At 41.5% G+C, this 144,179-nt stretch overlaps 2 protein-coding genes across 8 annotated transcripts; both read left to right on the plus strand.

Annotated features, from left to right (window-relative positions):
• Window positions 1-9,788: 9,788 nt before the first annotated feature.
• Window positions 9,789-82,712, plus strand: ABCC9 (ATP binding cassette subfamily C member 9). 6 transcript variants are annotated; one of them, XM_055808216.1, is made up of 41 exons: window positions 9,789-9,869; window positions 14,816-14,890; window positions 16,439-16,601; window positions 18,972-19,113; window positions 19,482-19,603; window positions 20,614-20,780; window positions 21,469-21,711; window positions 27,877-28,071; window positions 30,841-31,005; window positions 32,569-32,724; window positions 35,489-35,623; window positions 36,925-37,087; window positions 37,725-37,765; window positions 38,707-38,849; window positions 41,425-41,533; window positions 42,927-43,037; window positions 43,840-43,912; window positions 45,500-45,605; window positions 47,148-47,186; window positions 50,628-50,666; window positions 52,199-52,300; window positions 53,714-53,798; window positions 54,298-54,378; window positions 55,388-55,525; window positions 56,019-56,144; window positions 56,683-56,779; window positions 58,854-59,101; window positions 60,040-60,188; window positions 60,973-61,042; window positions 61,868-62,025; window positions 64,848-64,940; window positions 67,623-67,725; window positions 70,101-70,202; window positions 73,033-73,153; window positions 74,145-74,275; window positions 74,861-74,939; window positions 77,895-78,003; window positions 78,232-78,335; window positions 79,043-79,176; window positions 79,542-79,604; window positions 81,786-82,712. In XM_055808216.1, the coding sequence occupies exons 3-41, from the start codon at window positions 16,457-16,459 to the stop codon at window positions 81,921-81,923; spliced, it is 4,725 nt and encodes a 1,574-aa protein (XP_055664191.1). In that variant the 5' UTR covers window positions 9,789-9,869; window positions 14,816-14,890; window positions 16,439-16,456; the 3' UTR covers window positions 81,924-82,712. The 6 variants fall into 6 exon arrangements, with proteins under 6 accessions (XP_055664191.1, XP_055664192.1, XP_055664193.1 ...); XM_055808217.1 differs by having other exon boundaries at window positions 52,202-52,300; XM_055808218.1 differs by lacking the exon at window positions 47,148-47,186.
• Window positions 82,713-94,603: 11,891 nt separating this feature from the next.
• Window positions 94,604-102,429, plus strand: KCNJ8 (potassium inwardly rectifying channel subfamily J member 8). 2 transcript variants are annotated; one of them, XM_055808741.1, is made up of 3 exons: window positions 94,604-94,734; window positions 95,419-95,857; window positions 99,570-102,429. In XM_055808741.1, the coding sequence occupies exons 2-3, from the start codon at window positions 95,493-95,495 to the stop codon at window positions 100,468-100,470; spliced, it is 1,266 nt and encodes a 421-aa protein (XP_055664716.1). In that variant the 5' UTR covers window positions 94,604-94,734; window positions 95,419-95,492; the 3' UTR covers window positions 100,471-102,429. The 2 variants fall into 2 exon arrangements, with proteins under 2 accessions (XP_055664716.1, XP_027646314.1); XM_027790513.2 differs by lacking the exon at window positions 94,604-94,734 and adding an exon at window positions 94,864-95,163.
• Window positions 102,430-144,179: the final 41,750 nt, after the last annotated feature.

A 144,179-nucleotide genomic window follows, 5' to 3' on the forward strand; every position in this document is an offset into this window, starting at 1 on the left:
CAGAGAGCCAGTTTAGTGCTAGTTGCTTCCTCACTGCATTTTTAAGGCATAATCACTCTGCAGCCTGGCACCCAGACAATGAACAAAGCCTTTTCTTCATCTCCACATCCAAGGCTCAGGAGCAAGCAGGAAAAACCTGCACAGATTTCAGAAAGAGCCCTTACACTAAGGACTCTCAAAATGCCGGAGAAAAGGTTTTCCAGCTTCTTCCTCTGTCTTTTGCTGACAAAAAGAGGGAGGAAATAAAAGGGGGAGAAAAAGATATGAATAAGAAAAAAAAGGCTGTGTTTTTTATAAGTAAATGGTAAAGACATTAAAAAAATATTTTGATTTTTTTTTATTAGCCAGACATAGGCTTCTCAAAGTAAAATTCCAACCAACTCTACAAGTCATGGGTTTCCTATCAGCTGGTATTGAACCAGCTTAATTAAACTCTAGTTACCTGGGCTGAGTGGTAAGGATTAGGCAGCATACAGGAGCATACAAATCTGAGAAACTTCAAACACAGCTGGCTCCACAATGGACCTGCTTATCTTCATTGTTCCTAAAAGTGACCAGATTCCTCTCTCTTATTTTTCCTTGGATGTCACCTTTTGAGTTACTTTGGCTAAATACCAGCTCAAATGGATCCCCTTTGTCTTACAAGAGGGTCTGCTCAATGAAGGTAAGAAGGATGTGCAGCTGTATTTTTCCTCAGACATAAATGTTCCTGCAAACATCCTCTAAAGCGTCTCTCCTTTCTCCTCCCCTCACTTTTTCTCACAGTTTTTTTCTCTGTTCTGTGGCACAACACGAATCAGAATATCATTAGCTACTTTTTCCAACAACATCATATTGCCATAGCAACAGATAAAGTGAGTTTGGGGGTGTTATTTTAGTCTAAATAAAAGAGTGCACATACACATCAGCTGCTCAGGACACAATGCAATGAATGAAATGCTTATTGGGCATATTACATTCTGGTTTCATGAACTTAAATTTCCATCTAGGATTTTCTGAATAGGGAAATGGGAGTCTGACCTCCTGAAAATATCATTTAATCTGTTCAGACATAACATGTCATACATACATGATTCTCATGACTAGTGGCTGTCACCTTGTGTTTCAAATCTAAAATCAATCACATTCATCTGCTCTCAGACATCCCTTAGCCACATCTAGCCGTTACTTGCTGCTAGTTGGCTGACAGAATCTGACTCACTGTAGATAAAAAACCCCACTCTTTAGATGAAACATCTGCTGGGTGATGATACATCTACAGACAAGATTTGGATCTGAGTTGTACAGATGGGTTTCATTTTATTTGCAGCTGGAGTGATAAGTAATACAATACTTAACACACAGAATAGCTAAATGCAGGATCATGTGCAGTCAATTTACGTACCAGTTCACATACTGAAAATTTGGCTAGAGTGTTTCTGGTCGTATTTTTTCAATGATCTCCAGATTGCCTCAGCATGTCATCATTTCACATGCAAAGTTGCAAAAGCATCTGTTGGTCCACTTGAAATGAGATAGTGCTCCCTATCAAGACCGTGACTGCTACAGGGACAAGATGTAAAGCAGAGAGTGAACACTGATGAAAGTCTGTTTAATTCCCTTTTACATTTTTCAGACCATTTGCTTTATTACAGCAAATATGATGTAAATCGCCCTGAAGTCATATTAATAAATCTGCTATTTTCTGCCAAGAGTCTGCCTTGAAGCATTGTATAAGTCAGGGTGGTGTTTTACTACTACTGTTCTACAGAAACTGCTATTTTCACTCCAAAGACTGTTATGTTTGCTTTTACATATTATTATACATACAATTCCAGTATTGTACCATATGGTATTATCTTGTTGCTGTCTTGGAACTGGACCAAATTGTGTTGTAACAATTTATCCCACTTTTTCTGTAATTACATGAACCCTTTGACCATGCTATCAGACTGCTGTCTCAGGCTCATGATGAAGTATTACAGAAGTACCTTAGATATATCCTACTGAGGAGCTTCAGAAAGTGTTTTAGGAGAGTCTGGGGGGCACCATTCCACACCATTCTGCAGTGTACTGATTGCTGGACAATTTAGTAAGTCTTTATTTGTTTTCATTAGTGGGCTTTTGTGTTGTCTGCTAAAACATGCCTGCCATTGGCATGTCCTACTGTAAAGAAGTAAAATTGATTTAAATTAATATTAATCCTTTTGACTAACTTTTATTCCAGATCTCAATCCATGTAAACATGGGATTTTATAAAGTTCTGTGTGCTGTAAGATGGACTTTAGGCTTACCTTACCATTTCCTGATTTCCAGCAAGGGTCACAGATGATATCAGCAAGAAGAGAATAAGAAAAGATCTGCGATCCAGGACATCGGTATTTAGTACCCACTAAATACATGGTTAGCTAGTAACACAAAGAACAGGGCAGTGCATATTAAAGCCTCAATTACCACACTTACACTGCAGCAGTTAAATTACCCAGATGATGTCTATTACTAACTGAAATACAACATAAAGTGTGATCACAATGATTTTAAATATATTTGGGGTTTGCCTTTTGTATGAAAGTGAATTTTAATAGAAGGGGGGGTTTGTTCCTGGAAAACTGAATACAGACTTTGTTAAAACACTTTCAGCTCTGAGAGATGCAACTTCAGAGACTGGAGTATGAGAATTTAGATAATAGGCAGATGTGGGACCTTTTTACGGTTCAATGTTTTTTTAAAAAGCAAGGCAACTGCACTACATCTCTTGCCTGAAAAAGAAGATACGGATCTTAAGGATTGAATGTATCCTCTTATGGTAGTGGCTTTTTGAAGAATGTATTATATATGGTGCAAATAAATAAAGAAAAAAAGCAGCTGTATTTTGTATGCAGCAGATGTCAGATTTCAGGGTTAGTATAGGCAAATGCATTTCATCTTTTCCTATAAAAGAGATTTCTTACAGTTTTAATGATTCATCTTTCTTTACACTATACATTAATCCCAGCATAGAACATAGCAGTGCTCAACTTTTGGAATTACAATCAGAGACAGTAAGGGATGTGGGAGAATGACTGTGTGGGTTCTACCAGGTCTAGTAAAAATGGTGGGGATGACTTCTACAAGATACTTGTCATGATTATTACCCTTTTAACATATTCTCTTGCTTTACACAACGTAAAGTAGATATATGGAAAAATATCTCAGGCTGAAAAATTATTTCCGTTCCTTGCAGGAGAAGAAAAGCAGAAGAAGATACAGGGTAAAATTTTCAGAAATGCTCCAGTTATTTAGGTTCCTTTCCAAATGTAGCATAGCACATGTAGCAGTAGGAGTCCACTTCCCTAATTCTACGTGTGAGAATTACTTAAACTTGTAACAATCGTATAAACTTTCCATGGAGTGAGATAGTCATATCCAGAGGGGAATGAGTTCCCGCTGTCTTCTATACCTGGTTTAGGATGAAGATAATTATCATCTGAAAATGTGTATTTCTCTCCAAATGCGATATAGGGAGTCTAGGTAATGGGCAGAGACATAAGCAATCAAATATCTGCTATCTAATCATGGGAGATGTGAGTTCTGTGTTTAGTATCTAACTCCCCTTTCAGTCATTCACACTGAAATTAGAGACCTAAACATCTTTTGTTTCTAACTACTATGTAACTAAAAGCCAGAATTTGTAAATGGGACTAAACAATGTAGGTGTTTTGTTGGGTTCAATGGGAGAAAATGAACTAGTTAGTCCTGTCTTGCTTGCAGAGAGGATAAAATCTGACTGGTAGGCTTGCTGGCTTAGAAATAAGTGAAGATTTTCTAGGCAACACACAAGAATAGTCTGAATTGTCCAATGTCAGCCTAGAGGATACAAGTTCAGTACAGCACAGATAAAACCAAAAAGACAACCCTTTCTTCCAGCTGCATACATGCACGCACACACACACAAAATCCACAGTATCATTGTCATTTATAATACAAGTGGGTCTGTGGGTTTGGTAGAATTTAGATTGTAGAGCAAAAAGTCTACTTTATGATACTTAGGATGAAACTCCTCTACACTTAGAGGTTATGGAAATCTTACATTGTTCTTGACAGCCTCCAAAAGCCCTCCAATGTTAAAAGAATAGCGCTCAGGTTTTGTGGGTTTTTTGAAGCAAAAAAAAGAGTGTAACCCAAACCATATGTGTTTGGTTGCCAATGTGCCTGATATTTTTTTTTTTATTTTAAAAAACCCCAACCTTTATCAAACAGAACAAGTAAAACTGGAGATCAGAAAAGTTATATTGTATTTAGCATCTGAACTACAAATTTGCATGCCGATTCAGCCAAGATTAAGAGCTACCAAGACAAATCATAGCATTGCATTTGGTGCCTCTGAGTCCATCGTTGTGCCACTTATGTGCAGTTGCCCATCAAGGATCAGAAGGTTTGAAAATCCCTTTTCAAGTCCTGTGGCTTTGTACACCTTTTATAGCGATGTACAGTGAGGTCTGGGATTTTCTTGAAGTTGTCCATATACAGTTCTTCGCTGCTTAGGTTGCTCTGTTGACATTTTGCTGTATATATTTTCCACAACATTTTTCCCCATAGAAACCAGGAATAATAACTTTCAAAAAAGCTCTGGAAAATATTTTAAATAATACTAAGCTTCTACTGCTTCCCCACTCTGAGCTTAATCACAATAAATATTTAAAAGGGACAGAGAAGTTATTCAAAGGCCAGACTGCATTTTCCATTACATTAAAAAAAAAATAGAAAAGTGAATCTTTGCTACTTCATTAACATTTTCTTGGTAGATCCGTTATTTTTTTGTTTAGGTAAAATGAGCAATGTGTATTTAAAACAAATACAGCAAACCTTTCTTTTTTTAAATAGCATTGTAAGTATAACTAAAATTAATCTTGAAGCTATGTCAATCTGGTCTTTTTATATGATGGCACGAGTTCTGACACAGCACTATGGGGATTCTGTCACTGTGACAAATTTAGAAGTAAAATAAAGACTTGATAGACCATAAATAGACCATAACTCATGTAATTTACTCTGAACATTTGTTTATATTGCTGTATTAGCATAAAGCCCTAGTGTAGATGATATACATAGGTTTAAAATAAAACAGGGAATTTATCCCCACTTGTTCAGTACAATATCCTTGAGAGGTTTTCTCCAAAGCAGCTACTTTAGTGCCAACGGTTCAAACAAAATAATCTGTACGCATGGGTGAAATGATGTTGATTCCAGCTCTTTGCCTGAGAAATGGGAAACAGTAGGAGCCTGCATGCAGCTACCTGAGTTTGGCTAATGAGTGGCAGCTCATTATGGTCCAGTGGCTTGATTGCTAGTGTCAGTGTGGCATGGAGTGCACGTAGAGGGAGACCTATGGACCGGTCTGCAATATGGGTCCTGGGTTAAGGGTTGGACTTGATGATCTTGAAGGTCTTCTGCAACCTAAATGATTCTACAATTCTCTGATTCTGGAAAATGGCAGAGCAAGTTGTCAGCGGAAACCCACATAGCGCGTTAATTGAACGCTGCCCAGCGCACAGACACCCTTCCTTCCCAGTTTAGCCAGTTAAACAAACCATGACATTTCCCATGGAGCTCTCGGCTGGGAGCTGTGGCAAAACCATCTGTACCCGCAGCGGTTGTCGGGCCGCTTTCCTCACCGCGGTGAACCCTAATTGATTAAGACCTTTCCCCACTCCCGCCATTGCTCCACCATTTGGGTTCCTCTGGGTTTAGCCGCTCAAGCTGATGGAAGCCCACCACAGCAGCGGGGCAGTCGGTGCCGGCTGGGCCGTGGATTTTTCACGCCCCGGAGCGAGGAGCCAAACCTCAGCCATTCCGTTAAGATCCGCTTAGAATGTGTCGCACACACGCCACCCCCCCCCCACCCCCGAAGCCATCAGGTGAAGCGGCTTCAGCCTCTCGGCTGCCCGTCCGCCACGCGGGGGGAGCCCGGCGCCCCCGTCCCCGTCCCCGGGCAGGCGGAGGGCGGACCGGCCCTGCGGGGTGCCTCAGCCGCCCGCCCCCAGGGCCGCGGGGCCGCCCGCCCGAGGAGGGACCCCCGCCCGAGGAGGGACCCCCGCCCGAGGAGGGACCCCCCGCCGCCGGCGCCGCGCGGTGAGTGCCCCGCGGGGGAGCGGCGGGGGCCGGGGCCGGGCCCGGGGCGCTCAGCGGGCGGCGGAGGGTGGGGGGTGCCGCATCCCTCCTCCCCGCGGCCGGGGGCCGTGTCGCCGCGCCGGCCGCCGAGCATCGCCCCCGAGCAGCTGCCAGCTGCCCGAGGCCGTCCCCCGTTGCTGGCTGTGCCGGTACCGGGCTGGGCTCGGCACCGCGGGTTCCCGGAGACGCTCCGGCGTCGGGGAGTGTCGGTAGCGGAGCGCTTGTCGCCTGCAGGATAACGTGGGAAAGCTGGTGACACGGTGTGCAAGGGGACACCTGAGAGTCGGCCTGGGGGCTTGGCCGTTCACTTGCAGGTCCAAACATACCCTGAAACATTTTGAATTACCATTACTTATTCATTTATTTTGTTCCTCCCCCCCACCCCCCCCCCACCCCCCCGGGAAATTGAAGAACACTGATAGAAAAAATCGTTTCAGATCAGAGCAGAATGAGTTCTGGCATTTAAGAGCTTTGGGGTTTTCTTAATCCTTTTAAAAATGCATTTCCAAACATTTTAGCTTGTCATGTAGAGGGATGAAAGCACTTCATTTGGAAACAGCAAAATGAAACATTCTGGTTGCTTCCATGTTCATTTTACTGTCTTTTTTTCCTTCCTGTTTAAACAATTTGGTAGCGATGACAGAGCTGAATGAAAATGAACCAAAATTTCTTGTTTTGGTAATGAAAATTGTGACCATAAATACTAGTCACTTCTGTCTGAAATGACTTGTATTTTCAGAAAATCGCATGACAATCCTATTCTGGATGATGATTAGACGGGTTAAAGATTTTATTTTTCATCTTCCTTAATGAAACATAGATATATAGCAGAACTCAGAAGCTTTCAACCAACAATCTTTTTTCTAAAGCACTGAACATGAAAGGGGGGGGAGGGGGGGGGGGAGTAAAGGCAAGTAAAAGATTTCAAGTACCATGGAGGACTGTTGAGGACTGTCAGTTGTTCAGTGTAATGCTTCTTGGTGTTTCAAGTCAATGGGCAATAACAAGAGGCGCTCATTTTCTCTAGATCTGCGGTTTCTGCTTTCTTATCCCTACAATCATAAGGCAAGAAACGTCAGAGGACAAGGAACATGCTGGGCTTGTCAGGATTTTGATGAGTTCCACTGGTGTTTGGCCTCAGCCATCCAACTACATTCTCAGCTCAGAGCTCACTGTAATCCCATTCACGGCATGAAAACATGCTTGACCTCAATCCATTGGAAACCATTTGCTCTCTAGTCATCCAGACGCAACCCCTGGGTTTTGTAAGACCTAAGCAAATTCTGTCCCAAGGGCCTCCAGGTCTGGTACCTAATGAAAGAACAGCTGTGCTCAAAGCCACCCTGTGCTACCATGTGTCCTGTGATTCACCACCAAGTCCTGCACCTTTGCTATCTGTGGCCACGAGCTGTAGGGCTCAAATGAAACTATCAGGATGGAAAAGCTGAACCTTGGTATATCTTGGTTCAATGGCACCAACAGGAAACGAGCAAACAAAGCAGCTGACTGCATGTAGATACTGTCTGGATTTCCTTCGCTCTAATTAAACATATACAATGTATTTTGCAGCCAAAACACATTGTCCCTTGTAAATTCAGTGCCATTGTATCAAGAACGATATTCCTAGTATGAGCATCAAATTTGTTTTGTAATTTGTTTCAAGTTTTAGAAAATCTGTCTCAAAAGAAACAGATCTGTGTGATCAAAAAGTGGGATTTGGGCTGTATTTTAAGCAAAAGTGTCTGGAGGGATCTAGGGTAAAGTAAAATATCTGAGTAGACTTCTCTTTTCTCTTCTGCTCAAGATGATGGAAGACGTGCAAAATTATGTTGTCAAATTCAAATTGTCCATAATTATTTGAAAAGAAATGAAAAGCTGAATCTCCACAAGCCTGCCAAGGTTTAGACTACCTTGTCTGAATCAATTACTTCAGAATAACTGCCTGCTAATAGTCCATGTGCTGCAATGCAGCCTCTTGGAATCTTACTATTCCAGTGGGGGGAAAATGAAAATAAAAGCAAGCAGAAGAAATCCCAGGGGACTGTAGCTTCAGGAGGCGAAAAATTGGTGCTTTTTGCTTGCCTGTCTCTTCCCAGTTTCCTGCCCCCTTCAGTGTATGAGAAAGGCAAGAAGAGTTTGTGCACTTTGGAAACTCGATAGGAGGCAGCAGCTGATCTTCCCATCACCAGCCTAAAAATAATCCACTCCAGGGCTTGGAGCGGCTTCACTAAGTGGAGGAAAATCCTACCATCGGGATGATATTGATCACATAGCACAACCGAGTGACAATTTGGGTTGGTATTTTGTTTTGTGTTTACAAAGGTAAGCTACAGAGTTTGATCTAACATTCAGCAACCAAACGGGGCATGCAATGACCCTCCCCCATTATCTCCCACTAACCACCTCCTCCTCCTTCCCTTTATATCTGTGGGACAGGGCTGCTCCTCGTTCTTTCCTGGGGTTACAACTCCAATCTCTTTTTTCCTTTTCCTTTGCCATTCGCAGGCATTCTCAGCCTTTACCGTCCCCTCCTGCTGATGTTTTCTTTGCTGCTGTTCACAGGGTTACGTTTCTTTTTTTAAACTGTCCTGTCTTGGCATGTGAAGTCGAAGGTTTTACAGCAGGCAGTGTAGCACGCTGATGTTGGAAATCGCATTGTGTTAAGAAGCTTACCAAAAAAGAAAAAAAGCAATGTATTAGATATGTTGAGACCACTGCAGATGTTTGTGTGAAATGTTTTTCAGTGCCAATAGCCTGTTTAGTGCCACTGCTGTTGTGATTTTTTTTGTGTTTGGAGCCTGATCCAAAAACCTACCAAAGTCAATGAGATTCTTTGCACTGACTTCAATAACATTCGGGTCAGGCTGCTGGTATATGGCAGTTAGTGATGCAAATGCTGACATTTATTAGAGGTAATTCATCACCTTAAGGCCCAAGGTAACTGAGACAGTGCTTAGCAAGGAAGTGCAGTCTATATAGAAGAGGTGGTCACAGCTTAAATAGAAATAAAAAGGGAAATGATATTTTGTACAGGATGTTTTTTTAAAAAATAGATTTTAAAGGGGCAGCACTTTTTGCCATTACCTTAGCAGAACTCTTTGCAAACAATGCATAGGCTATAGATCACATCGATTGCGATAGGTCCAGTGCTTTTAAGTAGACAAGAAGAACAAACTAGTGGGTTTATGCCTAGAAAGGAAAAAGATGCAGACAACTAACCTAAAATCTGTAGCAAAACTCAGTTAGGCTGTCCATTGTGCTTATCCAAACCTATAATTTATAGTTTGTTCTTAATTAAAATTTCATCTGTGAAATTCAAAAGAAAGAAAAATTCTTACGTTTGTAATGACTTAATTATTCAGAAGAACTGACTACTTTTGTAAAACTCTTGAGTACTTTCTCCATCCTGCATCTGTATGCATACACATATCTATATGTATATATATACACATATATACGCATATATGGGCATATAATGCATATTATATGTAAGACAAAAAAAATAGAACTGAGACCTGATTATGCTCTGTTAGCTGATATTTTAATTAGGAAGTACAGCTATTAATTTATATTTTTACATATATATATATATATATATATAGGCAACAGAACTACTGAAATAAATATTTTTTAAAATATTCTTATTTCCTTAAAACAAGGTCCACCTGAGGAGTGTATTTATACTCTTCTTTATAGTCATAAGTGTCTTGCAGAGCATGCCGAATGGACTGATAATCCAGGTAAGGTGAAACTCTTGAATATGAAGACTTTTAAGTCCACTTTAAAAGACCCTGAGGTAATTAAAATGTCTTTAACTAGAATTCTTACAGTTCTGCACTCAGTGAGGATGTTCTTACAATTTTTATGGAAACTTAAATTATTTCCCATTTTCCCATTGTCTTCTTCACAATTGCTTATGGAAAAATATATCTCACAAATTGGCTTAGTGCCCTGAGAATCCCCATTTATGCTTGTTAAAATGAGGTTTTTAAGTGTTTAGGTTCAATGGCACATCATAGTCATGTTGACAACTTTATCCTGTTTTTTTCTTCTTCACAGTGAATATTTATTCCTGAATCTCTTTTGTATTGTTTTCTGCTTATTGTATTATGACTATGGCTGCACACCTTAGCCCAGAACCAGAAAGTCTCAACTTGCCGGTGATAGGGATTTTATCATGAAAATTTAAATCCTTAAAGAACACAAGTTTTTTTAGCTATTTCATTGCAGGGTGAACTGCTGTTCAGATAGTTCACATCCTCATAAAAGTAAACCAACAGGGAATCAGATTACCAAATGATGTAAAGGAGAGCTGAAACTTGCCTTCCACTGGCACCATCATGGGCTCGTCCTCCTGATTATTCTTTCCATTCCCCTCCTCTATGAAGTTTTGCTTGTGGCTTCAGCTTGTAGCTGACAGCTCCACAAAGGCCATTTTCCAAAGCAGAAAGAAAAACCACCTCTGAAAATTTCTGACCAGTTTTAGAGTTTGTAAAGACTGAAGTTAAAGTGAGCAATTTGTGAATAACTTGGAAAGACAACGGCCTTCCAGCCTACAAGCATTCAAAGAAAGCAGTTTTACCTGGTACTTGGCATCCCTATTGAGGTGCCGGTACCCTCAGCGCATGCTTGTTATCAGATGATGTTTACCACATCACTGCATTTCCCTTCAATGGGGGAAATTTAACCTGAAATGATAGGTTAAACCTAGTATGCTTCATAACATTATTATAAAGTATAACATTCCTGCTATAATTCATAGTGAAGCAAAAATATTGTGATGTACTCACTTTGGTATAATCGCCCTAGCATAATCTGGTGGCCTATTATATTCAACAGAAAGGGAAATTATGTCTGTGACATCCACTGTTTGTAACGACTATGAATAACACTGTCTTCTTAAATGAATATATGAGGATCTCAGAGTTATTTTGAAAGGCTGGTACTACCTGATAAAAAATAGTGGTCGATAACTTCAGATGACCAACAAATTTCAAAACCAGTTGGTACCCTTTCATCTGTTCTCTCATGAATATTCATGTTTGGGTTATGCATTTTATTGTTTCAATGTGGCAGTTGGACTGCTCCCATTTATTGCAGACATTGCTGTTAGCTAGACAAAGCCATCTGCCTGTAATGAAGCCTTCAGCTCCGAAGTCTCCAACCTGAACATGAACTTAGAGAAGAGGCATTGGCAATCCATCTGAGAAGAAGAGACCCTTGCTTCCCAGTGACTGTCCCTTCCTTTGGGACCCATAGATATGAATTTGCTAAGAAACTAGTGGACATTTCTCTGCTGTTAGGCCCTATGGCTCACGGGTCCTTAGGATAGTCCTGCAGGAGCTAACTTCAAAATTGAAGTATGGCAACTGCAAGAACTCAGCACCCGTGTCAAGCTTGGTGTGAGCAAGGCTTCTTATCTTCTAGTTGTATTATCTTAATACAATTTTCAGTTAGCTCTGTATTCTGACTTGCTTAGGGCTAATTCACAGATCTTCAGCATGGCTATTCATTGCGGGGTTAGACTGTTTGGAGTGGTCAGCATTCTGTATTTGGCAATGATCAACAACTGGTGCTTGGGAAAAATACAAAAAGTCTTTGGTGTATTTAGTTACGTACTTGCACAGTGCTCAGCACCGAGTGAAACAAACAGCACTTCCTCACATAGGCAAGATACCTCTGTTCACCTCTGCACATACCTAGTTCTGACTGAAGCCCAGGAATGGCTTCCTGGAAGAGCTAAAGCCAAAGGAAGAATAGCTTAATCATTATTAAGGGAACCAAATCTGGTCAGTGATCAGCCATCAAAGTGCTCCATCTTCCTCTCCAGCTGCAGTTTTTGACAAGTTACAACAGCAAGCACAACTGCAATTCTTCATGGTTTTTTTCCTAAATTTATTGTTCTTCCATTTCACATTTTCATTTCGTAAAATGAAATCTCACGGTTTTACAGAAGAGGAAGGAATAGTGCCTTTTCACTCTGCCTTTCATTGCTTATTGGCAGTCAAGATCTTCCAAACTGTCTTCATCTACAGGCTCATCTTTTTGAGTAAAAGTTTTCAAAAGCGGGATTCAGTAGAAGTCAGTATAGTGGAGGCCTTTTAAAACTCTTCAATTCTTTTAGAATTCTTAAAGATCTCTTTAGCCTTAACTCCCAATACTGAAATACTGTTTGAAAATGCAATTTAGACTTTCAAATTAGTCTGAAGTTTTTGAACATGCTACTGGCACTGTTTGCAGCCTTAAGAATGTGTCGATCTGTATCTAGATCAACACATCTGTTAAGAATGTTAATCTGTTAAGATTCTTAAGAATCTGTTGATCTGAACTTTGCAAGCATGAGATCTGAGCGTGGGCATGAGGAAACTTGCCTTTATATTAATCAAATTTTCCTTTGAAGAAGACTGAAGGTTACACTGTCCCTTGGATGAGCCATTGCATTTGGAAACCTGTCATGGTCCAACTCCTGTTAACTTTGGTGGAGCTGTGCAAGCTTTGTTGTAAAACACCGCATACTGTCCAGAGAAATCAGGGATTTGTTCTTCTGCCTTAGGGGCTTTTCTTTCTGACCTTCTCTGGAAATGAGCACAGCTTGTTAAACCTTGAAGCCAATGAAAATGGGCTTCTGGAGGCACACCCTGATGCGGCAGAAAGTAATGACTAATTTCAGCTTCGTATGAAATGGGAGTCTCACTTGCATTGATGGTAAATGCAAAGCATCCTCCCTTACATGTCAGTAAAATTTCATCCAATATATTTCCCCTATCCATGAAACTTGAGCAAAGAAGTAGAAACTACATGCCACGCTTTATGCCTGGGGTGATGGACCTGTGCATCAGTGCATTTCCAGAGCCTCCTATGTAAATTTTCCAAAAAACTGAGCAAGATCCAGTGGTTTGAGTCACACAGGCAAAACTAGAGGGTATACCGGATCTGCCTTCTCCGCCAGGAATGGATAAGAAGGGAATGATGGAGTGGTTTCTCACTCCCCGTGAGGCACACGGGAGATAAAATAATTTCTTAGAGCTCTAATGTACTGCAGTGTATTTTGATACGCCACGCTGATACAAAGAGCTACTAGCAGCCTGTCTGTGTAAACACCAGAAATCATCTGTGGAAGTTGGCAACATCAACAGGTGCAGAACATGAGTCCTCCACTTGCACTCAGTTTGTTTCCAGCACAGTGGTGATGGACAAGTGGATGGAAGAAAGGAAGGGAGGGAAGAAGGAAGGATCACTGTACTGTACTGTACTGTACTGTACTAGATGTGTGTCCTGAAGTGGGTGCTGCCAAAAAGAGAAGTTGTACCTGGTGAGCATTTTATGAAGCGAAATCATAAGCTGCATTGGGTCAGCACAGCATCGTGACACTGAGAAGAATGTTTTGGTAGATTTTAAGCCTGTGAAGGTTTAATGAAGATGGTCACTGGGTGTGCTGATTAATGATGAAGTGTTTTCTGACTTAAAAACATGGGAATTTATTGTCAATTACGCTATCTCATTTCATTGGAAATGCAATCTTTTTTATTTTCTGGTAGTTTGTTTTTTTTTTACAAACTAACCAAATTAGGCTCTTTGATTTTCTCTCTCATGCTAAGAGAAGACAATTAAATTCTACTTCTTTTTTTAAATGAACCTGTAACAAAAGTCTTGTGAATACACTACCTGTACCTAGTCTTGAAAATTATCATCAGTACGATGGGTACTGTCTTTATTTAATTTTTTTTCATTTTATTTTTTATTATTAATTTATTTTACGTAATGATTTTTAAAAATATATTTATTTAATTAATAGGTAATTAATGATAGGACTTTCTTTTTTTTTTTTGGATAGGACTAGATTTTTTCCTCAGTCCTGCCAACATGCAAAGCACAGTTCGTTTTAAGAGTGTTATTGGACATACTCCATCACAGAACTAGGCACAGCACAGATTCTTGTGAACATTCAGGTGTGATTCTTGAAAGATGCAGCTTCCCTGAGAGCTTTTAGGGAATATTGTTTGAGGTGTAATAAGAAACCTTTACAAACTGATGGTAGGTCCTAGCTAACAGGTAACAGCCTCCATGCAGTTAATAATCCTTTCTTCCACAGGAACATCTGCTGCCTATGTTCCATTTCCCTTCCAGAAAAGTGGAAGAAAAACAACAGTTCCCTTAGCTTCTTTTGGACATGGTTTTAATCCTTTCTCCCAGATTTATTTTTGAGCAGAAGCCAAAAGCTACACTGGAAGTCAATGATTCAGAGCTCATTTGAACCCAGGACCCTCCTGCCTTTCAGTACCAATCCAACCACTAGACCACAATAGCATCTTTATGTTGTCTCAGAAAAGAGTTCTCTTTGTGGGAAAGGGAGGAAAATTCCCAAAGAACTCCCTTGGACTTTTGACCTTCGATAAAAATGAGGAAACAACACTTCTGATTTTCAAGAGATTATCATTACCGTTATGTTTCTCTTAAAGGAGACATGTCAAGCTTTTAAGAGTTCAAACCAGACAATTGCCATGTAGTTTTTTGAAAAGTTTTGAAAATGTATTTTTTTGGCTAATAACTCCTCAGTCTATTCAGACAGAATTCACATTAACACAATGTTTCTTTTGTGTTGCTAGTCATATGCATTTATGACTATATTTTTATATAAAAATAAAATGATAGAATGGTAGTGGTCATATCACTCTATTCATTATAGAGAATGGGCCGAACTCTCCATCGGGGTGTGTTCTACTGAAGATTGAGTGGGTTGCCCGTCAGCTTTTGCACCACAGTAAGTACATGCATGCATTTTTGCAGGCTGTGGTCCATCGTATGACTGAGTTATGCTTAACTTCTGGCAAATCTCAGACTGTAAATTGCTGATATGTTTGGAAAAGGGACTGCATTTATCATATTCTTTACAATGAAACGCCTTTACAAATTTCACTGATGTATTTCAGTATGGATTATACTTTTCAGATCCAGCAAAAAGTTAGTTAAAAGCAAAAAGAGGATTTAACAGAGGTTCAAAGTACCTCTTTGAACTCTGTATTCTTTTGAAGATCAGTATGTTTATGCTTTCTCTAAGGCTGTACTTGTGTAGTTTATGCTTACCTTGTTGAAACAACTAGGCTCACAGAACTAATCTGAACTATTTGAGGACAGAAGGAAAACCTTTTCCTCCCCATTCAATTAACTTTGTTGTAAAAAACTGTGTTTGTGCATTTTTTTGCACATCTCTGTTTTTCTGATTTGGCAAAACTCATTAATACCAATGTTGTTGCAGAAAGACACATTCACCAAAGTATACATACACTTTGCTGAATTAGAGGTATTCTTTCCATTTTACTATGTAAAATTTGGAAAAAAAAAGATGTGAGAAAATGAGTTTACACAACCTATTCTACAGGAGTATGTTACTGCTTATAAGTCTCAGGCAAAAAAATCAGCAAGGAAACATTTTGGTTGCAATCTTGTTTCATGTTCTTATAAAGAAAAATTAAAAAATAAATGATGTAGAAGTTGATAAAAGCCAGAAGCTGGCCATTACTCTGTATCATACTATGGGCTACACTCTGCAAGCACGAATGCATGAGCTTATCTTGGTACAAAGATAATCTCATAAGAAATCATGGAAATAAGAGAACTGCTTAGATGAGGCTAAGCTCATGCGTAAGGATTTGCAGAATCAAGCATAAATGCTGAATTACTGCCTATGCCATCTTCAATACAACCTACTTTGATTAAGAGTTTGGCAATTATATGTAATGACTAGTGTGTGTGACCATTGTTCTATGGGACAATGAAGAAATACAAAATACCAGCAAATGCAAAGCTGCCAAATCACAGATAGCAAAGGTTCAGAGCTTGCACTGAGAACATGGTGCAACAAATTGTATGAACAGAGATGTTGCACAAAGAATGTTGGCACATCAAAGAAGCAGTAACACACAGGAGTCAGCTTATGTGCATTTGAGTTTTCTAATGAGAAATGAAAATGATTATTTTTCAACACTTGTTCTTCATACAGACGCAAATACAGAGCATTTGCAGCATAATATTAAAGTATATAATGAACACTACAAGACATAGCATAGTGTAATTAATAACTGGTACTTACAAATAGTACATATAAATAAATATAAATAATATTATTTTAATATAAACACAGCCTTCATTCTAATGTGCTTATATTTGATGAAGCCCAGAAGAATTTTCAAAGGACAACTGAATTATTCTCTATGGGTTGTTCAGTGTGCTCCTTCTGTATCTGTTTATTTATTTTATGTTTAGCTAAAGGGAATGATAGCAGTCAACTATTTTTTCTTTCTTGTAATAGTCAGACCTTCTGGAAGCAATGAGGCTCGCATTTTGTGGTAATGACAATGCTTCAGCCTATAACATCAGTGCTGGTGTCCTCAGAAATGTCTGCTTTGTGGATGCCCTCAACCTGGTTCCCCATGTCTTCTTGTTATTTATCACCTTCCCAATTTTGTTCATCGGTAAGTTATTAAATGGAGCTGTACAATCCTACAAACATTTGAGCATGTATTTATACTCAGCCATGTTTATATGTGCTTGGAGGCCTGTGATGCAAACCATTGGAGCCTTTGCATTTATTAATTTTTAAAAAGAAAAGGCAGAATGGCTTGACCCAGAGATTGTGAGCCAACCTGCTTGAAATATTTGGTATTTTAGATACGAATCTGAACTAAGCAGCATGAAAGGATGGATAATAACCAGAGAAATCGGATCCAAATGCTTTGAAATGTCTCTCTGGAGAGGTTTTCTTCAGATTTGAAACTGGCAACTTGCATCCTTTGCTATTATTAGATACTAGAAGTCTTAGGGCAGTGGGTCTGAATTCCCTTCAAGTTATGTGAATTTCAGAGAATATCCAAAATGTGCAATTGGATCTAAGGCTAGGAGAAGCATACGAAACTTTAAAAACTTTTAAAAGAAGTAAATACTTCTTTTGCCAACATATGTACACAGAAGTAGAACAGAACAAATAATTTTTTTCCACAGAAATGAAAATAAGAAACGATAAATCTCTCTTGAAGAACTTAGGACAGTGGAGTGGCTCTGACTTCTATATTCTTGTAAAGACCCCCATCTAAACTAGTACTCTAATGACACCTTTTCTCTATAGTTGTCTCTTTATCCCAGTTATTTGCAGTGATGAAACAAATACAATTTAATACTTTTTCAGAGCTGTCAAACAGTGGCTTTCTAACTCATCGTAGGAGGTAGAGAGACTTGAATAACCATCAAAAGACAATAAGTATTAATAAAAATGAATATTCTCCTTACAACTTAATGAAAAATGGCATGTCAGTTCTTCCATGTTACCATCTTGGTGCTGCACATACACGCAGTAATACATTTCTTCCATGGTGAAAATTTGAATTTGGGACTATATTCAACCTAGAGATTTGATGACTTCCCTTAAGCAAAAAGACTCTGAAATGATGGAATAATAGGCTACAGGAACCTGTAGGCTAAGACACTCAGTACATGGCAATCAAAGGTATAACAAGATTCAGTTGCTGAAAACTAACTAAATGAAAACCAGCTTGGGAGAGACAAAGATTGGAGCAAGGTCAAAGAAAGCTGCATTAGATTAGGAAAATCTTGGGAAACTATGGAAAATGGTTGAGGTGGATATGGAGAAGAGAGAATATTTTGTTCCTGCAGTACTTTGCATATTAAACATGGATGAAATGGTGAAATCCTGACAGTTTCCAGGAATGAATAAACCTGGGCTCTGGCTTATGTGTTTCTGAGTCACCTGATGAGCCTCTAGGCACGATGAGATGCTACATCCTTGCATATGAAAAGCATATCTTGGAATTTAAACTCAGTTGGTTTTGATTTCTTTTGTTTTGTTTCTTTACTTCCCTGAAACGTACTGTTCTTGGGATTCTCTATGGGCTTCTGGAAGCCTGTCAGGGAATTCCAGGAGCTGCCTTACAGTAAGAAGGACATGTACAGCCATTTGGGCTGACTGACTCAGGGCAGCCCTGGACCAGGGTGGGAAGGGACAGAGGACAAAGCAACACGCAGGACAAGACTCGCCATCATGAGAAGTTAATCCCTGGTCAGTCCCCAGCTACCCCCAGCCCTGTCCCATCACTCAGATCCCTGGTGTCCCGCTTCGTTCTGGGTTGCTGGCCTCAGACAGGATTTTGTCTGAAAAGAACAGGTGCTATCTGAGGTGATGACGTGAAAATAGGCTTCAAGATTAATTTGGTGATTAAATCAGCTGAGCCCAGCTGTGAACTTTAATGTGCCAGGAATGCACTAGGCAAGGAGGCAGGGCTGTGCCTGAGAAGCAGAGACTGGGAAATCACTGTCCAGCATCCCCTGAGACAGTGCTCCCAGCCAGGCCTGAAACAGAGACAATAAATGTTATTTGTTTGAAGTAAATGTGTCTCTTTGAGGCCTCCTTGGAGGATGCAACTTTTATATCAGCTAGAAACTTTATCCAGTCTTGCCTGTGACTGGGAAAGACATGACGATGCCATCACTTCACATCTGTCAGTCTGTTGTGTGAGGGTGAGACTGACATATTTCTTCTGGTTTTTTTTCATCTTTGCTCTTGGCCAGGGACCTCTTCTCCTCAATTGTGCAATTGGAGGAGGCCTGTTGTCCCATTGTCTACAGGGTTAGATCAAAATTATGGGGTGCTGCATGGCAACCCAGACACTCCTGGGTCATCATGTTAGTAACAACACCCCCATAGTCTTGTAGGGGTTTGTATTGATTGTATACTGTTAAGTGTGACTTATGGATTAGGATGGGGAATTGATAACCAGACCAATCACTGGCTGGCTGTGCGATAACCTTCCTCTTTCACTATTATTTCCCAGGCTGGGGAAGCCAAAGCTCCAAAGTCCAGATTCACCACAATACATGGCTGCACTTCCCTGGACACAACCTGCGGTGGATCTTGACATTCACCCTCCTGTTTGTACATGTGTGTGAAATAGCAGAGGGCATAGTTTCTGACACGTAAGTGATGGTGTTTGGTGGGTAGCCAAGCTAATTGCCTTCATTAATATATAGTGTTAATGTGTGATGGGCTGGCTAGTAGGGCGTAAGGAGGTTTTTTTCCCCAAAAAAGCTGGGGCATCATTTCATGAACTGTCCGGATTTTAATGGGATGAAGATGAAACAATTGTTCTTAGCACTTCGATGTTTTCCCCTCAAGCTATAATGCAAGTAAACATTGGCAACAGTTCAAGCATTTGTATGAAAAAAACTTTTTGTCTCTAGGAATGTCGGTTTGTCCTCTCAAATAGATTAGCAGAACACCTAGGAATGTAACAGTGGTGAAAAAAGACACCAAATACACTAATTTATACCTTATTTCTTTTCAGGCAAATGAAATCTCGCCATCTGCATCTCTTTCTACCAGCTATCATGGGATTTGTGGCTGCCACTGTATCCATAGTTTATTACCACAATATTGAAACATCCAACTTTCCAAAGTTACTGTTGGGTAAGTCTAAGTCTGATATTTATGTACTCTTACAAAACCGAGAAGCTTAGCCGAAGTCAGCTTGCATAGATTGAAGAAGATGGTGAAATGTGTGAAAATGTTAAGAAAGAGAGAAGTAATTCTCTGCTTTTTGAGCTAGTAGTATTGTAGGAGTTATTGCACTTTTTACAAGGTACCTACTGAAAACTGCTTTCAAAAATTATGACAAAAGGAAAAGCATTGTATACCTATTGTATTTCTAGCATGAGCTTTTGGGTATTTTTTAATGCTGCTCATTCTTTTGAGGCAAATCTTGTCTTCAGTCAAAAAGACTATTTTAAAAAGCCACCTTTAATAGCAATCTGATCACAAACCATCCTGTGCAGATGGCTGTTGTTTCTCAGCATCCTTTGCAATTGATTCTGAGATTACCCAGTCTACTGTCTCTGTCAGGGGATGGCTAGAAGAATTTGACTAGAAATTGCAGGATAATGTTTCATACAAGTATACTGTCCAAATCACCTGTAACTCAACAACCTGGATGAGACATTGACAGATACAAGGCAGGATGCAGGAAAATACTAAACTATACCAACTTTTTTTTCAAAATGATTATATTTCCATATGCTCACCTGGGATGCACCCTGCTTTTTCAAAGAGACAATATGATATTTGTCAAGTTAAGTTAATTTTTGTTCATTTTAATAACAAAGTTACCCTTCAGATTACCTTCTAGTGGACTCTTTGTAATTGTGTGAAGACCCACCATTGTGGATCTCTTTAAAGGCAAGTGGCCCAGGAAGAAAAAGAGTGACTTGGGGAAAGGAGGTGCAAAGCAAATTCTGTGAACCTGATTCCCTAACTTTGGCTGACATCACACATCGCCAGCCTGCAGGCTGGTGCTATAGAGGACCACTGTGCCTGCATTGCACTAAACCATGGAGTATTTCTGTCTGAGAGCTAAAACTTCTGCAGCACTGGTACTATATTTTAATTTTTTTTTTAATTATGCATGTGCACCTGTTTTACAGCTCTCTTTCTTTACTGGATAATGGCCTTTGTCACCAAAACGATTAAGCTTGTAAGATACTGCCAGGATGGTGTACCTTTTTCTCAGTTGCGTTTCTGCATCACTGGAATTATGGTCATTCTGTATGGGCTGCTGATGGCTGTGGAGATCAACGTCATTCGAGTTAGGGTATGTGGTTTATTTATCAGAATCTGAAAAAATATCAGTAGTACCTTGGGGGAATGAAAATGGATATTTAGTCCCAGTAACTCTGGCTTGTGCCAAGTTCAGTCCCAAGGTTAGCTTAGCCATATATGTCTGGTTAATTCTATAGAAATCAGTGGGACCTGGCATCTCTTTAAAATGTATGTCCTTGATGTGTACCCTGGACTTGGTATGTATGTGTGCCAGTGTATATGTATACACACAGAGAGTGCATACATTTTTGTATAGATAGATACACATACATATTTGTGCAGGTAAGGGTGTATGTGTGTGTCTGTGTAACCTATATAGTATCTGCTATGTTAATGCAGATAAACTATATATGTAGGGAAAGTATAAGTTAACATATGTTCTTACCCATGATAATTTAACATGTAAGTATGTCCCAAGAATTATTTTTTGTTGTTCAGATAGAGATAACTGGTAGGTTACAGAGCTGTGTCCACGTCCCGTATTGCTCAGTTTCTTGACAGTTGTGTTGTCAAAATAGAAATGCTCCTATTTACATGCAAAAATATATTTAAATGCAATGTATAATTACCTTTAAATGCAAATTGTATTATTATTGTATTGTATTATACATAATTTTTACTAAAAATTACCATTAATAATAAAATTCCTGAGCACATGCTGTCTATTTTCCTCTCTCCAGAGGTATGTTTTTTTCATGAACCCTCAGAAAGTAAAGCCACCAGAGGATCTACAGGATCTGGGGGTGAGGTTTCTGCAGCCCTTTGTCAATTTGCTGTCAAAGGCAACTTACTGGTGGATGAATACTCTTATTATATCTGCTCACAAGAAACCTGTGGATCTGAAGGCGATTGGAAAGCTTCCAATTGCAATGAGAGCACTGACAAATTACGTTTGTCTCAAAGAAGCATATGAGGAACAAAAGGTAACTACAGATGTTCATGTCACTGTTTGGCCTTAGAAACTATAGTGTCGCTTTGAATTTTTTCTGCTTCTACAAAAGCCTAGTTTTAGGAATGTTTAACTTAGCACTGTCTGTTCCAAGGTGAAACTTGTCTTAGGAAGTTGCAATCTAATGGTTACTGGTTTTAAGTGAGAGAAGGGAGAGTTGCCAGCTCGAGAGCAACTGGAAACTAAACCCATAACACTGATCACTTGCTCGATCTCATTTTACAAGTGAAAGCTTTGTTTGAAACTCTGTTACTTATGACAGCATGTTAAATTAGAAGACATTCTGTCCATAGTTCCAGCTGGAATAACTCATCTTCACTTTTTTCTCCAGAAAGAGAAATAGCCAAAACCATACATCCAGAATAGCCAAAAAATCGGTGTCTTAACAGTGTTCTAGTCACCAGTCCATAAGGGCAGCTATGAAGGAAATTAACTCCATCCCAGCCAGACACAGTACAGAAAACATAGTTGGGCAAACTCATTGCATAGAGCAGGAGTTTCCAGAGAAACTTCTGGATGTATCTAGGCAAAACTGTGGTGTTTCATTTGTGCTTAAAGCTGGTGGTTTCTGCCAAAAAAAAGAAAGATTTTGTTTTGCAGAAAGGAGGAAGGATTCAAGTGCCTGCCTGTCTGATTTGTATGTACATGCCGATTCTCAAGCATAAACAGAGGCATTCATACAGGCATTCAGAGGCCACTTTGGAAAATGTAGCATGTAGGAAAAAAGCATATAAATCCTATTCCTGCACACACCAGATAAACATGTTTCCACACATTGTATGGTTTAGAACTGCAGTTCAAGGGGAATCTGTGAGAAGCAGCTCTGCTCCCAGCAGAGATGGAGCTAGAGACTCCTTTCTGTGCTCTCTGAAATGAAACCATAATCAATACAATCTGTTTTAATAGATTTAGGTTGATTCTCCTTCCTTATGTAGTTGATGCTCACAAAGTCTAGAGACTAGAGACCAAGACTCTGCTGCTTTAAGCAGAAAACTACTGAGTCATAGGAACTAAGCTTTTCACACCAAAGGAGAAGTGCATCCCTTAGGCCAGCTCCTTAAAGAAGCATTTGGTGCCTAAATCCTACTTAAAGAGACAAGAGTCTTAGGCACCTACATGCGCCGAGGATCTGAGTCCCTGTGCCATTCCTCATGACAGGCACCATGACTGGGAGCAAGCATTCTTCTGTAGCTCATTTACATCTGCAGATACCGTGTGTGTCTGCACAAATATGCGGTTCAGATGCCAAAAGGCAAGCTAAGTGTGCTATTGCTCATGTGCATGAATGCAAACTTTCAGTGTATAGCTTCCCTCAGCATGCATCATGCACCTATGAAGACTTGCAGAAACGTACCCATGCAGCTATGTTTATAAAGCTGGCTTACAGCAGATATTTTGGTTTCTGTAGTTGTTTAAAGTCTTGAGATTACCACAGCCTCTAATAATCGAAAACAGGCTGTAACCCTAAAGTAAACTGATACTTCATAGATAAAGTTAAACCAGAAGGCTAAAGACAATCCAAAGAGACAGGCAGTGGAACTTGCTGCAGGTCACTTCCAGGGAGAAATGTGTTGGCCTGTGCACGGTTGGGTCAGAAAACAGCTATAGAATTAAGAAAATTCTTCAGGTTAAAGCATGGTCTGCAATCTGGAAGAGATGATATGTCACTGTCTCTGCTGCCAGACTGTATTTTACACTAAAGTTCTGCAGCTGGTGAAGGGAGCCCCCTGGATTAACTGGGGTTACCCTGCCTGTGCCTGGAAATAGCCGATCTCAGCTGTGCTCCATGGCCCCACAGAAAGAAAGCTTCCGCCCCTTTCCAAAGCTGCCTTATCACGCCTTGATGAAAGACGCTGAACATGACCATGAATAATCTGTATTGTAAAATGCCTTTGAGATAGCTAATGTGACATTGTCTTGCTATCCTTTCTGCATGCTAAGAGAACTGAAACCAGCTAAGATTCTCTACCAAATAAAAGCATGAGGGAAATGAGTCTGGTTAAATTTTGCTGACCGTTTGCTCAAAATCACTGTTTACTAAACCTGTGTCCCAAGCATACAGAAGCATAAACTAGAAGCTCTGAGATTAACTTTTTATGGCTGCTATATTCTGCTAAAATAGCGTATTGCCACTTGCATAACCTGTGAACATAGTCTGTGAACATTGGGTTCAACCTTTTTTTTCCTTTAATGTCAGTGGACAGCTCCTGAAATACATACTCATCTATTTAGACAGAATTGTTCCAGCTCCTGCCATAGGAAGGCTTGCCCACTGACATGAGACCTAAGCTAACACTTCTCAGTTGACAAATCTGAATTTGCTGTTCTGTTCTGGGTTTTTTTACATTTTCAAATTTTCACCAATCAGTTCTTAGCATTATGAATACAAAATTATTTAGTTAAAAGTAATTTTTTTCAAAACATCAATTAAATTTTAATACTACTTTCTTGTATATAGAATTTTAAAACCAATTATCAGTATTTTTATTATAATATTAAGTATGAGACAATACAAGGCTAAATAACTGGTGATCAACATTCTAATTAGTTATTAGTCTGGTAATCACTTCATTTATTGGGGTCATTTATTATTTATATTATTTAAAGAGATATATGTTATTTATGGGTCATTTATTACTGGTTTTGTAGATAGTTTGTGTTTGGCAACGCAGCATAACACAGCATACCATAAGAAAACAACATGGCATATGTTCTTTCAAATTAGAAGATACTATAAAACTACAGTTAAAACAAGCTCTTTTGATAATTAATCTTACTTAAATATGCTGTTTGAGTTTTTTCCTTAACAAAGTTTTGCCAAAAAACCACATTGCAAGTGGCTTTCCATATCCCGTTATTTCCTGACATCAGTAAATATTCTAAAAGATGGACTTGCTATATGTTTTTGCTTTTCTGGAAAGTCTCGTATAGAAACAGAAATACCTCATCCTATAGTATTTTTGTCATACCTGTCTAAGAATCCTGGAGAAATTCTAATTGTAGATAGGAAGGTTGCTTCTGCAGAATAAGTAGTGATGCACATAGGGTTAGACTCGACCTTAAATTCATATGTTCTCTTTAATACACGGTCAAAGTTCCTACTACATTAATTGATATTTTTGCTGAAGAGAAAGAATTCTTTAATAAGATTAAGAAGCTAAAGTAGTCCTTAATGATATGCAATGAAACTCTCACAGCCAAATTTTGGCTCCAATGTACTATATGTGGGTAGTCCTTTCACATAACATCTACCCCTCAAAATTTGATCCTGCTTCTGATGTTGCTTGACTTTTGTTTTGGTTTCTGTACAAGCAATGTAGATGTTTCAAAGCACATACTAATGCATCATACATCACATATCCCCAAGCAGATTTAGTACATTGATATTACATTTGGTTTACCCCATCAACCTAAATCCCATGTAATTTGCCCTAAGGGTCAATAGAAAGCTTTTCTTTTGGGATGGGATAGCAAAAGCAACTTTTGAAGTCCAGGACCATTAGTTTCCTATACCTGCTGTTCACATGCCACTGTGGATCTTACCTGTTACGGCAAAGAGAGGAGGAAAGAAAGTGTGTTAGCTAGAAACCAGAGGGAAGAGCATTGCCCCTCAGCAGCAGGCTGACATGTCAGCTCCAGCACTAAGGGAACAGTCAGATTTCCATATTTACTGAGGCATACCTTACAGGTGGCTTGATTTACCAGCGAGTGCTGTCTCACTTGCCCTTATTTCAACTGTTGAGTGCCCATGGTAGAGAAAATTACAGTGATTTCAAAGGCAGGTGACAAAGGCAAAGAAAACCTAAGCAAGTGCCATAGGTGAGAACAGCAGTCCAGCCTGGCTGATTAACACAACAACAAATGCTACTGACCATTCTAACAAAAATAATCCTTGCAAATTTAAACGAACACTGAGATGCACAGTTGTGTAAACTGATTAAGCTCATACTTGTATTGATGCAACTGTCACCTGTCTTCAGTACAGCTCCTCTCCTTTTCTTTAACTGGGTAATTTTTAACATTATGTTTTAAGATGTTTCTTCTCACCTTCTAGAAGGAAAGTATGTCCTTCCAACCCCCCATGCCCAGGAGGAGAATCTCGTGGCTTCAGGTGGCTTCCCAAACCACAGAGGCTTAAAGGGACTGGGAAAATGCAGGAAATAATCATTTTGTAATAACATTTTTCTGATGCAGAAAGCCCAGACAGAGCTTTTTATTTAATTCTTATGACACTGGCCAAACTTTCAGTTGTGGATTTTCTGAAACATCAGTAGTCATCAGAGAGCTATAATGAGTGGTGATTGACAGATCATCCTTCAGCACCTAAATAGAGGATAGGGTTGGCACATACAACGTGCCATACTGCAAGCCCATAACACTGGGCCTCAAGAACTGTTCTGGAAAAAAGCTTAAGACTGGAAGAAAAATCTGTTCTTCTTTCTCCTCCCTCCTCATTAGATACTTTAGCTAATTTAAAGTCCCGATCAAAAAAGAAGAAAAAATGGCATTTAGCAATAGACATTATTAGGTAATTTAATTTAATTTAATATTTTTGCCAATGAAAAGTAAATAGATTTCATGTAGTGATGACAATTACGTCAATTGTAGTAGTAGTGAAAATGGCTATTAAAATAGTAAAATCTTTTTAAAGAAATAAGGATTTGTCATTGCCATTTACCAAATTCACCCTTAACTGAATGCCCAGAATAGTATGTGCAACTTTTTCCAGAAGATGGTTGATGTGTTTTCCTAATAAGTTAGCCAAGCTCCCATCAAACCGTTAAATGCGGGTTGTTGGTTTGAGGAGGACAGCAGTGGCTCATGCAGTGCATTCTGGCTCAAAACCCAGTAGACAATGAATTCAGAGCCTTCTGCCTGGGAAGGTCACGTGAGGCCCTCCTGCTCTTCCTCTCCTCAGAAGAAGCAGTTTCATTCTCAACACTTTCGGAAATGTTAGCTCTAAATTGTCCCCATGCTTCTTATTTCTCTGTACCAAGCTTCTTGGCATTGGGTATGACCAGCCTGGCCTGAACTCTAGAAGCCAGCACGCAGCTCTCTGGCCCTCCTGTACACTTGTACATTTTTGGCACCATGCAGATATTCTGTCCCACAGTTGAAGTGGCATAAAAGGAAAAGGCGAGAAAAGAAGAAAAAAGACCTGAGGCAGCCAGGCAGAGCACAGCACACTTGCTTTTCTCTGGTTAATTTGCTGGGGCAGGGCGTTGTTATTACTGGGCTATACTTAAAATGTCTGTGAACACTCAAGAGGGCTTGGCTTGGGTTACAATTTACAGGCATCTGTGCTACTTGAAAATTGACAGATGCTTTTTTAAAGTGTCAAAAGCTGCTGCCTGAAGTGCAAGGAAGCACTCTGCAGACCATGGATCTGTTCACTAAAACTCTTTCTTCTTTAGATTGAAAGGACCTCAGAAATACCAGAACTCCTCTGACTAGATAAAGAGATAGCTGCTGGCTGGTGGTTTAGGGCGAGAGTTCTGATACTGCATACATTCACAGAACTGAAGGCTAGAAAGGACCCTTATTTGATTTAATCTTACCTCCCAACATAGCCTGTTACTTTCATCTTTTTGAGCACAGTAATTAGAGATCAGCTGAAGTGTGTCTTCCTGGGAGGCTTCCAAGAGATAGAAAAAAAAAAATCCAGATAAGTTTAAATGATGTTGTTGTAGGTGTCTGTCCATGTTTATTCCTTCAAGCCCTTTCTCACATCAGAAGCCTTTACTGGATCAAGTGGTTTCACAGCTACTGTGAAAGCCGAGATTACCCCTTTGAGCAAGGGGTTGAAAGGCCAGACCTTTTCCTGAGTGCACATGTGACAAGGAGCTATGGCTACGTGCCAGTGCGATTAATCGTGTTTGCATTCCTGCATTCACAGGTTCAGGAAAGTGGTAGGATTTAGAGGTGAGAAACCACAGCTACCAAGTGGAGGCAGGATTTGAATTTGCTGTGAAGAATGGCTGAAAACTGTTGATATCTACAACATGTTTGCTACCTCACCTAGTCCAAAACACCCTTCAGGAACCATTTGGGCATCCAGACAGAAATGAAATGGAAGTTGCTATGTAAAGCCAGGGAGGCTTCTTCTTGTTGCATTGATACCTGTTTCTCTGTTTTCCAGAAAAAGGTAGCAGACCAGCCCAATCGGAGTCCCTCCATATGGTTAGCCATGTACAGTGCTTTTGGCCGACCAATTCTTCTCAGCAGCACGTTCCGTTACTTGGCTGACTTGCTGGGTTTTGCTGGGCCATTATGCATTTCTGGCATTGTCCAGGGCTTCCAGAATACAACCAACAATACAAATACGACAGAAAAGGTAACCTGACAACATGGATTGAAAGACTTTGGTAGTAGTTCTAGATTCCTACCAGGTATTGAATATGTCTGGCTGCATGCTTTTATACATCTATGACCATCTTTGTATTATTTCTTTGTTTCTTTCAAGCAAATTATTTTTTTTGTGAATGACAGTCAAGTTATAAACCTAAGTAGTGGAAGTCTTTGGTATGAATGTGACACAGGTAGCGGAGGCTTCCCACAGTTGCCCAGCTGTCTGCCTCTTGGTGGAGTCATCCCAGCAGTTCTGGGGAGAAGGAATAGCTTTTCTGCTCCTATGCAACTATGTCTCTTCAGTTCAGGCAGGACACCCGCTGGTGGTGCCTCAATGATGCATCCAGCAAGGGTGAGTCTAGGAATTTTGCTTAATTTCTGTCCATCTGTCCATTTGTAGTCCACTGACAGGCTTGAGCTTTCTGAAATCTGTTTTCCACTGGGAAACCAAGAGTAGTCACTCCCTACTTGTGACTGATTATACTACTTGTTGCTGTGATGAAATGCATTGGCTCATGTGAGAAGTTGAGAAGCATCCACTTTATTCAATGGCATTCTTGATACTAGAGATGCACAAAAGATACTAGTTCACAGATCATTTCAAGTTTCACCAAGACTGAACTTTTGGAGATCACCTCCAAGCACTGAGCAAGCCTCTGATACAGAACATTTTCTATCATAAGTAAAAGGATTTATTAGTAACTAGTGAAAACATACAAATTATTTTACTAGCTGACAGCAAAGAAAATATGATGAAGAAATTTTCCTGCTTCTGTCTTCTACAGAAACATCTCCATACACTTTATGCAGTAAATGTTTTGTACTTGAATGAGCAGATAGGTATGTAATGGAATAACGTATTCCCCTCCAGATAAAGCATTTGACTGTCATCACTATCCAAATATCATCTTCTTGGCTGCTTACTCCCGACATTCATTTTCTTGACTGAATTTGGCTTTAGACTCTCATTCAGCCATTGTACTGAAGGAGAGTTTAATTGTGCAGCTTATCAAATAAAGCTCTTTATCATCCTTGAACCTCCATGTGTTGGATTTGAACCACGGAGTTAAAAGGCAAAGTGCATATTTTGCCTTCAAAAATGTTTTTTTTTTCCATTTTGAGCAAACAAGGTATTTAAGCTTGAAAATGTTCATTTCTGGATCTCAGATTTAGGAATATGTACCATGTCTACTTCCTTTATTTTTTTGTACAATTCAGTGTAGTGGTTTTAGTTCTGGGTTTTTTTAAATTTTAATCAACACTGGCTAAAGGGAAAATTAAAATAATTGGAGAACTTGAAACCACTCCAAGGGCCTGGCTTGGTGACAGTCACTGTTTCTCTTGGATACATTTCAGAATGCATTTCTTTTAATTTATGGATTTTGATAAACTTTCTCTTGGTTGTTCTTGGTATTATGCATTTCTCCTTTAGATTCTCTCTAGTTTAAATTAATGTGAATTAATATAAATGTATCCTTATTCCCCCATAATTTCTGAGAACTCTAGATACATTGATAAAGGTACCTACAAATATTATTTTATTATTGATATCCCCACTATGTAAACATGGGGAAGTTAGACGTGGCAGAACATTAAGAGAAGAGTTTTCAAATATAGTTATCTAACCAGTCATGCACTTAAGCAATCCTCGTTTCAAGGAGTCTTGGGCTGGTTGAGCCACTTAGTCCTATTATTTCAGTGGTATTTAGGTGTCTTACAGACATTGGGGCTTTTCAAAACACTGTTGGGTGCTTACACACACATTTTGCGTGTCAGCTGCCTGTGGCAGAGGGGGTGTGTGTAGTGGAGAGGCTGGGATCACTACAGTGAGGTGAGCCTGGAGGTTGGAGCACCTCTCTCCTGCCTACAGTCTCACGGTGGGTGACAGAAATCCAGAGTGATGAAGGAATCTTCAAGAGGCTAGGCACATGGTTTACTTTCCAGTATTTCCCAAACCTTTCATCTCAGAAGCAGGCTGGGTATTTCAGTAGAACAGGCTTTTTCCTTTTTTTTTTTTTTTTTTTTTTCTTTTTCCTTGTAAGAATTCCAGTACATCCTGCTTCCAGCTGGATCGGAAATACCGAAGGAACATCCTTCCTTGCGGTATTTTGGTACATTTGTTCCCTTTTCTGCCTGAAACAGAGCAGAACAGTGAACATAAAAACTAGAAAGTGAAAACAAGTAAGTGATTTAAATAAGATTTTTTTCCCCATTGAGGCATTTCAACCTCATTTTGTGGGGAACACTGGCATATATACTCATATTTTATTCAGAATTCACAGGTATCATAGACTATATTTCTGGAGGGAATTTTTTCCGTAACATGCAAATGCAACATAAGTAACTAATCCTATAGAATAAAGGATATTTTCTTGCAGTTTCTTTGTGGCGCAGGTTGAATGAGCTTTATTTTCTACTGAGTAGCATTTCTTTCCTACAAATCACCAGAATTCAATGGAGAAACTAAAGATAAGGAGTCACGTTGATCTCATTGTCCCTGTTCTGCTAAAACCAATCCATTTTAGAACTGCTAAAAGTTAAGATCCTTAGTCTTTGGAACATGAATGGAGTATTCAATTTGTATCCAAATTATTTTGGTAACATAAGGCAGTGAGAAATCTAATTTCTATTACTTTCCCATAATACCATCAATAATTTTTATTCTAATTCAATGACTGGATTTTCTTGTTTCCAGTGTCTCAAGAACGTACAATCACTCCTATGGCACTTTCATAATTCTTTCCTTTCTTTCCAGGTGAAGGATCCATCAAATTCATATCTTTCCTCAGAGGAATTCCTCAGGAATGTTTATGTTCTGGCAGTTCTTCTCTTCCTGGCCCTTATCTTGCAGAGGACATTCCTGCAGGCATCCTACTATGTGACTACAGAAACAGGCATCAACCTGCGAGGTGCTTTACTGGTGAGCAAAGATGTTCCCATGGTTTGCCAAGAAATTCACTAATAATAACTTGAGCTTTGTACTTTCATTTGTCTTGTTCTTTATCTGAAGACTCAGTTAACAATTGTTCGGGAGAAGATATGCACTGTATTTTTATACAGAAAACTGGAAAAAGTGGTATCACTGACATAGCCAAACTAATGGCAGCAATTCCTTTTGCTAAAAACTAAACCCATCATACTAACATGTAGAAGTTTAACACTCACTCTGTGCCTATAAGAACATACCTTTGCAGATGATGTTTAGTATATGAAGATAAGCAGTGTCAGTTTTGCTCTGCATCTGCTTTGTTCATTTGCTTCTGCTGGTTACTTCTGCTGACTGTGAACAGAGTCATCTGCAGCGTATCTTTGGCCGAGCTATGTTTTACGGGAACATTGCCAATGTATTGTGAGTGGTGATTCTGAATACTTATGCCCTTTTGCACAGAGTGCCGTGGGATGGGACAGGAGTCATTCGTCTGCAAAACTGTCGCTAAACCCAGCATCCATTAACCCTCTGTGAAAGTCATGTTTATGAACTGGAGCCAGCAGCTCCAGCTCAGAATGTGGGTGGGTTGTAGCAGGGATCTCCACAGACCAGACTCCACAGACAGCAGCAGCACTGTGTGCAAAACGGAAGCTGGAACGGATGCTTTGCCGGGTGTAACTAACCATAGGAGTACCATCTTGGTGTGGAAGCTTCTTTTTTTTGTGCACACTGTGATTGATGTAGCTCTTTCAAACATTTTCTGCCTTCTCCCAGGATAGAAGGTACACACTATCTGTGAAGAAAGAATACCTGATTATTTCCTTGTGCTTTTGTGACTCCCACTTGCCAAAATGGGAACTCTTAGGACCATATGGAGCTGATGTAATTCGCCATGGTCTGTAGGCATTTCTGAGTAATTCTACAGGATCTACCCTGCACATGGACAAAACAGAGCAAAGAGCACAGAATTATTTTAAAAACTTCCTTCAAGCTGCAGTGTTTGATATTTGGTTATAACTGTGACTGGGCTCACAATATTTGTCTTTAAAATTGTGGTAGATACAAGCCCTGACTAATTTTAAACACTGTTAAGTTCCTACAGATTTTATGGAAATAGGTGGCCAGGTAAAGGAGAGAAAACCAAAGGAATACATACCACCCTGATCAAAACTTCATAGCATGAGTTTAACTACTTTATCAGAAACAAGGGTCTCTTTGACAGACAGTGTCACAAAAAAGCAGGCTCACCAAATGTCTGTTAAAAAAAGATCTTTGCCCAGTCTCCTGAATTTTGACGTTTTGTTGTCATTTTGTTCTGTTTTAGGTCTGCATTAAGCAACAAACCTTTTAAGAGGAATTGGAGTTTTTTAAAGTCAGTTCTCTCTTTTGTGCTTTCTCTCACTCTGTCTCCATCTCTCTCTCTATGTCAGGTGAGAGACTGGGAGAAGGGCTATCTTAAGTAAAGACTGATACCACAGTTTGAAACGTCCTGCTGCTGCTGTTGTTTTGTAATTATATCATTTTCATATTTTCCATTTTATTCCTTTCCTACAGGCAATGATATATAATAAGATCCTGAGGCTTTCTACATCCAACTTGTCCATGGGAGAGATGACGCTGGGACAAATCAATAACTTGGTTGCCATAGAAACAAATCAATTAATGTGGTTCTTGTTCCTGTGCCCCAATCTGTGGGCAATGCCTGTTCAGGTAGAGCATCAAAGTAAGGGCCTGATTTCAGTGATCCTCCAAGCTGGTTGAAAAGAGTATATGTCTGTGAGACTACTACCAAATCCAGAGGGGAACTTGGACTTCACACTCATTTTCCAGAAGACTAACAAGCAGAAACATGGCCCATCATCTCCTCTGAAGGCGGGGAGGTTGTGTCTCCGAGGGCCGGTAAAGAGAGAGGATTTTTTTGAGCAGAATTTCCATGTCATGGATGTGTTCTGTGACTTTAAGAATGATGACCTGTCATCCTCTCCCTGCTCATATTTCTTCCACTACTGGCACAAGTCATTACTTTTATTTCTGCCACAGGGCAGCAGCACAGGCATCTGACCAGCGCTAAGTATTGCATTTGCAGCGTGCACTCCTAACTGTGTTTTGCGGCAGGAGCAAAAGGCAATTGAATCCTGCTCCGTGACTGACAGCAGCACCAACAGTGCGCTGCATGAAATGCTCAGAGAGGCTCTCATCTAAACAAGCTTAGTTACTGTAAACATCTGGTTCTTAGCAAGGCTGGGAAAGTTCTGTAAGAACGAAAGGTAAAAATTATTAGCCTGAAGGAAACCTTCAAAAATGCTGTATGACTTAATGACCTAAGCCATGCTGATTTTCCAGGACACTTGGACTCCTGTAGCACCTTCAGAATTTTAGCTTGGAGTGGGATTGGCCTGGTCCTTTCCTATGGGTAATCTCACTGACATTAAACAACTTTAAAAAGGCACAAAACCTACCGTTCTAGCAGATTTGTTTTGCTGAAATTCCTGGAACTGTATCAGTAATCTTTGATAATAATTAACAATATTACTACTACTAATGGATCAGGTAGCATTTAGAGAGTCATAAAATAATTTATGGAGAAAAAGACAAAAAAATTTACTTGGTAACAGAAATTAGAAATAATACAGACAGTTTCATTTTAAGTCATTGTTTCACATCCAGGTTAATTTGAAAGTGTTGCTGTTAATACTTCAAATGTTATTAAATGAACAGCTAATCTGATTGCTGTGGCTGGTGGATAATTATATGTAGCCTAAATTCACCATCATTTGTCTCTAATAAAGTCTTTGTCCCACCCACTGTAGAAATGTAATGGCCTTCCTCACCACTACTGTAAAAGGCTGGTTTGAGGAAGCTTCTGATTTTGCTGATCCCTGTAGTTCACCTTCAGACAATCAGGAGACAGGGAACACGAGTAGCTTGACCATAGCTTTGACTGGGAATGAGCATAGCATCACCCATGAATTTGTATCTGATGAGTGCACTTGGTGAGTAAGCATCTGTTGCCAAGGATGTAACAGGGCTCCTTCTGCTCTTAAGCTCTTAATCATAGCAATTACCTTACACTTTTGCTCCAACAGTAAAATCGAAAGGCAAATACTATTTACTTCTCAAAATATTATGCAGCTGGTATCAATGACACTGGTTTTGTGGTAATATGTCTTTCTGTGGTAATAAGCTCAATTGGCTGGTTTTTGGAAAAGAGAGGGAAGAAACTAACCTTTGGTACCTATGAGTTGGATTATAACTATACCACTGTGGGAAAGGTGATAGTACTGTCCTGTCTTGCCTTATACAAAGGAGTTGAGCTTCAAGGGATGTTCCAAGAAACAGTAATTGTCAAGGCTGCCCCCTCCTCGAGCAGAACAGCTAGTAGCAAATACCAAACTTATATCCATCCAGTATGATCATTTATAGCCATATCCTCTGAAGATCAGGGTGAATCTTAGAAAATATATTGTGTATCCACCAATTATGGCCTGCTATCAGGGCAAAAATTCATTGCAGGTTCAGGCACCCAGTAAGGACTTCAGTTTATGCAAGTATAAATGGCTACCTGTAACCTTGTATTAGTCTGCTAAGAAAATGGCATCTAGGTATGCTAACTTACATTACAGAAGCCTGACAAGCTAAATAATCCTGTCAAAATGTTGAACTCCACTTATTCTTATTTCTGATATTGTATAATAAGAAGGCAGATTTAAAGACAGAACTGACTTGTTTAAAAGATAACAAAAATATAAAGTAGGGAACCTGTTCTGTGTGCCCTATTATCCCTGAGGACATCTCTGTACCATAAAGTGGAGCTTTTAAATAAAAATACTTATGTAGTAGAGCTTGTACTAACTCAGGACCCAGAATCATGGTAGTTGCATCAGAGCCATTCCCAGGTAAACCTCTGTGGGAAGTGTTCCCAAAGACTTTTTAGGGCTAAGGTAGCATCTTGGTATTTTCCTACAGAGCTACATGATACTGATGCACAAACTCAGGTTGTGTCACTCCCAGCGCATCTGCTTCATACTTTAGTGCCTTTTAGACATGCCTCTCCCTGCAGTTGCAAGAGGACCACTACAACAGAATGCAACTTGAGTCACAACAGTCCTAAGACCCTTGAATACTTCCAGAGTGATGTAAGGAGCTCCAGTGTAAATAATACTTGAGGCCAGTGATTCTGTAAAAAGCTCTGGGGCAAGCACCATCATTTTAGTGCTCCGTTAGTTCTGTGGAAACCTCATTTGGACTTATGACTGCCACGCAGTAACACAAACTATGTAGTTAATGTCAAAAATAAAGGCTTCTGGGTTCATTTCCCACACTTGACTAAACATGACCTTCTGAAGTCCAGGCTCAGCTGATTCTATGAACCATTTAACTGTTTATTGGAAGAACAAGTTGTTTTCTTTTTTCTTGCTATCATTCTGGCATATTCAAATCTCCTTTTTTTTCAATGTCACTTTTTTCTTTATAGATAATAATGGGTGTGATCCTACTCTATAATTTGCTCGGAGTGAGTGCCTTGGTCGGTGCGGCTGTCATTGTACTGTTAGCTCCAATACAGTACTTCATAGCTACCAAGTTGGCTGAGGCTCAGAAGAGCACTCTTGTAAGTAAATTATTTCAGTGACATTTGTGATTCAGAAATGAGAACAGGGAACCAGGTGTTCTGGATTCTGTTCCTATTGTTAGTGAATATTCATTGTGGAGGTTTGGGTGAGCCATCCCTTAATTCCGTCATCCCTCCCTTTCTGTTTTCCTGTGGGTCAGTATCTCTTCCTTCCTGACATTTGTCAGACAAGAATCTGAAAAAAGTATGTGCGCTGTGACCTGTCTTCTCTGCAGAGTATTTTTCACCCAACCAGCACAGTTTCATCTGAATTCAATTCCATGAAAGCATGTTATTCCTACATTCAGATGTTGTATTTCATGGGATGAAAGCAAACAATACAAATGGCTGATAAATTATAGGAGGACAGTATTAAAAGAATGTGTACAACCCCCCTCTGAAATGACCGGAGACTTTATGCTCTCACCCCAAGCTTTGGTATGCTCTAAACATCACCTGACATTACTGGATTAATATCTGTTGTTCATTCCTCAGAGCTCTAAATTTATTTTGCTGGCTAATTTAGTTCGCCAATTAGAAATGGATTCTGAAACTTTGTCTAATTTTTAACTTTATTCTTGTGATCCTTGAACTTTAAAGAATCAACCTTTGATGTTTGAATTGTCAAATATTTAAAGATCCTTTTAATCTTAATATTTAGTAAGCAAATTATACATGGATGGACCTAATCTTCAGCACACATCAACCCTGTTGAGTTGTGCCAATTTATACCAACAGAGGATTTATCTTGGCATAATTTCAGAAATGGTCTGAATCTTTCTTTTTGCTCTTTTCTGAGTTCCTCTGACATCTTTTGGATTACGATTTTACCAAAACTTTTAATTAGTGTTTTCTGGTGAGGGGCAATTAGCTAAATATATCAATAAACATCTCACTTATTTTCATGACCGGTCTGTATGAATTCCAGAATGAATCTTGTAGCAGCAATTACACACATGTAGTTGTATGTCTATTGTTATGGATACCACAGACCTACTAATCCACCTCCCCGAGTTTCACCCTCCACCTGCAGGTAGATGCAGGTGATGTTTTGGTTTGTTTTTCTTTTCAGAACAGGGTCACTTAATTTCCCCTCATGTTTGTAAGCATTTTAATATCTCCAAAGAACAAGTAATTTTATATTGCTTTACTCAGTATAGCAACTGAAACCCTGTACAAAATCACAAACAAAATTATAAATCTTTACTGAATTTTACAATAGAAGTGAAAGGAAAAGATCATTCCCGTTAAAACTACAAACCATTATCAATTTCTTATACTTGCTTTCTTTTGAAATGAAGGACTATTCTACTGAAAGATTAAAGAAAACCAATGAGATTCTAAAAGGCATTAAGTTATTAAAGCTGTATGCCTGGGAGCACATATTTTGTACTAGTGTGGAAGAAACAAGAATGAAGGAGCTCACCAGTCTCAAAACCTTTGCACTTCATACATCTCTTTCCAGTAAGTAAATATGTTTTTAGCTCTCTGAAGCAGATCCTGTTCTTCATGTCAGCATTCCTCCTGACTTCAACTAAAGCAAGATACAGCTGTGCCTATCACATTTTGTGTGTGTATGGAATGTGATTAAAATTAAAAGGCACGACAAATATATAACACAGAAACTTGAAAATACTGAGTATATCTTGCTGATTTTTTTTTGCAGTAAGTTTTCTGTCGTGTTCATTATGACATTACAGCTATGAATTGCTTTATAGTAAGGAGGCTCCAGATAATATTAGCAACTTTGATTATAGCAAAGATAAATTAGTCTGAAAGAAATTGTGTTTTCTGTGATGTAGAAGAGCTGAGAGGGTAACGTTTTAGTTGTGTTGCATAATAATTGTGCACATAAAACTTTTTTATCCCAGTTCACTAAAGAGATACAAATGAGATAATTCCTTGGCTTATTTGTGTGTTTAAGACCTCTCTCTGTCATGGAAGGAAATGTCTCCCGGCAGAGCAATTTTCCTTTGGGAATTTTAATTAACTGAATTGGAAATAACTGCCCTCTTCTAATGCCATACAACTGATTGTAAAACTGGTGTTGTTTTTTTTTTATTTCATACAATCTGATGCCTATTTTATTTCTCTTTCACAGTTTTTATGAATGCAGCCATACCAATAGCAGCAGTTCTTGCAGTAAGATATGGGTTTTTTTACTTTTCCTTATAAAAAGGGAGAGAAAAAGAATGGGGGAGAAAAAAAGAAGGGATACCATTGTTATTGTAGGACATATTCCTCATAAAACCAGCAGATGAGACAATATGGCTCTGCCAGCTGTACAATAGAATGACGCTGAAAATGGCCATTCTCAGAGCCAGTATTTCACTAGCTGTGGTTTGCACTGGTAAACACAAAAAGAAATAGAAATTTTTGCTATAAGAAAGAAAAAAAGGAATTATTGCAACTTGAAAGAAGACCCATTTTGAGAAGCTCTCATTTTGAAGGGGGTTCGGGTGGCTTTGTTTTTCTATTGTCTAGCAGTGAAAATCATTTCTGTTTCAAAGTGCAGTATAAGCCCCCATTTCATTTTGCAAGAAAGGGTACTCTGCAGTTTAAGGAGAAACAAAATTTACTTGTCTTCTGGCCAGGTTTAAATCTCAGCCTAATACACTAGAGGGACTATGGCATGCCAGTGAGTAAGGAGTCTTCATAGACCAAATTCTGAGTGCATTACTCAGAGTATGCTGACAGTGTGTAACAAAATTGGATGAAACAGGACCATAGTTCTGCATCTGTGAAAAAAAAAAACCAACTAAGATTTATTAGGTTCTTACTGATATTTCTGGGTTGTCTGTTTCCTCTAAACCCTGAGGTCAGTTCTTTACAAAACTATATGCTTTGATTTTACTAAGAATTTTTTTTTTTTTTCATTCTGAAATGTGTAAATCTTTGAAATCACTGGCAAGCTTTAAAAATCTTTTTCACTTCAATAGAAGACACCTTTCAGTTTACTGGGATTCCCAGTAAATTAAGGTATATATTTAGCGGCCTTAGTTGAGCAAAATATTTTGCTTGCTGTCCTTGTCCATCTTTTTCAAGAGCCCTTATCCTGACATGCTCTTTTCCTGATGTGACAGACCTTTGTGACTTACGCATATACCAGTGAGAAGCCGCTGCAGCCCGCCCAGGCCTTTGCATCACTGTCATTATTTCACATCCTGGTGACACCACTGTTCCTGCTCTCCACTGTGGTTCGTTTTGCTGTCAAGGCTATCATAAGGTAAGTGGCCCTTCTAATTTCTCCAAGTCTTCAACACCTACGTTCAGTAACACAACTGGGAAGGTGCTGGAGAAAAAGGTTATTTCTACATGCTCACACGGCAGAGGATTAAGAGGTGGTACTCAAATGTTCAAGAATGTGAGACAAATCAGAGTAACCATTTCTTTTCTCTGCAAGATACAGAAACAAGGAAATGTTCGATTTTTTAATAATTTCATCAGGTTTGGCAATTCAGAGTCAGAGCTGGACTGACCTTCCTTGGGATATGCTCCTCTTCTCATAGTGTGACCACCCACCATTGCTTTTACCTTATACTTTTCTGGGTTTTTGTCAACACAGGGATGAGAGAAGTGTGAAGTGTGAAGCTATCTAGCAAGACTGGTCCTGCTGATGCAAGGAAGAGCAACTGGCTTAACTCTGCCTCCACACAGGGTGCATTGGGCTTTCAGTGAGAATCTGGTATTGTCCTGCCTCTCATTGTCTAGCACTTGCATGGACTCTCTCTAGGAAAGAGAGTGGATGGAGGAACATCGGACACTGAAGGACCAGTTACTCAAGGAAAACTGAGCCCTACAGGACTTCTCGTATAGAGGAAATGCCATTCCCTTGAATAGCAGTAAAGAGATGCAGGAGAGGGAGCGTGGCAAGGCAGACATTTGGGAGTTTCATCTGTGAGGGTTAGGGATCTGCATGGCAGGACAGCAAGGAAGTTGGCATGAAGTGGAACAGATTTAAAAAAAAAAAGGGAAAGAAACTCATAAAATGTGTTGCTTCATCAGAAACTTGTATGTTCAGACATTTGTTTCTGCAAATAGCCCAACAAAACAACTTCCTTCATGCTGGGCTATAGAGCACTTTGTGTGTCTCAAGGGAGCTTTTGGCTGTTGCGTCAGTGGTCTATATGGAAAGAGTCATGGTCATGGGGCAGTTATGTAGACATGCACACTGCCAAAATGTCCCAAGAGGCACAAACTGACACTTGACTGGTAGCAACGTGTCAGATGCCAAACACTAGCAGGATGTAAAGACCAAACTAACTTTTCCAGCCAGAAAATGTACTTCCTTCTTGTCAAGAGAGAGGCATGTGGATTGCATTGCTGCTGCCACTGCTTCTTTTTGGTGGCTAACAGTAGTAATGAATAGTAGTCAAGGGGACTTCAGGCTCTACAGCTGTCATTTGCCAGCACCACACTCACTTTAAAAAAAAAAAAATTAAATAGGGTTTATTTTTATCAAAGCAGCAGCAGGGCCACATGAGACATTTTCCCTAGGTTGAAAATTATTTCTGACTAGTGGAAAATCTCAAGGCTCCCTTATAAATCATCCCAGCCTCTACATCTCTGCACTATGTTTAGCATAGCCCTAATATCAAAATGGTGCGTACATTTTCCTTAACACTGCTGGCCACCCCTCAGGACATTATTTAAAGACCGTATTTGCCAAAACAAACTTTACCCTTTGGCAGACTTACTTCCTAACATCTTTCTGCCATGAACATCATGTCCTCCAAGTGAAGAATGAAGAATGCATGCTTGACCACTCCGTGACTCTATCATCAATCAAATACATGTATATGAGTATGTGCTCATTTGCGTTATGATTAAGTGCTTATATTTCAGTCAGAATCTCCATTTTATGTTAAAAAGCAGTTCTAGCACCATGAAAGCTTTTGAGGGTACCTGTCCTCATTCAAATGCAAAGTAATAGTTGATATCTTCTTAGGGAGATAATCAGAATGAGGTCTCTTACCTTCTACAAGACTGAAATTCTGATGTGGGAGTTAGACACATAAATTTTCCTTTCAAAAGAGGAGATAGGAACAGCAGAAGGAAACAATGACAAAGGAATGGCAGTGCTTTCGTGCTAACCAGTCAGTATCTCTGTGGCTTGAACATGTATTGATGATTTCACACAAAATGCTCAGAAAGGCCTGGAAACAGGACTACTTTCCCATTTGCAGATTAAAGTTCAAATCACTGATCTGAAGTGATATGACCTTCTGCTTTCTCAGGCTCTGGCTCAATGCACCTTGATTATAGTTTTTGCAAAGTAACATAGCTTCACCATGACCATGACCATGGTGCTTTTGTTCATCCCTTCCCCAGAATGATAAAGAGCCAGGTGCTGTGCAGTACTCAGTCCTGTTTGCATGCAGAGTATGCAAAAGCTGTGTTCAGGATGCACCTAGTGCGATGGCATTTTCAGAGGATGTAGGTGGATGAATGACTCATTTGTGCATCCCAGCTGTGCGTAAGCATGAGAAAGGCACAGAAGAGAGAAGCCTGGCAGGATAAAAACCATTTCCACGGAGCTCTTGTGGCACTCACATGACTAGCTCTCCTCTTCATTCCCAGCTACCCGTATGATATTTAATTATTTTCCTCTGCACTTCTTCCACATAAATAATTTTACATTTGCCATCAGGGTGGCAGATAGTCCAAGAGGACACCAGAAGTGTCCCTTGAACTCCTTTTGGAACATTCCTGATACATCCTGCTGGCTGGACTGCACAAAAATGGAAATGTACTCCTGGAAACCTGGGTTCATTTAACTCACTGTCCTGTTTTCTTCCAAGTGTACAGAAGCTGAATGAGTTTCTCCTGAGTGATGAGATTGGAGATGACAGCTGGAGAGGTGGGGACAGCTCTGTAGCTTATGAATCCTGTAAGAAGCACACAGGACTTGTAAGTTCTGTTTTATGACACTGAATTTCAGAGTAGAGAGGCCATATAGACCCATACAAGGCCCGTGGCCTAGCTGATAGGGCTTGGGAGTTTTGGCTTCTAACCTGACTTTAATATTGTCCGGTTTTGCCTCTTCTGTGTTGGGATCTCTGTGTTTCTATGACGTGAAGGTTCCCCAAACATATTTAAGCATTGCTGAAGTGCCAGTAGTAATAAAGACCCCATAAACACCAACACATTTACACATGGTTTGAATTCATGCTTCTCAGATTTTATAAAAGGCCCAGGTGCATTTGCTGTAATTGTGGGGTTTGTACTGTATATTGCTAGTGCAACCCATCATATGTTGGGCATCTTTAGGTAGGACCAACTGCTGCTCTGGGAAATTCAGAACTGGAGGTGGGAAAACCAGCACCAAACTTTGTGAAATAGAAAATAAAAGATGTTGTTTCTGGAGTGCTAAACACATAATGAATTTGAGGAAAATTCGAGGGCAAAAATCCTCAAGGGAGATGATTTGGGGAAAGCTAATTTTTTCATTTTCATGTTTTTCTAAAGGTAGATATTTCAGCTGTTTAAAACTGATTATAGAATGTGAAGTGTGACTGAAACTTGAAGACAGCAACAGAAAGAAAGGATTAGCACAAAATAAGTTTTATTTTGAGCTGAATTAAATTAGCTTGCCAACCCAAAACAACGTTTTTCTTGTTTATCTGGGTTAACTATTATAATAAAGGAAACAAAAATGAAATTGTTTCAGCATTTATTTTGTTTCTTTTGTCCACCTTTTGCCTAGCCCTACAGAGACAGAGTCTAGATGATGGGGAGAGGGAAAAATAAAGGTAACCCAGCCATAAGGAATCACTAAGATTACACCAATTCAGCCAAATACAGTGGCGCTTACAAATACCACAGGTAGCTCTGAAAGAGCTGGCTCCACAATCACTTTTACACATTAGCGAGGTACTCTGCACAAGCTAATTTGATATGCTTCTTGCTCCTGCAGCTGTTCTACTTCCAGGAACCAAACTGGTAACTTTGCACGCCATTACACTTTTACTGACACAGCTTTGTCTGGAGCTACCTCAGGTAGGGCAGACTTACCTAGTGGTTTGAGGAGGCTGACAGAGCTGAAATTTGGGATGGTTATGTGTGGGAAACCAAAAAATCAGGTATTTCCTGTGCTTCAGTTAAGGGTCGTTAAGGCATTACATTGTGTGCATCACAGTACAGTAGTGTGGTTTTATTATCACATATATTGAAAAGCACTGGTTTCTTCTTGTGACCTAGAATGGTGGTAAGAAAGGGAACAGATTGTTTGTTTTATAGGGAATGAAATGCTGTCCTCTTTTGAGAATTCCAGCTTTTCTCCTTTCTTCATTTCACTTTTTAGCACACCAAGGCCATCAACAGGAGGCAGCCCTTGAGGTATCAGCTTGAAAGCTATGAACAGCCAACAAGGAAGCAAACACGTCCTGTGGAGATAGATGATGTTGCAATCAAGGTGGTTTGAAAACATTGTCTCATTCTTTACACAGAGCAGGTCCTCCTGCAACGGTACTGGATAGTGCCCAGTTGCTGCTGTTCTTCCAAAGGCAAATAGTCCATTGCAAGAACAAGCCCTTAAATATATTAGCACTTTAGCTAAAAATAAAGTGAGAACTCCTCATTTTAGACCGGCTCTTTATAGTGATTCCCTGTCTTCTCAGGAAACAAAGAGGCGTAGTGAATCTAAAGGAATAAAACTCAGATAATCTGATATGTAGACATTAGTTAAGATTTTTTTAGACTTTCCCTTCATGCACTTCTCTTTCACTCTTAGAACCAAGATCAAGGCTTTTGAGTAATTTTTTTACGTTTATTATGACGTTATTTTAAGTCACATAGGCCAGCTTTTCCTCCACACACATGTTACAAGCAAAAAATGTCCATGTCCACTGCCAGTTGTCATGTCCACTCCCAGTTGTCAACTGGGAGTATTTGGTAAAATAGCTGACAACTACCAGTACTTGGTAGAATTCAACTCAAGATCATCCCATCATCCCTTTATTACATTTCATACAGTGTGTGTGTATATATGTGTGTGTGTGTGTGTATAACTTTCCTTATTCACAAATTTTTCTGAGTTTGGCAATCTTTACTAACCTAACTTGCTTTTTTTTATGTGTGTGTGTGTATGAGCCTACCTCACCATGTCTATTAATCACAGATTTATTTTAGTAACATATTTTAAATCCAAACTAGGCATTCTAGGTTTTTTTCCCCTCAAGTGTTTATATATCTGACATGTGGTAATTGTTTTGTAGGTGACCAATGGATACTTTTCATGGGGAAGTGGTTTAGCTACATTGTCCAACATAAACATTCGAATCCCAACAGGTAGGATAAATGCACACCTTAAACATGAAATATGTAACATCAAATTGTTACTAATTACATTTCTTGGTTTTCTGGAAAGCACAAAATCACACATTTAGGTTTTTATAAGAAAAAATTAAGCTTAAAGATGTATACAATTTCATGAACTATATTGGTCATATAGCTGTATCATTAGCCTAAAATACTATAAATAAAAAGTTAGATGGTTTTTATATACCTATATAGTTTATGTAGTTTTTACAATAACAGGAACAAAGTCAAGAGTAAGAATAAATATGACAAAGATGGTTGCAAAAATATTCATTATAATTTTCAACAGACAAATTAAAAAAACCAAGAGGGAGGACTTAAGACTCGTTCAAACCATGGGTCCATCTAATTCAGTATTTTGTTTCTAACAGTGTCTACCAGTGGGGGCACAGGGCAGCACTCATACATTGTACTTCTTCTGCCATGCGTCAACATTACAGTCTCCCAGCTCACAGCTATTTTCATCTCAGAAAATTCCTTGAGCCTCATGCAGTTTGCCTGTCAAGAAATCCTCAATGATTTTCTCTTTCAGTGAATTTCTCTTTGTCCAGCTGAGGTTCTGTAATTTCTTGCAACCTCAATGTCTTTTGGCTAGGAGTTCCACAGGGTTACAAAACATTGATTTGTTTTGTAAGACTTCCATAACAAGTGTGAAAAGTAGCAACTATGATTTTCTGTCATTATTATTGCTGTTGTTAATGATGTAGAATTCCTAACACTGCTGGCATTTCATGTTATTAGTCTTATATTTTAGTTTTGTACCCTATCAAGTGCTTAGTTTTAAAATAGGTTATTACTTTAGGCTGGCACATTTTAGATATCACAGTTATTAAGTAACTCCAAAGTCTGTATCATTTGTTTCACTGTAGCATTGTTGGCCTATACATGGATGCATACTTTGTGCTGTCCCGGTGCCTCATACACCAGCAGAAGGTCTTTGCTCCAAGGTGTTTACAATCTAAGGCCATGGGTTCATGAGCTGAGTGAGCCAGCATAATAGTTTACCTCAGTAAGACCTTAACTCCCCAGCTGGTGAGAAGCTTGCCTGGTATATGCACTAGTGAGCACAGTGAGTTCAATTAGTCTATGGGAAGACCTGAGAAGCACCATTGCCACTACAGAGTAGGACTGAAGGTAGGCAAGTGGTGGTGGGGTAAGGAGGAGTACAGCAAAGCAGAAAAGAGTAATGGATCATCTTTCAGTTGCAGTCACTTATTAGATTGGTCCAAATTTTTATGGAACCCCAGACTGAATAATCACTCCCCACTGTATATCATTTGACCCTAAATAACTTCCATAAAGTAACACAGTCCCATACAGTGTATGATAATATATGTCAAAGCAATAGTCTCATTCCATTGGAGATTAGCGTATACCCATACTGCCCATTAATGTGTATTTCTATAGATTAATATGCCGTTTACATAGTGGATGCTAACAAATATAACCAACTAGTTCAAGGCTTCTAGAACTGGATCGAATTGAGCCTTGTGGATCTGAATAGAATTGTGAGATTTTTCTTTATTGAAAGTGTGTTTGTTATTATTATTATTATAGGTCAGATGACAATGATTGTGGGTCAAGTTGGCTGTGGCAAGTCATCACTTCTCCTTGCTATACTGGGAGAGATGCAGACACTGGAAGGAAAAGTTCACTGGAGCAAGTATGGTTTATATAGCTATTGATTGCTGCATTTGTTTAAGAAGGAGGTAGTTGGGATTTGCTGTGAGAAATGTAAAACTCGTGTCTCAGAACTGAATGTTAGATAATTATCGTCACCCAGATCCTTTCTGGAAGGCATCACCTACAAACTTATGAAGGATTTCCATTGCTGTTTTGTTGTGGTTCAGAGCAGGCAGAGCAGAGTGCTTCAGGAAGGGAAAGAGGCTAGTCTGGTGATTAATATATTAGCCCCAGCAAATTACCTGAATAGAAAGTGTATATTGTTCCTGTTATCAAATAGGCTTCAGTGCTCACTATAATTGAAGTCAGAATTGTTATGCTGCTGCTGTGCACACCAGTGAAAGCACGACAGGCTAGAGCTTCTTCAGTCGAGTGGTACGTGTAGGGTACTAGCATACAGGAAAGGCTGTCTGTATTTCCCACTCAGTGATGTTGCTGCTAGATATAATAACACATTAGCAGTGCTTTTTCCCATCCCTGGTATCTGCTCAAGCCTTGCCTATGGAAGACAGTGTTACTCTTCACAGTAATATGTTCAGAAAGCAGCCTGAGGACACCGAATACCTAAAGAGTAAAGGCTCTGATGAAGCTGTTGCTGAAAAGGGAACTGCCAGTGAGGTCAGGCCTTGGGATTCACACGGACTCAGACCAAGTGAATGAAAACTTCCTACAGAAACTAAGTGGGACAGCAACCACTCTTCCAGCCTAGGCAGAGAAGATGCTGCAGAAGGGTTGTGTTGTAACCCCAAGACTTGTTCTTTGATTTTAAAGATCAGCCCTGTTTCCTTTAAAACTAGCTTTTTGAGTTGAAAGGGTGGGTTTTGTTACAAAGATCAATATTTTGTTGCCCCATCCCTTGACTAGTAACCTCCTTTGTCATCTTCTTCTTACAGCAGCGTTGCAAGCTGGATATTTTTGCTTTTCTTGTGCTAGTATGCGTGGCATTTTTTGTTCTCTAGCTATATTTCATTGTCTGCTATTCTAAATGTATGATCTCACTGGAGTAGCAGGTACAGTTGGAGCCAAGGCAAGACTAACTTTAGTTTAATTATATATGAGTTCAAGCTTTGAGGGAAGAATAATATGTGATTTACCACAGTTAATTTCTTTGAGACATATAATGAAAATTTTGACATGACCGTCAGGCATTTTTTCTCTGAATTGTTTAAGAAAATACAAGGAGTGAGTAGAGTTAACCTTGAAATTATTCTCACAATTGTTTTCAAAGATGTATTTGAGAAAGACTCCAGTTTGTTTTAGAACAATGGAATCTTAAGAGGACTAGAGAAAATGAGAAATCGTAGAAAGGCACTAGAGAAGGTTCATGAAATACTTTTTAAGTTTCACATTGTTCAAGAGAGATTAATATCGTCAGTTGATTAGCAGTGCGTACATAACCAGGCAACTCAGGCTCTAGCAAGCATCTCAGACTTTACTGAGTGACTTTTTTTGATTGAAAACTATAATTTGGTGCTGTGATATAGCTGATGCAAACATGGCTATGTTTTGCTGATAATTTCAGACTGCCTGACAGACAGATGAATACAGAAGGACACTTCAGGTATTTAACTAAGTGGATCCTATATTTTACAAAACCGTAAAAAAGGTCCTATTTACTCTCTTAAATCCATTTCCGTATGATTTTACATGCATGACTAACGCAGCTACTCATCCAGGGATGAAATGCAGGCTAGTTGAATTCCCCAACAATTTCAGGTATAACCACACAGTAACAGTACTGATGGGTAACATTTCAGCCCCAGTTATATAGGTGTAAACCTGAAATGCATCATTGTGAAAGCCCATCATGGGGCTTGAATACCCTGTTGTGGTTGTGGTTGACTGCAGTGAGAGCTGTATGACCTGCTGCCAGGGTTGTCACTGGTTTGGGATCTTAGGGAAAGAAAGCATGTTAGTGTATCTTTCGGTAAGAGATCTTGGCCAGGGCAGATCTGATGGGCCACGTCTCAATTCTTCCCCCTTACATGAGACATGCCTCAGATACATTACAAACCTTAGACAACAAGCTGGCTTTTTGTTTTCCCATTGAGCAATCAGCGGGAGAGATTCCCCTAAACATTGAAGCATGAGGTTATCTGGATAAGGCTAAGCCTGTTTCAGATCTGAGTTATTAAGTCTATACGGGGGCAGATGTGGGGAATATGCAGAGACATGTATTCCCTTCATCCACACCAAGACAAAGAGTCAGAACCATCTTCTCAGATCACCAAGAAAAGAAGAGTGGCTAAGGGGAAGCTCTTCACTTGGTATACATTTTCTGTACATTGAATGGGTTTCCATGCAAGCAGTTTTTGTGTAATAAGTGAAGAGCATGGGAAACACAAGAGTTATGAAATAGATCCACCCAGATGGCCTGTTCCACCCTCAAACTATGGAAGGCTTCAAGAAAAATTAGGACAAGTCAGTGCTCCCCTCAGAACGGTTGCCAAGTACAACTGCTTACCAAAAGGTTGCAACCACAGACGCTCATAGAAAACACTGAAGGGATAAATGATTGGCCAGATAAACTTCAGTAGCCAAAGTTAGCATATCTGTTAGTGCTTCTGTGCTGCTATGGCTGGTTGCAGGGTTGGGAAGAAATTCCTCCAAACTGCTGGGTAGAATTTATGTAGATGCTCGGTCCTTGTCTTGCCTCAAATTTCTTGCCTTATTAGAAGAAATGGTTCGTTCTGCCATTACATGGTATCCCAGAGACTTTGTATCTCTTTATTCTCCTCCCTTTCTGTTTTGTAGGCTGAAGGAATCTGGGCCTGGTTAGAAATGCATTAGTCTATTTTAAAATGTCCAGAGTTAGAATAAAAGTTGTCCAAATTTCAACAAGATCTCCTTTTTACTTTTCCTTAAAACCTTGATTTTAATTAGTTTCTGTATTATTTCATCTTATATATCCAAAATATTACAAAAATGACTAAACAATCTAATCAGTTTGGCCTTTCCTACCATTTCAGACCTGAACTTACCATGGCCCATTTTGAGGAATATGTATATTTTATAGTACAGATTAAAAATCAGTATAAATAGGCACATTTCAATAAATAAAGAAATTAGAGTGAAGATTGCTAATCCCAGTGGGCAAACAAAATATTCTTTATAGAAACCTCAGGAGCTTCAGTTTCAGCCCACTCCCATGCCCTGCAATAGCACCGCTATTTCAGATTCAGTAGGGTAATAAAGTGCAAGACCAAATACTTAATCCCCTTATTTATGAAGGCCCCAGCTCAATAAAGGTCTTATATGTATTTATTCATAGGAGTATTAATGAACATGGATTCTCACAGAAACCTCACTCATCATTTGGGAGAATTAAAGTGTATTTGTCAAACTAAGCATTGAGTGAAATTTTTATCCTAGGATGAGTTTAAGAAGCTGAGATCCTAAAATTAACACTTGCTCATTCGCGTACTATATTTGATTATAATGACAAGCATATTAAATCTGGTATGAAATTGCAAGGGGTCTTGCAAGGCTTGTGCCCAGTTTTTATTAAATTTTATTTCAGAGGGCTCTCCCAAACATATACATGAAAGCATTATCCCTTTCTACAATTACAATTACAATTGCAATACTCTACTGATAAAAAAATCAAGGTTTTTTAATAGAGGAAAACTGGCTTTTCTTCTTTGTTTGGTTTGACCTAATTTCTGACCTCTTTTTAATGTCTCATTAGACTCCATCTTTTGCTTTCTTGTAACTTTTTTCCATTGTAGAGAAGACTGGAAGCTTCTGCTGAATGAAGGACCAATTCTGGTGAAGCAATGCCTGGTTTGAGCCTCAATTTATGGTGCTCTGACCCTTCTGAGATAACCAATAGGGCTTATTCACCTCTGATGTAATATCTTCTCTGGTCATCGGTGCACGAAGGAAATACACTGATTGTGCACTTTAGGAGGCATGAATTACCAAAGTTCTTAGACAGCTGATGTGCAGCACAGAAATCAATGTCTCAGTTCTGGCATTTTGGGGAGATGCTTAATACATGAGTCTGGCATTACAAGGGCTCTGCTATTAGAATTTTTATGCCCTTTGCTAGACTTGGATCCTGTGTTTATGAGTACAGCTGCAGTTACTGGTATCCCAGCAGGAAAGCAGACATTTCTGTCTCAGCAGTAAAATATTTCATCTGGAGGATTCATGGGCTTGAGAGGGGAGGATTTGTTTGCTTGGCTTTTTTTAAGTCAGGCAAATAATACATCAGTATCAGTTTCTAGTCCCTCCTAATGCTTGTTTCCATTTACCAGGCATAAACTTACTCTTTTATGTTTTGCACTTTGCAGTGATGTGTCACCATGCCTGGTCATAAGCACCATCGCTGGTCCAGAACTGCTTTGACTACCACACCATGCCCTCAACGCTGTTAATAAGTCAATTAAAAAACAGAGGGAGCTGCAAAATCATTCATATTATTACTGCCATTGCACGTTCTTCATAATGTACTTCAGGCATATGATCCTTAAGAAGTGGAGGTTGACAAGGAAAGCCTAGGTGTTGTAGTGGCATGCATGGCTTGATGCAGTTTTGGTGCTATAAACAGGCTCAAAACCTGTTCTGATTCAAAAGTGTGTCTGCAAAGCTTGTCTTTGCTCCAGGGGAAATTTGACATTAGTTACCAACTTTTGCAGGTCATTGGCAGAACTGTGTGGAGAAACTAACTTATTGCTTGTCAACCTTTTATATACCCAGGCAATATTAATAATTTCATTTTTAATATGTTTTACAATAGACCTTTCATTTTTATTACATTTTCTAGCAACATAACTTGCCCGTTTAACCACTATGCCCTATAGATTTGAAACTGTTGTATTTAGAAGTTATATGCTTTTACTTAGACCTTGTTTATTTTCCCTTTAAGAACAAAAAACCCAAAGTGATGAAGAGTTCTTAAAATACGTACCTAACTCCAGTTTCCCTGTATGTAAAAATAGCATAAAATGTTATTCTCTGTATTTCCTGCTTACTAAATGACATTTACCATAACTTACAGTGTAAATGAAACTGAACCTTCTTTTGAAGCATCCAGAAGGTATTATTTCTGTTTTTAGTGTATCATAATACACTCATTCATTTCTTCAGAATTTCCTCAAACCTTCATCTTTGTACCCTTCAGCCATCTCCATTTTCTTACCATGTCAATAATCACTTACCGTAGGATTAACTGACAGATTGTGCTAGTGGATCCCAATCTTCTCCAGCCATTGTACCACTACCTCAGTCTTGTCTGAAAGACGTTCAGAGCTCCCAGCTCCCATTTGACACCACTGGGAGTTTAGTGTGCTCCATATCTTGCAAGACAGGGTCTCTAGATATAAGACATTGTTACATGTACCCTCCCATGTGTTTGCACATTTTCTGATCAGCAGTGGGTTTTGTGTTGCTCGTACCCCAGCTTGGTGGCTGCGTGGTGAAGCAGGGCACACAGTCTGCAGAGGGAGCTGGCTGCCCTCCAGCTGAAGTCAAGCAGTGACTCCATGCTTGGCTTCAGGGAAAGGGCCTGCAGGTTGCAAAGAAGGACAAGCTAAACTAAAATCGTGTCATACATGATAGAGAAGTAGTGGCACACATAGCTGTGGTTGGGAGCCACACCATGATTTGCTACCTGAAAATCCTGAGGACATAGTTCATACTAGTACGTACTGAACTGCTAAAACTCCTAAAATTTTGGGGATAGTACTGACTGCTTCTAACCAGCTATTTCTCATACGCTAGCACCCTCTCTCTCAATAGGAAATCCTAGTTGTTTACGTACAAAACTATATTCAATGTTTAGTTGGAAGCAATACCATCAAAGAGACTGAGAAGGAAGATAAGTGTTCAGATCCACAATCTGGTACCAGTTCACACCTCCTGCCTCACATGTCTCGGGCATCTCAGAAGAATGTCTTAAATTACATGACCTTTTTTGCTGCTGTACACAGGGAAAACAGCCAGAAGTAAAGAACATTCTTACCCCTATTGTACACATGCCATTAGCTATTTAGACGCATTTAAAGTATGTCTAAAAAATGCTTGGGAAACTGTAATGATTCCTTCCCAATCTGTATTAACTGCCCTCTTTCTCAATATCATGTTAGTCCATTGAGAGACTAATAGACTTAAAGGAAAAAAATTTTTCACGTGTATGGCCATGTAAAATAATCTAAAACTTCAGAAAGCAGCAAGTCAAGTGTATGATGCCATTTTCTCTACCTGTTTTGACGTTAGAGAAAAAAATAATTAACTATTCTTGTGAGAATGCAATAACTTTGATTATTTATAATTTGCCTTTGGATTGAAATTGCAGTTGCTAGATCGAGATAGGTACCAGCCATTCATAGTAGAATAGAATATAACCTAGAGTATAGATTTTGCCATCAGGGGAGAGAGTGGGTGTTGTTCTAACAAAAACATCTGATCTAAAATTCTTCCCTTCACTTTTGTAACAGTTGCTTTGCCTATATGTTTCCCCTGTATTTTTACAAATGCATATTCATGTACTTAATTTTAAAAAACCTGATTCTCAGACATCTCATAATGTGGGTGCTTTGTTTTTCACTAATGCTCTTTATCTGTCTACAGTAGAAACAGATACTCGGTGGCTTATGCAGCGCAGAAGCCGTGGCTGCTGAATGCAACCGTGGAGGAGAACATTATCTTTGGAAGCCCGTTTAATAAACAGAGGTAAATATCACTACCCTTGCAAAAACACCTAGCAGCTTCTTTTAAAGATGTTTTTGTCTTCTCCTCCTGGAGAAATTTTGTAAATTCTGAAAAATACCAATGCACGTTAACCCTGGGGTGGATTTAGCTAACCTGTCTTCAGCCATTTCAAAGGAAGATTTCTGTCTTAAATTAGTCTTTCAAGGCTCCCCCTCTAACCAGGGTGCATGTCTAAGATATTTGTGAGAAATCACACAGCAGCAGGGGCTCTCCATGGAATACAGCAGAAGCCATATGTGTATTTTTCAAGCAGCTAAAGTTAGGTGAGATGAATCCCATCTTTGGAGACTACTGGCGTATTTTTGTTTTGTTTAATGGAGCCTGAGGCTGCCAGATGACTCTGGAAATAGGGATTCTAGGCATGTTTCCACTGAGTTTATGTGCTAATCCTGCTGTGATCAAGTTACTGGAGCAGCCACTTTACAAAAACACTGCACGTATGAAGATGAGGTGCCTCACAGAGATAACCTTAATTCTTCCTTTAGAAATAAGGAGAAGGGAGTGTGAAAGCTGAGGTGCACAGCTTCTTGTTGTGCCTATCCAGCACTTGCTTCTTGTGCCTTTCTAAAAGGTCAGCTGACAAATACTGTGGAAAAAGTGATGACTTAAGGAAAACTGCTGGTGTTTTCAAAGGCAATACTGTCTTTGGTTTAAGTTATTAAAAATACATCCCATTCCCCTCATGTATGTATGTATAAGATGTATGACTCCATTCCCACTTAATAAAACTTAGCAATAACCAAATATCTCAAAATCCAGATAAGCATCTAAAATTTAAGGGACCAGATTCTTCCGCTACTGCATCCATCAGCCTAACTTCACTTATATCAAAGGAGCAAGGCTGAATTCCACCATTCAAATCATCTGATCCCAGCTGCTTATCAGCAGATTATCTGCAATACCCCACAGACCCAGGAATCTCACAGCAAACTGCAAAGTTGTGCAAGCAGTTTCCTGGTTCTGGCAAGATCAGAAGCACTGTAAGGATCCTTTGTCCTGTAATATCACACTGAAGTAACTGAAGAGGCACCTAAAGGGGGAAGAATAATAACTCAGGAAATGGCTTCAAATACTCCAGAGTTCAGCAAAACAGCTCCATGATAGGGAGGAATATACTTAATAATTTATGTAATTGAATCTTTCAAAAGTAGGCTTGCCAATGAAGATCTCTAATAAATACGTGATTTTTCACAATGCTTAGTTTACAACGCTCCATGATTAGTTGCTGAATAATCATATTGCCCTAATTATTTTTTCAATTATCCAACTGTCACAGAGCCATAATAACTTAGCGGTAAATTTGAGCTGGACGTTTTTGTGTTAGCAAAGTAAGTGACTGGTTAAATAATTGTGGTGACTATATTGTTTTTACAGGTACAAAGCTGTAACAGATGCGTGCTCTCTGCAGCCTGACATTGACTTACTACCATTTGGCGATCAGACAGAAATTGGAGAAAGGGTAAATAATATGAATGCTTTTATGTCTGCTTAGCCTATGTATTAAGAAAGCCCTGTCTGGAGACACTCAGGCAAATCTAGTCTGTATTGGCTGCCAGCCTGCTAAATAGTCACAATTCACATGGGCTTACTGAAAAAAAAAAAAAAAATTGAACACTTTTTTCCTTCTTCAGCTGTTTCTCAAATAAGATTTTTTGATCAAAGTCTGTATTTGGCTTGCAGAATTTGATGTTAGTATTGGTTGCATTTGTCAGTCTAAACAGCCTGCTGTGCTTTACAGAAGCTCTTCATGATTTACACTTACGCATGATTAGTTGCTGAACAATTTTTTTCCTTCTGACATTATATGAGGATTATGCTTGTTTATCAACAGGATTAGCATTTTAACAAAGCTTTTTATTTTTATTGGAATGCTGTATAATTGTAAAAAATCACATTTTCAAAGTTCTATCATAATGTTTATTCAAAGATGCATATTTCTCATCCATTATACTCATTAGGGGATTAATTTAAGTGGCGGCCAACGACAGAGAATCTGTGTAGCTCGAGCACTCTATCAGAACACCAACATTGTCTTCTTGGTAAGATTTTTCTTTTTCACATGGAGCATGGAAAGTTAGTAATAAAACTGCCATTCCTTATATTTAGCTTTAGAAAGATCTATGTTAGATTTAGAAAACTACAGGGACTTGTATTCAACTCCAAATCCAAATTATAGAGCTAGGAAATAAACATCCACCAGAGGCAGCATCAAAACATACTGGGAGACTGATCAAGGCGGAATTTCCTGCAAAGACCAACACTGGAAGAGTAGAACAGATTGTCTGCCTTGTGCTCACTCTCAGTGATGACCTACTTTTGACACAGTCCCACTGAAATCAGCAGGACTTCTGATAAGGAAAAGCACCATAATGCAACTACTTGTGAGCGATGAACAGACTGAGGGCTCAGCACTCTCCTGCAGAGTGCTGCAGATTTGGACAGACTTTCCCTTCTCTGTTACTAATTTCAAAGCATGCCAGGAATTTCAGGAGGCTACTGCTCATCAAGGGGCTATTTAAGCCTCTTCAAAATTGATCAGGGGCTTCTGTTCTTAAAGAAAATGTGTTTGTATATTAATATCCTTATCTGAATGTTGTCTTGTTGCTAGCCACACTCACTCAAAGTGAAGACCAAGCACATTTGCAGTTTACTTTGGGGTAAATTAGAACAGCCCCTAATTCTGCTTTAAATTTCCTGTGCCAGTTTCCCATCAAATTAAGCCCATGGGAAATTTCAGTTCCAGTGTTCCTGATCAGGATTAGTCCACCCTGTCAGTGTGGCACCAGCACTGCACACATCTAGGTACAAAAAATTAACTGAGTCCATTGCTATGAACAGAGGAGCCATGGATTCTAGCTCACTGTTTCATAGTGCAGCCCTCTGACTAGGTCTTGGTCATTAGAGAGAGACAAAATGTTAGTAATAGCAGATGCTTTCTATTATTATTAAAAACAAAAACAAAAACAAAAACAAAAAAACAACTCTAGAAAGAAATAAAACTAATTATGGTATCCTGACCTAATATTTTTAAATTTGATCTGATTACAGGATGACCCATTCTCTGCGCTGGACATTCACTTAAGTGATCATTTAATGCAGGAAGGGATTTTGAAGTTTCTGCAAGAAGACAAGAGGACTCTTGTTCTGGTGACACATAAGTTACAATATCTACCACATGCTGACTGGGTAAGAGAAGAGATACCATGATGCAGGTTTGTTGATAATGAACGTACACGTGAAGTTAGCACCACATTTAATGAGATCACTGCTTTTCTCTGTAACAAGAGTCCCTCCTTCTTAGTGCCCTATGTCATGTGGCTAACTGCCACTTTACATAATACCAATTTTATAGTAGAAGGAACAATTTTATCTTTACATTATTTGTGTAGGTTTTTTGATTGAAAGCCACCAGAGAATTATTTAATTGCAGATATGACTATTACTAATTATGTCTCATCGATGCTTTTTACAAGTACAGGTAAGCATGGCCTATAGAAGTTTCAGTTTATGAGCTGTGTCAACAAACGTAAGAAGTTATTAATAAAATATTGAATAAAATTAACACTGAAATTTGCAGAATGGTAATCTCACCGATACTGAGACATGTCTTGCACGAATCAAGTCAGTGATTATGGCATCTATGTTCCTAAGCAGACCTATTGGATGCTTTCTTCCCTAGATCATAGCAATGAAGGATGGAATGGTACTTAGAGAAGGGACACTAAAGGATATCCAAAACAATGATATTGAGCTATATGAACACTGGAAAACTTTGATGAATCGCCAAGATCAAGAATTGGAAAAGGTAAGTAGGAGCACGTGGGCAAGGATGACCTTTCTCAAAAGAAAAATTTTTCAGTTAATTTCTAAAAAACCCAAGCCATGTCAGAAACCAAGTATTAAACTAGATATTAGGGAGAAAAACACAGGACTAAAGTAGATTTAGGAAGTATGTAGTATATCCATCATGGGTCATTTGTTAGAACATGTCAAGCAAACATACTCTTGAAATGTGGTACACAACTGATCCTTTGCTGGGGCAAGGGATGGACTAAGAGACATCCTAAAGTATCTCTTAGCCTTTTATTATGTTATTTCCATGAGCATTTAGGATTCTCTAAAGGCTATTTTTTAAGTCTTTATCATTCCGGAAGAGAGAATGAAAGAATGGATGAAAGAGAAGGAAGGACATGGACAAAGGAGGATTTTCTGAAGGATAATCTATGCTTTTGCATCCTGTGAACTAAAAGATCCGAATACAGACTCTTTGAGGTTGCTGTTGGTGCTACTACAGTGGCAGACAGTTAAACTCTCAAATTAAGAAATAAGTTCTTTTATGACAGGATATGGAAGCTGACCAGACTACTCTTGAGAGAAAAACCCTTAGAAGGGCCATGTATCCCAGAGAATCCAAATCACAACTGGAAGACGAAGATGAAGGTATGTTTTAGCATTTCACTTTATTTACTCTATTACCATGCTTCATTGCCTTTCCACTTGAATATCTGGCAGTTCTTAGCAACAAAGTATGAAGTTGTTGATGACACTTGGTAATAACAGTGGAAAGAACAACACTTCAACCTGTTTATAATGTGACTTGTTTAAGGGATTCTCCAAATATTTCTCTATACATTGTACAGGGATAAGGGTGTACCAAAACAAGGTTTTTTCTAACTCATACTGGCTGGAGGTATTGAGGGGTGAAATAGCAGTAAAACAACAGTAAGAATTGTAATTAAAGAAAATTGCAGTAGATCTGCCTAGTCATTGTCACAATAATGTTAGATCAGCTATAGCCCTATCCCTCATGAGATACCTGGGAATGTTCTGTGCTGGACTTTTGAAATATCATGTGATCAGACTTGTAGTTATTTTCAATTCCTTTTTGGATATGGAGTTAACCTGCTATTTTTCTAGCTGAGACTGTTTATGGGAGAAGCTTTAGGCTTTGTTCTCAAGCTTAGCTTCTGGTTCCCCCCAGGTGTTGATGCTTTTAGTGGTGCAGATTCAGATTCACGATACTTTTAAAGTGGGGTGGGGGGGAGAATGGTTGGATGTTGGCAGCTGGCAATAAGACCCATCAAGAACATCCCTGGGATGCTAGACGAGGCCTAAAGGGAGTAGTCAGCCCTGGCAAGCAGTAAGGTTGAGCCAGGGAAGAGAAGTGAACTGCAGGCTTTACCTTAACTCAACAGGAGCACTAATTGCAATCGTCATGGTGATGTTGACTGGAGTGATTGCAGAATGCACACTGGCTATTAACAGGCTCTTTGTTGCTACCTTGTGTTTCATCTGACAATGCTCATGATGGATTGTCATCTTAAGTCATAGGTCTGTAGGTCCTGGATTGCTCCATTTTGAAGAGACTCCCAATCACTGTACAATAGGCAGATCTCGGCCCCAAAGCCCTTCAGATGGAAATACTGTGTTGGCTTCATACTTCTTCAGCAGAGCTGGGCAGAACACCTCTTATTAGTTGCAGTCATCAGTACACTTTATCAGTTAAATTCTTGGATGAATTTGAATTGAGGTCATTCCTGAGCCCTTCCTTTTGGCCTGTGCAAGAAAACCTTGCCAAAACCCTGGATCTTCTTTGTAGGGTATAGAAAACACGGGGGGGGAAAGACATGCCCATATAGTCCACAGAATGCCTGCAAAAAGCAGACGTCATTCAGATAAAAAACCACATATCAGTAACTTCAGGACAGAAATATAACCTAACATTGCATTCTAGGTCATCCGTACTTATTATGTGGTCTAGGGAATGTACAACAAATCTCTGTGTCCCAAAAAGTGTAGAATTTCAACTTTCAAGAAATCACTAATTCATTTTAACGTTCAAAATCAGCAATGAGTGGAAATGCTGTTAGTTCAGGGCTGTCAAGAGCAGGTCAACATTTCTTTTCCATAAGTGTGGCCTGCAAAGCTGTGAGATGCATATTCTTCCTGCCTAGGGAAAAAAAAATTAAATGTCATGTTTGTGCACCTATGAAATACATATTTCCCATAGCAGAAGTCTTCCACCAATTATATTTCAGTATAATGTGAACAATTATTACTTTATCATAGAAAAAAACTTTAGTATTCTGGAATTAAGGGGAAATTTAACTCTTTCATGCAACAGATGACGGATCCTCTGGATGCAAAGATTTGGAGAACTTTCTAGAATCTCCCATGTGACCCAAGGTGCTCTGCTGACTATACAATAAAAGCAGCTGAACAGCTTGGGAAAGGCCTAGTCTTTACTATAAATAGGCGGTACTGAAGACCTGATTTACAAAAATATATTATTAACAGAACTGTAACAAGTCAAAGACTGACAGTTTATAGAGTTGCTCAAAGAGCACAGGGGAAGTCTTACAAAAATATGTCTGAAGTGTTTGCTGTTTTTAAATGAAAAATTGAATTTTGATGTTAAAATTAAACTTCAAAAAAAGTAAACCAAATCCAGTAAACCCAGGTATAATTCTTAGCACTGAATCCAAGCTAACTTGATCAAATGTCTGAGTCACAGAGGAAGAAGAGGAAGAAGATGAAGATGATAATATGTCAACTGTCTTGAGGCTCAGGACAAAGATGCCTTGGAAAACCTGCTGGAGATATCTAACCTCTGGAGGATTTTTCTTGCTCTTTCTGATGATTTTCTCAAAGTTGTTGAAACACTCAGTTATAGTGGCCATAGATTACTGGCTTGCTACGTGGACATCCATGGACAATGTAAATGAAGTCAAGAACGCTGATGATGTTAACAGCACAAATAAGGTGGGCCATATCTTGGAGCTTGACAGGGAAAAAAAGAAACAAATTTCTAAAGCAATTATTTGCTGTTCATCTAGAAGCCAGCTAGATTAGAAAGACAGATATAGTAGGATTTATTATTATATAGGATGGATGAATTGTTCATGCTAAAACAAAAAACAACTCAAATTTTATCAAAATTTTCAAACATGCAAAACTGAAACAGAAACATGTTTGAGGTCAGAAAAATGATTGACCTTTTAAAGGAAGGAATCTCATACTAAACTTTTCCATCTGGATTTTTTAACACCTAAGTCAATGACCCCATTTTCCTAAGTACTGACTGTCCAGTAATGTCCTGCCAGGGAAAAAAAAAAAAAAAAAAAAAAAAGAAAAAAAGTTTTCAAATGTACTACTCAAATACAATCTGCTTATAGCTGTAAATTTGACTCATATAGAAATATCTCACTGGAATTCGCTTAGTAAACTTTCAGAAGACTTCAATGTTTTATAGCCCTGGCAGATTAGTTTAGGATTTGCTCTGGGAATTTTAGTGGTGCTTGGACTTAATAAAATGGAACTTTCCAACATCTCTCAAATGCTTTAATTCTTGAGAGGTTCTGCTTTGGTTGTCTGAGTTTCTTGGCTAACAGTTTGCATACTTTTGTATTTGTCCAGATAGTTTGTCTTCCCAGTTCTATGTACTATCACTTCAGGGTCTTGAAGGGTACTCACCAGTAGGCTGAGGAATCTTAGAACTGCCAGATCTTCTAATTATGTGAACTTAATTAATTACAGTTCCATCATAGTTCTTTTATTTCCCAAAGATTACACTTATATAATTCTGTACTATAAGTGACGTGACATGCTAGCTGATTGGTACCAGGTACCCTGGGAACTTCCCAGCAGAAAAGAGAAATAGGTGTTTATTTCTAGGACTGATGTATTTGTCATTTTATTAGACTTATCATGTAGCTGTCTTCAGCATCCTCTCTGGAGCTGGGATTGTCCTTTGTCTCATCACATCTCTGACTGTGGAGTGGATGGGCCTCACAGCAGCCAAGAACCTACACCATAATCTCCTCAACAAGATCATCCTTGGACCAATCAGGTACGGAAGAATAATGTTCCTCCTGAAAAGGCACATGGCCAAAACCTGGCCTCTTTGTAACTGGGAAGATACTCATCTGGAAAAGCTTTTATTTGCCCTGTTTCCTTCAAGACATCAAAAAGTGAAAATAAGCAGTGAGGCAATCAGGAGAAAAAAGTTTCATCTTGGAACATGTGAAATTCTGCCCCATTTTTTATCTGTCTGAAATGTGTCAGACAGCTGGCACCCCCTTCAAGGCTGGGGTGTCAAGGACAGCTCTAGTTGCAGTCCCAGCTCCAAGACACCCAGCTCCACCTCCAAGCAACAGGCATAGTGTCAAACTATGTGGACACCAGGCTTCTACAGATGGCCAGGAGCAAGTTCTGTGCACGATAACCACAGTCTTTCACAGGCAGCAGGACAGCCAAAAGGATGCTTGCATAACAAATAGTTATCATGGTGCTCTCATGAAACAACTGAGTCCTGGTGGCCAGTACTATGTAGGAGGTTGAGTAGCAGCCAGGGACAGGCTATGTTCTTTGGAAGGGATCTTAAATCTTCAGGGAGTGTGGATGAAAGAGCAAGAGGCTAGACGGTAAGCCGAGGGTGGGTGGGGGGTGGGGGAATGCCAAGAGAAGCATTTAGATAGTCAGGATACAGACATTATGATCTGTTATGTTATTCACATTTACTGCTTGGTTTTGAAAAGTGGCTGGACACAGCTCAGAGTTCTGTCTGGCTATGCTTTTTATCCAAAAATGGAATTACTTTTCAGGTAACTTTTTGTTTTTAATTTGTTCAACAGGTTCTTTGATATGACTCCATTGGGGCTAATTCTAAATCGCTTCTCAGCTGATACAAATATAATTGATCAGGTAGACGTATAATATATTCTGTTTTATTACAACCTAGCTTTGTAAATTTTCACTTAACTACTGAATAAGATGATATATTAAAATATTCATAGAGAAAGGCATAGTGAAAACAGGCTCTGGGAATGATAATAGACAAACTCAAAACAGAAAGTACACACATTTGTTAATGAGGGCAGGTAACCAATAGAATAAACATGATGGGAGATGGTGGCTCTTATTTTCTTCATATGCAGGTTGGTTGCTTCTGTTGGAAGATCTGGATTAGCAAAACACCAGATTTTGGGCTCAGAACAGGAAACAGGGTAGAATATAGTAACTTGTAACTATATGTAAGTACACATGACAAATAGATGTTCCATCCCGGCTAAAGCACATGTGAATTTAGAGCATTCAGGGAGAGGAAGGGATGTTTTCACTATGGCTGTGAATTAAAATGTTTGAATAAGCAATAATCCTGAATGCAAGGGTGATGGGAACGTGAAAGGAAAATTAAGAAAGAGCATTCCGTTTCTCTAAATATTTGGGATATGAAGAACAATTTTCCTTTTCTTATCTGTTATATAACTGAGGTGAAAATGGCTTCTATTTCCCCATGAGCATTGAAACAGTGACCTTAGGGGAAAAAAAAACCTACCCATTTTTTCACCTCTGCACATTTAAGTAGTAGACTCTCAGAAACATAAAGCCTCCTGATATAAGGAGAATATAAAAGTGAGCACAGTGGTTTCATTCCACTTTCCCTATGCTCCTCTATAGGAAAGGGCTTATATAGTGGTACCACCAGTGAGTGATTTTTGCCATATGCATGTTTTTGTTTTGCTCTAGCACATTCCTCCTACACTGGAGTCTCTTACTCGGTCCACCTTACTCTGCCTGTCAGCCATCGGAATGATCTCCTATGCTACTCCATGGTTCCTTGTTGCCCTTGTGCCTCTCGGGATAGCATTTTATTTCATCCAGAAATACTTCAGAGTTGCCTCCAAGTACGTATTAAAAAAACTGTCCTGAAAATCTATTCTAAAAATATTTTATGTGAGAATTGTGATGGAATGTGAGGTTACAGGAGCTAATATAAGGGGGAAATGGCCATGGTGTCCTGCTTTTGATCCTGAGGTATGAGTTTGAGACATACATTGAAAGATTTTCAAGCTGACCTGACTACAAACAGGGAATTTGGGGAATTAATACTAGTTGTTTCACTTTTGTACACTGTTGGCTGTAGAGTCAGATGAGCATGAAGTTTGTTAATTATCTGGGCCAGCTTGCATCTGGTCAAAGCCCCTCTTTGACCTTTTGAGGGTTAGTCGAGAATGGAAAATAACTTCCTGGATTAACATCAGTCATGGCTTTTTCTTGATATTAGGAAAAAAACTCCACAGAAAATAATTTCCAATATTTCATATTCAGAATGGTTTGCCTGGTTAGAGAGAGCAATTTTTCAACAAAAAGTATCATGCTTTCTCTAGAGTCATGTTTCTAGTGCTAAATTCATTATATAATTTAATAAAATGTCTTAAGCAAGCCATTCAAAGTTTTTCTTAAATTCAATCAGTCATGCTTCTTTTTTTTTTTATCAGTTAGATTTCTGGCTGGATTTACTCCACTTTCTGATATTTAAAAATACCCATCAAGGTGCCTGTTGACTTGCAGGGAGACCAAAACAACCTCTCATTGTTAGCAGCTGTCACTTCTCACTCTTGTCTTTGCAGTAGGCACATGGTAAAGCATTAACTCCTCTTTTGTAGCATCCAGTGAAGGGGCATGGTGATTTTCAACTGAGCGTACAGTTAACTTCATGGCTAATGCTTTTATCTAGGTATTCTGAGAAAGAATTGTGTCCATTATTCCCTTTAAATCAATGGAGCAGGAGGGGCACAGAGTGACATATCAATAATTTAGCTTCACTTTACCCTACTTTTCATCAGCTTTCCTCAGAATTTCCAAGGAGGTTTATTCATAAGAAAACTATAATCAGAATTAACAAAACAAAAATGTTCAATTCTGCAATAATTTGCTTAAATTCTCTGAGATTTTTCAGAAACCTTCTTTCCCCACCAGGTTTCCAAATGAAAGCTGTACGTGGCAGTACACAAGGTCTCAAGGTGGCTGAGGAATCAGGAGACCTGGGTTTCATTCTTAAATCCCCTGTGGTCTTCTGAGTGTCACCCTATCTTGCTACACATAGCAGCACACACTGTTTAAACTTCTTACTTAAAATACACAAAAGTAGGCAAAATCTGATGTATTAGATACGAGGGAAATACTACAGTTTCTCTCTGTATTTTATATGTGAAAGTGATGTCTCCATCCATCTCCAAACCTGGTTTTCCCACATGCTGTACCAATAGCCGTACCACGCAAGCTAGCAAGAGGTTGATAATCCCTGTAAGTCAGCACACACACACGGACCCATTGGCTCTGCAAGTCCATAACTACCTCATCCATTTTATTCTTTTACAGTTTTCTGGGAAAATCTGTACCAGCAAGTGGGTGGGGTTTTTTATATCTATTTAAATTAAACTTTTTAAAAACACTTGTGGGGCATTTAGGGTTGATTTGTGTTCTTTCAGTTCACAATAGAAATTCATAAATACAATTAATTTCTAGAAAAAACAGTCCTGGGAAACATAGGATGAAGGAATAGCTTCAGCCAGTATTTATAACTTACTTGCATGCAGTACTTCCCAGGCATATAAGCTTCACTAATTTTTAGAAATGCAAATATTTACAGTATTTCTTGCAGCGCTTTGAATCTTTGTTGTATTTTCCATTACATCTCTCAAAAACTAGTGTGTATTTTCCATCATAAATTTGAATGATAGCATATTTATCATCAAAACATAAGCAGCAAATTTGGTTCTGTATACTGTAACATTCAGCATCATGGAGTAGTTATTTCTTCTGACCTATCTAATACAGTGTGCAAGCACAGTAGGATTTTGATAAAGAGTTTGATTATCTAATGATATGGTCTTTCTTCTGTTTATACAACTGGCTGCTATGCAGAGCATTACAGAAAGATGTATTTGTCTCTATGGTTTGGAAAACATTCCTGTTTCAGGAGACTGGAACTTTTTAGACTTTTATCATTGCTCCATGCAGGTCTTGAAAATACCATTGCTGAATAATTGAGGAAATTTATCATTCATATTATTTCTCTGTCAGTGCTGTCTCTATTTCAACCCATGTGGTAGCGTTAGCACTACAAATAGAAGGTCTGGAGTAGTCTCTCATATTTTACATTCAGCACGTTGTGGTACTTACAGATACTGTAAATGAGGCAAGGTTTGTGTGGAAAGGCCCCCTTTGCAGCTGATACAGTTGCAATAAAACAGATAAACTTGCAGATAAGCAAACTCTGTTTTATACCTGATGTAAAAGCCACAAATAACATATATAAAGCCTAAAATCAACTATTCTGCACTTAATTATATTAATTATATTAATAAACTTGAATGTTTGAGAATAAAAGGTAATTAGGATCTGGCTAAAACGGACAGCAGATTTTTATGCAGAACAGACATTATCGTGTCATTATCACTGTGGGACAAAGAGCAGCTTAGTTGTGACCAAACGCTAGAACACGGAGGTGGCTGGGAGATGATTCAGAGGCTCCTATGGCCAGAGAGAAATGTGATATCCTCATGCTGTAGTTTTTCTATACTATAGAAATACTGTTTTGCATGATCCTGAAAAGAATATGTGCAATATGTAAAATGCCTATTCTTGTCTGTTATGCGGTATAATTTCTACAGACAGAGGTGTTCACATTGTAATGGCTGGCTGTTGTTTTTTGTATTGCCAGGGATCTCCAGGAACTTGATGACAGCACCCAGCTGCCTTTACTCTGTCACTTCTCTGAGACAGCTGAGGGTCTCACCACCATTAGAGCATTCAGGTCAGTAAAACAAATGATGAGAGGGAGGCCTGGGTTTTGGTCTGGCCTATGCAGCTTGCTAGGAGCATGTCTGAGGGCAAATTGTTGGATTTGGTGGATTTTAATTAAGCCATCTCAAAAAAGGGAAGAGATTTTGTTTTCCTGTTCCTTTGCCCTCCCTCTAAACACTTGTGCATATTTTCAGCGACATACTAATTTATCTGCATTGGTTCTTTGCTGAATTAAAGATGATGACTTTTTTAGGATATGATATTTCAACATTCATGGTGTCTAGTTTAACCATGCCTTACCTGGCAGGCACAGGTACCACTCCTCCAGCCCCCCTGCTATATCCTACAGGCTGTGCTATCCAGGTGCCCCTGAAACATTTCTGTATTTATCCCACTCCGCAGGCAGGGAACATCATTGTAGCACTCTCCAGCTGAAAGTGGGTGTGCAACTAGAGAGACTTTGTGAGAAAACTACAGCAGAATGGAACTTGATCTTAATATTGTAAAAATTAGCTTTGTCAATCAAAACTGAAAAATACATTCCAGAAGATTCAGAGAATTTTTCCAACTTTCCATGCTTTCCATTGTTTTCTCTACTTACGAACGAAATATAGACCAAATTCTTCTCGTATATTCGCTACATTATATCTAGCATGACTATCAAAGTGCAGCTTGATGTTGCTCCCCAATAAGCACAACTTGCACTCATTCTGCACAATGTAGGATTTCGAACCAGTGCAGATCTCACTGCAATGCTATTTACACACCTATTTGATCAGCTTGAAACTGTTCCATCACTTCAAGCTAGCTTTCAAACCTAAGCTGTTAGTACAGAGTGCTTCAGTCAGGACTGTGGCAGGACAAGCAAAGACATTGCTGTGTGGAAGGGATGTGAGCCAGTGGTCAACAACAAATGTTTTAACAAGCTTTATCAACCAGAATGACATATTGAAACAGTAAGTCATCATTAAGTGCTGATGCTGATGTGTGCTGCGTGCTTCTTGAGAGGTTCAGAGTAGCCTTTCATCATGTTATCTCCTGAGAAAGGTGAAGGATCTTAGCACTTCTTGGGAGTTGATCGACTCTTCTTTACCTTACAGAAAGTCAGTGTGGGCTTGGATGGCAGAAAGCAGAAGGCAGCCCTAAGGAAGGACTATGCATTGTTACCATCACTTGAGTTTTCTAGGATCTCTGGTGCTAATTAAAGCCATTTCATTTCTCTGTGCTTCACTGTCAACCAAACCTGAAGTCTCCAGCAGTTTTTGTCAGCAAGCTCTTACTTGCTAATAGTCCTGTTATTCTCTGCAGCTTGAGTTCAGCATGTTCCAGGATAAATAGAGCAGCTCCTCACATAACTTACCACAAAGTAGTACAGTTGAATTAGGAAGCAATTTCGGTGACCTTTACTGTTTGTCATCTGACAGGATAAAAGTCTAAAACTGTCCAGAAGATGAGCTGGAAGTAGATGAAAAGATACAGATTGAGCATGTCAGATTTTCCATTAGGAAAACAGGAGTTTTGCTGCCAGAAAGGGAGACGAGCAGAATAGTCAGTGCATCTTTGCTCCTCCCCGTGTCATTACTGTTACCAGTTGCTGTTTTGGGGAGGTTACTTGCCATGTTTACAAGCTGTGCAGAGGGAAATGAAGTATCAGTGGGAAAAGGCAAAACAAACCAAAAAAAGAAAGAAGTTTCTGGCAGAACAGGGGTTACAGGTGCTTCACAGCAGGACCCTGAGACTTTGAAATGGAAGAGCTTGCCATGATAAAACAGATGCTAAGCTGCTGAATAAAGTTCAGCTAGTTTACTCAAGTGAGGGTATTTAACAGACAGTAGAACATGAAACAGCCTCTGACCACAGCCCATACCCAAAGTAGGCAAGATGCATGAATGTAATACACTTACACCAGCAGGGATTTCCCCCTCCCCTCCCAAAATGTACCTCGGCTCTTAGGCATGCCGATGTCTTGCACTGGTTTGTAAACGTTATGGGCATTACATGGGGGACAGAGAAACAAGTGACAGTGGAGGTAGCACTGCTCATTTTTCTAATGCAGAAATGATCTGTAGCTCTCCCTCACTGTAGTTTTTCGAGTTGCTTAGGTAATGTGTGACTGGCTGAGAGAACAACTAGGCTGAGTATGTGACAGGTATTGATCTGCTGATCGATCTACAGTCTGCATTAGTTGAAACTTGTTGAAGACTCCTGCAGCTGGCTGGGTACCTTCTGAACTCAGATTTTAAGCTGACAGGTGAGCCCTCTGCTCTTGCCAGTGGTTTATGAGGAAGAAACAGGGGGCCATGGCAGCACTCACTTGTGAGAGGAGCGAAAAGCAGCAGCAGCCACTGTCCACAGCTGTAAAAGCAGATGTGCTCTGGGAAGTAAAACCTGTCCCTAGCACCCTGGCATTTCAGTCTCTTTGAGAGGACAGGCTCTGATCCAAAATCTAGTCCAATATAACTGTTTGTCCAACAAATGCCTTGCCATAGTATGTGTAGCTCTGCCTGGTTAAGGAAAGCCCTGGCAGCCGGTACAGGTCCATAGGGAAGAGTCTTTAACCCAAAGTTTGGCAAAAGCAGAAGGGCAAAAAGTTTTGGTTTGGGAGCAGAGGAGGGAGAGAGGAGTTTAATGCTTCATCCTTTTGTGTATGAGTGTGTAATGTGTTGTAATGTAACAACTTTGCTCTTGGCAGGCACGAAGCCAGATTTAAACAACGTATGCTGGAACTAACAGACACGAACAACATTGCCTACTTATTTCTGTCAGCTGCCAACAGATGGCTAGAGGTCAGGACGGTACGTTCAGTTTCATCCCAGCCATGGTTTTGAAACCTTGGAAGCAAACAGAGACTTGCCTGATGCAGAGAAGAGAGTAACAAGAATTAATCTTGGGATGAGATTATACACACTGTTCCTTAAAATAGATCGGGATTGTTTATGTTAAACCCATAGGGTTTTTTCAGCTTTTTTGGCCAGGAGTGAGAAAATACTAGTCTCCCTCATCTTTTGCTGTTGTGATGTCTAGCATCTGAAGAGAGTGCAAGAGCAAACATTTACATAACTTGAAATAAGGCTTGCTCTACTACTGTGCAGCAGGAACTGCTTTCAGAGCAGAGCATGGCTTTTTAGTAGTTTGGTGAACTGTGTTGTCATTCTGCCAGGGCTGTTTTAGGCACCGCTGAGCTTCCAGGCCCTGAGGTATCTCCCCAGCAACAGGTTTAATCCTACAGCTCTAATTTAAACCCCTCCTTCACAGTGCCCTTACTGCAGCTGTAAGGCCATAGTGTTTATGATTTTACTGCTCAGTATCATGAAAGATCGCAGAACTAGACTCCAGCTGAAAAACATTTGACAGTAGGGCACAATGCAGCTGCTGCTAGTGAGACTGGCTTTTGGGGAGACTCGCCAGGGACAGCACATGAGGAACTGTCCTGGTCTGCAAGGCAAGAAGAGGCAAGTAAAGTCACTGTGATTTCCTCATTCATCTGACACTGAAGGAGCAGTGAATAAACAGAGCAGTGACCTGATTCTGCTAGACACAAATAGTAACAGGCATGATTAATCCTCACATCAAAGCCTGTATCCTCACCTTCATTTCCTGGTACGCCAGCTGAGCAACGAAGTTGTGCTCTCTTTCTTGTGATGGCAAAGCTTTCCCATGTGCGTGAAGCTTTCAGCTTCCTACAGCACCCAAGATCCAGATGAACTTGCTTTCAAATCAAAGACAGATAAATAACAGAGCAACAGCCAGTCCTGGAATAAGCTGTGGCAGTGCCTGTTAATGTCTCACAGTCTTAGACTTGTTTACACGCGGAATTAATTTGATCCAAGAATATGCGTCGCTTCATCATAGCATTAGAAATAATGTGGTCTTGCCAAGGGATGGTTCATTTAGCTCTGCCTAATGGCACAGTGGTACTAAGATCACTCAAAAGTTTGTAGGATTTAATAGCAACTTTGAAATCCTGTCCCAGCTGCCGATGGAGACTCAAGACCATTGTGCATCTACTTCCCTGTAGATGTTAAGTTTGAGTCTGTCATCTGCTCATCAACACTTTTTGCAGACAGATGAACCAGGCAGCCCTCATTTCAAATCTTGGGACAGATTCCAGGCAGGATATTATCAGACAGAAGGAAAAAAATGCATGGAAAATGCTAACTCTGTAATCCAAAATAAATATAATGCAGGGAGCAGTGGGAGAGTGGGAATACCAGCAGTCTCATGAATCAGACACCTTGACAACTACATGAGATCACATGTGGCATTCACTACAAAACTGAGGTACCAGTCAAGAGGATGGGTTCAAGCTCCTGCAAAGCTTGTGAGAAGTCAGATCTTTCTAATACAGCCTACACTGCAGTTTCTGTAAAGCACGTCATCACCATGCAACAGAGCTGAGATCCTTCAGGTACCTACCACGGAACCACTCTGAAACTCAAAGTGCTGTGGCAGGAGCAAGGCTTAGTAGCCCATTTGCAGCACCATAACTACACAGCTGTGCTGCTTTCAGAGTCCACACTGCCAACACCCGCATGGTGTTTCACTGCAGGCTGTGAGTGTATAGCAGGCATAGGGATGCCTTCACCACGCACAGTGTCCCATTGCATGATGTAGACACAGTATGTCAGTCTGCCCACTTGTGCCAGAAAAACATGTGCATGAATTCTATATAAATTCTGTATAAATTCTACCAAAATTCTTCATGGACTTTGGAAGTCACTGATACTCCTCTTTTTTAGGGAGGCAAACCCATGCTTGACAAGACTTGAAGGAGAATGGAGAGAGTGAAATTGATTTGTTTTAGTGTTAGGAATTAGAGGTGTCATTGTTATGCCATTCTTATTATTTGAATTTTTGTTTGTGTGCTCATTAGATTTTTTGATACCCGCTCTTTTTTGGGTTGGCCACTACCAGATACCCTAGCCCAAATGGATTTGTAGAAAATACTGGCCTGTTTCACTTGTGTTGAGCAAATTCCTTTAGAGTGTTTCAGGTTGGGCACCATAACCCCTGACCTTTTCCAGGAAAAACAAACCAGAATTAAGGACTAGGTGTAGTTGTTAGAAATAATCCTCAGTAAAGTGAACCTCCTCTACAATTAAGTCGATTTTCTTGTTGCTGCATTTCAATGTTACCTAGAATCTTTCTTTTCCCCTCTTTCTCATTACAGGATTACCTCGGTGCTTGTATTGTTCTGACTGCGGCTGTCACTTCCATCACCGAAGGGCCTCACTCAGGGTTTGTGGGGCTGGGTCTCCTGTACGCTCTGACGGTATGTACCGAGGCAATGCATAAGAACTTTCAGACCAATGTATTAGTTTTATAATATTCTAAAAAATACATATACATGGTTATCTTCCAGCTTTCTTAATCTTGAAAAAAACGATCTTGCAAATAATGGATTCAAGCCAAAGCTGAGAAAGTTCAGGACAACTTGGACTTGCTTCAGGTTTTATGAGCCAATTAGAAAAACACAACAATTCCCAGGCCCTGCGTGCTCCCAAGCAGAGCAGGAAAATTAAAAGTGCGTAAGAGGACCTGCTGTGCACTCTGTTTTGCACAACTTAGTGTTGGTTCTGCCTGTGTATGGCAAAACCTGTCAGAAAATACTATTCCACAGACTGTCATAACCTGGGTAATCTTTAACCAAAGGCCAAATAAAATAATTGCTGAAGGACCAGAAATACCAGTTCTGCCTTTGGAGGAAGCTACTCAGATGCCCGATATTGTCCATGCAATTCTGAATGGATTTGAGGATTGGGACCTTTGGGGCTGGTAGGCATGGTTCATCACTACAGGTAGCAGTAGGAAAGCAGAGGAGATGGGATTAGGAATGACAAGGTTTTGGTGGTATGCTAGCTGGATCATTTTGACGCTATCATTAGCACTGAGATATTTGATCTGAGTCATGGAGAAGGAACAGTGGTTTAGCGTACTAGGCAATAAGAAAGGTTGAAAGTGCATCATGAGCACAGAGTACGATCACCACAGAGAGGAGAAAGATCTGAATTAACCACAAGAATGGGGTCAAAAGCAGGGTGAGGATAGCGGCAGGAAGAATTTTTGAAATCATGGCTGGCACGGCAAAATTCTAGCTGCTTTATGGTGCTGGTATGAGGGAGGGATATGGGTATGAGTCTAACACTGAGATTTGGCTTTGCGTGTAAATGCTGGTGAGCCCATGGTTACAACAGAAAGTTCTCAGCAGCTGCCTTAGCGTGGCCTTATATCCCCTTTGTGCTGCTGTTGCAGCAGTGTGAGAATCTGTCAGCAGCTGAGAATCAGTCCCACTGCTTCAGCTTCACTCTAAAAACATTCCTGGTAATCCTGCTTCATTAGCAGAGATCTGGAAGCATCAGGGTGTCTGCATAGTCTTTGGCTTCTTTATATTTAGTCTATATTTGCAAACAGATCACTCATGTAAATTAGCCATGGGTTGAAGTCTGGCATAGCAGAGGGAAAATTGCAGTATTCACAAGTGATTACCTGCCTGTCTCCTGCCCCACAATAATACTGATTAAATTTTGAAGGCAGTTGGACCACTGCCTGTGTCCCCTGACATAGGTTTTTGTGTCATTTCTCTTTGAAGCTGAAAGAGAGCTGATGTTTGGACCTGGATGAGAGCAAACTGTTTGTACCAACATTGTGTTTACAGTAGACATCCATAAGCTTATTCTCTCCCCTTGTATAAACACTGCCAACTCCCTTGCACAACCGTGATTAAGGTTGAAATAATGGCTAGAGCCTTTTGGATGCCAGGCTGTGTCATCAAATCTGCAAGATCTACGATTGCAGTCTGCTGCTCCGCAAGCAGCAGTTCTGCAGTGTTTTGCTTATCTGCTAACATACCCATTCCCATTTCCATAACCTCCTGACTCAAAGGCTGGACAACGAACGAGCGGTTTTCTGAGCAACAGAGGAAATAATAGCCCCTCAAGTAATTCTATGTTAAGGATAACGCAAGCAACTAAATGCTCTAAACTGACAGGAAATGTTATTGCTGAATCTCAGTGAAAATTATTTACTGCACACCTACTGCATCAGTATTAGGTTAGTGGAAAAAAAGTGGGGCTGGGTTATTTATTTGTAATAAAAATATTATCTAGCAGATTCAGCAACCTCCCACAAAGAAATGGCAACACCTTTCTCTGAACATGTTTGTGTATAGGATGTTGTCACTGTGTTAAGTTTCTCAGCCTTTATTCAGGTATGTAAAGCACCTCAATTTTTAAAGGTGCTTGGCAATCAACTGTTCTTAATAAGATCAATTTTTCTTTTTTATATGACCACCTACATACAGACTGGTACTTTTATGAAATGTTTAGGAAATTGCTTTAGAATTTTCAGCCTCAAATAGTCAGTCCTGACTAGAGATCAGTTTGTCTAAGATACTGGCTATTGTTAGCCAACTAATTATCAATTATTACCTGCTACAAGTAATAACTTTATTATTGATCAAGTCCTTTTCATTACAAATTGGAATAAAAACCAAGAAGGAAATACCACTGAGCTGATTATACATTTTTTTTCTCATATATTTCTACCCTAACAAACCCTCACATTTTCCATGGAGAGAAATTAATTATCTAAATGTTCACAGACAGAAACAAAAATTAAATGCCCATCAGATCTTTTAAATATATTTGAAAATAGTGAACTTTTTTAATCCTTGGTTGCAGTTTTTGAAAGATTAGAAAATGTACTATTTCCAAACACCACTTCCAATTTTTTTTCTGTGTTTGTATGCTTAAAGAAGATGGCTTTCAGTACTGATTACTCAATGCTGAGAATGAGAGAGTCCTTTTATCAGTCACATCTTCAGACTGTAGGTACAACCTTTCCGTAGTTCTACTTCAAAAAACAAGGATGAGACTACGAAGCACAAAATTACTGTGTCAGGGTTGTTTGTGTTGGAGTACAGCTGGCTTATTACATAACTGATGCTGTTGCACCGAGTCCTGAACTGTTGTAACATCAATAAGAGACCCACTTGACTGAGTCAGGCCAAAGGCTTTTACAGATTTATCCAACCTTTATTCACAAACAGGTAGGTGAACCGAGAGAAGGCTGAACCCTATCCTTGTTTTCATTTTGTGATGCAGATAACCAACTATTTGAACTGGGTCGTGAGGAATCTGGCTGATCTGGAGGTGCAGATGGGTGCAGTAAAAAAAGTACACAGCTTCCTGAACATGGAGTCGGAGAACTATGATGGCTACTTGGGTATTGCACTCTAATCTTTTGGGGGTTTAATGTGGTAATGTGAAAGCACAGTAGGCTTGATCATGCAAAATATGTAAGCCTCTCTGGCCAAAATCTGTTCTATTGGCATGTAGGAACTCCCAGTGATCTGAGTGGCAAGGATAGCCAAAAGCAGCTGAGATGTGTAGCCCATGCTAGTTAACATAGGAAAAAAACCCTACCAAATGCCAGGGAGACAGAGCATGGCCCTGTGGTACACTCAGAGAAGAGCAGAGCAGTTATAAATGGGATGAACAAAACATACATATAGCTATTTAGAAAAAAAAAAAAAAAAAAGTGATAAAAATTAGAAATGCGCCATCAGTCACGTGCTTCAAAATCTCTGATGTTTACAGCAAATGGGGACTACAGACAGGGTCTCCTTGGCAGTCAGACATCAGCAACTCTTCCCTGAACAGCACGTTGTGTTTGTACTCCACATATTTCAAATTGACTTTGGTTGATATTTTAGAAGTGCTTGAAGTGCAAGACCAAAAAGGCTCGCAGGTCAGCAAGCTTTCCTGGAAAGCCAAACCCCTTAGTCTGGAGGCAAAACCTGGCTGCGCATTTGCAAATCAGGATGAAATACGAGCTGTGATAATGTCAACAGCTCATGTTGTATGGCAGTAACAACATCCTTCCTTGCACTGCCCTTCCTGTGCCGGTTACTGACCGAGGAACATGTTAACACTACGCTGACACTACATTTTTCTCTGCTCATTTGGCTTCTCCCTGTTTCATTGCCAAGAGCCACTTTAGCTTCTGCCCTCTTCTCATGTGTTGAGATCTGGAAGCTAAGTGCTAATGTGCCTGCCAGGCAGTTCCCAGCCTCCCTTGGCAGGGAACTGGGACTCCATTTCTCAAGTGGCTTCAAGGGAGGGTGTCCAAGCAGGAGAGATGGGGAAAGGGGAATGTCAGAAAGGGTGGCTCTCTGATAGCATTGATTTGCGGGGGTTTTCTCTGACTCTTTCAGATCCCTCTCAAGTCCCCAAAGACTGGCCTCAGGAGGGGGAAATCAAGATTGAAAATTTGTGTGTTCGATATGAAAACAACCTGAAGCCTGTTCTTAAGCATGTTAAGGCATACATCAAACCAGGACAAAAGGTATCGTGCCAAGCAATTGCCTATCATCCCCATACTGGAGCAGATCCTTCCATATTGTGTTTTCCTTTCTAAGGTGGCAGAAGAGCAAGAATAACAATAACTTGCAGTGAAAGCTGTATACACTGGTGGTCTTCTCTGAGCTCCCTGAGCAAGGGTCAAGAAACTTACACTGATGACATCTTATTCTTGGATGGGATCAGTTTTCCTTCTGAGAGTCCCACTTCTTTCCAAGCCCATCTCTCTTGCATAGAGTGAGCCTAGGTGGCCAGATGAGAGTAGATGAACACCAGACTGGAAACGAGTAAAAATGCAGCATCTCACATTTCAGTATACAGTGTCATTGGACTCCAGGTTAAAATGGTGAAGCTTCAAAAATGTTCCTGGGACAAGTCCTTATGATGCTAAGAAGCAGAAAAGAGGAGTGTGCTTGCTGTGCTATTTTGTTTTTTCACTGGTGTCTGCCACTGGCCATTTGGAAGAGACTTTCTATTCACCAGCAGGGCCATCCAGTCCAGCTTTCCCAAAAGGACTTCAAGTCTGATTTACAGCTTCCCTCTGTAAGTAACATCTTGCATTCTTTTGCAGGTTGGGATCTGTGGTCGTACTGGCAGCGGCAAGTCATCCCTGTCTTTGGCATTCTTCAGAATGGTGGACATATTTGATGGTTAGTTTTCACTGGAGTGTGTTGTCACTCCTGACCTGCTACCCCCTTATTTCTTCAGAAGAAGTGAGGAGACTTTTTGATAGTTTCTATCCTGGCTCTCTGGCTCAGAAGATACTTGATTAGAATCAGGCTTGTTATGCCTGATCCTTCAAAGTACAAAGTGTCCTGTTGTGAGTAGCGTTTCGTTCTTCCAGGAAATGTTACACACACATTATACTTCAAATTTTTTTTTCATTTTTTTGCGTATGCTCTGACAAAACAATAAGCCATTTTTGAGATAGGAAGAAAAAACATGCAACTCTCTGGAGCCTCTAAATTTCTCCCTGAAGAGTAACTGCATTAACTTATGATAGCTGTCAAAATATTAGCAGAATAGAAACTAGAACTCAGCAAGTCCATTCCCTTGATATTTATTTTATTTTATTTTATTTTATTATGGTTTCCCACAGCTACAGCAGAAACTTACTAAAAGTTTTGGAAACATTTTGCAGCAGCAAAACTCCTGCAGCATTTCACTCTCCCATCCAACTGGCATGAACTGCTATGCAGCAATATGCACCCTGGCATTTATAATACATATATGTTTATTCACTCTTGTGTGAATACAGAAACCTACCGGAAAGCTATCTTTTTGTTTCAAAGATTTCCACTTTTCTAATTTAGCCATTGCACATGAAATGTTTGCTAGGGAAACCCCAGTAGTATGTGGGAGGATAAGTAAATCTGATGCAGCTAATACTTGCTTTTGTTGTGGTTCTGTGCCTATATGTAGCTATGGTAATATGTTTCTGATTCATGGCCAGGGTTCCTGGATATATAATAAATAGTGCAAACAAATAATAATTATGTTTGTGGCCAACTTGAAGTTTCCTTCTACTTTAATCTTCTTTCTGTATCTTTTCTTTGTCTCTTCCTTCTGTATCCCTGATTTTTTCCCAATGGAAATGCCCAAGTCTTTTCTAATCAAGCTCTGTTTATCCTTCGTGCACATCCATCTCTGTCTCAGACCTGTATTTGGCCTCTATGCTGGTCCACTTCTGGGAGTCCTGGCTCTAATAACAGCTATGTAACAAGATTTCATGTAACTTCATCAGAGCCAAGATTTCATTCATGTTGTCCATCTTGGTTCCTTATTCCACTTTTATTTCTTTAATTTTGTGTGTTCCATTTTATTCCCCTACTCTTGCCTCTTTCTGTGTTCTCTACTGTTTCCCTTGGCTTGCCCTCTGTTCAAATTACATCTCATTTCTCTTCTGTCTTGCTTGGGCACCCCTCATTATTTTCCTGGTTTCCCCACTTCTCTGTTAATTTACTTTTTCCCCTAGGTCTCCTCATCTGCTCCTTTCTTTTCCTGGAGCACCCTGGCTTCTAATAAAAATGCATTCCCCTATTCCCAAGGAATGCCATATTAATTTTTCTCTCCTTAGTCCACCTCACCTTCTGCTGTCTCTCATGTCCTCATTTGTGAATAAACGGACCTGCTTAAGTTTATTCAACCACCGATGTCTCATGCTGAAGTCTTATGACCCGATTCAGACTTTCTGAAAGTCTGAAAACAATTGGTCTTTGTGCCCTGCAGATGAAATCTTGGTTCCTCTGGCCATTTAATAAAAACACAAGACTACTGGTAGTCCAGCTAGGTGGGGATTAAGTCTTTCTTTGGAATAGGGCCACATAGAGTAACCTACAAAATGCAGTATCATGACGATAGGGAGAGACAGAAGAGGCATATAGGCACAGATATTACTCCATGTAGCTGCCAGTTCACGATGAGGTTCTCACTGTTGGGAGACAGAACTGATGAAGTTAGATACTTCACAGGGTGGAGTGCAGCTGCCCAGTGAAGTAATCCACAGGGAAACAGCAGAAGTGAGCCTGATGAAAATACCCCTTACCATATCCTCATTCCATTTACCCTGGCCCATCCCTTCCCCATAACACAGAGGAAGTTTCTGTGTCCAGGGAAAGTCAATGGGGTCAGTAGTTCCTGGCTTTTGTTTGAGGATTCAAGGGAAGAGATTCCTTCTGCCTTTCTCACCATCTTCTACTTACAGAGCAGCCAACCAGTTTCTCTTGTGTTTCCCCCATCTCCCTTGCCTGAATATCAGCAGTTACCACACCCAACACATCATAAATCAGATTTTCAGATGAGATCCATATGCTCATTGACCTGAAGTAGTGACTAGAAAAGGAAAAATCCTATAACTTTCCTAAGTATCCCAGCTGTTGCAGCAACTTCTTGTTGGGGAATGAACTACTGGGTTAAGGAGTGATTAATGTGACTGCTTCCAGTAATCTTATGCTAGCAGAACAGTATGTGGCTAATTCACAACCAAATACGTAAATGAAGCTGTAGGAAGCAGCATGAATGGTATTAAAATGCCTTGGAGTAGGACACCCTTTTTGTTTTTCTGATCTGTGTCTTGATAAAAAGTTAATGCTACCCCATTCCTTCTAGAGTTCGAAGGATAGTTTTGGATCCTCATGTATGTATTGCAGATACATACATACATTATGCAAAGGAAGTTGTGCACAATCTCAAAGTGTAGATCTTCTGACACTGTTAAAGTCAAGGGGAACAGAGAAAGGCGCAGGAAATGGCTCATTACATCAGTTGCTCTTGTTCTCCCTCTCACTGTAAAGTTCAGGTTGCCCCATAATAAATCATCTTTCTGGTGCTATCATTAATCACATAGCATGGAAGCCATGTATTTCCTTTGGGGGCTGGGGGAGAAAGAGAGCAAGGCAACAGCGTCACTAATAAGCTGGCTTCCCTCTGGCTTGTGTTACTACACACCTTCACCTTGCCCAAGTTTATATGATAGTGCTGAGATCACAGAGGCACATCATCTGGAGCCCAGCCCAAACCAGCTGGTTTATCTTTCTGTCCACTACCTGCAGATCACGTGCTTTGTGCAATTCCTTCACATGTCTTCTGCATGTTGTTTTAAACAGGGAGGATAGTGATTGATGGAATAGACATCAGCAAATTGCCTCTTCATACTCTCCGTTCCCGACTCTCCATTATTCTCCAGGATCCAATATTGTTCAGTGGCTCCATCCGGTAGGTGTATACCAGCAGTGGGTGACAAGCAGCATTGCGTGGTGTGTTTGTGATGGGCACTGGATGGGATGGAAAAGGGAAGGAACCTTTCTAGCTCTGTCCGATGTTTCTCCACGGTCTGTCCAAGGGATGTCAAGTGGCATACGCAATGCTAAAATGTTCCTTTGCAGAAGGCCTGGATGAACTGTCATTGCAGTAACAAGACTCCTGTTATGGGTTTTTTTGCAGCTTTAATTTGGATCCAGAATGCAAGTGCACTGATGATAGGCTCTGGGAAGCTTTGGAGATTGCTCAGTTGAAGAACATGGTCAAGTCATTGCCAGGAGGCCTTGGTATGTCTGAACCAAGTCTCTGGGAACATAGGCCAATAATGAAATTGTGAATGCATGAGCATGCACACATGTAAATAGATACGTGGGATCTTACACACTGAACTATCATGTAGCAGTTAACAGGCACCTAATGAATGTTCTGTCTCTATGCTAGAGAGAATATTCCTACTAAAAAGCTGAAGAGTAGTCTGGTTTTCCACTCATTGCAGAAAAATCCTGCAGCACCTCAGCATCGTAGTGGGGTGACTAATCAGCAAAGAGTTAAAAAGGAGCCATTTTACCTTCACACCTTCAGCAGTCTGGCTCTGCCAGCAGAGCTGTAGCTTTTGTCTAGAACACTGACAGAGCATTTTCCTTAAAATTTCAGATCTGGTTCATGAAGGAAACTCACATAGTTCCTTCCATATTAAGTGTATTTCATTTTACGAAAATATTATCCTGCAGCCTACCGGATTTGCTAGCTATTTGTACCAACCATTTGCTTGATGATATAGTGTTCCTTTCCCAAGAAGCTATGCTTACTTTTCTTGCTATCATTCCATTCCAGTGTTCAGTCAACTTAATGGCTTTTACAGGGATTTTGCTTGACATTGGAATAGGGCACAAGCAGGACTTTCATAGTGTCCACTCAAAGTCACTGGGTCCTGACTGCATGAACGTACAGCGTTTAAGTGGCACAACATTCAGAATAACTAATTTTATTACAGATGCAATGGTCACAGAAGGAGGAGAGAACTTCAGTGTAGGGCAAAGGCAGCTCTTCTGCCTGGCCCGAGCCTTTGTCCGCAAGAGTAGCATTCTCATCATGGATGAAGCCACAGCATCTATTGACATGGCCACAGTAAGTATAGCAAGTAGCACCATCAATGCATGGATCTACTAGGATAAGAGGCATCTTCCCTAAAAGTCAACCATGAGATCTCTTTAGCAGGAAAAAATGACAGCTTTTTTGCTTTTCTCTTGTGTTTGGTTTCAGCTGTTGATGTTGATGTATTTTGGGGACTGATGCCTATGGTGAGGGGAAAAAAGGCATAATGAAATGTTTTAGAAAATCCCTGCTTTCATAGGTGTGGCATTTCGTTACTGAGAATCTGGTGTGCAGATCAGAGATAGTATGGAATATGATCCCCTCTCCTATGTGCCTGAAGACATATGAATTCAAATGTAAAAAGATGAAGTAACTAAGTAAGCCTTTTCCTTTGATAGGAAAACATTTTGCAGAAGGTTGTGATGACTGCCTTTGCAGACCGCACAGTTGTAACAATAGCAGTAAGTATTGATGCCAGCAAATGCTCTCTTTCCCTGTTCCTCACGCAGTTAATCTTGCCTTTCACCAGTTAAACATCACTCTATAAAACTAAAAAAATTAACAAAATAAAATTAAAACACAAGGTCAGAATATTCCCAGACACTACAAAAGGTCAAGACCCATACTATCAACCTGAAATTTTGCAGTAAATGCTATCTTGCTATCAAGTGGGACAAACTAAAACACTTAGATCTGCAGAAGGATTTCACAGGGAACTTCAGCATCGACACTGTCTCCAAGAAAATTTGAAGTCATTCTCACAAAAAAAATGAAGCCAAACCCATGGGTTAAACCATTATTGAAACTTGTGTCAAAACCTAGATTTTAATTTTGCCTCTACAGTGTCTACAATCATGCCATGAATTTATACAAGGAAATGAGATTTCAAAACCTTTTTGAGTGGTTTCTCAAGTTGGATTATCTTTGCTCTCTTTCAGAATAAAAAGTTGGGTTTATGATTTTTATCATAAATTAACTGGAATCAATGGGAATTGCTCAAATATTAATATCTGTTCAACTATGCATTTATGATATTTTTTCCCATTTTCCTGTGATTTCTAGTGCCCAAAAGTTCCATATATCTGTGCATACGTATACGTGCATACACATGCACATACATATGGTGGATACCATTAAGAATAGTTCCACCTTGTGACAGCAGGTTTACTCAACAAACAGATGTTTTATCCACAAGATAAATATGCGTTTCAACAGCTGCTTCATTTGCATTGTCTGGAATCCAGTCCTGCGGTTAGAGATTAGTTATGCCTCCTGGACTCTGGTTTCAAGTCTGTCAGTGACGAGTTTGTGTCAGGCAAACCACTTAACCCAGCTCATTTGCAATAGGCTCTAGGATTCTTGGATGTGTAAATGCTGAAGATGCTAGTGGTAAGCATGTTCTCCTTCAGTTACATGTTGTTCAAATTTTCAGTATTGTCCTTCTGACTGGAATCTCACTTTTCTACTGCTTTGCCTTTCCAAAGTCAGTGTTTCAAACAAAATAGCACACATTATTATTTATATATATATATATAAATAAAATATTATTTAGCTTTCCTCACAGGGCTGGCTTCATTTTCTTCCTGTCTTCATTCATGGCTGATCCTTCCTTCACCCACCTGTTTTTCTTTTCTTTTTTCCAGCATCGCGTATCTCACATCTTGGATGCCAATATTATCCTCGTCCTTTCTGAGGGCTTTCTAGTTGAATGTGACACTGCCTCAAACTTACTCCTCAAAGAGGACGGCCTGTTCACCACTTTGGTGAAGACTAACAAGTAGACTCTCTCAGTCCACACTGTTCATGAGACCTCTGGCTCTTTGGTAGCTATTTTTACCTCTTTAGTTTCCTTTCACTCTGCTTCCTTTCTACTGTACAGCTTCTGAGATGACAGTGCAAGAAGGTGTTTATTGTGTGGTTCCTGGGTTTGTTTTAACTTCACGACTATGCTAATCATATTTAACTAACGCTTAGACATGCAGCTAACATTGAATCTAGCATGTCAAAGGCATCCACCTCATAAAGTAATCCCTCACTTTCAGCCAGCATAGACACTTTTGGGGTGCGTCTTGTCTATACCTGACTGGCTGTATTCATGTGGCATTGAAATCGAACTCAGCCTGGTTGCATCCCTGTTGCCTGTGGGGCTAAACTATTGCCTGTAGCACACTCAGATTTAATCTCAGAGGGAACCAATTCATTGACAGAAGGAGACAGCCCAGGAGTGCCCTAAGACAGATGCAGAGTAGGCAGTCGGGGTACAGAGACCAAGGAGCGGCACGGGATGCTAAGCCACCTGACAACGCAGGCATACCCAGGATGTTTCTTACCTATATCTCCTAAAGGGGAAGATGTATTTCAGTGATGCTGTAGGATTTATTCTGACAGCTGTGCTACCCGTAAGGGCAACTGGCAGACTGAAAGTGACGTGCAGGCTTAAGTATTTTTGGGCTTGGCAGCAGAGGCTGTGAAGTAATTGGAGATCTCTTCAGATGAAAGATCTAGTACAAGCACCTACCCCAAACGCCGCTGTAAACAAGGATAGACTTTCACCAACTCGGAATGCCCTGCATTAGGCCCATTAATGAACTGCAGGGAGGATTATCATAATGGAAGCTTTTGTATGCTTTTCTTTATGGCAGCATCGAGTTCACACCATCCTAACTGCAGACCTGGTCATCGTCATGAAGAGAGGAAACATTCTAGAATATGATACGCCTGAGAACCTACTCTCTCAAGAAGATGGCATATTTGCATCATTTGTCCGGGCTGACATGTGAAGAATTGCATGATGCATTTTAATAGCTTATTTTTAAACAAATGAAATGCAAATATTTTCTATTCAATGTAACATCACTTTTATCTTTTTTTTTTTAGAGCTTCTTCACACTTCCATCTTCCAAAATAATAAAACCTATTGCAATACATGTATGCCTCAAAGCAATACAAATGTCACTTCATTCAAAATCTATTAAACTTCACACACACTCACATACGCACACACAAAGGAAGAGGTTTTTATTTCCTGGAAATCTGGCATTTCCCTTAAACTTTTTAGTGACTTTATTTTCTTTTATAGAGAGCCAAACAATGCACCGTTCTTATAAACTGCATATCTTATGCTGGAACCAGCAATCAAATTGTGCCATTTGTTAAGGAAACGAGAGATCCCCAGAAGCATTCTGTCCCCAGAGGGAAAAAAGAAAAAAAACAACAAATCCAAACCTATAACGCTTGGGGCAATCTGCTGCATTCCAAAGGCATAAATGTTGCTCTCCAAGTCATAGTGGAGGAGCAGTAAAAGAGGGAAAGGAATGTCATCAGAAATAAGGAAATTCTTTCTGTCCTCCACTTTCGTTAGCACACTGCAGTTGTCACAATACTATTTTTCAGTGCAGTGGTGGCTTATCCCTACAGTCAGTTCCTAAATCCGTATTTGTCCTGAAGAATTTCTTCAGTCAAAGATGCCAATCATCCTATAATTATGCATGCTTTGATACACTTGTAGAAGAATTTTGTACAGTATCTTAAGTCTTTGCATTAAAAGTAATCTGAATTTATAAACTTGATATTAGCCAATCTTTTAAATGTCCACTAAAATATTCTACTTAAAATGGCATGTAATTGGCCAGCCACTAAGTTTTTTGTCTGTCTTTAGTCCTTCACATTATATTTTATCCTGGGACAACCTTTCTTTTCCTTTACGTATTTTTGGTATCTCTCTAAATCAGATCTAGTTCGAGAAGGTATGATTTTCAAATTATTACTATATCTTCAAGAATTTAGGTGAATTTAGAATCATATTTACATCATACAGGTTTGAAAAGATTGCCTGCACTTGATAAACACATATGGCTAGATTCTGAACCATGACAACTGCACAATGCACAGCAAACTTCCAGGAGTTTCACAGACATGCTTCCAAAGGCGCAGCTCGAGGCACCTGCTTCACTAGTAGTATTCAATGGGATTCTATTCATCTACTATTAGAAGATTTAGGAACAACACGAGCTGCACGTAAGGCTATTTCCAGTGGTATTGAAAAAGGCACAGTATTTGGCAAAAAAAAAAAATGCTGTGAATTTTGGAGAAGTTGTAGGACTTATAATTGGGATTACATTTAGTCTGGTAGTGTAAAAATGATACAGTGCTTTATCTTTTATGTTGTTGTTGGTTTTTTCCATCCTGATTATTGGAAATAAAAGCTCTGTGACACAACTTCCCCCAAAAAACCCCGTCTTGAACATTTTATGAGGGGAAGTACTACTGCAATTTCCTTGTCTACTGCTATGAAATGTTTTTGCTCATTTCTGGATTAACTCCCTGTGTTGACCTTTGTCATACAAAGAAAAAAAAAATCAAGCAGATGTTTACAGCAGAAGCACATGTTGTTACACAGATTTCAGAGCCAAAAGGCCAAAATCATTCTTGATTTAATTTCATTGTCTTCAGTGAAAAGCTAATTGAATTCATTACTGTCAGTCAGTATGAAGTACAAATAACTGTATATCTGTGTATCTTTGATGGTGATGCAATCCTGATTTATTTTAAGTGATGCCAGTGAGATCCTGGTTCCCACTACATCAAATGGCTACTGTGGGCCTGGTATCTTGTAGTACTTACAAGGGGCCAATAATTAGTACCTCTTTCTCCTTACATTTGTCCCAGAGATATTACAGGTGTAAGAAGCACCTTCTTTGCTCATCCATCCCTCTGGAGCTATAGAACTTAACACCGCTGTTTAAATATGTAGAAAAGAAAATATATTATGGGATGAGAAAAACTTACCAGCATGTTCCATTAATTTTAATGGAGGAATATTGGCCCTAGTATTATATTAACCATGGTCTAAGCATTTGATGATTGTTGTAGCATTTCCCACAGCTGCCTAGCAGGTTTAAAAGCATGATTCAGTTCCTGAAGCAATTAATCCTACTCGACATACACAGATCCCAAGAGAGATAGCAAACATAAACCAACTGCTGTAGACACAGCAGATGATCTCGTGTTATAGCCACTGTACATACGATGTTATATACTCACCAAGGGCTTGGGCTGAACTTTGTTTTTTTGTGTTTTTCTCTCATGGAGGAGGGTGTTCCCAACAGTCATACAGCTGTTTTGTTACTAAGAAGAGTGCAGAAGGGACAAAGTATTTTAAACAAATTTATTTTAATTTCACGTAGAGGTCTTAACGTGTCCCCTTTAGGAGCGGTTTCCTTAGGCTGTGGTGCATGCATGGTAAAGGAAACATCAGCCTGGACATTTTGCTTCTTTGACTCTTGTCACACTATCTCTTCTGCCCGCAAATCTTTATTCTCTTGCCACAGCCTCCTTGTTTGGTTTTTTTCTTCACCTTATATCATACCCTCTTCGAGGCTCTTGCTTGTATCCCTGAATGGTCCTTATTCTGCCTGTGGCCTCCCACTCCTTCCAGATTTAGCTCCATACCCTTTGCTCCATTTTCTCTCTGACACAGCTCTGCACTCACTCTCCTTTCCCCCGACTTTCTCTAGCTTTCTGTCATAACACCCCTCCTCTTCAGAGGGCTACCTACTCTCGTGTCATCATGTTTTGGGGTTGGGGTATTTTTTCCAAGTATTAAACTAAGCAAGCTTTCATTATTGCGATATTATGCTCTAGAAGTATTAAGTTATTCCTTTTCCAAAGGAACTTTGCATGCAAACACTGGCCACGTGTACATTTCTTTTAACTATGGATGGAGGAAAATCATCTCTGATCCTGAATTAAGTTTCTCATCTCATCTGCATTTACTTTTGTGTTAAGTGTTTCTGTGATAGAAGCAGCAGGTAGGAGTAAGATCCCTTGTTGCCAGTCATAGAATCATAGAATGGGTTGGGTTGCAAGGAACCTTAAAGATCGTCTAGTTCCAACCCCACTGCCATGGGCAGGACACCTTCCACTAGACCAGGTTGCTCAGAGACCCATCCAGCCTGGCCATGAACACCTCCAGGGATGGGGCAGCCACAGCTTCTCTAGGCAACCTGTTCTAGTGCCTCACCACCCCCACAAGAAAGAATTTTTTCCCAATATCTAATCTAAATCTACCCTTTTCAGTTTAAAACCACTTCCCCTTGTCCTACCACTCCACTCCCTGACTGACTCCCTCCCCGTCTTTCCCGCAGGCCCCCTTCAAGTACTGAAACTGCTTGTGGAGCCACGAGAGTGTTTCTCAACCTTTGGCTCACAACCAGTGGGTTATCTTTCCCACTCCTTGAGCCAGGTCTGAGGTGGCTGGCATGGATGAGACTGCTCCCTTCCTGTATGTGGCCCTTCATCAAGCTCATAACAGCTAGCTGCTCATTACTGCTGCTCCTAAACTAGAAATATCCTATACGGTCCTTGTGTTTATTACTGAGCCAAAACATAAACGTGCTGGGAAACGCACTGTAGGGATTTTAAGTAGTTCTTGAAGCAGGTCCACCAGCCTCTGCCATAAAGCAACACTGTGAGCTTTTCCCTCCTTTAGATCCAGTGTTTAAAACAGACCTCTCCATCTATTCACGCTGCTGGGGAATCTACATCAGCACAGCGGATGCTGGGATTCATCTGAGGTGAATTATTTTGATGATGATTTCCAGGTAATGGCAGCTTGAAAGCTGATGAGAATTTCCTTAAGAATAGCTTTGCCTGAACCACTTGTTTTCTGCTAATTGTTATTTATGCTTCAGGGATTGGGGGAGATGTAGAGGAATGAAACTGGGTTAATTAGTATTGATAATATACAACTGTGGGCTGGCTTCAGGGGCAGCAGGTTGGCCGATGTAGATAAGCCAATTGTCACAGGACTCTCCAAACTAGCCGGCTGCAACAAGGTCTTTTACCATCTCATATCAACACACTCTTTGTGCCAGTCCCTCTGCTGCCTTCTCCTCATCTCACCTCATCCAGGGCCCACTCTCTCTTCTCTTGCTTCTTCCTCTCTCTGCTTCTTCCTCGGCTGCTCCCTCTTCACTGGCTCTCAACCTCTTCACAGAACCAGCCACAGCTGCCCCTTGTCTATACCAGTCCACAGCTGTATATTATCAATGCTAATTAACCCAGCTTCATTACTCTACAGGGAGCATGACAATTATGTGGACTTGACATTTCAAACAACACAATTACCAAATAGGAAAGTTGCTTTTTTGAATATTTTTTTTTAGAGGAAATAAGTCAGTGGCTGTGAGGATTCCTAATTCTGAGCAGAGTTTGTTGCTGATTTTTTGTAACTTCAAACTTGTTTTAGATTAATATTATATGTTATTTCAAAGAGTCCCTTATAACTAACTGTTCATACTCCCTCTGCTTTGTTATGGAGATCTCTTAAAAACACCTGGGTAAGTTTTCTATTTGATATACAGTAAGTTGGCTGTATGTGTGTGCTTATACACAAAAATCCATGTGATCTTTTCTTCTAAAGAAGCAGATCATACAAGCAACTCAAGGTTCATTTCCCTTCTGTTCAGAAGAAAGGTTTCTAAGAACAAAAGTATGCTTTTTTCAATGACAGGCAAAGATCCAGGTCACATCAGTCAATGGGATGATTCGCCCATGGGACACGTCTGCAGGAGTCCAGGCAATGAGCTTGAATAAGATGTCTGCCTGTTTGATTATTAACTTTATAGCCTCAGGGAGCCTCGGAGAGGTAGAGGTAGACAGTCAATGGGATTTTTATCCATGTATAAACTGACGAGGACAGCACTGATCCACTGGCATTTCCCGCAAGGCAGGAAAGATCCCTGTAGAAGTCTGGGGTAGCTCTGACAAGCCAGGGGCATAAGCAAGGCAAAGTCTTCAGGGAGATATCATTGCTTTGTTAGGGAAATTGATATGCAAAAGAGATATCTCAAGTGCTTATATGTTCCACTTTCATTGAAGACCTGAAAAAGCTCTTTATTTGCAAGAATGTGCCTGCTTTTCCCAGCTTTTTTTTTCAGCAGAAAGAATATGTTAACAAAGGCTTCTCAAGACCTCGGATGAACCCCTTTTAGGTTACTGTAAACTAGCAGAACACCTCTGCTATAAATTAATACAACACCACTGAATTCAATTAGCACCAACATGAATATGGCCCAAAGGATCTGGCATCTCATTATATGTAAAACCTCTGTCAGCAAAACCTAATTGTATTGAATTATGTTGTCTTAAAATACAGATGACATTAATTCTGGATGTGGTCAAGTAGGTCTCTTCAAACTTGTTATAGAATAAATTGTTTGATTTTATTAATCAAGTTCTTTTTGCTTCCTAAAGCAATGGGCTCTCGTGGTTTGTTTTGGAAAGCTGTGGACACATTCACATACCATTCTGCTAACATGTCATGAGGAGCTGAAGGAAACACATAACATTTTACTCAAGCCATGTACACATTTTATCACAAATGGAGATATAATGTATTTGAGGCAAAGGTATAAAAAGGTTGTGGACAAGGGCTGTGTTTTCTTTATTATGTTTCCATTATCTAGAGGAAAATGTTGGAGTATGTTTCCCTTGCAAGCACTATGGCCCAGCATCCCCAGTGTGATACTGCCAATATAAATCAGTTCTAAAATATCTAGTGAAACCACAGTGCTACTTACTAAAATCTCTCCAGAGCAATGATTCTCCCATAAAATTTGTTTAAAAACAAAAGTTAATTCAGCACATTTACTAGTTTATATCCTCGAGCAGTATCTTTTGAAAGCCTAATTTAAAATCAAAATATGTTATGTAAGTTCTCTGATATAAATTCCATAATGGCATGTGAAGAGCTCTTTAGTTTCTTTGGAAATAAATCCTTTCAAAGGCAAAACTAAGACAGTACTAAAAAAAATTCTGAAAACAAAACTGTAAATCAAATTCTTCATTGCCATGCAAACATCCCAGTCATTTCCACATTGGTTTTTTACTGCTCTGTTTTTTCTCCACCAGAACTGACCTCTGTGTGGAATTGTGGGGAAAGATTATCAGGTTTTCAAATTATCAAAAAATTGTGAGGCAGAAGTTCTCCGACTCTTACAAATTAGCAATGTGATGTTGCTGTTTTGGCAGGACAGCTTAGAGTACTGGCTTGTACGAAGCCATGGAGTTCAGAGAGGCTTCCAAATGTAATCCTTCAAGAGAAGAGAGATTTTTAGAAAAGTCTTAATCCATTTACTATATAGTTATTATTAATTATTCACTATTTATAGCATCTGTCTGCTGCTAGACACTACCCATGCAAACATTACAGGCATTCCCAGCAGGAGCTGTTTATTTCTCTAATATAATAAGCCACATTCTGAAAAGACTGTAAATGAAAAACTATAAACAAGCAGTCAGTTTATATATATATATATATATTAGTTTTTATTTGGTGTAATTTACATTCATCACATGCAAGATGCCTTCTTTTGTCTTCATTGAAAATAGATATTTTCATCCCATGAATTACTACATAACAATGCAGCACTCAGCTCACATGTTACCATGTTGCATATTTCACTGCCCAGTGCATCCATTCCCATGAATGTATGTTCGTCTGTCTATATATGTGGTTATACATCCTTTGGATAAAAGGTATAATGAAGTAATGAGCAGTGACAGCTAGCACTACCTCCAAGAGTGTCTCATAGCTAGTCCCATGACATTTCTTAACTCTCCATTTAATTTACTTCAGGGTTTTCTGGCTGTACCAGCTTACATCCATAAATATCACTTAAATGTCCAGTAAAATATTTAACCGTGTAACTAAGGAACTAATGCAGCTTAGTGTAAATGACATGGTCCAGAACCACCACCCTTCCATATCACAGTTACAGATGCCCCAAAGCAGCGTATTCCTTGAAAAGCAGAAAGTTAGCGGTTCATATTTAGGGTTATATGCAGTTTTATTGTACTAGCTGGATAAGGCCCTTACTCTCTCAGCAGTCAGCTATGACCATTAGACTTATCCATTAGAGGCAGGAACATGAGGTTCTAAGAGGCTCTGAGTACTACAGAATTTCATGGTCGAATCGTTTAGGTTTGGGCCATCTACTCCAGGTGTCACCACAGCATCTGGGATCAGAGGGCTCGGATTTGCCAGTTATTCTGCGATATGATCTTAAGCTGAGAGGCAACATCTATCTTCCATCAATGGCATAATCTTAATTTAACCCTCACTCTGCAGCCAGCAGAGATATCAATCAATTGTAGGCAAGGGAACCCAGAAGCACAAAGACAGAGATATAAGAGAATTCCGTTTCACAGATCAGAAGAAAAAGCTCCTTCAGCTAGCACTATGGACCTCTGAGCCAGCTCCAGCTTTCTCAGAAGACAAGACAAAACTCTGTTGTACTACTCCAAGGCTGAAGCCAGCCGGAGGCCTTCTGGGTCCTGCTATACAAGAGGAATAAGGACAGTTTGGGCAAGGAGATGGAATGAAGAGCCCTTGATACCCTCAATACCTGGCTTTGCTGCTCCAGATTCCACCAGAAGAAAAGGAGAAGAGAAATGGCAGCTATCGTTTGTTCCAGCAATAGGACTACGTACCCTCTCTTAATTGCGGGGTGTTTGCTGCCTCCAGCACTTTGCCACCAGAGGCAGCTTTACCTGTTTCTACAGCCAACACTACACCCACTGCTAAATAAAATGCATTACACTGCACTAAATAAAATGGGACACCCACTACACTAAATAAAATGGGAAAAGTGTCACAGCCCACCTATGAGAACATACATGTGTCTAGACCACACCTATCCCAAAATAAGGTTGCCTTGGCCATCTTGTGCTTTTAGAACAGTCTCTAGACCATGCTTGGGGCATCCTACCTCCAAGCTGTGCCTGGTTAGTGGGTGGGAGGGTGCCACCTGACACAAGACAAAGTCCCGCCATGGAAGAATTGGAGAAACAGCATTGCAGTGGAAGGCATTTTTGAAAAAATCAGGTATTAGACATTTCAAGAGGAAATCCCTACTCCACAAGACTTAAAATCCAAATGTTGTACGGAAATCTGCAAAGAGAATGAGCAGAGGGAAGATGGCACTGACACCAAGGAAAGTGCAGAGCCAGGACTGCTCACTGAGGAGCAGGTTAGCAGACCTTGCTCTGAGACTCTTGAGTTTGGGAACATTTGGGACATTGAGAGAGTTCTACTGTTTTGAATGTAGTCTTCTTGCTATGGGTAGACCTATGGGGAAAAAGAGGAAGAATGCAAGAAGAAGATGCTAAGGAGTCCAAACCCTCATTTACCTTTTTCCCCAATGCCTGGTGATAACGAAGCACACCACTGAAGCTTTCCATCAGGTCTTCCACCCCAGCTGCAGGGAGCCACCTTGGTGCTGTGCAGCAGGTTAGGAGCTTGTTGGAAGTCCTCCTACAACGCTTTCATCCATCAGTGAACTCAGATGCCTCCACCTGATGACTGACCATAAGAGTTTGGCAAGGAGTAGGAAGAAGAGCATCCGCATCACCACCAGCTTCAGGACACAGAGTTCATGCCTCTGCTCAGCCTGTTCAGAAGCTGGTCTGGCCCGTAAGCTCAGAAGTGAGAATCACCATAGAGAGATGAATCAGCAGCCAGTTTTTCCACAGCAAAAAAAAATCATTAGGGAAATAGCCAGTGAGACAGAGGGGAAAAATGCCCAAGAGAACGGACACTCCAGTTAATTAGCAACACAGCTAGAGACCTAATGCAACCATATTCAACCTACCTAACTGATTTACAGCCTTCCCATAAATTATGGCATGGGAAGGCAAAGAAACAATCCCAAAGTGGTCTCTTCCCAGAGCCTTAGAAGAAACTCTTGCTCCAGGAACGGGCAAATAACGAACAAACTTCACTATACAATTTACTAATACTGGATGAGGGGCACTAGTTACATGTATTTTAATGATGAAGGCTATTTTTGTCCTGCTGCTTTTGCATGAAACAGGAAAAAAAAAGCTGGTTCAGGGTAACAGATGCCCTTAGTTTGCAGTTTCTTCTCTTTCATGTTTGATGGATCTACTGCCAGTTCAGCTGGGGAAGAGTTCATCCATGCTATCCGAATATGGCTTATCAGCTTTCTGCCTTTGTGGAAGCCTTGTGCTGAGTGCATGACATCTCTGGACGCCTGCAAAGTCATCCTATCTTTAAGCTAAGATTAGATTTTCAAACAAAACTTATTACGAAGCAGGATTTTCTGAAAGAGCTGGACACAGCTATAATGTGGAAATTTCAGATTCATGTCTAAGCACATTATTTAATCCTTTTTTAGATAGGCATAATTGTAAAGTGATATTTGCCATAATATCAGTAACTTTCGAGGGCAGAGGGGAAACAAAACAGCAAGAAGGGAAACGCTTGATGGGATGTAATAAAACTGGACCCAAACCTGCCATCAGTTCATTTTTTGCCTGAAAAGGCTGTGTTCACAGCGCTCAGACACTATGTTCCTTAAAAAATGGGTTAGGAGACGTTTTGGGAGATTTTCCCAGCTATTACTTAAATCTCAGACTTAAATGTGCATGTGGCAACCAAGCAAGTATTTAAAAGGGCAAAGGGGAACATTTTTAGTAGCTGTCACTCTCCAGAGCATATTCATACACTGTAACTTCGGGCAGCGGATGCTGTGCTCAAAATCATGTCTCATAATATTTAATCAGGAAAAGGGAGTAGTTCTGGTGCTTCTGATCTTCACACCCTGGTGGTCAATGCCCAGCAGGCTTCCTTGAACATAATCTCAAGTGTAAGAGAGGAGGAAAGCATCCCCTCCTGTGAGGGGGAAACTCTTTCGGTATCAAACAGGCGGAGATGGAAAGAATGGATTTCATGAGCACTTTGCTTCGAATGTATGACTATGGGTAAAACGGTCAATAACTTTTGTTTACTCACACAGGTTCTGCCAAGACTATTTGTGTGTGTTTGACGGGACCCCTCCCTATCTCAGCTACAAAACATCCAGCCTCTGCCTGGTACCCAGTTAAGGCAGAGGAAACCTTCAGCAGGTTAGTGGGGAACAACAAGTGAGGCTGAGAGGTCACAGGGGTCTCTGACAGTACCAGCACCGGCAGCAGTTTCTATTCCACCTGACCAGCTGGATGAAGGCCCCTCGTGGCTCCCACCTGCCCTCAAAGATGATTGTGATCCATTTTGCCAAACGAGCTGCTAATCCACACACTAACTTCGTGTCACGCCGCCCCAGTCGCTGCCAGCAGAGACAGAGCGAGGAGCACAGGCAGCTGAGGGGCCTTGGCAGGGTGAGCTGGGGCTGAGTGAAGGCAGCCGCAGGGGTGGGTTGTGCTCTAAGGTGGCAAGTAAGTACCAGTGGCATTTCTTGCTGTTGCTGTGTCCCCGTTTATTAAGCTGTGGAATTCAATAGCTTCAGAGGACAACATGCAACTGGGCATGTGACATGAGTAGATCTGTGTCAGAAGGAAAATAATACAATTCAAGGATTTTATGAAAAACCAGGGGGGGGGGGTCCATGCAGTCCCCAGACGGTTCTTTCTTTTTTGAGATGCAGCTAGCAGCCATACTGGGGAACATCAACCTTGTTTCTAGCCCTAGCACGGAACAAATACTTCATAGGAACTAAAAGGGAGAAAGGAGGCCGAAAAGGATGAGGAAAAGGATAAGGAAAAGGAAAAAAGGAAAAGAGAACAGAGTTTTTGTGCATGTGTGTTAAATCGGTTATTTCCAATAGTTACACCCAAGTGAGATGCCCTTTTGGAGTCTGCCATCAAACAAGTGAGCCAGCCCCCCAAGATCAGTCTCTGCTACCCCATTTGCAGCAGGGTAATGTCCCAAGTTCTCCAAGCCCATCCCATGAAGCGCCACAGCTGGCACCAACAACGCTGATGCTGCAGATACACACCCAAGTGACTTTATCCGTGTGCTCAGAGCCTAGTTAGAATCTAAAGGTAATTAGCTTAGGTCCTGATTTTTCAGGCTGGAGCTGGTCATCTGCCTAAAGTTAATCACAGACACAAATATTTAGCTAATTGCCTAATATGACTGGGGCTCTGAGTCTCTCTTTCCTGACTACTGGATATCTGGTATTAGAAAAGGATAGTGCTAGAAAAGTTTCCAGGAATCACTCATCTATTTAAAGTTGAGCACGTGCGTGTATTCAACAGGGTGAATATCTTCAAGCTAAGGATTACACTGCCTGTCAAATGCACCTTCTCAATTTTTCCAAGCCTGAATACACTTAAAACCTTCCCGATTACAGCAGGCCTGTCAGGGGTTTCTTTTTTTCTCTAGTTTACAGAGAGAAGCAAGGTATTTTGTTCTGTATAAATTTCATACCATATCGGTCATTCACTTGAGTGATACACAGAAAAGCTTAGAACCTCCCTAAAGTACACATACACTGCCTTGGACATGGGAGAGCTGATGTGACACAACGAAATCTCTGCACTTTGCTTCATTAAAATCTAAATTTAGATATTTTCATGCAGTTGATGCACTGTTTATTCTTCCTACTACGAACCCTAAGACTTCGGAAAAAAAAGCTGCAATTTCCAAGAATGCAAGTTTCCATTAAGCAGAAGAGCCAAAACCGTAAACCTCGACCTGTGGGAAAAAGAAGGCGCTTCTGCGATTTCAGTGTGTGTTTTTTGCTGCTGTGTGTGCATGGTCTCCCCTATACCCATTCCATAGGCAGGCACCCATCCGCCAATGCCCGTTACACCAGCCGAGCACTGCAACGGGCCTGACCCCGTGCCCCACAAGAGCCGTGGGCCATACAGAGGAAGGGTTTTTTCTTCTCTTGCAGAACCAGGTAATTAAGCTTGTGAAAAGCAGCAGAGGCCGTGAGATTCTGGCAGTGGTCCTGCAAACACTAAGGCACATGCTTCGCTTTCTGCCTGCACGCCGTCTCGCCAAGACGGGAATTAAGACAAAAAGGCACAGGGCTCGGCTTGCTTGAGAAAGCAAGGCAGCGCCCGCCGCACCCGGGGCACCGCGGGCAGAGCCCGCCGCCCGCAGCCGGGACACCGCGGGCAGAGCCCGGCCGCACCCGGGACACCGCGGGCAGAGCCCGCCGCCCGCACCCGGGACACCGCGGGCAGAGCCCGGCCGCACCCGGGTCACCGCGGGCAGAGCCCGCCGCCCGCACCCGGGACACCGCAGGCAGAGCCCGGCCGCACCCGGGACACCGCGGGCAGAGCCCGCCGCCCGCACCCGGGACACCGCGGGCAGAGCCCGGCCGCACCCGGGACACCGCGGGCAGAGCCCGCCGCCCGCAGCCGGGACACCGCGGGCAGAGCCCGCCGCCCGCAGCCGCAGCCGCCTCAGCACCTCGCCGCCCCCTCGGCTCGCTGGCCCCAGCCTGCAGCCCCGCCGGCCGCCCTGCCGCGCCCCGCCAGGCAGCGTGCGTGTGCCGGTGCCTGTGCCCGCACCGCCCCGGCCCCGCCGGGCTGCCCTGCCCGCCGCCCCCGCCGCCCAGCCCCGCAGCGGCCCCCGCCAAGCCCCGGCCCGCCCCGGCCCGCCCCGCGCTGCGGTAAGCGGCGGCGGGCTGGGGGCGGGGGGCGGCGGGGCGCGGGCCGGCTGAGCCCCGGGCCGGGGCGGGGGGGTCCCTGGGAGCGGCGGGGGCTCAGGCGGCCCCGGCCCTCCCCCGGTGGGACGGGCCAGCCGGCGGGGAGCTGCGGGGAAGCGGGCTTTCCGTAGGTTTGTTCTGTCACCCGTTTGGGGACAAAGTTTGGGAATAAAGGGAGGGTTTCCCCGCCTAACCCCGGGGAGGAAGGCAGGAGGGAAGGCGGGAGGGAGGGGAGGGAGGGGAGGGGAGGAAGGGAGGGGAGCCGCCACGGGGGAGCGCGGCCGCCTGCGCCGCGGAGCCCCGGCCCCCGCCCGGCTCCTCCGTGCGATGCTGCGCGGCACTGCACGGGGCTCGCTGCGGGGCGCCCGCCCGCACCGCGGGGCCGCAGCCCTGAGCAATGAGCCCCCCCGGCCTCTCCACGGACTAGCCCGGGTCCCAGCCAGAGGCATCTGATGCTGCAGGTCCTGAAGGATGCGAATAACTTAGCGCTCCGCGTTGCGGTACCCGCCTGGGCACTGCTGCCTCCTGGAGAAACAGCCTGAGGAACTGACCTGTTGTACGTCACGTTTCTTTACACCAAGTTTGCAAGAGGGTTCTGCAGCCTCCCTTCCTGCAAGGAGCGTTGAAATAGCACCTGCTGTTTCTGTCACAAGCTGATACCAGTTGCTCGTATAAAAATGATGGTCTGAAAGAGGGAGGGCACTGCAGAATAAGTAGTCATACAGCGACATTGAATGACATGGTTATTGGTCGGGGGTGCCTATCTCTAGCGCGTAGGTGACAAATCTGACCAGGTTCTCTCTTTTTGCAGGATAGAGTGAGTCCTGTGGAGACAGGAGCACCCCACATTTCGCCTCTTGCTGAGTGGACTATGGTGGCAGGAAGATGTTGGCTCGGAAGAGTATCATCCCTGAAGAGTATGTGTTGGCACGAATCGCTGCCGAGAACCTGCGCAAGCCACGCATCCGAGACCGGCCACGCAAAGCCCGCTTCATCGCCAAGAATGGGGCATGCAACCTGGCACACAAGAACATCCGTGAGCAGGGGCGATTCCTGCAAGACATTTTCACCACCTTGGTGGACCTGAAGTGGCGTCACACACTGGTCATCTTTACTATGTCCTTCCTGTGCAGCTGGCTGCTCTTTGCCATGATGTGGTGGCTGGTGGCTTTTGCCCACGGTGACATGGACCCAAGCACAGAAAGCACTACCAACAGCACAAAGTGGACACCATGTGTGACATGTGTCAGGTAAAGTACGGTCGGTGGGATGATGGAAGGGTGGGGAACAGAGCTGCCTGTTTTGCTGCCGATGCCTAAGATGCAGCTTTTGATTTACATGAACCTTTGTGTTTGGTTGAGACAGTTGAAAAGTGCAGTGTTTTCCTCTAGATTACGTAAATTCAGCAGGCCTTCTGGGCTTGGAAAATACTGTACTGTAGATTTCTTTGATTCCTTACAGGATCTGAAAGAGGGAGACCTGCTGCTTTTCATGTGTCTCCACACTCTGTGGGTAACATACCTTGCCTGTCGAGATAAGAGCCTGCTACAAGCGTGGGTATGTGTTATATGTATTGTAACTGTCTACGGCAGTGGGAGCATCCTCAGCGTGGTGCGAGCCACTCGCCACCACCAGCGAAAGGTGGCCGCCCCAGGAGCGGTGCCTAGGAGGCAGGGCATCGGCCATGGGCATCAGGCAGGGCATCGGCCATGCGTGTCAGGCAGGGCTACCAAGAAGAGTGCTGCTTAGGGCAAAACTAGATGTCTGTCAAGATGACTCTCGTGAGACAGCTAAATACGGGGTGCTTCAAAACACCTTGATGAAGCCATACGCCAGCAGATTGACAGAAGAACAGTTTTCACAGTGTGCATGATGTGTCAGACAGTGAAAGCTTAAGGGACTACTAGATTAAAGTCACCTGTTAAAATATTTCACTCTCCATCCCCAAAGCCACGACAATTTTTAAGGCACTGATAAACTGACATACACATACATGGAACAGAAGAGTGTTTGTTAACTGAGAGTGGGGTAAGCAGTAAGATTGCTTTGCCATCTCAACAGTAAAATACCTTTTTATAGCACTAGGTTTTTAAGCAGAAAAATCCTGATTTGGTACCACCAGACCACCCCAGATCAACTGCCTTTACCCACTGCAGCGCTGTGAGGGACTGGGGCAGGGGGCGAGGGGGGCGCAGAGTGGAGCTGCAGGGTCCGCTGAGACATCAGAGTATCCATTTCCCTTTCCTCCTTTCTCCTGCACATAGCTTTGAGACATCTCACCAGGTTTGATGGAACATTGTGTCTGGCTCATGAGGGAGCAGAGGTTTCATTCTCCCTTTGTTTTGACACGTTTTTGCTAAATGAGGATTGTCTGGGCTAAAGTAAATGGGGATTTTTCCAAGCTAACCTTCATTAGGCTGGGGGGGCTGGGGCAGAAGGTTGCTGTTATTTTGTTTCCAATAACTGGCCACAAGCGATCGCCCTGAAATGAGACGTCATGACCCAGCTTGCACCCACTGGGGTGTCACCTCCAGCATTTCTGGGATTTGTGGGGTTTGTCCAACCCGAATTAGTGGAGCTACACCCTGCCAACATTTCAGGGGCAGCCAGGGCAGCATCCCTTTGTTTGACTGGTGGCCCCCTTGGCTTGGCCCACCCCAGGGGGCTCCCCATGGGGTTTCTGGGCTACCCCGCAGAGCCTGAGCTGGTCACTGAGGGCTTCGTGCCACTGGGACGAGGCGGAACCACAGCCACGGCTCTGCCCTTCGCTCCCTCCCCATAGCCCCAGCTGTGGCAGCCCCACGCCGGCAGCTCTTCCAGGATGGCTCCTCACCTCTGCTGCGAGGACAGCCTGAAGGAGTGTGGAAGAGCACAGAGCAAATGAATCAAAGCAACTTTCTGGTTTAGCTCATGACAAAGAACACACATCGCTCCCTCGTGCAAGTACCTGAGATGCTTCAGCCAACAGCTGCTCAAGTGTCCATGTCCAAGCCATGGAAAATCTTTTCCCTTAATAGTGAAATACTTCATCCCATTAAATCTTGCTACCACGTTGGACAAAGTCATGAAATAGTAATATGATTGCTGACATTTTTAAGAATGGTGAGTTGTTGGATGTAAAATATATTTAATATTGCAATTCCCCAAATAATGATAAAGAATTTTTAACCTTCTTTCCTGGAATTTAGGCTCACAGATATTTCAGGAGAGCTTTCTTGGGTAGGTGCTATTACAGTATTACAGGAAACCAGGTTTTGGAAATTTTAACCAGTGCGTAGAGCTTGCACAGCACTTTAATTTTTCAAAGTACTACAGAAATTCCTAAGTCTCACAGCTCTTTGCTGCAGAAAGCAAACATTATCCAGAGAGGGAAACTCTTACGCAGCTCTAAGGGGAAGGACCTGGGAATAGTGTGATTTGGAGTTCCTGGCTCCCTCTTCACATGATCAAAATGCTGTAAAAACTTGCTGCTTCAGTTACTTCCACTGTAAGAAGGTGAATTCTCTTTTTTGTTTTTTTTTTAAGGAGTACTGTTAAGGGAAATCAGAATATTTATTCCATAGAGCTTTAAGTTGAATTAAGCTTCATTCTGCATGTAACTAAATATTCACAAACATAAGAAATCTTTCCATGGATTCTATTAATTAACTTCTTTGTCCCTGATTTTTTCAGAGTGAAATGCAAAAATAAAGCACTTAATACAAGGGAATCTGCCAAAGATTAAAAAAATAGAAAAGGCAAAAGAAAAACAAAGTTCTTTCAAAGAGATCTCTGAAGAGACTGGCTGATTTTCTGAAAGATTAATTTTCTCATTCTAGTAAAAAATTATTGTTGATATTGCCTATGCTATTTTAATGTCTCCTCATGACCCCAGTTTCACTGAAAATACGGTTAGGGGAAAAAAACAAAAAAATTATTTAAAAGGAGATTAATTGAAAAGCAAACTAAACCAAATGAATGGTTTAGAACCATCTTTATGGGCAGAAAATATTTTCCATAAATAAAGCCACGTTGAGTATCGCGATGCTTCAATGTTGGTGGATTGCACTGTGTTAAAAGAGTGACTGTGATATTAGTTCATATGACACCCAATGTGCTGCAAATCTACCAGACAAACCCCAAGGTACTGGCTTTAGACGTAAGAGACTTTGGTGAAGAATGTATCAAAGGAAATTAAAGACCCTGGTATATGCAAGGGGTATGGCACTGTGGACTGCTATAAATAGCGTACTTTGGAGAGGTTGTGCACAGCATCCTCTGATGTCCAGCACTATAACATTTCAGGGACGTTTAACTTAACCCACACTTCTACAACCCACTTCTGTGTTGAAATTTTCCAGTTAGCTCACGCATCAGTAAGCTAAACCCAAACCCTGGGTCACAGCGTTGTCCTCCAGCCAGGATGTGCACAGGGGACATGGGGGTTTGGGAAGTGTCACGAATCTGGGAGTGTTCCCTTTCCGCTAAAGGAGGTCATGACTCAGGCAGTATGAGTAAAATGCTGCAATTTTCCCTGTTTCCTTTCCCTGCACAGGCTGGTGGAAGAATCTCAAGTGTGCCAGCTGGTTGCTCACTATAGCCAAAACCACCACTCTCCACCAAGAGCTTCATGGGATGAAGAAGGTGGAAAGCCCAGGTGTTACAGCACTATTGACTAACAGAGTGGGCAGCATGTGTTCCTGAACAGAGGATCTAGTGAGCTTCCCAGGGTCACCTAGTGTTACAGATGGTCTTTTAGGAGCTCAGGCTCTGAGGTCTTCCCTGTCACCATCAGATATTGCAACGACTGTACAAAACCAGGGTCACCAAACATGCAATGCTTTTGCTGGTGTTAACACAAGGCTTAAGTGTACCAGGACTGTACAAATAAGTCCTTAAGTTTGTTTCTAGAAAGTATATGTTAATAGCTTCACATTGTGTTCGATGTCCTTAGAGTTAACTTTGTGCAATCTTCTTCTCCAGGTCTTTCACCTCCGCTTTCCTCTTCTCCATTGAAGTTCAGGTGACCATTGGTTTTGGGGGCAGGATGATGACAGAAGAGTGTCCCTTGGCCATTACCGTCTTGATCCTGCAGAACATTGTGGGTCTGATCATCAATGCTGTCATGCTGGGCTGCATATTCATGAAAACTGCACAAGCTCACCGGCGGGCTGAGACCTTGATTTTCAGCCGGCAGGCGGTCATTGCAGTTCGAAATGGCAAACTTTGCTTCATGTTTCGAGTGGGAGACCTGAGGAAGAGCATGATCATTAGTGCCTCGGTGAGAATCCAGGTTGTGAGGAAGACTACAACCCCCGAAGGAGAAGTCATACCCATTCACCAAGTAGATATCCCTGTAGATAACCCCATTGAAAGCAACAATATTTTCCTTGTGGCTCCCTTAATCATTTGTCATGTCATAGACAAGCGGAGTCCTCTTTACGATATCTCCGCTACTGACCTGGCGCTCCAGGACCTGGAGCTCATCGTGATACTTGAAGGAGTCGTAGAAACCACTGGCATCACGACACAGGCAAGAACCTCCTACATAGCAGAGGAGATCCTGTGGGGTCACCGCTTTGTGCCCATTGTCACGGAAGAGGAAGGCGTGTACGCAGTCGACTACTCCAAATTTGGCAACACTGTCAAAGTGGCAGCGCCGCGTTGCAGCGCTCGAGAGCTAGATGAGAAGCCGTCTATTCTCATCCAGACCCTGCAGAAGAGCGAGCTGTCCCACCAAAACTCCCTGAGGAAACGCAACTCCATGAGGAGAAACAACTCCATTCGGAGGAGCAACTCCATGCGAAGAACCAATCCCTCCCTCATCGTGCCCAAAGTGCAGTTCATCACGCCTGAGGGGAGCCAGAGTGCCTCAGAAACATGATACATGGCTTTGTGCAAGGTTGGTGGGCTTCAGAAGGAGGAGGCACCCGTGGTGTTTTGTTTAAATTTTCTCTTACTTAAGAACATGAGAAGATGACACAGGAAAGAACCGTGCAAGAACTATTTATTCTACTGCTTACTGAAAGCACCACCTAATGGCATTAGGAAACACTTTAGCACTTAGTGTATGAATTAATAAGAAATGTCACGTACACTAAAGAAAACACCGTTCACTCATGTAATATAATGTGTATTTATACTTGTTTTAATGGCATGCTGATTTTTTTTAATTGTATTGTTCCTATCAAGGCTCTCTTTCTTATCTTCTGCTGGCTGTCACAAAATTCAGGGGTTACCCACCTGCAGGCAGAAGTGAGTGCATTTTCAAAACTGCTGCATACAACAGATCCCACAGATTTTGCGCGGGATATTTGGATATCAATCTTTTTGGGATGAATTCCTTGTTCTCTTGAAAGGAGTAGCTAAATTCCTCAACAATTTCACTGCAGAAGAGCCAGTATTTTACCTTCACTTTTCCAGACCTTTTCTTTCCATTGGTTTAAGGCAAAGGCATTTTGAGAGCAGATTCAGGTCAGCTGAAGTGGCCTGACCATCCTGTAGGAAAACTAGTGTTGCTCTGAGCACCAGCAGCAGAAAAGCCAGTGGAACAGCACGGCCTCTTGCAGAGCACTGCTCTTCTCAGGGCGAGGTACTCTGCGGCAGGACAGCACGCATCTGCCATGCAGCTGTAGCCCAAGCCGAGAAGCTCAAGCCCTCCTGGCTGCCACCTGGGCATCCATTTCACTGAAATTATTCAAGGTAGAAAAAGCACACACCTCTTTACTATCCTCTTCCTATCGGTGGAAGACCAAATCCCGTGGTTTTTTTGTCTTACAGGTTCATACACTGAAGGCAACAAGTGCGCTTCCCTCACTTATGGTACTTTTCATAGGACTAAGGCCAATGGCTTCAGCAGAAGGTTACTTTTTGCCAGTGGGAATTCATGAATGAGAATGAGAGGGAACCATGCCAATAATACTAAAGATAGTATTTTCAAAACTATCTGAATAATTTTCAGGGGGACTTGGGTCCTGCTGCTGAATTACTATTTTTCAGCAGTGCCTCGCCTTTGTTTTTATATAGTATGGCATTGAGAATTGGTGGTAAGAAGCTTTTCTCTTCAAGTTAAAATGGGCATTTGTTACCTACAGCCTTCCCAAAAATGTCATCAGAAGCTTTTCTACAAGAATAAATTAATGACAACTAATTTGGTGGTCACATTTGGTAATGCTAAATTGATGCATGCTTTTTCCCTCTGTGAATAAGAAGTCTAATAATGGAGAAATTTCTGTTCAAATTTCTTGGAGAAGTTGTCTTAGTATGTCTGTGGCTCAAGAGAAGTCCTGTCCTTGTACTGACTCTCTGAGCCACTCAACCACTTAAATACTTCTGCGATTTTAAAAATTCGTTTATTCCTATCAGGTAAAATAGTCAAAAGCAATGCTGGATCCTCGTTCTCCTTGGAAGTCAGGCCTTCAGCACTTACATGGATGGTGTGCAGGCTTTGTGCAGTGCTGGGTGGTGGCATGGAGGGGCATTGCTCTGTAGCGTAGGCTCTCTACCTTTGGAGCAGGTGCTCTCCAGAACATAAACACTGACAAAATACTTCATCTGAAGCAGTAACAGAAACAGTTTCTACTAAAAGCACTCATTCCCTGGCCTGACCATTACTGTTCTGGAAGGATGGATGGTGAACATCTGGAGATATTAATCTGTCTATTGTGTGTCCAAACAATGAACATCTGTAGCTTCCAAGAAGAGTCAGAGAGAAGCATATACAGTTTGTCTCTGGCCTCTGTTTCCAGGGCTGTGAATTTCTCTGTGGCTGTCTGTTTGATATATGGATAAGTCAGATGCTGTACAAAAGTATTTTCTACAAAATAAAAATTGACAATAATGATTTCGTCTCTGATTTTTCCCTGTTTCTTTCCCTTTTTCCTTTTGTATTCTCCATTCATTCCTCTATACTCTTAGTCCTTCTTGTATGCCAGTCCTCTTGAGTAATAATTTTGTATTCTGTCAATACTCTCTCAGTATTTCAGCTGAGATTCTTTTTACCCACAACCATTTTCTCATTTTCTCCTTAAGTACATTCTTCCTTCCAGTTTATATTTTGCCTTCATCTCTCTCTCTGCTTTACAGCCAAGGTACTCTCTTTCCTGTAAGACCATTTAGAAGGATATTGGTATTTTGAGATAACACTAAGACATCTTGGTTATATGCAAGGATGCTGAATGGATACACAAGGCAGACCCTTGGTGTCATGAATGTCATGTTCATATGTGCTGTGCTCCTGCTCCTTGCAGAAAACCCCTTAGTGCAAAGCCCCTTTCTTGAGCAGGTTTCGCAGTCCTGGAAGAGGCTGGTGGCAGAAGCAGCCCGGGTAAAGCCACCCGGCTAGCCTTGGTGAGTGGCAGAGAGCTTTTGGGGCTGGGAACCGTGCTCCTCATCGAAGGATGGGTTTCAGACCCAGCTTTGCAGCATCATGCCTGCTGAGAGGGGCTAAGGTGTCAGCACCATAGTTCAGTATGTTTAATTATTTATTCTCCCTGGCAACTTTATCAGATGAAAGGGGCTTTTTTTAAATTTGAAGTTTTCTGTGTTTAAAGTACCTGCCACATTAAGAATGACAGCTGAGTTTTCTACCAAATATTGCTGACAGTTCATGCTGGCATTTAACCGTCCATCTCTCACATTGGTAATAAGTTAAAATATTAGAAGCAATAATGTGTAAGCACCATCTGACTGCTGTCTCTTCACACTTATTTGTACCCCTACTATTCCCATCCCCCTGTAACATGGTGTAACTGGAACTACATTATCCAACATAACTTATTCTGTGCATTTAATATGCTTTGGCTCTTTGAACAGCCTACCAGGCAGATGTCGCTGAGGAGCAAAATTATTTCCTAAAAATAGGAAGGTGGTTATAAAATCTTTTCAGGGGAGCAATAATATCTGGGACTACACTGTATTTTCTCTTTCTAGTCTTAACTTAAAGGACTTCTCTATTTTAAACAAAAAAATGGCAGTGAGACCCCTTGTCCTCTCTTTGGACACCCAGAAGACTCAGTTACGGTGGTGGGGACATAGAGAGCAAACCAACACAGACAGTGCATACATACAAGGGATATAAAGCTTAATGCTCCAGCACCAAAGCCAAGCTCTGAGTAATAGGATTTGGAGGAAACATCCCCAGTTGGCAGGTTATTCTGTAGCTGTCACCTTCAGGATTTCTTGTGCTCTCTTTTGAAACATCTAGTGCGAGCCAGGGACAGAGGCAGGACCCTGGCACAGGCGCACCCTGAGCAGGACGGGTAGATCAGGTCTCTGCAAGAGGCCTGGCAGACCACAAACACGAGGGCTTTTTTTTCTCTGCTGCCCAAGGCAATGCCCTCAAACCCCACAGCAAAGCCAGCCACTGGAGATCCCCAGCTGCAGCCAAGCCTTGCTGGGATGTGCAACCTGCGGTCATGGAGTGCTGACCAGAGCCCAAAAACTCTGGCTCCATGGAGAAGCCCTTGATGCTCATGGTGTGGAGGACAGCACTGCCGAACCAGACAGGGCTCAATGGGGGGCTTAGGGCAGCCTGCTGGAGGGGGTGACCTAGCTGAGCAGGGCTGCTGAGGTGGTCTGCACCTCTGGCAAGACAGCAAGGTGGCCTTTCAAGCCTAGGCTGGTCCAGGGCTGCTAAAGATACAAGCAGGATAGGCATCTAAGCATTAAAAGCTAATGGAAGCGGGATCATGACTCAACAAGCAATAACTGAGCGTATTTTGGGTGCCCTGGGCACCCCGTCTGGTCCCCACAGCTGCTCAGATGACCACTGGTCTCCCGGCAGGGCCATGACACTCCTGTCTGCTCAAAGCTCTCCTCTTGGGCACCCTCCAGTGCACACAGCTGCACCCTGCTCTGAGTACCAAACCCCCCTAGAGCCTGCTGCAAGCCATGCTTTGAACATCTCCCTAACACTTGACATCACTGTGGCCTCGTAAAACAGTTCCCCTCCTAGAGTATTGCTTCATGGGCACAGGTTGCCCATGCGAATACAACCACTTGGTTCCATCCACAGAAGGGTAAACCCAAATGTTCTGGGTTACTCAAGAAATACCAAAAAAAAGTACAGCAAGAGGGCCAGAAGTATATTCAGATTTAGTTAATATCTCATGTATACAATAAGCCTTTGCCCTAACATCATGCCTTGGATCATTTCAGAGGCACAGGACTTACCACCGCTTTGAATATATTTCACAAAAGCATGCACCTTTATCTATATTGCATAAAGTTTAGGCAATGAGCTATGCTTTTTCTTTTCCATCTGTAAAGCGGAATGCACACACAATTCTTGCTGACTGAAAAACCATGGCTAATTCTGCATATCTTTTTTTCCTTGCAAACTAGAGATTGAGAACATTTTGTGAAAACAGTTTCCAAGCTCTCCAGTCATTATTAATAGCAAATGCTTGTTGCTGCAAGCTGAAAAAGTAGTTAGTCCAAGACCAGAAAGGGACTTTGACTGGAGGAAAAACATTAGATATTATGTAATGAAAGGAACAAAGCTTTCATTATTTTTGACAAATTGTATTCTCTGTGAAGCCTGCTATTTTCAAAACACTGATAGGGGTTTGGAAGGCACCATCAAGCCATAAATCATGTCCTGCTAGACTTTTGCCCTGTGCTGCTATTAGCAACAGGGGGTTTTAGCCCCAGCATGGCATCCTACAAATGTGCATCAACCTGGTCTCTGGATGCTTGCAGTCACCAAACATGATGCTGGAGATCCACAGTGGGCTGAGTGGTGGCTGACTCCAGGCGCTGTGGTGACCAGACTTTATGGGGAGTGATGCTGGGACTCATGGATGCAGGTCTGGAGGCAGCAAGGACCATGGTGTCAGTGCCCTGGGTTGGTGACTTGTCCCCAGGAGCAGACTGGGAAGTGGCGTGGCTCTCCAGGTGCTTTGGATGGTGTCCTTCACAGGAAGGTATCATGCTTCGTGTCAGGCTGATAGGAGACACTCTTGCTGTGTGTGATGGATAGCAGTGAAATACAAAATGATGGAGTAAATTCCGACTTCTCTAAACCTGATTTTCTAGTCTGGGTTGCTTGCATAGCCAGGTGAGAGTTAACTTTTTATGCTAAAATATATTTCTATATATGTATGTTTACATTACATCCAGACTAATCTAAGCTGATAGGCAAGAATTTCTGATACCCTTTAGCATATTGATAATGCTTCTCAGCCCTGTCTATCTGAATTATGTTTCCTACTTCCCCTTAAGAATTCTTTCAACTTGGAAAAAAAAAAGATTTCTCATGTGATAACTGGACAGTAAAAATAAAATATGTTCCCACATTCCTTATTGGATGGTGTAGAGAGATTTAGCCTGCAGAGAGGAGATCAGTGCTGTCCAAGAGAAACAGCCACTGAGTCTGAGGCACTCATAGACAGGACATATCACCAAGGGGCTTGGTTTAAAAGAAATACTTAAAAATACTGTGTTCAGTAGGTTTCTGGCTGAGGACTCTCCTTTCAGACCACTGATAAGTTATTGGTTAGCAGTGAAGGGAATATGCTAGGACCATTAAGACATACTACAATGTGAAAAAGATAAAACCCATGCATTCAAGGAAAACATTGCCCATACTTTTGTTATGGCTACCAATAATTTTAACTTTTAGGTTAACAATTTTGAGAGGCAAACAAAAAAGTGATGGATTTTCTCTTCACCTTTAACAGATGTTTAACACTTCTTTCTTCTACTCTAAAAAAGAGTTGATCTAACTGAAGACATTAGTTCTGCCCACGGCCATGCTTTCTGGAGGATGTGTCTCAACACACTTTTCTGGGCTCGGTGCAGGAGTAGCTGTGCATGATGTCATGGCCTGTGCTGCTCAGGAGGTCAGACAGGATGATCTAATGGTCCCTTCTGCACTCCAAATTGATGAACAGGGAGGGTTAATTAATTTTAGTCAAGAGAAAGGCTTCCTCTGATTCAAAAGTTTTAAATTAAGCTCCCACTGAGGAAACAAACAAACATGGGGGGAAAAAAAACCCTACAGGCTTAGGCATCCCCAAATCGTTGATTTATTTTGACAAATGCATTTCAGTGCTAATTACAGATCCTTCAAACAGTACTGACAAATGTCCCTAGGGATAATTTGTGAAAATTAGTGTACCTTATCATTACAGGAGTTTACTTCCTCCGGTTGTTAAATTTTGGCTTAGTAGCAAGGATGAGAATGCCAGCTTCTGTGTGGGCCAAAGGGAAATTATAGTTTTTGAGTTTATAGACTGAGGTCTACTGCAAAGCTCATTAAATCGAGGAATAGCACTGGAGTGACTGCAAAGGGCTGTCGCGGTCTGGGGCTCAGTGTCTTCCTCACCCAGGGAACATCACTGCTCTCCTCAAGCGTGTTTTTTGTAACCACAATAGCCACGGAAATTAATTGCATCCTTCCCTGGCCCAGCTTTTTATCCTTCAGGGTATATTTTTTGATGTTAGATCTTTGATTCTGGGTGATCCGGGTTGGTCTGTCAAAAAGGGGTGGCTTCTGCTGGCTGTCACATTTTTCAGATTCAGTCAAGGGCAGGACATCAGCAAAATGAGGGGTTGCAACACCCAGTAAAAGAAACTCTGCTGAGTCTGAAGAAGAGCAAGTGACAATTGCTAGCCCCCTGGGTGGCCAGCTTTGCATCTCACAGCACTTCAAAAATACATCAAAACTAACGGATGTTCTATCCTCAGCCTTAGCTAGTGTTTTAAATCATGTTATAAACAGATACTAGTCCTGGCCAACCAGATTAAATTGTTTGTAATGTGCTATTTTTTCCACATGCAAAATCTCACCATATTGTCTAAATTTTTTGTGTTAAATTAAGAGAGTAGTAAGATTTCTGAACTGAAGCTCTCCTTATAATCAGCCCCTTTGTACTGTCTATACATCAACATGAAAAATGGAATACAAGTCTGAATGTGCTTCTTGAAATATTTAATTTAACCTAATTTTAAAAGCATGAGTAACCTTCAGTTTATGTTGCTATCAAGTATGTCATTATCAGTCATGGGGTTTTTTCCTTCAGAGACAATAATCTGTTCAAGTATCAATTCAGATATTCTGGTTAAAGATTAAAAGTAACAGGCAATGAGCAAAGAGTAAGTTTACGTTTTGATCAACTGCTCGAATACAACAAAATTGCTTATGATATTGCATCATGTTTCTGTGATGGTTGTAGTAAACTATGTGACTGAGGCCAAGTTTTTCAGTATGTCCTTTGTCAGGAATTAAAAAAAAGCAAGCCTTCCACAATCCGATTTATTATGGTTCGTCTTGCGGAATGATTCCAAGAAAACATATAGCTGGGCATGACTACATTTACTGCTGAGGTCCAGCTCAGCACTACAATTCAACTTGTGCTCGATTTTGAAGGACAGCTGTCCCATCACTAAGCACATAAGGCTATGTCCAATACTAAAACTGTGGGGGTTTTTTTGCTTGAGTAACAAAGTTTCACCGGTTTCACTGAGGCCAGCCAATTCCTGCAAAAGCATTAATGTGGAGTAAGAGGTTTGCCATCCTTCCCTTCGGGGCACGGGCGCGGTAACATTGACCATACTGCGTGTTGTGTATCTACACCCTTGCTGTCTGTTGGCCAGGTTTAACTTGCACAGGACTTCACGTTAACGCTCAAGTACTTTGTTTAGTCATAGACTTAGTTATGAACGCTAGGATGACAGAGAAAGCCTAGGTATGTCACCCATAAAACATTCACACAATTAAAGCAGGAGTAGTAAAATGACCACATAAGGCCACAAAGCAGCTGCCACCAGTGGAGCCACATGACCCTTACTTGCGCTCCTTCTGTCAAGGAAAGCTCCAGGCAAAACGGGCCATCTTCTGGGTGGTTTTTTTCCTTGCTTCAGTCCTAACAAATGTTTCACCACTGTTTAATTAAACTTGGAAACAGTGCAACCAAAATCATACACAAACCCCTGAAACATTTCATCACAATAGCTTAAAACCTCTCATGTTTATAAGTAATGGAAAATCCTACATTTAAAATGCAAAGGGCTGTGCTATACATTGCTTTCAGGGGAGTTGGAGAAGGTCCAGGGCTAATGTACTTCAGTCATATAAATTACTAGATGTAAAGGCATAAAACCAGAGAAATGAGAAATTAAGATGACTAAAATACAGATTTCCTGACCATACACTGAATGGTCAATGGAACAGTCATCAAAGCAGAGGTGGAATGACGGAGATGTTAAAGTGAGACCATACAGAGACACGTACAAGCATAATATTTCGGCATGGAAACCTATAGACTAAGTCAACCACATCTTTCTCTTTCAAATGTCAATATCTGAACACTCACTCACTGAGAGGCTGCTAATGGTGTCCACAAAACAGAAAGATCATCTGAAGTAGGTAGCCACACCTTGCACTGTGCTTGCAATTCACCACAAATCACACAGCTAGCAACCAGCGGTAACTCCGTATGTGCTTCCAACATGCTACATATGTGGATGCCAATATATTCTTTCCTATTCCACTTCAAGCACAGGACTATTAATTCATCAGTTAATTCCTTAAACTTAAGTTCTCCTTGTGTACACTGTCAAATCAAAGGAGAAAAGCTTGTTTAAACTCGATATTCACATAAATACGTGTGTGTGTGGATATAAATTTATATAAAGAGGTAAGTGTTTGCACTGCCAGATTTGACAGTAGCAATGCTCCAGATTATTGTTACTTTAGTTTTCCATCCAGATGATTCCATTTAAAGCTTAGTCTCTGGTCACGCACACACAAATTATACATATGTGTCAAACCCTCATGTCTCAGAGACACACACACACACACACACACACGTGCATGTGCTTTAGAGTGGAAAAGACCATCACTTTGATGGACTTCTCTCCAGAGCCTCGACTAACGCATTGACCTTTGAGCAAAGCTACCAGCTCCATCTGTTCTGGCAGACATTAAGGAAGGTCCGGCAGAGCAGAAGATGCATTTTTTGTTTGGAAGAACAGGCTGTGAAGGGGGAATTTTCATCCTTATTAGGGCAACCTAGCAGTGATTAATGTGACATGATGTCACAGGAGAAGCACTGCTTTTGAGACTGATTTTTGTTTGTAACTCTTTGCAATGTGTTGGTTTAGATTTCTGTCAAGTGTCTCAAGAGAGTTTCACGTGACCACTTCCCTCTCTAAAGTTTTCAACTTGACTTACATATGCATGCAGCAGTGGAGGAAGGCTGCTACATGCCAGTGTGCCATCTGGACAGAAAATGGGGCAGAACAGTTGTAAGTGAAACTTCTTTTTCTTGCCCTATTAGGATTTCCAAGCATTTCATATGAGTACTTCAGGAATGTCATTTGGAGAATTGCACAGAGGAACTAAACTGTAATGGAAAAACGTGTGCATGTACAAGTGTGTGTGCAAATACACATGCAAAGATCATTTATTTTTTGTTCCTGAAGGTTTTTTTGTGAAAAAGGAAGGGTTGTTTTAGTAAAAAGAGATTTCAGACCTCCCTTTGATAAACTTGCCCTGGCACATGAAATCATCAAGAGGCTGTGGTGGTTTAACTCAGTAAAATTGCCATAAATATGGACATCAGTCATGGCATGCACACAAAAGAGGGTACAAATGTACCTTCCAAGGGGGGAAACATTTATTAGCAAAGACAGGGCAGGCTTAACAAATGGTTTCATTCAGAGATCTGTGTTTTGAAAGGCTAACACTTACCCTCTGTACCCACTCACAGCCCCAGGGAGCTCCACGAGCACCCACAGCCACCAATGATACCATATGGGGAGCTGCACACACCATGTGTAGGACATACACTTTCAGTCACAAAATGGGGTAGTGACCACACAGCTACGTGCCTTCCCGGCCACATCAGGCAGGGAGTCACTTCCAGCTGCATTGCACGCCGCGGCCATGCGAAATTCACAGCAACAGCAAGGATCAGCCCTGGATCTTCTTGCTCTCAAAGCACATGTGGCTAATGTCCCCCCTGGGGAAGGCTTGTCTGGAGCTGCCAGAGCACAGTTCAAAGAACTATGAGAGGCAAACCAGATTCCTGATTCCTTTCCATGGCTTTTGCTTTTCCTCTTGCTAAACAATTGATTATTGCATGTAAGGGTCTTGCACGCACTGTAAACCAGAATAGTCCCTTGTGCCTTCTGACTGAGCAGGAACAACCTGGATTCTTTGTGATAAACAGCGGATAGTGAATGCTGAAACAGTTCCTACAGTGCCAGCTGTGCCACTATGGTGAATCAGCTCAACAAAGGGCTGTGCGGCAAAAGAAAGACAAAACCCAAGAATGGTAGGACAAGCCATCTTCAGCACACATGGATTATTGCAAAGATGATGACAGGGCAAGGAGTCTAGTGATACCGAAGACAAAACTGCCACAGCAGATTTGAAGGAACACATCATCCAAGGGAGGAGAAGACAGCTCCTCCAGGGAACCAAGCTAATGTGGGAATGCACTGAAGAAGTCAAGGGATGGATGGCTTTTAAGGAAAGCAGAAGCGCATGTCAGCTGTTCACAGTTTTGAAAACACTTCTTCCTAAATGTACTACTCTTTTTAGTAAAAAAATGTGATTTTGGTTTATTTCAGATCAAAGATTTCTGAAAGGAAGATCTACAAGTACCAGATTACAGTTGCTGTGCTGGGTAGGACATGATAAGACATAGGTACCTAATAAAGTGTGAACTACAGAGTGTTGTCTGCTAATATGAATACATGTGAACATAATTAAAACACTGAGGATGCTTTTACCCACTGAGATAGAAATCCCTGAGCACCTCTGAAATCCTAAACAGTTCAGCAATCTCTGTACACTTGCTTTAAGTCCACTCCAAATTAGGAGGACTCTCGAGGAAGCCTCTGAACTTAAATATATGCTTAAGAGTCCACAGTTCAGGCAGGAAGAGCACTCAAAGTGAAAAGTGGCAGGATCTCCAAAGCATAAATCTTTCTAGCAAGGGAGTTTTCCCAATCCTGAAGCAGCCCTTCCCAGGCAGCGTGGGTGTGTGCCTTCCAGCCCCAGGGAGTTAACGCTAAACTTACATATGAACACAAGCATCTTTGTTTAGACATTTCAATGCAACCTCTGCTGGAAAAGAAAATGGCAGTAAGGTTCTAGCTGCCCCTTCCGTATGGCAGCAGCGTGCTGTTGTTTTGTAAGTTTCTGGTTAAAAAAGGAAGATTATGTAGTGACAGGACCTCAATTAATAATGAAAAAAAATACATCTGTAAGCAAGTAAGCGAACAAGATTTGGGTTTCCCTATTTTATATCTCACAGTTCAGTACTGGTTTTGAAAGAGTTGTCTCCTTTTTGGTAAAGACAGAATTCCAGGCACTGCAGGGTAGACTGGTGCTGTTTGAAATGACAGATGTGAAAACTGTACAATGAAAAAAAATTAGGTACACTGTTTACATCACCTGTGTGCATTTATTAGATCTGTCCTTCCTGTGAGTCTGCTAAGTACCTCCCAAATACTGTGACTGCAAGCAGCTCATATCAGAAAACTGTATCAAGTAGAAAGTAAAGGTTCAGTTTAGCTAAAATTTGTGATTAGTTCTGACATAATCTGAATGTAATCTGAATCTTTCTAATTCTACCTCCTGATTGGCATAATGTGGTCTTCTGAGGAGGACTTCAAGTTTTCCAGACGCAATTCCAATGTGTTTTACAAGTATTATTCACACTTAACTATGCTATATTTCCCGAAGATAGAGCAAATCTGTTTGCCTTTTATAAACAAAGCAGTTTGTTCCTGGTTCAATGACATAGTGAGTACACCATAGTTACAGAAGGCATAAACTGACCCCTTATGCCACGGGTGCTGCCCTGGTTTGCATTCAAGTCTGTTGGCTCTGGCCCCCAAGTTCCCTGTGGGAGAATGTGTGAAAGCAGGGATGGACAATGGTCCAGTACTGAGCTGGCATCTCCTGAGCTCACCGTGCTACTGCTACCATCACGCAGCTGAAGTAGCCCAGCCCAGCTCCGTCTTCCTCAGAAAAGCACTGGGAGGACAAACCCCTGCACATCCACTGTCACGAGCCAGTTTTGCCATAAGCATAAAGGAAAGAGCCTTACAATTACATAATTACATGTACTAGTCGTAGTCAGGGAAAGAAAAATTACTTCTCTCATCTGAGCAAAGGCCCAGTAATCACTTGGGAAACAAAATGTCAAGCAAGAAGCATCTCCAGGGTACTGAGCCTTCCCAGAGGAAGCGAGGGACACATTTCTTCTCAGATTTTCCCACTGGCAGAAAGCAAGGCCATCACATGCTTTACATAACAAAACACTGAACAGAAACCAGTAGTAATAGATCAATTGCACTTTTTGGGGGTGTACTTGGTTTGGTTTGGTTTTTATTTAGTTCATAAACCTGAAATTAAATATCTACAAACACTGTTTCCTATTCTTTTACTGCTGATAGGGCTTTTTCTTTGCTATTTAGAACAGAAGATCCAGGATTGCAATCCAAAAGCTCATCAGTATCAAAACCAAGTTGCAGTGCGCACATCACCTTCTAACACCTACTATTACGTGAAAGGAATTGGAAAACATTATAAGGTTCTAATAACTCAATTCATAGGAACTGGTTTACTGCTGAATTCTCCCCTAGAACACGTTCCGGAGTACAGGAAAGGGAGGCTCTGTCTAGTCCTTCATGCATAGCCAAAACTGGATTTTGGATCACAAAAATGGAGAAACACCTAGACACCCAAAATAGATGCCCTATTTTGATATAACTTTTCTTTACTGAGTGCTAAACCTCAGCATAGTAAGGAGAAGGATATTTCTTTGTTTTCTCTTTATAATAAAATAAAGTCCTGGAAAATTACTTTTCTTTCCTCAGTCTAGTGCTAAGTTTTGGTTAACCCCACATACACATGCACACCCCCTCTTTTCCTTTGATTATTGTCAGCCCTGTCCTCTCCCACTTATTGTCCCCATGTGGGCAACTCAGTGTCAGGCAGGAGCTCCTGGTCTGGAGCGCAGCCTGGCTTAGCTCACCCTTCCTCTGGAGGCCACACACCACAGTGACCCAGTGCTGGCAGTCTTCTCTGGTGATCAGCCTGGCAAAAAAAAAAAATCAGAGATGCAACTGAATTCCAAGAAATATTAGTAATCAAATACAATTGAAAAGCCATAGGCTGTGAGAAGAGAGGGGAGGTAAGGTTTAAATTTCATATCTTATCTCTTTCACTCTTCAGGTTTCCAGGGTCAGGGGGCTTGGGGTTTATTTCTCACTGGGATACAAATGTTTGATCACTCCCAAAATGCTATTCATTCTTAAATATTTGTGGCCTGAAATTTGACTGAAGACGGTAGACTTTTTTTAAAAAAAAAAAAAAAATACTTAACCCAGATTTTAACGTCATGGCGAGACACTACTGTGGGACTTCTCATACTTTTGTTTCTACCTGAAATCAAGGAATCACAGGAGTTGAGACAGAGATGCTTTACACTTGTCTTTCTCTCAGTGGCATCTTTTGCTGGATTCATGCCAAATCTTGCTGGAAATGTTTATCACACCAACTGCAACGGCCAAACTATTTCTAACAGACTATGAGATAGGATGAAATTATAGCCATAGGAATCAATTCTCATTAGTGATCAAGCCTAGAGGCTGTTTATCAGAATGGCTTTGTGTTGTGGTTTAACCACCCGGACAGTTTACAAGAAAGCAAATCACAGAAGTCTACAAACATTCATTCCTTTCCACACACAAAAAGTTTTGTGAGAGTGGAAAATTAGAATAAACGTTCTTTACTCTGTGTGTATGTATCTGCATAAACACATGCATATGTGTAGCTAAAGGAACAATGTAAGCAGTGAAGATTAACAGATATGCTGCAGTAGTCCTGTATGTCAGTCATCTAAACACTGCAATGGATTTCTTCTGAAAGCCTTTAAAAGAGGGATCCTGATCTCTGCTGCACCACTGCCTGGATGGAAAAGGACACAGAGCAGATCAAGACTCAGGTAAGAAACAACATATTCTCTCTGATAAAACAGTATTATGAAATAAGCCACTGAGACAGCATGTCATCCTTGAGTGAAAAGGAACTATTAGATCATGCTTCATGCAGAAGAGAAGGCATATGGCAGCACATTTCTTGTTGCACTCATCAGCAAGAAGGTCCAATCATTCACCAGACATTTTTGCAATCCGTTCTCTGAATTTCCCAGCAAATACATTGTTCCATAACTTAGCAGTGTCCTACATCACCAGGCATTCCTCTTACTGAAGGGTACCATTCAAATGAAACTCACTTGCCTTCCTCAGGCTCTTGTCCCTGGTTTGGCTGAGGCAGACAGAGCTGGTCAGGGACAAATAGAGATATTCAATAAACGTCCATCATTTTGTTTGATGAAGAGAAAAATGGTGGATGGATGAACAAATTTCCCTGACTACTAAGGGTAGCTGGGAGCATTGCATTCTTCAGCATCGCTGTCCTGTCACCTTGGGGAGTTCATTTCCACATAAATCAAATGCTAACCAGAGAGGGTAAAACTGTTCTCACTGTTACAAAGGAGGCAGCTGGCCAGCTCAAAAGGACTAAATCTCTGTTCCTCTGGGACACACGGAAACGGTCATTACAAGGCAATATTTATTTATAAACACACTTGGCCCTGTCAATTGGGCTTGAATATATAGAGAAATTGAGCTTATTAGGAAGATAAAGCTTTCCCATGACCTATAGAGGACACTGCATAGGGACCACAGATGTTCTGTATTAGAAAAGCTGGAAAATTTATGTCAATGGCCATGAAAAGCTCAGTTTGAAAATAAGTAAATAAATAAATAAGGAGGTCACCAGCAAAGACAAGGTTAAGGACACTGGAAAATGGATCTTCCAGGATATTTAACCTTTATTTATTTAATTAAGTGTAACAGATCCTGGCCTCAACTGCGTGTGTGTCTCCTGAGCAACTCTGCAGAAGTTACCAGAATTATTCTGGATTTGCACGGGAGATCTTCAGATTGTGCAAGCTGGCCTGCCTAAGCCCATGGATCATCTCTGCTTAACCAGTTCTGAATCTGGCCCTGACCAAATGCAAACTGTATTACGTCCTGGCTGGCCTGAAGCCTTGGATCAAAGGGTTTGTGTACGTATGCAGTCTGTGCTCATGAAAGTCAGTGAGCACAGGCTGATGTTTGCACAGCTGCAAGCTCACGGTAGACCTGTGGTCTGGCTTGCAGCCTCATTCTGCCTGTCAGCTTCTTCTTTCTCCAGCATGACATGAGGCAACCAGACTAGCGTCTCCTCACCTATCTGTACAGCAAGAGACTTTCCTGTCACACACTAGCTCCTGGGGCAGTCTTGGTCCCCACATCGGCCAGAGGGTGCTGGCTAGTAGCTCTGCCTTCCAATACAGCCTTCTGAGAGACATTCAGCATGGACTACTGTTTTTCCCAACCACAAAATGGCCTTCTTGTGTTCAGGTGTGCCAGACCACTCACTGATGCAGTAGAAACTAGAAAAAAAAAAAAAAAAACCCTGTTTTTTTCTAGACAGGACTCAGAGAAGCCCCATTAATCCATGGGAATGGGAGCAAAGCCACAGAACACTTGGGGTGGCGAGACATCTTCCCTACCACAGTTTTGCAATTAGTGCTACAGCTGTCTCATGGCTGAGAGCACCACAGATGTGCGAGTAACCGACTGACCACCATCAGGCAACTGAAGTCTTAGTTCTTCTAAACCCTTATGGTGCTGCAGGAGGTTTCCAGCTGTTCCTGACTTCAAAAGGCCAAGCAAGCATTCACACAAGTACAAAAGCATGAGTGCACCTCTACTCTCAGTTTGCCTCGCTCTCTATTTTTCCCTAAGCACCTGATCTCACAGGTATCCTCACCTTTCTGCTCACCGTAGTCCAGAGCTACGCAGCTTTCTCCCAGGTACGGAGAAGGCAGTATGTCCTCAGCCAGCTGCCGACAGAGGCATGTGCCCAGGCTGACATGCTCCCATTCTCTGGGACTCCATGGTGTGGAGCTTCCCGGCAGCACAAAGCTACCTGGTTTGCATGATGGTGGATTCCCTGCCAGGCAAGAGCCAGAAGGTGCTGAGATGGGGACAGTCACCCTGCCCCTCCCAGGGCAGCGGCTGGTGAGGTGATGGAGGAACAGAGGACTACAACCTCCCCAGAACTGGAGCAGGTGGACACCTCCTAAATATCTGATATTGTTGTGCTTAAAAAACCCAAATAAACAACATTGAAATTCAACTATTTTTATGTATTGTTTCCCATGGTACAATAGATATAAAATATCCATCTGATTACTGCAGCTCAGGCTGGGTTTACTGCAAGGGCAATTACTGAAGAATTCTTTTCTTTTCCTGTGAACTTGGTATAGTTTACACTGGAAGAAAAAATCCCACAGTGCTGTTTCTCAGAGTGATTTTCCTTATATTTGCTCTGTTTCAACTTCTCTAGGAATTTTTTTGGAGTAGTTAAGAAGAAACAAAATGCCTGAAGTACGTATAACCCTCCGGTTTATGAGAATTCAGGCAATGCCCACTACTTTTCAATGATGAGGGGAAAAATTTCAACTGGAGTCTATTAGTATCTGCAATATGGACTTTGTTGGGTGTGGTATGTTTGGTTCAGCCTTTGATCTGCTGAATCTTCATGGAGGCTTTTGCAATTGAAAGTAAAACAGGATCCATGATCATTTATTATTTCTGGTCAAAATATAAGAAAGAAATCAAATTATCAGCATTTTTATAACACATCAGCCCCAAAGTTTACCAAATGTATCCCAAAAAGGAAACAAACGTTTCTGTAGACAGGCAATACTTTCATCAGTTCTTTGACTCTCCTTTGCCATCCTTCTTCCCTTGAAACTTATTTGGAATTTTTTACTGGTTGATGAAAACCAGAACAGTTGCAATGTATCATGGCCCTCTCCAAATCCTACAATATAAGACAATACACAGAATCACTGAAGGGCTGAGGTTGGAAGTCTCCTCTGGAAATCACCTAGTCTACACCCTTTGTTTAAAGTAGGGTAAGCCACAACAGGTTGCCCAGGAATGTGTCCAGTTGGGTTTTGAATATCTCCAAGGATGCAGGCTCCACAACCTCTCTTGCACAACCTGTTTCAGTGTTTGGTCACCATCACAGTAAAAGTTTTTTCTTATGCTTAAGTGGAAGTTCTTGTATTTTGATTTGTGCCCATTGCCTCTCGTACTGTCACAGGTTATCACTGAAAAGAGTCTGGCTCCCTCTTCTTCATCCCCTCCCATCAAATATTTATACACATGGGTAAAATCCCCCAAGCCTTCTCTTGTCCATGCTGAACAGTCTCAGCTCTCTCAGCCTTTCCCCATATGAAAGATGCTTCAGTCTGTTAACTCTATTCATGGTCCTTCACTGGACTTGCTCCAGTATGCCCACATCTCTCTTGTCCTGGGAAGCGCAGACTTGGACGCAGCACTCAAGAAGTATCTCACCAGGGCCGAGTAGAGGGGAATGGTCATCTCCCTCATCCTGCTGTCCATGGTCTGCCTGATGCAGCCCAGGATGCTGTGGGCCACCTTTGCCACAAGGGTATATTGCTGGCTCCTAGTCAGCTTGCCCACCACTACCCTCAGCTCCTTTTCTACAGAGCTACTCTTCAGCCAGTCAGCCCCCAGTGTGTACTGGTGCATGGACTTATTCCTTCCCAGGGGCAGGACTTTATATCTCCCTTTGTTGAACTTCATGAGATTCCTCTCAGCCCAATTCTCCATCCGGTTGAGGTCCCTCTGAATGGCAGCACAACTATCTGGTCTATTAACCACTCCTACCGGTTCTGCATTGCCTGCAAACTTGCTGAGGGTGATACCACTGTGCCCTATTATCCAGATCATCAACAGATTTTTTTAAACAGTATTGACCCCAGTATCAATTCCTGTGGTATACCACTAGTGACTGGCCTCCACTGGACTTCATGTCACTGACCACAACTGTATGATCCTGGCAGGTCAGCCAGTTTTCAGTTCACCTCACTGTCCATCTATCAAAACCATACTTTATCAGTTTGTCTATGAGGATGTTATCGGAGCATCAAGTTCTTTGCTGAAGTCAAGATAAACAGTATCCACTGATCTTCCCTCATCTACCAAGCTGGTCATCTCATCACAAAAAGTTATAAGGTTGGTCAGGCATGATTTGCCTTTGTAAATTTGTGCTGACTATTCCTAACCACCTTCTAGTCCTTAATATGTTTGGAAATTATTTCCAGGATTAGTTGCTGCATCACCTTCCCAGGGATCAATATGAGGCTGGCTGGCCTGTAGTTCCCCACATGGTCCTTCTTGCCCTTCCTGAATATAAAGCTGACATTTGCTTTCATCCAGTCCTCAGGAACCTCTGTTGATTGCCACAACTTTTCAAAGATAATTGAGATTAGCGTCACAATGACATTGGCCAGCTCTTGTGGGAGCAACCCATCAGGCCCTATGGACTTGTGTGTGTCCTGTTTATTTAAATATAAGTATTTCTCCTTAGGGAAAGAAAATACTGACATTTACTCATTCATTTTCACATTGACTCATTTATCTATTTTACTTTTAGAAACAGTGGTGCTGAAGTTGTCATCTTACACTGTGAATTTTTAAGTTCACCCCTCATCCCATTAATGGAGCCAGAAGTTGGAGACTTCATTTCTTCCACAGTGCAGTGTTCAGTTTCTGCTTCATCCCTCAGGGTATTCTAGTTTCTAAAACATGAAGAACAGGACATTAAACCATTTTAGTGTTGTCCACTGTGCTTTGGCTGGTAATGAGAGCTCAGAGCCTGTCTTTTGTGTGCATTATTTATTTTCGCTCCCCTTGAAACAACCAGGAGTGTTTCTAACACCAGTGCTCCCTGGTTTGACACTAACCTCTCCGGTTCTCACAGAGGCTATTCTATGTGGAATTAGAAACACTGATTCATCCCAATTAGTCTGTGCTCAGAGCTGTTCCTCATCTTCCCATGAGAGATTCTGAGTAACCCACAAAAGGAAAAATACTATCACAATGCAACCTTTCTTTCCAAATCCTCTGCTGTCCCTGGATACCACGGGAGCCCATTTCAGCCGCAGCAGGGACAAAGATATTTATTTTGATTTATGCTTTCCTATCTGCTCCCCCTTAGCCACAAGAAACTGATCTCCAAGCAGACACATCATCTATGCGTATCTCTGCTCCCCAACCAGTGACCTATTCCAGAAGTCAAACTGAGATCAAATGTTACTCTCTGGTTCATGGGTAAAAAAACTTTGAATCACAAGAGGAACTAGAGGAAAAAGATGTCCATCCTGCACACTGTTGTGTTCACAGTGAGTACGGTTGGTTCCTTTCCCACACATCTTTGCTGTTTATTTGTTTTTTGATTAAGCTAACATGCATTTCAACAGCTGGATCCTTGAGAGTTTTAAAACATATCAAGGACTGGGAGAAAGAAAAATTGTGACCTGGCAGATGTTAAAGCTTGTTTTTCTCCTAGTGTCTCCAGGTACTCAAGGAAGTGGTGAGGTAAATGTGTGAGGGGAGATTTCACAAAGCACACAAATGACAACACAACGTGTGCTGATTCTGGTTAAAAATCTGTTACATCTAGAAGGAAAAGGGGAAGGAGAAAGAAGGAGAAGGAGAAGAAAAAAGAGAAGAAAAAAGAAGGAAAAAGAGAAGAAAGAGAAGAAAAAAAGAGAAGAAAAAAGAGAGAAAGGATCCCAGCCAATTGTTTCAGCAAATTAAAGCTGGAGCAATTGACCATGAACAAGCTAGTTATAAAGTTGGATCTGAGTCCCAGAGTTCATGTTCATTAACTGGTAGCTCATGGTCAGACTAAGGCTCTTAAATCAAGGTACAGAAATAATGCAGCAATAGATCCTCCTTATATTTAAGGGTATTTAGACTTGAACTCTATAACCTTGGTTTCTTGCCACATCTCCCTTTCCCATTCCATTCCACCACTAAGGTGTCACATTTTTTATGGGTTTTGCTGTGTACAATGTCTATGAACAAAAATGATTCTCTGCACTCCAAAGCCAGTGGCTGAAGTGATCAAGCCATAATAAATTTGTCTTTGTTCAATGTGTCTTCAAAACATCAGTTAAATAAACTTTCTGTTTATGTTCCTTATAGAAATAATGCAGAACTTTGCCTTAACAAAGACAGATTAAATGCAACACATCTACAGTTTCTTGTTTGGATTACTTGTCTTCCTAAACCAGGTCTGCCAGTTATTTGTGTTAGATGGAAAGCAATGAATCTTTAAAGAATGGGTGAAAAAAGGAAGGATCTGGCTGAGAATTAAGCAACTTCCTAGTACCTGCCCTAAGCCTGATCAACCCAAATCTGTGTTATTTTTTATGGCTACTCATATTCCTGGTACTGGAGGTATGAAGTCACTTGGTAATAGCAGCTCAACCTGATTCCAAGAGAAATAAAAGGAGTGATTTCTCACGTGTTGCCCTAGAAATAGCCAACACCATGTGAAAGGCCCTTTATTATGAAACCCTGCACTAGCAGAATCATTTGGCCACAGTTTGTTTAAAGAGCAGTGGAGCCAGGGAGAACGTAAAAGAAAACAGTTTTATATCTACTCAGGATGGAGGCACAGTTATTTCCAAACAACAAAATGATAACGTTGCTAAGTGCAGTTTCAAAGTTGACTTGCCTGTTAAACACATCCAGATTTATTAAAAAAAAAAAAAAGAAAAAAAAGAAGAAAAAAAAAAAAAAAAGAAAGCACGCTTACAAATTTTAAAAAGCAATGGTAATCACAAGCTAATGTTCCAAAACCAATCTGTGTGCCAACATTAACTAATTCATAATACACACACATATATTTTCTTCCAGGATGTGCCATGCTAGAGTGTCTCTGAAAATGAGCTCTGCAGTATGTGTGACAGATGGAGCTGAGGGAGGGGGCTCTCTGGAGCTGTCCTGGCCAGTCCTGAGGGACCAGCTCTTGTATGTCCTATAACTCCAGGAAAACATAGATTGGAGGGTGTAAACCACTAGGTCAAAACCAGTGACAATTCTTGGACAGAAATTGGTGAGCAGTCTGCAGTGCAGCAGCCCAGAGGGAGGTGCAAATTTTTAAAAACTATCAACATGATACAGAGAATTTTTGTGGAATGTTTCGACTGCCCCTATCAGATCTTATAAAAAAGGGTGAAGACTGCACAGTCTTGTCCAATTCTTTGATCTTGTAAGTGCAGATTTCCTTTGTTAAGAAAAAGATGCTCAATTAAGCCTAAACTCTGCGTGGGCTCAGTAGCTGACCTCGTAAATGCCAGGTCCCAAGCTGATTCAACTGGCAAACTATACATGCTGGTAGGAGGCTGCTCCCCTTGTCTCCTGCACCAAATAAAACTCAGTGCAAGTGGTTCTTGCGCTTTGAGGATACCTTTGCATTGCTTGAGTCCTTTGCCACAAAGAAAGGGGACCAGAAAGTATTCTTCTGGTTGGGAGGAAAAAACATTGCAGAAGTTCTAGTCAACAAATCTGCTTGAAAAGGCATGGAGTTTAGGATAAAGTATTTAAAAACACACTTAATCAGAAATTCATGCTCTCTACCATTTTACAGAAGAGCTATTTTTATATACACATCAAATATAAATGAGTACATAGAAAAAGCCTTCTTGATGTGATCAGAGATCGTAACAATAATCTAGATTATTGCCATTTTTGAGACAGGATTTCAAAGAGAAATCAGCAATTCCCTGAGCAGCCAAACCAACGACACCTCCTTTCATAAGGATGTTATGGTTTTAGTTGTCCAAGGATGTAAGATTTCCAGGTGATATTGGGTATAGTTGGGCATTTATTTATAAAGGCACTCTCTTACGCATGTTCTCTACTGCCTAAAAAGCTGTAGGCTTACACTACAACTCTTTCCTTACTAAAAATACTAATTAAGTCTCTCTCTTGTACTTGGATACTTATTTTCACAAAACTTGCGGAGTCTTAATTATCCTCGAAACCTCTACCCTTTGTGGTTGATGGTAGCCAAAGGATTCAAAGATCACTAAGGGAGAGATGAGGAAGAGAAGAACATACACACATAGATGCAGTAGTTGCATTCACCTTGTTTTCATCTGCAAAAACTCTGTAATATGGTTTCAAGGACATGAAAAACAATAATATTTGTACTTTCTGTTGGTTTATTGTTGTTTGTTTGGGTTTTTTTTAATCTGGGGAGAACAGTGGTAGAAAGGGTAAAAATTAGCTTCGTCTTTGGAAGACCCAGTGACTTGGACTAAGGTAACACAAACAAAAATATGAGTCACAAGTAAAGGAAACAATATACCTGGGAAGAAGTGAATGTGTCAGACCACAGATATCTCTAGCTGTCTTTCTCAGGCCTACGAGGAAGGGGTACAGGCAGGGTCTCTTGCAGTGGCAAAGTGGAGGAATGCTTGGGCTAAATCTCCCCGCTGGGACCTCCAGCCCACAGGCGTGAGTACCACAGCTGTTCAGGGAGTTTGATTCTGTGGCTAATCACTATCCTCATCAGGCATCCTGGTTCTATTTCTCACTTGAATGCATGATTCTTTAATGCTATCTACCAGCTCTTGTTCTGACTTTGTCAGATTAAGGAGCACTTCAATGTAATCTTTCACTATTTTTCTCTCGGAAACTGCTTGTATGCCTGTTAAAGTACAATCTCAATAAACTGAACAGACTTAAGTTTTCCTTGGGCTGTCTATTTTCCTTAATACAGTGTCAGTTTTTGTGACAAAACACCCCAGAATTTCAGCTTGCTTTTTAAAGAGCAGGCACTACAACTCTCTCTTTTATCCCCATGCTGGGCTCATGGCTGTCACATAACAACACAAGTGTAGCTCCTTGCTGCTACTTACTGCACCCCTATTTCTATGTCTGGATCAATGTCCTTTTACTGTGGTGTGAGATGGCATTCAGGTTTTGTCCCCGCTCACCTCAGCGTTTGGTAAGGGCTTGTGGTGCCCCCTCTCTCTGCTTTTCTGTTTATCCTTTCCTGCTGCAAGTTTGGGCATAGTTTGGGAAGCAGGAATTTTAAGTAACAAAACATAAGGACACTGCATAAGAACAAAAGGGCATATGTGCTCAATCAGACCAAATGTTCCTCTGACGTGGTAGGTTAGAGGCGGTTTAGTTATGCCAATGTGGTATCGCTTCCTAATGGCTTAATACGACAGATGCTTGCTGTGAAGTCTTGCCCCTAAAAGGTTTTGTTGAGCAGGGAGATGGATCCACACTCTACCTATTTATTACCCACCGGGTAATAGTATACTGGCCCTTTTCCACAGGAAAATGTCCCAAAGTTGCCAATAAAGGATGTGTAGGGATGGTACGCTCCCTCAGGAAGCTCTACCAACAACTACACTTTGCTGTCCAAAGGCCTTTTGAGGCAGAAGTGTGGTCTTACAACCCTAGCCTTTGATGGATTTTTGTTCTCTGTATTTGTCAAATCACATTTTGAATATATGTACATCAATAGCATCCACCAGATGCTGCAGCAAAGAATGACAACTTACTTTTGGGTGGGGGTTGTTGTTTTTTCTGTGAAGGATCACATAATCACAGAATGGTTGAGGTTGGAAGTAATCTCTGGAAGTCATCTTGTCCAACCCCACTGCTCAAACCCCACTTAAACCCAGTCGGCCAGGCTCAGGTCCAGATGGCTTTTGAATGTCTCCAAAGATGGAGACTCACTGGGCACCACTGAAGAGACGGGTGCCATCCTCTTTGCACCCTCCCTTCAGGTATTTATATACATGGATAAGCTCCGTGCCCCCCCACCCCACCAAGAGGGGTTCTCTTCTCTAGGCTGAACAGTACCAGCTCTCAGCCTTTCTCACATCCGTTATGAACCTCCTCTGACAGTTTGAGGTGATGCCCATTATCTCACAAGCTTGCATTGAAGAGACAGTGAGAAGCAGTTTCTTACCCAAGCAACATGTATCTTCTAAACATCTGCCACATGCTCTTTTAGGCACTGCTTTTCCAGGCTCAGTGGTCCTACCTCATTTAGTCCTTCCACTTTATTGATCATCCTTGTTGTGTTTCTGACCCTTTTGGTTCTACCATGTCTTTTCTGAACTGAGAGGACCACAATGGGACACAATGTTCAAGGTATACCATGGACCCATACTGGGACATCAGGATGCTCTGTGTTTTCTTTAGTTTTTCTTTCCTAATGATTCTGAACAACCAGGTGCCAGAGAGCACCTGAAGCACAGGTTTCCAGGAGGGATGCTGCAATCTGTGTTCCTGAAATGCCAGAAACAAGGGGCGAGGATTTTGCAAGTAATAATTATTCTTTTCCATCAACAGTTTGAGTGGCAGCTGTGTAAGCTCATTAACAGCAAATTCAAACTCTCATTTATCTTTGAAAACCTGAGTTCAGGTTCAGATTCCCTTGTAAAGCAGTGAGACAGATTTGGGATTTTCAAACCTGCATTACTTACCTACCAACATCATTGCCAACCTAAATGTTTCTATGAATCTGTGATTCTATGATCATTAGGTGATCAAAGAGTTTAAACTGCTGTTTTGAATAAAATCTACAGAAACAAGGCAAACCCATGCTTTCTACTTCCCATGCTAGTCAGAGTCAGGGCAAAGTGACACGTGGTGGTTTGAGCTGAATTAATCGCTTTCTACAGCAGCTCATCCAACAGCACGGTGGGCTCAAAGAGAAAGGGGGTTTTCCCTAAGAGAGCAGGAGGGCGGGGGGCTTTTCTGCCCGGTTTATGAGCCTGAGCAGCTCCAGGGTGGGCACAACAGAGCAGGATCAGCACAAGCAAGCAGGCACCGGCCTGGCTGTGCTGCCCAGCTTCATCCCCAAAGGGGTGTAGAGACCCTGCTAAGGGGTCCTGTGCTGCCTGCCTATACCCAAGTGCTGTGCCCTTGCAACCTCTTGTCTCCTATGGACTTGCAGCATGGGGATGGCCCTCCGTGGCTGTTGAACCTGCAAACTGTCCGTCAGCCTGCAGAGTTGCTGTTGTTAGGCGAAACGGTAATTTACCTGGCAAATACAATGACAAATTATAAAGCTTCAGTGTACTCTGTCTTATTTGTCACTAGCCGTAGTGTAAAAGTTCCAGGAAACAAACATTTAGTACCACCATCAACTAATAAAATGTTTTCTTCCGTGGTATTTACACAAAGGGCTCATTTCCTTTGAGTAAGCTTGCGTTGACGTTATTGGGAGATGTTTTGTGGCAGATATTTACACTCGGCTGAATTCCTGTGGCATCCTCCAAGCACATTTGACACAGGCTTGGGGCCCAGGCTGCCAGAAGATGAAAGAGCACTTTGCACAGCACCTTATCAATTTGTTGTGCTGACTGAGCGGCGTGATTACTTTTCCATGGCCGGGAAGGCTGACTAACCCTCCCCAAGCCATTAATCTCAGGACAGTTTGAACTAAGAGAGATTTCTGTAAAAATAGACGACAAAGAATGCATCAGAAAGGGGAGGCTTTGCGTCTTTTACAGCTTCTTGACCTCTTGTGGGTGAATTTTTTCACTAATGGGAAGGATTAAATGGAATATCCTGGTGCCTCAGCGCAACACAGTGACCGATTTGCACAGCTGTTCTCAGTCATGGCTGCAAACAGCATGGCTGCTCGGGCTTTGCTATAAGCACACAAAATAAGGGCCTGACTCATTGCCGCTTCAACTCCGTTTCTGACCAGTAGCTCAGATTTTTTGGGTCTCAGATTCAGCCCTGACTTACGCTCCTTTGTGTGAAGCTTGGTTTCACTGGAACCAGGCTGGAGAAAAAACAGGAGAAGGTGAAAAAGGGAACACCTGAGAAGACTGCTATTTTCCTAGCATATAATTTTCGTCTAGCTGGGGATTAGTTGTGGTGGCAGGCCACCTGGTTCCAATAAATCACAACATGGACTAATCATTGCACACACAGTAATGCAAGATTAACGATAATAAAACAATTGAATGCTAATGCAACATATCTTATGATTACAAAAATATGAAATGCAAGGGGCATAGAATAATTTGCCCCAAACAGGAAAAAAACCCTCCTACATTTTACAACTGTATTTGTTATATGAGGTCATTTCTTTTGCAAGATATTTTATCTGATACCATAAAATAGAACATAGCTTTTTATATGGAGGGAGAAATGCACTCATCTTACCAAGAAGGCTTCATAAGTTTAAGAACTGGAGTAGTAAAGATTGAAAAATACAGAAGTGGATCCTTAACCAAGATTCGTTTTGTAAGTGTAATAATCAAGTAAGTCATCAACACAGATTACAAATAAGCATATATCAGCGTAACTCATTTTAGTTTCACATACTGTTAGCTACAATGTCAAATCCACTGTTAAGTGGAACGAACACGTTAGTAGTTACACCAGGTGAAATGCTTACACCAGCAGACACATATGCTAATTTGGACACAGGGGATTCAGGTTTTACATCCCAGCATCCCAGTATGGTTTTTGCTGTATGTAAGCCTTGGCTGCACTAAGGCTGTTAGTGTGCTGTCTGTGCAAGGACTTGGCTGCAAAGGTGAAGAAAAGACTCGTACAGTACAATGTTTGGATGATGGTCTCATGAATATATTTATAGATATATTTTCTTGATTTGGTGAATTTTCTCTTTGAAAAACTTTAACAGTCGAGGAATGCAAGAACAGGGGATTGGTCATTCAAAGATACATTTGAACATTCATTAGCCTCAATTTTTTTCCACTGGAACTGAACCAATGCCTAGCAGCAGTCTTATGGCCCCAAGCTGCAGACAAAGAAATACTCAAGCAAACAGTAAAAAATATCTTTATCCTCTATAATATTTTTTAATTTCATTTCATTTAAAAGAAAAGGAAAAAAAGGAATTTCATTGGGCTTTCAGGTTTTAAACCTTACACCAGCAGAAGATGCTGCAGCATCAATCTTGCAATACCTGGGTGCTAATGCAAAAGTGGGTACTAGTGCAAAAATGGGTATTTAACATGAATCTAAATCTTCCATCCTTTAAATACAGAAGGCATTTAAATGTAACTCTGCAGTGAGCAAGGAAAACAACCCCTTCCCTTTACAGTCAGCTGCTCTGTAATTAGCACTATTTAACTCCAGCTTCTGTAACCGAAGTGTTTGTGGCTCTTTCTGGGGGAGCCACATTCTTTCCCACTGCTGGACTATAAGCCTGTGGTTTCCGTTTCACATCTGAAGCCTAATGGGTGTTTCATCATCATCTAACAAATTTTTCACGCTGTGTCATGAACGTAAAATTGTCCAGCCTTTCCTCAAAGCAAACCGAACCGAGAAATCGCGTTGTTACCACCACCTACTGGTGGCCCTGGGAGACTCGCAGAGACCATTTCTAGTGCGTAAAAACCACCTCAGAAAAAGGCAATGTGCACATGATTTATACGACCTTTCTTTAGATTCGTGGCTCTTTGGTGTGGATATAAAAGTCTCGCTCGTTTTCCCAATTATTCTGCTTTTAACTTGTTCTTAATTTTATTCAGGATGCTGACAAGTTCTCAGTAAATTACTTTAAAGCATCTTTTGAACAATTTAAAGCTGTTAAGAAGCCAACTAATGATGCATAAACTTCCACGATCATCACCGCATGTTTTAATGTCTGTCCCTTCATGGTGGTTTTCAGTAGCCAGCACATCCCTGATGAAAATGAATGGTGTCTCAAAGACAGAGGCAACTCATTTGTAAACCCCAGCAAACAGAAATAATTTTCTCCATATGGAGGAAGCTAGACACAGTCTTGACTCTCCTAGAAACTGTCCTGACCTCACTTACTATCAACATCCTTCCAGCACTCCCGGTAATTTCTAGGAGATCAAGTACAGCATAGCCTATCCACCAGGCTGGGATGCAGCGGGACTCCAGAAAAAGAGTTAGACTCCTAGAATCATAGAATGGTTTGAGCTGGAAGGGAACTTACAGATCATCTAGTTCCAACCCCCTGCCACGGCCAGGGACACCTTCCACTAGACCAGGTTGCTCAGAGCCCCATCCAGCCTGGCCTTGAACACTTCCAGGGATGGGGCAATCACAACTGCTCTGGGAAACCCGTTCCAGTGCCTTACAACCCTGACAGTGAAGAATTTATTAGGATTAAAGAGCATGCAGTATGTAGCCAAAGAACAGGTTTGTAGGAAATGGGTTTTTTTCAGTTTCCCAGCAGACTCATCAGATCCCCTCCAAGTAAGTGTTAAGCCTACACTTTGTTTGGAGGAAAAGCTTGCACAGCTTCAAACACAGGGCAACAAATACGGGCAGGTAAAGCCTCAAAACAGCTTCACTAAGGATCACTGGGATTTTTGAGAAAAAGATGTAACAATAAAGTCCACTAAATAAGCACAGTCAGTGATCACTCCATGGTCAACTTTCAGCAGCACAGAAACTGCCAGACTTCTTTGGGTCCAGGACTTTAAGACCTGGAAGAACAGCGCTGACACCTCACCAGCGCGACTGAAGCGAACAAGAACAAGCTCCTGGAAGAACCATCAGAGCCATTTTAACCCAGTCAATTTTGCACAGATTTGTGGAAAAGTAGGTTCTGATCATTGACCGAAGCAGACCTGGACCTAGCAGGAGTGCTGCTGCACAAGCTCCTACACCTGTAGCCAGAAAGGCAGGGGCTATATGTCCTGTGCAGTGGAGGGATCTGGTGTCGAGGGCTCCAAAGGATGGCATTTGATACCGTGTATGACTCTTGTCACACCCTGGTAAAATCTAGTAACACTCATTACCCACACCAGAGTTAGGCTAGACAGCCCACCGAGTCTCTCTGGTTTAGACAGTCCATTTACCTTGACCTCTCCCTACGCACTCATCTTCTCCAGAGACCAGGGAAAGTGGGCAGGGGATGTTGTGCTGTTCCCTGTGATAACCCATCCCCAGTGCTGGACTGCTCGGACTGTGCCTCCAGCAGCCCCTGACCAGCCACGCCTGCTACAGCAGCTCGTGGAGCAAGGGGAGCTGAGGGGTGTGCTGCCCCTGCACGCCGTGGAGCAAGGGGAGCTGTGGGGTGTGCTGCCCCTGCACGCCGTGGAGCAAGGGGAGCTGTGGGGTGTGCTGCCCCTGCACGCCGTGGAGCAAGGGGAGCTGAGGGGTGTGCTGCCCCTGCACAGCCCGCAGCAGAGGAGCCTGCTCCTCCGCCTCGAAACTTGGTACCAGGAAATCCCAGGGGAAGCACTCTTGTCTCTCCTGTTCCATGAACCTGCTCATGCCCCGATTTCTTTATAATATTAAAGATTATATTGATAATGTTAGAATAAATGAAAAATGTAATTACGTAATTAAAATTTAACTTGTATATACATATATAAAAGTAATAAAAATTCAGAGGTAGAGAACTGAAGCCAGGTTCACGCTGAGCAGGACCAGGACTGTTGGGAGAGGGGTCTGCCGGAGTCAAGAAATTACTCAATATGAGTTATGCATTTTGCTCATCTTTATTGGCTTCTAACACTTCTTATATAGCCTTAATACACAAGCATGTTCCCAAAGCAAACATATAATTGGTTATTAGCGCTGCTCTCATACCACTAATTATCATGATTAGAAAAAGCATTCTATCCATGCAGCTATTTGCGTTAGCTATGTTTTAGCCTTGCGGTTTGCTACTCCCTTTATTCCCATTCCGCTCCCTATCTCCCTTGGCCTTGCACCTGTCTCCCCCAACAGCTGCAGCTTGTTACAGCCACCGCCTGTTAGTACAACAAAGTTACTTGGTCTCAGGATTCAAGAATAGATCAAGGCCACTTTCTTGTTAACTTCAGCACAACAACTTCGGCACAGTTCTAATTCCAGGCCTATTCTAATTCCAGGCCTGGATTGTGCAGATCTTTAGGGATTCTATGGCCACGCTTCTGCAGCCATTCTTCTACACAGGACCCTGCAGCCAGCAGGACAGGGGATGCGCACCGGCACAGAGCATGAGACAAATGTGTCGACAGGGTACGGACACTTGCTTCCTTGAAACCTGGTTCATTCACGTGCTGTTGTGCTGTGTCACGTCAGAGACTGGCAGGGCCACAGCAGAGAGCAGTCCCTCTGTGAAAGACATTAGGCTGCGTCTTTATTCCTTTCATCTCAAAATGTCTCACCATCAAGCTGTTGGCAAGAAAAGTCAATGAATCAGCGGTCACTTCCGATGATGATGAGGGCATTGACCAAGAGCTCTTGTAACTCAGGATCTTGAATAACTACATCCACCGTTGTATTTTATTGTAGGTGACATCATTATAATCCATCACAAGCAAAATAAAGGTTTGGTAGGGGAATTACTACATATAGAACTGCTTGTTGTATTTTTCTTCATAGTGGCTGGCCAGCCTTCCACAAACAAATTATCAGGTGCACTTTTTAGGGATTGTTTGGAGCAGAAATTGCTGCCCAGGCCTCTGCTCCCTGTCCTGCTGGTTTGCCATCACCTCCGTGTAAGAGAAAAGCTTAAGTTTCTGATCTGTAGTGAAGTACATGTACGTTTATGTGGAGGGTTTTGCCACCAGAGGTCAGCGGACACCTCATTAAGTAGCAGCTAATCCTGGCTCCTGAATCCCAATTAAAGGGGAAGGTCCTGGGCATCCCCAGACCCCAACCAGCCACCCTTCAAGGCTGCAAATTAGTTATGGTGAGCACAGATGGGGCTGACATCCTTTTAAATGGGAGGAGATTTTCTGTGCAACTCAGATCAGCCAGGGGTTCAGATTACTCATCGCTGTGTAAGAATCTCTCCCTTTCCTACCAGTAGAACGACATGGAAGATGCAAACTTTATTGCACAAATTAAATGAGAAACACGGGTCTGGAGTTTAAGGTTGCTCTGTGATATCCACAGAAGCATGGCACCACCCATGTGGTCTTCTGACAAGAAGGTTTCTCATCTCTGCCTGGAGCCACTTTCCCAGGCATGGTGCACCCCTGCCTCCTTTCTGGAAGCCATGTTCAAAATGTTCAGTCCTTTCTTCCTCTTCCCCAAGAAAACCCCAAGCCCAACCTCAAAGCACTGTGCAAATACAGTCATAAAATGCAAATTAAATTGTATTACTTATACAGATTAAGTCTAGAAATGGCTTTGAAAATACGACGCCTCATAATGGCATAAACCTTATCCTCATCTTTCCAGATGTTTTGGTCGGGTGATCTTATCTCTAAATATTAAAAGGAGCCAAAGGCAAAGTAGAATGAGAGTTACTTGGTTTTTGGCTGGGGTAGTCTGACCATGTCGCATGAAATATTTATTCTTTGACCTAAATTTGTTCATTTCAAAAGAGGTATATAGTCTCTTTATAGGTATATAGAGGTATATAGACGTATGTAGTCTCTATAGAGGGATATAGTCTCTTTATTCTACATTGGGAAATGTCTCCCTTACCCAGTTCCAGGAAGCTCGGGGCCCAAGGTCTTTTTTCGTGCACACTCCTTTCAGGCTGACTGATGCCATGCTTCTGCCTCAAGCACAGCACAAGCTGCAGAGCAGCCCTGCACCTCTGCAGCAGCAAAAACCCACAGCAAGCAAGACTTGGCTCTTCTGCACCGTGTGCCTGGGGATGGGTCTCCATCACCTGCAGTCTCTGTGCTTTGGCTGAGCCTGGCAGGAGTCTATCTACCCCACTGGTTTTAACAAGGGCTAGAATTTATTTACTTATATATTTTGGGCTCCAGGACTTGCCGTGAAGGAAATAGAAGTAATAAAAGAGTAACAGGTGTTACGAATAGAGTGAGGTCTGCAGAGTCTTGACAGCAAGAGGAATCAGAGGATTCGAGCTGTTTGAAATAATAGGTGATATGGCAAAGGTGGGTTGGGTGCCTGTTTCTTATTTCTTGTTTCTTATAATGCAATGAAGTGACATGAGTAGTCTTTAAATGCTCCTACATGTGTCTAATACCTGTTAATATCTGTTAATAAGCAGATAATTAAACAAGGTATTAGACACTTGTAGAAACTTTTCCACAATTTCCAGAGAGGCTTTAAAAGAAAAACCTTAATGGAATGGGAGAGACTCGTTAACAGATAGGCATGTTACAGGCCCACTGCTTTACTACATGTTTTCTTAGCTCTTCTTCTGAAATGCTTGGTACACTCTTCAGTCAGAGAAGGTTTAATAGGCTTTGATGACCAATGTTGTGATATTATTTACTTTCCTAGGTTTTTAATCAGGGAACCTGAGGGAGAGTTTTGGTACCTGCATGTCCAATTTCCTCCACAACCTGTTTATTTACCAACACACAAGGATGAGATGTGCTGTCTGGTTAAAACTGGAACAGATACTTAGCCTGTTGCTGTCAGCTCATGCAAGTTTTGCCAGTGCAGCCTTGGGACTGAATTTCCTGCCAGGTTACACCTGGTCCCACACAGCTCTGTAGGGACACAGCCCGGCTGTCCATCCTGTCCCTGGCATGAACTTGCACCCCTGCAGTGAGCACAGCTCACCTACAGGGACCTGTAGCCTCAAAGGTCTGGAAAATCAAGTACAGATGTGCTGCGATGGACACGGTGAACTAGGCTGCAACACCTGGGTGATGCTGGCGGTGAAGTTTCTGCTTGGCTTTCTTGGGAGAAATGCCCTAACACCACACTGTGGGTGTGGATTCAGGGTCATTGGACAAGAGGAAGCTCCAAATTTTGCTATCAATTATTGCTTTTTTAACATCAAAATACACAGCTGAACACAGTTCTCATCTGATGAAGCTGTGTTTTTTAACTTGGTCAGTAGATGTCAATGATACACAGGGACAAATTTTGAAACCAGAAGCCTTCACAAAAAAAACCCAAAAAAAACCCCAAAAAAAACAAAACAGCACCCTTTTTTTCCTCCCTGGCGTCAAGATGCTGTGGGTGGAAAAGGGGAGAAATGAATATATTTCAGAGGAAAAATGTTCCCGAGAAACACCTGAGAATCCTGTGTCCTAACTATGAGTGTGATGAAACAGCAAAACTGGGTAGTGACAATTTCAGGACTGATATATATAATTTCAGTCTGAATTCTGGAAAGCTTTCATTCATTGTTTGTGAAAACATGCATCTTCACCTTCCCTTTTAGACTAGTGCGCCTCGCACAGCTATACAGTTAAAAAGTACATCATGTTTAAGTTGTTAGGTTAATCTTCAACCTTTACCTTACTGGTAAGTGTTTAAGGACTGACTCATTACATTTCAGCCCAGTTTATAGCATAGTTTATTAATAGTATGGGGTTTTTGCTAGCATAGTAAATCAGGCAGGCAAAAACAAACACCTCATTCAAGGATAAATGCATCATGGCTTTTTAAGCCCCCAGAACCTTCACAGCTTGCTACACAGTGCTGCACAACTTTCCAAAAATCAGCAGGCCAGCCCAGAAAGTCCTAGATGCATCATCTGACGTCCCCTTTTGTGCAAAGCGAAGCACCAGCTACCAGTGAATGTGCCAAATGCCAAAGTGTGACACATGGACAGATCGCTGAGCGCCCTTACCTCCCCGATGGCCGCAGCGGCGAGTCCAGCAGCTCTGAATCTCTCCCCTGCTCCCAAACACTCTCCTCTCCTGTGCTTGCAAGAAACAGAGGTAGAAGCATTTTGAGCCACTGCTGGGAGAGACCCAGGCGCAAGATTGGGCAAAGGTTTCCAGCAAATGAAGATAATAAGGGGGAAATTATGCATTACAGATAAAAGTGCAATGCATATAGATCAAAAAGGGAATTATTAGAGGGTGTTGGGTTTTTTTTTAATGTGATCAATGCAAAGGAAGTTTGTGAGATAATCACTATTTAAACTATCTTTGACCTAAAACTCAATTGTAGGCCACACCCCGAGTTTAGATGGGGACATGAATGCTACACCTCTAACCACAACTTCCTCAGGCAATACACATAGCAGAGGCACAAATTAAAATCAGTTTTGATCCTGCGAGTGCCCTGGTGTGACCATACAGGTTTAGCAGGGCTGTCAGGACACAGCCAGCTGACTACAGCACCTGTAACACCTCAGATGAGGGCACTTGAAACATTTGCAGTGAGGTTAATCCTGTCCTGACTGCAAAGCTTTATATACCTGCTCTGAATGATCCAGACCTGTAGCCAGGTTTGTCCTCCTCCTGTTTGACATAAACAGATTGACACACCATCGGCCAACCGGCTAGAGACCAGTGAAGGGACACCCAAAGGGCTGGGGGGGCTGGAGCCCACCGTGTATGAGGAGAGGCTGAGGGAGCTGGGTTTGTTCAGCCTGCAGACACCTCTGGGGAGACCTGCCTGTATCCTCCACTACTTCACGGGTGAGAAGGCAGAATCAGGCTCTTGGAGGTGCACAGGGAGGGTGTGAAATCTCCATCCTTGGAGCTGTTCAGAATTTGACTGGATGTGGCCATGACCTTCCTGCTTTAACTGTGAAAGTCATCCTGTGCTGGGCAGGAGGGTAGACTAGAGGAGGTCTGGAAGTCCCTTCCAACACCAATTACACTTGGATTCTGTTTTTCACAAAAACATTTGGGGAGCAGTTATTCTTTCTAAAAGCACTAACATTCACGCACAACTATAGCTGTATAAAGCAGGGGAACTTAATATCACTTGGTTATTATTTCTCACTTGCTTTTGTTATTCACACCCCCCTTGGGCAAATAGAGGAAGTCAGAGAGTGGAAACGCTCCTGGTAACACCAGCGACTGCTCATCTGCCATGAATACCAAGCAGTGGGAAGTGAATATTTTATTATGATCCACTGTAAACTGATATTTGCTTTTAGGAATTTTTTCACATCTTTTCTATACAGCTACCTTGGCTGCCTGTGTTTCAGGTAACTACGTCTGTTAATTATATAAAGCACACAAACCCCAAAGACAAAGTTGCTGACATGTCGTTAAGCCAGCAGTTGCTGTTGAAGCCCTGATGCCTGGAAACTTTTCTTGTTTTCCCCAGCTAATTTAAGAAAAGATAATAGCACTCACTGCAAGCCTCGTATGCAAAGTGGTGCTCCACAAAGTACTTCTGGTGTCACCATTAAAATATACAAGTTGCCTCCCATGGTATGCAGGGGATATTTATCAATTCATTTGCACTACTTTTGTGTTGAATGCTTCCAAGCTATGAATACGCTGATCAAGAGGAAAGAAAAAGTTGATGTAAACTTACTATGTGAGTGCAATACTCATTTTTTGTTTCATCTTTGTCTCTTCCTGAAGTTCCTCAGCAGTCTGAGTACCCCTCACGGGAAGCGTGTGTGCTTATGGATTGGCACCATGGGAGAAATCGGTATCAGAGGAAAACATGATTATGAATTGGCACGATGCAGAACGCAGATGCCTGGTCAGGAATAAAAGGTACTTTAACACCCTTGAGCTCAGCACTGAACATCTGACAGGCAGAATACGAAACCATTATGCTGCCAGCTGTCTGTGTGCATCTCCATTAGCTCTTCCTGCTCTGGCTTTACTCCCAGGGGACCTTTCCACAAATGATGTCTTTCCAGGTTTGTTTTTTTCTAAAATCCTGGCCCACCTGGGAACACTAAAGGAAGATCAGATTGGCTTAGAGCCCTTGCAACTTCCAGACTTTTCCAATATGCAAACCAGTAAACAGAGTCGGTGAAAGTACTGACTCCTCTGTGAATAAGCCAACAAAACAGCTCTCCCGTGCTTGCTTTTTTTAGTTGTTGCTACACCCACATACATATGTGCACACCCAGACACAGAGCCACAGATCCCAGTTTGAAAAGCAATTTTCCTGAAGGCTTTCTCTGAGGGCAGTCATTGCCAAACATTTCAGAAGTATAAAAAAGGTGACTCTGAAGACACGTGTCAACCGAGGAAGCTTCTTACTAATCTGAGGCAGTTAGAAAATGACTCATGAATAAGCACATATATTTCTCATAACCCTTTATCTGGTAGAGTGTAAAGGTGGATATCAGTCAAGTATGCCAAGTCCTTTTTGACCTCCTCTTGCATCCTGACCTTGTTTAAACATTGTAGTATCCAAACGCAGCACCCCACAGGCTGACCACGTGCAGACCCAACAGTAGTCCTTTCTGTGAGTTCTCGTTTGCCTGCTTCTCCATTTGTGCACCTAACGTGGAGACACTTTCTTTAGAAGAAAGGAAATAAATATATTTAACTGTGAAATGAATATACAGAGATGGCAGTGCACTTTGCAATGCTTGTGCTGCCAGCTCTCTTCAGAGCTGTGCTGTCAGGCAATGTTCAAGCCTACTCTCCTGCCTATTTTTAAGAGCTAGCCTCTCTAAAAGCTCCTATCTTGCTTTCTGACTATAGCACAGACCAATAAGGTGAAGCCCGTAATATGTCAAACTTTTATACCCTTGCCTTTTTTTCTAACCCCTTGTTTTCTGGCAATTTTTCCTTCCTAAAGGGATTTCTTCTCATGGCACCTGAATTCAAGCAACAGCCTTGCAGAACTGCAGGCAGCTGAGCCATCCCAGGGGCCACACACTGTTGATATAAAAGGAGGGTTTGTTTTTAAGGAAAATAAGGATGGGGGGTGTTTTCAGGAGGGTTATGGAACACTGCTCATACATGAGCAGGGGAGGTGCTGTAAACTGGGGTGTAACAACCCAATGGGACTTTTGATTTTTAATCTTCTTGGTAGTGTCATCAGCTGCTGGTGTTTGAAGTCATTAAGCAGTTTGCTGTTCTTGAAAGAGTGCGATTTTGTTAAGGCTGTTTTCTGTTGTCTCCCTTGGTGGGACTTTTGATAAGATTTATCTGGGCATTTGCTAGCTTTGTTTCCTTTCCTTTGCAGACGGAGGGAGTGACTCTGAGGCTAGAAATCACCTCTTCAAAATGAAAGCTGGAGCCGTCTTGTGTATTTGGAAAATTCAAAATAAAGAAAAAACAGGGGGTTCTACCAATATCCTTATCCACTTGTGTGGATTAGCAATAGCTTTGTCGTAAGTGGATTCTCCTTAAGAATCTTTGGATTGTAACTCCAGGACTGTTGCACATTTTTGTTTGGGCCACACAGGCACTGGGGTGGGGGGGAGGCACAAGGCAAGGGGGTTGCTTAGTGTTGGTTGTTTAAATTACAGGGTCGAGTTACTGCTGCTCTTCCCCCTCAGTATATTACACGGTCACTTGAAGTGTTTAGGGAGTATTTTCTTGTTATTGTTTCTGAGTAACTCTTATGCAACTGAGGGTGCAGAAAAGAGGACAAAACCGGAAAGCAAACAAAAATAGAACTAGAAACCTTTTCTGAAAACTACTTACTCCACTGCTATGTGTTTTCTGCCTCTCTTGAGTATTTTTTGCAGAAATTCCGTATCAATTGTATACTGCTAAACAGAAGATCCATAAGGGATCAGGATATTTGCTGCTAGTAAAACAGACCCATTACATTGAAAGGCGAGGATTTCCCCACCCCCACCCCCAACTACTTGACTCTTCCAGTGCTTTGCCTTTATGATTAACGATGCATTTGCCTGATGCAGCTAATCGCAGCAGCAATGAATCCAAAGCTTTTTTCTTTGACTCTATTCATAAACTAACTCTGTAAGAATTTCTGTGCTGATAGTACCATATCAATGGTATACATACTTCAGCTTTTTTTTGTACAACGTTTGCCCTTTGCTATTTATGCTGTGCAATCAGCCATTGGGTAATGAATTTTATTTTCTTTCTGCACATGGGTGACTGGATTGTTACAAAGCACGTGCATTCCTCAGGCCCGAGCAGCTGAATTTGCTGTGTATGCTCCAGTCTGTTTGTGAGTACAGTATTCAGACTAAGCAGAGCCATGCCCCATGTTCACAGAAACTGTTACCTGGTTGTGTGAAGGACTGAGGTATTGAACAAAGGCCAATCCAAAGCAGTTAAGAAATACTATGTTATCTTCCTTGGTGTTTTGTTGGGAGTTTTCCCCCCTCCAAAAAAAAAAAAAAAATAATGCAGAATGAGCAGATAGAGAAAAAAAATCTGCAGCTTATCTCTTTTTTTAGTAGGTAAATATCTTGCCATCTGGGAGATAGATAGATTGTGACAGTCAGAAGAACAGTGCTTTGCCAAATCCTCATCTGAATATTGTATTGCGAAGCCTGATGCCGTCTTCCATAATTACCAGGTTTGAAGTCAGAGTTGGTAGCAGTCTGTTTCAGCTGAGGGCTGCCTCTGGGCTAGGTGTTTCTGGTCTTTGCTACAAAGGAGATAGGGCTGCAAACAGTTGGACTTGTGCTTATCCAATACCTCTCCATGCTCCAGGATACAGCGGGACATCTCCAGGCACTGCAGTGGTAAGCTGTAAGCCTCTGGGGTGCTGTGCGAGGCAAAACCATCCAAACGTTTCTGGGGAGAGCACGTTGCTTAATCAGATGTTCGCTGAACCCTTGTGGCAATGTGTGCACAGGTGTAGGAGGAGGGGGAGATGACCCACTAGGGTATGGAATGCTGAAAGGGCAGGAGCATCTGGCATTGTTATTCCAAATGTGAGTTTCTTAATATTCTTCACTGGCTGTGCAAGAGCTGATCCACGCACAGAGCTGAGATACTTGTTCATTGCATGCCTGCGCAGAGATGGGTGCTAGATGATAAATCCACAAAGCTAGCACCCTCTCAACACATGGTAAAACATTTTATACACTTTGAACAATTGTTGATAATTAAATTTAGTCACACTTAATTGTAAAATTGTAACAGATGTCTCAGCACCCACATAGAACTACAAGAACACCACATGCAGGCACAGTCCAGAAGCTCAGTGAAGGTTGGGAGATGAGCAAGGACTTTGGGCTCTTTTTACATCAGGTCGTTGACTTTAAGTAGAATGAAGCAAGCCCCCTAGCTCTTGCAGAAACAGCCACTCACTTGTGATGCCTCTGTCTGGGGATACCATAGATGTGGTGAGCAGCCCCAACACAAACAAATTCAGCACAGCAGTGAAAACAAGTCTTTTACTATTCCGAGTTGGGCAGCTAATAGCACCAGCTATTTTTTTTTTCCTGTTTGTGTCATTGCTTATCTGGCAATAGGTAATATGAAGTGCCTCGGGAGGTGCTGTGAGGCACAAGTAATCTCTGTTTGTAAAGCACTCCAAGGCACTCTAACTGAAAGCCGGTAGGAAAGCATCACCCCTGGCTACCGGCAGATCTACACAGCAGCTTGGCTCTGGAAGCAGTAATTTCTGTATAATGACATGCCAATAGTCAATAGTCACTTCTTACGTCTCAGAGCAGCTTGTTCTATAAAGCATATGCCTTCTTTGGAGTGGCAATCTGACACATGCTTGCATGCAGAGGCTTTATCAGCTGTAAAGGGCTGTACATAGCAGCAGGTGCCCAAGTAAGACAGTAACCTTCCACTCTGAAAATGTCAGAGGTGGCCACTCTGATGGCTCACCTGGCCGAAAATGGATCTTAAATATCCCCACTATCACTTCCACGTATGCCCAGAGCACCTATAAACCCCCATGCAGTTGAGGACCCCATTGCATCAGAAACCGTCTGCAGGCAGAACAAAGGTGGTGGTGGCCCAGGCAGCTTGTTATCTTGGACAGGAGGCAACAGATGGATGCAGGTTGAATAGAAAATAGAAGGAAACAAGGAGACAGCATCACACAATACACGTTATGTCACCCTGTGGTCTTAACCATTTTCCAAGCTTTTGCTGGCACCCCTGCCAGAAAGTACTGATAAGATCAGATACAACAGGACAGTGGGAAGAGGGGATGCTACATTTCTCTGAATGCTCCTCGGTAAGTTGGGAATCTCGCGTTGAAGCTGGGGGCCATAACGCATGGCTGCTGTTAAGGGTGAATGAAACTACAAGCAGATAGACAGTCTTTCACCAGCAGAGGGGAAACAATAGAAAAGCCATAGGAGACAGGAAAAATGCTAGGTGGACACTTGCTGGATGACCCTGCGAGACTTTTAAACTGAGGTTCAAAACAATGAGGAGGAAAAATGGTATCTTTCCCCAGTTTCTCCCATGCCCAGGCAAACAGCCCTTTGCTATATGGTCTCTATAAACAAACTGAACTGTATCATATAAACATGTGACTGTCATCTGTTTTTCCCTCAAAAGGAGACAATTTGCAGTGGCTGAATACTGGCTGCCTGCTTGAGCCGCAGAACAGCTTATGCTTGGGCAGAGGCAGGGTGCACAAGGGATGCTCTTCAACATGAGCGTGGAAGAGCTGGTATCATTAACCTTTCTTTAGATGTTTGACACCTTCTGGGAGGATTAAAAAAAAAAAAAAAAAAACACAAATAATTTTTCTGCTTTCACACTCTTTATCTGAGCTAGGGCATTTCTGGAAGCCGATGCAAAATTAAGTTTGCTTAAGTTTAGAATGAAAACGTGTCTGTCCTGTTGAGCGCTCCCCTGAGTACAACAGCATCCCTTTAAAAAGTACCACACCTTGCATCAGAATGACTCATCAGAAAGAGCTCTTCCGTTTATCCCAGCACTTAGCACTTAGCGTCTCCTTCTGCTTTATTCTCCTCCACAAATGAGATCATAAAGTAAGCACAAAGCCCACCCAAATCCACATGAAGACTCTTTGAGCAAGCAAACCCATTGCCGCTGGCCTTGTTGTGACTGCCTGGCCAGCTGGCTCCTGCCTGCCTGCCCAGTGTCAGACTGGTGACAGGAATCAGGGATGTCTCTCAAAGGTCCCCAGTGCAAGGCTGCCTCAGCCAGCAGTGCCTCCGTCAGGCAGGACATCCTTCAAATATTGAAATGTCATTCTAATAACGACATGAGGCTGCAGAAGGTTAATTTGTTATTTAATTTAGCATACCTTTGTTGTAAATAGTTGGCACAAGAAGATCAGAATTAACCTTCTTTGTATAATAAAATGGTGATAAAATTTACTAGGACTGAGATGAGTTTCTGCACAACAGATACGAGTCAATGTGCCACGTGTTTGTGCATACGCTGTTCTCTGTGCTCTTTAAATTTGTTGTATGTGTATAATAAACAATCTTAACACTTCATTTTAATACTTTAAAGTGAAACTATATATACGTGTGCACACACATATATGGTGGATGGGGAGGTAAACTCTTAAGATTTCACAAAATACTCTTTTTGGGTAATTATGCAAAGCCATTCACTGTTTGGTAGGTTGGTTTTGTAACAGACTAGTTTGACTGTAGTGGGTTAGAACATACCAATTAAGAAGACAAAGAAACAAAATTCCGTTTCATAAATTGGCTAACTACCATGAGAACTTTGCAACTTGGCAAGTCAGAACTGTTCTACTACGGACAGTACGTAAGAAAGGCAATGTTCTGATTTAAATTGAAGCTTCCCATGCCCCCAGCAGGAAAATGTCTATATTAACTGCAGCTGTGCTTTAAGTTTTTACAAACACCAGCTATATATTTACCAACATTTTTGAAGTAGTGAGCACATGAATTGTGTTCTGAGTTTGAATGAAATTTGAGTCATGCTGTGTCTCTGGTATTTGAGATAGAGAAAGGAGAGAAGAAGAAAGACCAGTCCCCTGGACTGCTGGATATAGGAAGGAAGAGAAAAGATTAGATTGCATGCACCAAAACACGTGCTAGTATTTTATCTTAGAAGTTCACTGAAGAAAATGTTTGGCATATTCATATTCCACAATGTAAAGGGATTTGAACCCCTTCACAAAGACCAAAATTTCCAATCAGGCTGAGAGCTCTGGATGAAAGCAGGGGTCCCCTGAGCAAGCACAGACAGCCCTGAGGAGCAGGGGGATTTGGCACACCCCAGGGTTGCTCCTATCCATTTCCCATCCCGACTGCTGCAACTCACAGATCCATTTAACTCTTCCTGCACATCTTACAGGCAGTCCCAGAGATGAGCTTAAGGCTATTGACTCTGCTACCAGATCAGGTCCAAAATCCACAGGTGCTGTCACACTGAGCCTGCTACCAGTCAGATGACAAGCTTCCGAAAATGTCACTCTCTTGCCTTCATCCACAGGCCTGTCCTTGCTATCTGGCTGGTCACACTGCCCCTGCAGCCTGCTTCTCTGCTCCTGCACTATCACCCTCCCCTGAACTCCCACCTTACCTATGAATCCAAGTGGAGCTGAATTCACCTCACAAACTGAAGGTACCTAAAGTGCCTGGAAGCACTGCTGGAAATCCCTTCCCATGTACATAAGAGTTCCTTGAGGACCAAGAATAAACTTCCAAAGCATTTCTTTTTTCTTAAATCTGGTCTGCACATGAGAAGAATGCAGCTGCCAGCTTGACAAGAGGGAAAGAACAAGGTGCAAGGTGCCTCTGCCAGACTGGGGGCACCTGGGGCAATAGCAATAGCTCCAACAGGACAGAAATATTTTCATTCTAAACTGTCAGAAACAGCAGATATTTCCACCACTGTGACCCAGGATGAAAGTCCAGGTGGGTTGCTCCATTCTCACTCTGCAAAAAATAAATCTTTGTCTCTTCATTTTAAATGTGGAACCACTATTTGCCTACCCACTCAGCTTCTTTAGAGTACAGTGGGATCATATGCTTTCCTCAAACTTTGTTAGATTATTTTCTCAGACAGTAACACAACCCCAGATGCCACAGATTTTAAGAAAAATTATATGTTTGTATTTATATTTATATTTATATTCCAAAACTTGTGTTAAATCACAAGAGTTGGCATCATTGGCTCTTGGAGTACCTCGACTCTTCCATGTGAGGACAAAGCTTTATGCACCTCATCTTTGATTTCACTCCAAACACACTTACTTTTTTGTTGGTCATGGAAGCGAATATTCATAGCTTCATAGAGTTCAGCATGTCCTTTATTTTCATTGAATGGAGTTGAGTCAGTTTACAAATGAGATCTTGGCTACTAAAATCAGTTCACCAAAAGCTTAAATGTGATCTGTGCCAAGGGGAAAATACTAGAAAAGATTGGAGACTTCTGCTCTGGTTTTGTCTGGATACCTGCTGTCAGATCTCATCATCCTCAGGACAGCAGTATAACAGGAAGGCTAAGCCTTCATTTTCCATTACAAATGCCATTAGGAGCATCAGAATAGAGCCTTTGATAACAGACTAAATGGCAATAGACCATATGAGTCACAAAGCAGCCAAAAAGCAAAGACTACTCGAGAAAGTTATTCAGTAAAGCACTTAATTAAGGAGAGCTTAAAGTGGCCACTGCTGCCTTAGGAGAATCAAAGATTACCTTGTTGGGGGCGTATTGTCAATGTACATCAAAGATTAGAAGGCAGGTAGTTATTGAGGGCAAAAAGGCACAGACCTGTGCCCCCACAAATGAGATGCTCAATTAGGAGCACTTGGAGAGAGCGAAGCTCCTCCACGGAACAAATCATAGCTCAGATGGGACAAGCTGGGGCCAACATCCTAGTAAGGGATACATTCCTAGCGTCTGCACCTCCAGCTCAGTGTGTGAACTTCATGTAAAGCCCTAGTTCATCTGTTTTACTTAGAGATGCCACTCAGCTAAAGTCATTGCAGTCACACCTGTAAAGAGGTGCTCACCATGGTATGCTTCAGTCTTCTTTGCATCTTATAAACTCCACTAATACAAGATAGTCTTATACTACAACATCTGCTCTCCCAGTTTGAGTAGCACCTACAGAATTATGTGTATCTAGATGGACATCAGGCCAGAGCAATGTATGATGTATCAGATGGTGATATAAGGAGACAAAAGCAATGTAAACTGGCTGGTTAAAATAAAAGTGATCCTTTTTTCAATTTTTTAA

The sequence above is a fragment of the Falco peregrinus genome, chromosome 6 (assembly GCF_023634155.1).
Source record: "Falco peregrinus isolate bFalPer1 chromosome 6, bFalPer1.pri, whole genome shotgun sequence".
Classification (NCBI taxonomy): domain Eukaryota; kingdom Metazoa; phylum Chordata; class Aves; order Falconiformes; family Falconidae; genus Falco; species Falco peregrinus.

Coding starts and splice junctions, on each gene's coding strand:
- ABCC9 (XM_055808216.1), top strand. CDS start 16,457: ATGAGGCTCGCATTTTGTGGTAATGACAATGCTTCAGCCTATAACATC. Junction 19,114..19,481: donor GAGGGCATAGTTTCTGACAC/GTAAGTGATGGT, acceptor ATTTCTTTTCAG/GCAAATGAAATCTCGCCATC. Junction 74,940..77,894: donor AATGGTGGACATATTTGATG/GTTAGTTTTCAC, acceptor TGTTTTAAACAG/GGAGGATAGTGATTGATGGA.
- KCNJ8 (XM_055808741.1), top strand. CDS start 95,493: ATGTTGGCTCGGAAGAGTATCATCCCTGAAGAGTATGTGTTGGCACGA. Junction 95,858..99,569: donor CCATGTGTGACATGTGTCAG/GTAAAGTACGGT, acceptor CTTCTTCTCCAG/GTCTTTCACCTCCGCTTTCC.